At 39.3% G+C, this 144,179-nt stretch overlaps 3 protein-coding genes and 3 long non-coding RNA genes across 11 annotated transcripts in view; 2 read left to right on the top strand and 4 right to left on the bottom strand.

The window, feature by feature from the left end:
* LOC132842210 (uncharacterized) overlaps positions 1 to 656 on the bottom strand; it is a 12,193-nt gene extending 11,537 nt beyond the window's left edge. Inside the window, exon 1 of the long non-coding RNA XR_009648000.1 lies at positions 26 to 656. This is a non-coding gene — a long non-coding RNA (uncharacterized LOC132842210). The remainder of the gene's footprint in view (positions 1 to 25) is intronic.
* A 19,905-nt stretch (positions 657 to 20,561) lies between these two features.
* Positions 20,562 to 22,535, bottom strand: LOC132842211 (uncharacterized). The gene is made up of 5 exons (XR_009648001.1): positions 22,207 to 22,535; positions 21,600 to 21,645; positions 21,081 to 21,305; positions 20,900 to 20,998; positions 20,562 to 20,783 (listed from the first exon to the last, which is right to left on the bottom strand). It is a non-coding gene; the product is annotated as an uncharacterized LOC132842211 (long non-coding RNA).
* Positions 22,536 to 27,043: 4,508 nt separating this feature from the next.
* LOC132842861 (uncharacterized) lies at positions 27,044 to 54,537 on the top strand. Of its 5 annotated transcripts, none has more exons than XR_009648077.1 (10): positions 45,413 to 45,428; positions 46,217 to 46,376; positions 48,016 to 48,743; positions 49,158 to 49,269; positions 49,962 to 50,057; positions 50,150 to 50,281; positions 50,809 to 50,882; positions 51,017 to 51,449; positions 51,544 to 51,642; positions 53,705 to 54,537. It is a non-coding gene; the product is annotated as an uncharacterized LOC132842861 (long non-coding RNA). The 5 variants fall into 5 exon arrangements; XR_009648076.1 differs by having other exon boundaries at positions 51,552 to 51,642; XR_009648073.1 differs by having other exon boundaries at positions 51,017 to 51,642.
* On the bottom strand, positions 28,954 to 34,631 carry LOC132842860 (uncharacterized). The gene is made up of 8 exons (XM_060865787.1): positions 34,382 to 34,631; positions 34,036 to 34,265; positions 33,716 to 33,961; positions 32,263 to 32,520; positions 31,837 to 32,139; positions 31,420 to 31,689; positions 30,263 to 30,346; positions 28,954 to 29,497 (listed from the first exon to the last, which is right to left on the bottom strand). The coding sequence occupies exons 2-8, from the start codon at positions 34,089 to 34,091 to the stop codon at positions 29,431 to 29,433; spliced, it is 1,284 nt and encodes a 427-aa protein (XP_060721770.1). The 5' UTR covers positions 34,092 to 34,265; positions 34,382 to 34,631; the 3' UTR covers positions 28,954 to 29,430.
* A 5,065-nt stretch (positions 54,538 to 59,602) lies between the features above and the next one.
* Positions 59,603 to 82,915, bottom strand: LOC132842859 (uncharacterized). The gene is made up of 13 exons (XM_060865786.1): positions 82,669 to 82,915; positions 75,186 to 75,614; positions 73,867 to 74,295; positions 69,976 to 70,404; positions 66,254 to 66,694; positions 64,315 to 64,581; positions 63,941 to 64,198; positions 63,621 to 63,866; positions 62,780 to 63,037; positions 62,354 to 62,656; positions 61,917 to 62,186; positions 60,760 to 60,843; positions 59,603 to 59,998 (listed from the first exon to the last, which is right to left on the bottom strand). Exons 2-13 carry the CDS (start codon positions 75,575 to 75,577, stop codon positions 59,932 to 59,934), a joined length of 3,444 nt encoding a protein of 1,147 aa, XP_060721769.1. The 5' UTR covers positions 75,578 to 75,614; positions 82,669 to 82,915; the 3' UTR covers positions 59,603 to 59,931.
* Positions 82,916 to 120,864: 37,949 nt separating this feature from the next.
* Positions 120,865 to 144,179, top strand: part of grb10a (growth factor receptor-bound protein 10a) — a 43,972-nt gene continuing 20,657 nt past the window's right edge. Inside the window, exons 1-5 of one of the 2 annotated variants that reach the window (XM_060865789.1) lie at positions 120,865 to 121,032; positions 126,586 to 126,669; positions 129,113 to 129,200; positions 131,731 to 131,974; positions 138,328 to 138,463. In XM_060865789.1, coding sequence (XP_060721772.1) covers positions 126,619 to 126,669; positions 129,113 to 129,200; positions 131,731 to 131,974; positions 138,328 to 138,463 — 519 coding nt within the window. In that variant the 5' untranslated portion in view covers positions 120,865 to 121,032; positions 126,586 to 126,618. The remainder of the gene's footprint in view (positions 121,033 to 126,585; positions 126,670 to 129,112; positions 129,201 to 131,730; positions 131,975 to 138,327; positions 138,464 to 144,179) is intronic. The other variant, XM_060865788.1, reaches the window with a different exon arrangement.

A 144,179-nucleotide genomic window follows, 5' to 3' on the forward strand; every position in this document is an offset into this window, starting at 1 on the left:
GCATGTGTTTCCGGTTATACTGTACCTGTTCCGGTGTTATCTCTCTGAAGCGTGTGAGTAAAAGAGTAGTCACGTTAAGTCCGTGTGTGTCATCCAGAGGTCGTTGCATTGGGCTGTAGAAGGGAATGTTCTCCTCAGTCTTTTTAATGTTGATGACGAAAGTCTTCTCAAGCTCCTTTTTCAAGCGTGCTGTTGTTAAACGTCTGAGATCCTTTAAGTTTTCCTCTGTGTGATTTTCCATCTCTGTTTCCTCTTATATGCCTGGATTTTCAAAAAGTAGCTTTCTCAAGCATTCAGTCTCAGCACAGTTCCCATAGGGATGACTCCCTGGATGTGTGTCTGTGGACTTTAGATTAAACAGCTGGTGACACTTGGAGCATGGACCTCTTTCTTTGTAAGCATTCAAGTCTCTGATGTATGCCTGACATTTCACTGATGAAGGAAATTTAATACCATCACCAGGACCTTTTGGATAAGATGACATGGCGGCATGGGATACAAGCTCGTGCCATGTTTTAAGGCAAGACGTGTCGATCAGAATTTTCTTTGAATTTCCTGTTCTGCAGGAAAGAGATGCCCCGTAGTACCTTTTTGGATCAGGATCTGAATAACACACACAGATTACTGTGGACTCCAGAGAGTAAATTCTCTCACGTTTGTTGCTTTGTTTGTGCAGAGGGCGTGGGAAGTTAAGGGTCTCCAGCAGTTTTTGAAGCTCTTTTAATATGTCCACTTCATTCCCATGAATGATCTCCATCTAAATACAAATGTAATTCTAGTGATCCAATGAAAATATGCAAACACACAGAATATTATATAGGTGAGTAAAAGTGAATAATCATGGCGTGATACCATTTAACATTACAGTGCTACCATCTCATTGTAAAGAGCCTGTTTGGGAATGTATTGAATATTCCATTGTACACAATAACCATATGACAGAGTCCAGAGCTTCATTATAGTAAAAGCCTTTGAACATTTTGAACTGAAATTTTTCACTATCTACTCTGACTTCATGCAACGTAAAAGCTGGAGCGTGATGATGTTTCATGTAAAGTGTATATAAAAAAGTTTACACACCCCTGATAATATTTCCAGGATTTTCTGGTATATAAATGAAACCAAGATAATTCATGATTCAAGAGCTCTAACCTAAGCAACTAATATAATTCAATTGAAAAACAAATTTAGGATAAAAAATGTACAATATCCTGGTTGCATTAGTGTGTACACAGAGTAACTAATACTTTAAAGCAGCTTTACTTTGGTAATGGACAAATAAATGGTTTAGTAGATTTATTTCAGTGCTGTCTAAAATAAGCAGATACAGTAGAACCAGACTGACAGGCTTGGGGATTTTTTGGATCTTTTGGCCATTAGTAATGGTAATTTTGATTCTTTCAAGAGATTCGTTCAGTGACCATGTCTTAATATTATATAAACATAATAATTAGAATATATAAAAGAGTCTTTTGTGTTATGTCTTAACTCAGCTAACGTATTTACAACAAAACTGATATGGCTTTATTAAAATGTGTGCCTAATCTACTCATAGAATAAATAAAATAAGTCTAAATAAGTGGTTCAGATGACCAAAGCACAATATTTTCTTGCATAATTAATAATAATTGTTTGTTCAGATATTTACACATTCATAAATCTGGGATTGTTAAACGTGTAGTTATGTTCTGTTTGTTAAAAAGGATGTACACAGTCCCTATAACGTTGCTCTGTATCCTCTTTCTGCTGATTGCAGAACGAGATTGATTCACATGCTGTTTCTCAAGTCTGATCCGCAGTACACTCATTCATTTCATCCACAAAGGACATGTACGTTTGTTTAATTTGTTCACAACATGACTAATGGCCAAGCACAAGGTCAAACCCCTATTTCTCAGATTCCTTGGGGATGGGGTGCCACCCTGCCTTAACTTGGATATTGTTCTGCTCTCTGCTGAGGACACTGCTTAGACATTTCCCCACTTGACCACTAGATGTCAGCCTCTCACACCTTTTTGAACTCCTTCTTCTGTTCTTAACTGTTTCGTGTTATTTCATTAATCACCTATTTAAGCTCCTTTTTAAAGCATTTACTTGTCTAAATGTTGTTGTTTTGCCTGCCATAGTGGTATTTGTGGTTTTCTTTATACACTCATAGCCTTGTTCTTAGCATTTATGGAGTTTTTTTCTCACTATAAATAAAACTCTGCACTTGCATCCACCTTCACCTCCATTTTCCTAATACCAAACACTGTAATTATAACAGTTTTCTTTAAGGTCATTTTGTAAAGGTGAAATTATCTTACTGATTATTTTAGTAATCCACACAGTATTATTTTGTGATTTGTTTTAACATCATCAGATTGTGATTTCTTTTTATTTGAATTAAGCCGTTGGTCAGTTTACTCACAACTGAAGTGAACATCATGTTACAACATGGCAACCTCAAAGATATTCCTGAGTTTTTATTCATTATCCTAAGTTTTGTTTTGACACATGGCACTTGTTTGGATCTTTCTGGCAGAACTGCTTTAGCTCTGTCGTATTCTTTGGTTGTCTCGTGTATGGCCCTCTTCAAGTCAATCCATATCATCTCTATTGGGTTGAGGTCTGGGCTTTGACTTGGCCACTCCAAAAGGCGGATTTTGTTTTCTTGAAGCCATGGACTTGGTCCGGTGATTTGGGTCGTTGTCCTGTTGCATCACCCACCTTCTACACAGTTTCAGCTGACGTACAGACATTCTCACATTATCCTGAAGAATTGTCTGTTATACTTGGGAATTCTGAGGGGAATACTGAGGGGAATCTTCCCCTCAATGATTGCAAGCTGGCCAGGCCCTGATGCAGCAAAGCAGGCCCAAATCATGATGTTTCCTCCACCATACTTTACAGTTGGGATGATGTTTTCATGATGATATGCTGTGCTGTTTCCACGCCAGATGTAGCACTGTGTGTTTTTTCACAAATAGTTCAATCTTAGTTTCATCAGTCCACAAAACCTTTTGCCAATACAGCTGTGGAGTGTCAATGTGCTTTTTTGCAAACTTCAGGCATGCAGCAATGTCCTTTTTATTAAGCAGTGGCTTCCTTTGTGGTGTCCTGCCATGGATACCCTGCTTCTTCAGTGTTTTATGTATTGTAAACTCATGAACAGAGATATTAGGAAGTTCCAATGATGTCTTCAAATCTTTGGCTGTCATTCGGGTTTGTTTCTTTACTTCACTGATGAGTCTTAGTTGTGCTCTTGGTGTCATGACTGGGCACCCACTTCTTGGTAGAGTAGCAACAGTCCCAAAGCGTCTCCATTTGTAGATTGTTTGCCTAACTGTAGACTGGTGATTTTCTAAAGTCTTTAAAATAACTTTGTAGCTCTTTCCAGCTAAGTCAATTAAGTCACTTTTATTGTCACATCACCACAGCACATGTGCCTTGGTGAGTGAAATTCTTGGGAGCGAGCTCCAGAAATTGCAGCAACAATTCTTGATCGTACAGTAGGTCCACCGAAAGTTCTTTTTGGCAAGGCATGGCTCACATAAGTGTGTTCTTCTTGTGCAGAGCAAACTCCAAATGTTTGAGGGGTTTTTATCATATTATCTACTGTAAACGAGACCAGGTGTGCTAAAACCTGACTCCAATTAGCTTTTCTGAGGGCATTAACTCAAGGGTTCACATACATTTTCCACAATGCTCTCTGAGGTTTTTTGGTTGTTCTCAATAAAGACATAAAAGATCAGAATACCCTTGACTTAGATGAAGATCAGATCACATTTTATGACAAATTTGTTCATAAAACCATGAAATTCCAAAAGATTCACATATTTTTTCTTGCCACTGTATCTCCTCTTTTGCCGCCTTCTTGACCTCTTACCTGACAGCTCCATCTCCAACATCCGTTAAGTTCTTCATGTACATGTCCAAACCATTTCAACCTATCCTCTCTAACCTTGTCCCCAAAACAGCCAACCAGAGATGTCCCTCTGTGCTTGTGCTTGTTCCTAATCCTGTCCATAATTGTCACTCCTAAACAGAACCTCAACATCCTCATCTCTGCTCCTCATCACTGTCATAATAAATCAGTTACTATGGCCCAACTATTGCCTTGGAAAACTGTGTTTGATTACTGACTAGATGGTGTAATATAGCTAACCTCTCCACATATATTGTAACTAGCTAATTCATTGCAATCAATATAACAATTTAGTAATGTTTTATGTAAATTTTGTTTAATAATTCCCATTATTATCAGCATAGAGATTGTTCACAGTGTTCAGTCATTTCACTTGCAAAAGATTTTTTAGACGTTCCCTCCTGTCACTGTTTTATTGTGTCTGAATTCTTCTTGGGACAGCCTTTCTCCACACCCTGAAATTTGAACATAATCAGAATTTTAAAAAAAAAACTGCAATGGGATCCACAGATGAAAGAAATTAGGTCATTTTCTTTTTTCTATTTCTTGACTGAAACTCACATTCAATTGATTTTGCTTGATTTGCCGTAGAGATTCCATGATTTGGAGATCCAAAGATTCATTGAAACGGTTGTGTGCTTCCATCATTTATTTCGTTTCCTCAGATTCCATGAATTCTTTTAGAACCTAGGTGGCAGGCACCATATCAAGTATTGTTAGTCATTGATGCTGCAGTACTATGTGAAGGATAAAGAACTTAGACTCATGTCTCACACTGTACGGTAGTTCCACCACCTGCAGGGATAGACTAGGACACACAGACCAGTGAGGAGCCCAGGGAGGAACCGAAGGCAATAGGCCTCGGGGGTCAACCCGGTGGTGAAGACTTCCTCATAGAATTCCCCGTTTATTAGCTTATTCTTCATAGCCTTCACACTGCACACAACAAACGATGGCCGATAAACCGCAAGTCGTTCATTTCCTATGGAGAGTCCCAAAGGGGTTGCGTGAGGTGCCGACCATCTGCGGATCCGTAATTTTCGGATCCGTTTTGAGCGTTGGATCAGTTAAAAAATTTTAACTTGTGTGACTACACCACATCCGATATGCCGACCGGATGTGATGTATTCTAATGTTGTCCAGTCAGGTTCATGTGCGTGAGGTGATGATATTTTTGTTTTAAATACATTGTTATTGATAAAGTAATAAATTATTAATATTTATATTGTATTATTTTTAATGTTGTGTCCATGTTTCCTCAAAAATTATTCGCGGTCTTTCTGTATTTATTGTGTTATTGATTGTTTGTTTTTACTCCTTCATTAATTAATTCATTCATTCACCATGATAAATGGAGGGAGAATACAGGCTCTTGCTTTTGCTCTCCTTTACTGGAGACGCAAAAGAAAACATTGCAAATCAGTGTGGATAAAACACTACCTGACTCGGAGAAAAAGTCTTGGCGAGTATCACCGTTTAGTGCAAGAGTTGCCTAAGAGTTGCTGGAGACTCCTACCACTCCGATGCGATGACGGGCAAAGCACTGGGAGCGGTCACTTTAAATAGCCATGTCCTACCTCATGAATATTAATTGTTTTACAGTCACGCAACCAAATTAACGCAGCTTACCACAGAAATCAGTCACTCGCGCTGCTGTGCTGAGGTACAGTTTATGTTTAAACATGTCTAAAAAAAAAGTCTAAAGTTTGGATTCATTTCCAAAGCTACAACAATGAAGCACATCTACCCCCTCTGAGAGGGTTTTTTCCACAGCTGGAGATACAATAAGCCAGGAAAGGTCTCTGTGGTGGAAATTTCTAATCTTAAGATGTTCATAAGGCTTTGTCCTTCTATGCTTGTACCCTGTGTGTGTCATGACCAGAGACTGACATCTTCAGCAGTAGGTTTTGTTAAGATTATAACAAGGGACTGGGGATGAGTTGTCCATAAACAATGTCCAATGCGTCCTCTAGAAGACCTTGGCCTGGTCAGATTAGCTTGGTCAGGAGATGCATGAGGTAATTTTGAGCCAATGATTGATGATGTTTTGCTTTTACATATCTTCGGTTTTCTTGAGTTCTGTCTATAAAACCTTGATGTACAGTAATCAATGATCTTTGCCCTTCATCCCTCGTGCTACATGTGGAGTGTTCGGTCCTGCTGCGCAGCTGAGCACAATAAATTGTGTAACCTTTTTACTCTTGCTCGTGTCTACCAGTGTTGTACTTTATTCTTTAAATCTCTCTAACCTCGGAACTTCCACAACAGTCTCGTCTTCTCCCAGAGAAAGCAGACGTTAATTTTATTTCAGAAAAATTGCTAACTGTTTTGCTAAGTTGTAATTCTGGATGTTAGATTTGATGTTGGATTTATTTAAATTTAAATTGATATGAATTGAAATGCTCTGTTTAAAATATTTAGAGTGATTAATAAACACAAATGGAATTGTTTAAGTATTGTGCATTATTTTTCACATTTTTTTTATTATGGAATCGGAATCAGAACCGGGAATCGTAAGGCACAACTGGAATCGGAACCGGAAAATTTCTTTTGATACCCAACCCTAATCATCTGATACAGCAGGGGTGGGACAGCTGGACTTTTCTATTGCTTCAACAATTGTCTTTTCAAAACAAGGTATTGATGTTGCCTCTATTCTTCTGTGCCGTTGTCGTGGCTGGGTAAATTCTGTGCTCTGCCTCTTTCTGCTCTCTTCATCTCCAGTAAAGTCCTCTACCAGACTCTCCATCCCACTCTCTTCTGCACTTTTTCTACCCTGTGCCTTTCTGCCATGTCATTTCCTCCCTGCATTTCTTGAACATGTCTTTCCTCAGTGATTGCTTGTGCTCTTTCTTCTTCATCTCTTCTCCCTTCTCCCCTCTCCTCCTCCATGTTCCCAGACGTAGGCCGAGAAGAGATGAATGGAAGGAGGAAAGACATAATTTGGTAGTACTGCCAAGGGCGTTTCTGGGTTGCAGCTGCTCCACTTTTTTTTTCTTCTTCTTCTTTTCTTAGAGGGATGTACTGTTACTAGTAGCTCAACAGTGAAAGACCTGGGTGTTATATTAGACAGCAACTTCCTTTCATGTCGCCCATACCACAAAAACAGCCTTCTTTCACCTTAGAAATATTGCCAAGCTGAGAAACACCCTGTCTGTATCTGATGCTGAACTAGTTCACGCTTTCATGACCTCTAGACTGGACTATTGTAATGCATTACTAGGTGGTTGTCCTGCATCTTTAATAAATAGGCTACAGTTAGTCCAAAATGCAGCTGCCAGAGTTCTCACTAGGACAAGAAAGTATGACCATATAACCCCAATTTTATCATCTCTACACTGGCTACCTGTTAAGTTTAGAATTGATTACAAACTGCTGCTACTAACATACAAGGCTCTTAAGGGTTTAGCGCCCACGTATCTACTGTAACTAGTCTTCTAACACGTTACAATCCTTCACGCTCTCTGAGATCACAAAACTCAGGACTTCTGGTAGTTCCCAGAATATCTAAGTCTACTAAAGGCGGTAGAGCGTTTTCTTATTTAGCTCCCAAACTCTGGAATAGTCTTCCTGATAGTGTTCAGGGCTCAGACACACTTTTCCAGTTTAAATGTAGATTAAAAACTCATCTCTTTAATCAGGCATACACATAACACATCCCATTATATTGTGCACTATTACAATAGACTTGCACATTTTTATGAACAGCAGATATGTTAATCCCTCTGCACTGCTCTTCTTTTTTTCTACCCATGCCGAGACACCCAGTACCAGCTCCGATCGTCTTCCGTGCGATGAAGTTTTTGGACCTCCACTGAGATGAGGCCGACTCTGTGAGAATCCTGAGACATCTACAGATCTACCAGCTCCAGTTGGACTCTGTGATACTAAGAGGAGATCTGAACTCCATGTGATCCCTACACCAATACAACACTTGTCTGACTGTATATTTGTAATCACACCATCTAGTGTCACCCATATGAGGATGGGTTCCCCTTTGAGTCTGGTTCCTCTCAAGGTTTCTTCCGTTACCAATCTAAAGCTAGTTTAGATTAGCTAGCGGGACTAGTTTTTTTGAGTTAGAAATTTTTTCAGCCGACGTCTGTCATTTCATGTATGGATTCGGACGGGCCTAACATCTCTGTGTTTATTACGGAGGTAGGAGTGTCTGTGTTTTACATGTGGGCGTTGCACAAGACCACATGTCCAGGATGCGTGGATTGCGTATGGTCATATGACCGATCAATAGTATATCAATAGTATCAAGTGTTTAACATCATATGGTTTTATATAGAACTTCTTATAAACCCACTGGAATAAATACATTTTTATATAATTTTCACGTTATGTAATTGACTCTAGAAATGAAAGTAGATATTACAGTAGCCAGTCTTAAAAATTTACGTGATTTGGCTCTTCTTGTTGATTTAATTTTTTTATTTCTTCGCAGGGTAGCAAACACATTTACATACATTATTGGTGTGCAGAAAGCAGAAACTTGAATACCGGTGCGCTAGGGTTAATACGGTAGTTCATGTTGACCAAAACAGACAAGAAAACGTGTTTTGGAAAAAACATTTTCGGCAATCACAGACATTCGCATTCAGACGGGATTAGATTTCTCAGAGGAGCGCCGATTTTGCTGAAAAACAGTAGGTAATTTGCTCTGGAATTTTTACACAGGTCGTGTGAGAAAAAGACAGACATGGCATATTCGGACGGGATTAAAATCACAAAGTACGTCTGTGAAACTGAAATTTCTCTAACGACCCCCTGTAAAACTAGTCCCGTCCGAATAGGGCTTAAGGGAGTTTTTCCTTGCCACTGCTGCCTGAGTCACCTCAGACTTGCTCATTGGGGATAAATACATATACATACGTACACACTGTGAACTATATATATTTTGAGTTTTTATTATATTAATTCTTTATATTACTCCTTTATTTTCTGTTCTATGTTTATGTTCTGTAAAGCTGCTTTGAGACAATGCCCATTGTAAAAAGCGCTATACAAACAAATGGTTTGGCTGATAGTAAACAATACACCAAAAAAACATGGTTACTACACTTTATCACAATAACACCATGGCTACTACACTTTTACCACAATAACACCATGGCTACTACACGTTTACCACAATAACACCATGGTTACTACACATTTACCACAATAACACCATGGCTACTATACTTTTACCACAATAACACCATGGCTACTACACCTTTACCACAATAACACCATGGTTACTACACATTTACACAATAACACCATGGTTACTACACATTTACCACAATAACACCATGGCTACTACACGTTTACCACAATAACACCATAGCTACTACACTTTTACACAATAACACCATGGCTACTACACTTTTACCACAATAACACCATGGTTACTACACTTTTACCACAATAACACTATGGTTAATTTTTGGAAGGGAACTGATGTCATTTCATACTGCTAAACGTACATGTGATCATTAAACTTCAAAATTAATGTAAACAAACATTTTTAAAACGTTAATTGTTTTTAAAATGTGCATTTTTATTTTACTTAAACCTCTTAATACTGTAATTCATTTACTGTAAAATGCGGGCAACTGCATGGAAATACTAGGCTAGATGCTAATTAAGTTTGCCAACATTTAGCACATTTTGCAAATACAAAACACCTGAAAGACCGACACTCTCGGCAACTCGGTTCCATGCTTCATTTTTACTGTAAGCATCTCTGTATGATTCTAGAGTTGAATCATAGTAATGGGTTTTCCGGGGCCACGAAAATTAGCTTCTCTCCCATGTTGACATCTACACGATCATATTGCACATTCCGTGTGACTGTCACTAGGGGGCGAAATCCGACAGTCGTTTCCGTGTGAAGGTGGCTTAACACTATAGCTTAGGGCAAGTAAACAAAAAACTATATGATCACAGAGCTTCTGAAACTAAAAATCTAGATCATGGTTTAAATTGTTGTCTATTAATATGTGGTGTAAAATTTCCTCCCCAGTAGGCACATATTTGCTATGTAGAACATCAATTTATAGCGAGTTACCTGCCCAGTTTAATGGACAATGATGTCTATGCTCTTCCAGCTGTTATCGAGAATTTAAGGGCTAAACAAACATGATATTGTACGTCGTCTATTTCTATTTTTTTCCCGTTAGGGGTCGCCACAGTGGATCATCAGTTTCCACCTAACACTATCCTTGAAATCTTCTACTCTGCTAGGGGTCCACAGATGCAAGAAATTGGGCCATTTTCTTTTTCCTTTTTCTTGACTGAAACTCACCTTTAATTGATTTTCTGTAGAGATTCCATGATTTGGAGATCCAAAGATTCACAGAAACGGGTGTGTGCTTCTATTATTTCTTTCATTTCCTTAGATTCCATAAATCCATTGTACTCTTCCTATATAACAGGCCACAGTAAATATCCAGAAGGAAAAGGTTAAAAACCAGTGTAGTTCAGTAACTGTAAAGAATGTAAAGAAAAACATTCTCCTATATTCTAATCCAGGAAAGGTCAAGCTAGTTTCAAACAGCTCCTTTATATTTCTGGCTACAAGGTGCAGAACTTCATCTTTGTAGGCTTAGAACTCTTAGAACCATACCAAGTATTGTTAGTCATTGATGCTGTAGTATGTTGTAAGAATGGGACCTTTAGTAGGTAGAATGGATGATGAATTAAATGAATGGTTAACTTCATGCTTAATGGAGCAACCTTACCAATGCTATCCAACTTCAAATTCCTGCTGTATTCAGGCTACAAATACCAGAAAACGTAGAGCTAGGAGACAAAGAGAAGAAAAAAAGAAAAGGATAGAGCAAGCAGCAGAAGAAATAAAACAACTGATGAATAAAATAAAGAATATGAAGTTTGAAGAAATCAATGGATGAAAAAGTATCACACTCTGTACCGAGACGGAAATGAAGAATGGATCAAGATCAAGAATATTAAAGTGATTAAGTTTTCTTTATTTTATTTTTTCTTTCTTTGCTTTCTTTGCTTTCAAAATATGTATGCAATACACTGATGAATATCGCTGATGAATAACCCGTAAAGGGAAACCACAATGCCGATGGGGGAAGGACTTAGTAAGATGATATTTGCAAGCTTGTGCTTTTAGAAAGGAAGGTATACCTTAAGGAATACAACTGGTCACTGTCCACATGGTCACCGACTTTGAGAGAGGAAGGGTGAAGGGAGTTGGTTTTGTGAGAGAGGAATGGAAAGGAATGCTGGTTATAAAGTCAATAAGAATAGTGTATTGGTGAAAGGCTTGAAAATGTATAAAAGCTTGTCTTGAATTACATTGTGTGTGCATTCTAGTGTAGACAGGCTCAGTCATGTTATACTCTATGTGCATCAGAGAACAAACGCAAGCTTACACTTGGCGAGTGTTTCTTGGTTTGTTATAATCTCTGCATTACTTTTACTTATTCTAATACTGTTTGATTGTTTGAAGGAGATTTTATTTGTAATTTTCTTTTATTTTACTTTACATATATTACACACAATTATCTGTATTACATTGCTTTTAATAAAAACAAGGCCTCCCATTGTGAGGACCCTGAAAAGTCAAAAAGGTCTAAGTCTGACTCCTTCATTTAAAGATTCAAACAGTAGATTAGGTAGAAGAACTTGAAGAGGATCCTTTGTTAGAAGGGACTTCGAAGGACACCTGCGTTCAAGGTAAGACTAACTCTGGTAGTTGATCTTGTGTTTTCAACACTAACCCGTGCAGTCTAGGACACATTCCTTAGTGGGATTGTGGAAGGGTTTCCTACACAATCCGAAAACAAGTGTCACTAAGGGACACGTACTAACCACTCCACATACAGGTGCTGGTCATATAACTAGAATATCATCAAAAAGTTGATTTAGTTCACTAATTCCATTCAAAAAGTGAAACTTGTATATTGGGATGTAGCTATCGAATATTTTAGTAATCGAGTATTGTACTGTTCTCCTTGCATCTACCAATGCAATTTAACAGCCAGCCAAACTCCATCCATAAAGTACAGACGAGTCAGGATTCATCTTAGTTTTTGACGTTTAATAAGATGCCAGGTACATTATGAATTAAGAGTAAAACTGCAACAAACAGCAAATAAACAACAATCAGAAAAACTAACTAATGACTAATTAGAGTATATCTGAAAATAGCCCAAATTAAATCAATGTCATCAATTTTCTTAAATGAGATTATCAGATAACCAAGAAATTGACAACAAATACAAATATTGACTTATACAGAAATGATCTCATCAAAATAGATTAAGATTAGCACATTAAATGCTGTCAAACAAAGGCTAGGCTGATAGCTAAAGGCCGTCATCACAAAAACTCCATTAAATCAAAACTCTGAATAAACTTATCATAAATATATGAAAATATGTATCATCAACTATTAAGTAAAGAAGGATTAACTTACAGATGATGCTTATACAAACACAAAACAAAGGATGGCCTCTGAAGATTAAGGAGCTGACTACATGGGAAACGTGACCACTTATTTTATCTAGAGAACTGCAACTAGGGGGCACCAAAACTACATAACTATACATACAATACAATGACAAATAAACTTGGAGCAGAACACTCCCCGCCAGACATCCTAAGGATGTCTCATTTAAGTCTTAATTTTCGTTAGACAACAGAAGAATAACGTCTGTAATTGGTCTAAGATACTTTACATCCTTTCCAGATCCACTTTTGGTAACTTTCAACTGAACTTTGCGTACTCTCCCATCAGCGCTTGGAAAAACTTTGGACACAAGAGCCATAGGCCACTCATTACGAGGGCTCTGATAGTCTTTAAGAAGTACGAGATCACCTTCTTTAATGTCAGGTTGAGTACTAGTCCACTTTCGACGATTTTGTAGTGTTGGGAGATACTCGCGTCTCCAGCGAAACCAAAAGTTGTCGGCGAGGCTCTGCACCTGCTTCCACTGTTGCCTGAACATGTCACTACCTGAAAAGTTTCCAGGAGATGGAGGAACACCGACCTTCTGGGTCAGAAGCATTGCCGGAGTTAGAATGAGAGGTGAGTCAGGGTCCGAGGAGATTGGAACTAAGGGCCTTGCATTAATTATTGCAGAAATTTCAGCCATGAAAGTGCATAGGACTTCATGTGAAAGGGAATGAGATCTGTACTGCAGCAACATTGAGTCCAGAATCCTCTTTACTACACCTATCAAACGCTCCCAAGCCCCCCCCATGTGTGAAGCATGGGGCGGATTGAATTCCCATGAGCAAGAACAGTTTGTGAGGTATTCTTGCATCTTTGGGTCCTTCATCATTTTGGAGTATCCCAGTTCTTTGCTTGCAGCTACAAAGTTAGTACCACAATCTGACCGAAATTGTTTCACAGGCCCCCTAATGGCAAAAAATCTCCGTAATGCGTTTATACAGCTGGAGGTATCAAGGGATTCAATTATCTCTATGTGAACAGCACGTGTGGACATACATGCGAAGAGAATGGCCCAGCGTTTGCTCTCTGCGTGACCTCCTCTTGTTCGACGAGCTGAGACTGAAAAAGGACCAAACACATCCAAGCCAACATAAGTGAAAGGTGGGGATGTACTGAGACGCTCCTCTGGAAGGTCAGCCATTTTTTGAATTTCCGTACTCCTACGTAACTTCCTGCATACAACACACTTATGTATGACACTACTAATAGACCTCTTTCCATTAATTAGCCAGTATCCTCCAGTGCGCAACGCTCCTTCGGTGAAAAGGCGTCCCTGATGCTTCACTTGATCATGGAAGTGACGAATTAGTAAGGTGGAGATATGATGACGTCCAGGTAAGACAATGGGGTTTCTCTCATCACTGACCACAGGTGCGCGTAATAGACGACCACCAACTCTGATTAGTCCATCTTCACCCAGAACAGGATTCAACTTGATCAGAGGACTGTTCTGAGAGATTTCAACATGTCTCTTAAGAGCACTGTACTCTTCAGAAAAAACAGACTTTTGGACAGAAAAAAGAATGACCTTTTTGGCTTGGGCTAACTCACTCAGGCAGTAAGGCTGGCGACACTTATGCCAGCCTATATATGTGCATGTCTGTCCTTTAGATTCAGAGTGAAAGGAACTGGCAACATGGATCAAGCACGTCACTCCTCTCAACAGTGACTTCCACATTGAAAAGCGCTCAAAGCGTTCTGGATTAAGTGATTTCTCAGTTATACTAGTGGCAGCAGTGCTCGCTTGAGGTGAAGGACGAACCTCTGAATCTGTCTCTGGATTCACCAGCTCAAAGGTCTCTTGCAAGGTTAGCTCACTTTCCGATGGTCTATAAAGAAAGTCTGGTCCTGTCAACCACATGGAGTCTGTAAGAAGAGAAGCTGGAACAGACCTAGACGCACAGTCGGCTGGATTGTGCTCGGTAGCCACATAATGCCATTGCTCAGCCTTTGATGATTGCCTGATTCTTTGAACACGATTGTGCACATACACATAGAACCTCCTACTTTCATTGTATATGTAACCCAAGACGACTTTGCTGTCACAGAAAAACTTTACAGAGTCTGGTTCGAAATCAATCTCGTCCAAGATCAGATCTGATATCTCAACGGCTAATACAGCTGCGCAAAGTTCCAATCTAGGAATTGTAGGTTCGTCTGGAGGTGTCAATTTAGCTTTGCCCAAGACGAAACCAATGTTGATCTGTCCATCTTCATGGATTGTCTTAAGATATGCTACTGCTCCAATAGCCTTGAAGGAGGCATCTGAAAATATGCACAGCTCTGTACATTTTGCCTTTGAGAGTGACTTTAAACTATATGTCCTTTGAACATGAATTCTTTCCAGATCTTGCAATGAATTTCTCCACATTTCCCACTCCCTGCATTTCTCTTCAGGGAGGGGCTCATCCCAGTTATCTATTCCTTTTGACAGCTCTCTTAACAAGAATCTTCCTTGAATTGTGACAGGTGCTGCAAAGCCCAAAGGGTCATACAAGCTGTTAACAGTGGAGAGAATGCCACGACGAGTCAGAGGTTTGCTGTTATCAGGTGAGTGGAATGTAAAGGTGTCTGTTGATATTTCCCAGTTCAGGCCGAGACTACGTTGAGCTGGTATGGTTTCATCACCAAAATCAAGATCTTTGACACCTTTAGTGCAGTCTTCAGGTGGAAAGGCTGCCAACACTAATGGGCTGTTTGACATTATCTTGTGGAGCCTTAGATTCGATTCCGCCAGGGATGCTTGTGTCCTACGAAGTAAGTCAACAGCTTCAGCAGCAGTCGGAAAGGACCTCAAACCGTCGTCCACATAAAAATCTCTCTTCACAAAGTTGTAGGTGTCGGTTCCATGCATAAGCTCTCCTTCTTTGGCAGCCCGATGAAGTCCGTAAATCGCCACTGCTGGAGAGGGGCTATTTCCGAACACATGGACCTTCATCCTACATTCAATCACATCCTTTTCGAGATCATGGTCACGGAACCAGAGGAACCTCAAATAATCTCTGTGATCTTCTCTCACTGTAAAACAGTGGAACATTTGCTGTATATCAGCAGTCACAGCAACAGGCTCCTTTCTGAACCGAATCAGCACACCCAACAAACTGTTGTTTAAGTCTGGTCCTGTCAAAAGGACGCTGTTCAGTGAGAGACCCTGATATTGAGCACTGGAATCAAACACCACTCTAATTTGGTTAGGCTTTTTTGGGTGATAAACCCCAAAGTATGGTAAGTACCAGCGTTCCTGGTCAATGCTTAGGGGAGCAGCATACTCTGCATGATCGTTTTCAAACAACCTTTGCATGAAGTCTGTGAACTGCTGATTCATCTCTGGTCTTTTCAGCAAAGTCCGACGAAGAGAATATAGACGAGTAAGAGCATGCTCTCTGTTATTGGGAAGAAGAGGTCTAGGGTGTCTGAATGGGAGAGGACCCACCCAGCTATTGTCACGATCTCTAAAAAACTCGTTGTCCATGATCTCCAGGAAGATATGATCCTCAACAGACAGAGCAGGTTTGTCGTCATCCCTTGTGCGCTTGAACACCGAACAGCCAAGGAGATTTTCTCTGCTTGCACATGCACCCTTGTAGATATGAGGGATACCTTGTACTTCAGCTGTGAGACATAAGCTATCCTTCAAGTTGATGTGACTTTGACATGGGGAAAAGTATGAGGTTCTACCATTATCCAGCACATGTGTCTTGCAACTCAACACACTTGGCTTGTGAGAATTACCCAGGCATACATCTCCAATTATAAGCCAGCCTAAATCTGTTTTAATTGCAAAAGGAGCATTATGAGGCCCATTTATCTGGCGTCTCACCTTATGGACTCTCAGAGCGTCACGACCCAATAGCATGAGGATCTGGGCACTGTCGTCCATTTCTGGAATCTCAGAAGCTATTCTTCTAAGATGAGGATGATTTTGAGCGACCTCTGGAGTAGGTATTTCGGCCCTGTTATCTGGAATATTGTTGCACTCGATTAGAGTAGGTAGTGTCAGGCTCATATTACCACTAACAGGCTCTATCTGAAATCCATCAGCTCTCCGTCCAGAAGCTTCAATAGTTCCAGCACATGTTTTGAGGAGGTATGGAGAAGCCTGACTATTTATGCAGAAAAACTCGAAAAACTCTGATCTTACTAGTGACCTGTTGCTCTGGTCATCGAGCATTGCATACATTTTGACAGCGGCTTCTGGACTGCCCTTAGGATACACTCTAACTAAGCATATCTTAGAACAAGATTTAGCTGGCAAACCTTCCCCACAGACTTTAGTACAGGCACTGTTCACAGGAGGCGATAGACTTTCTTCCTCCCCGCCATGATCTGAAGAGATGACTGAGCTTTTGGAGACCCATGGTGCGGGTCCTGGGTGGAGAGCAGTGGTGTGGTCTTCACTGTCACATTCCATACACTTCACTACAACTTTACAATTGCGTGCGATGTGGGATTCTATTAATCTTTCCCAGGCATAGTATAGCGCTGCCTTGGGATCACTGACATAAACTGACCGTAACCTTTTCACGTGGTCAGATGATTCTTTGCCGAGCCATCTAATAAGCAGGTCCAGCTCTTCACCAGCTGTCAGGCGCAAACCCTCTGTGGCTCCGACAAAGGCTGATTTCCATGCTCTAAAACTTTCAGGTCTGTCATCAAACTTGACAAGACTTGTATTTACAAGCTCACGACGAGCTAAATATTTTGCTAAGTCTAACATACCTGAGGATTCTGTTTGGTGAAATGGAACTGAATGTGGCCATGCTGGGATAGGTGACCTCGGAGAGAAACGTGATGCATGAGGATTATGTGTTTCCTGTTTAACTTCCTCTCTGAATGACTGATCAAGTGGCTGAGATGGCAGTTCAGTGAAAGCATCCTGTTCACGATTCATTTTAATGAAACTACGAGCAGAACAGTTGGGGTCTGAGGTCTCAGGGTACAGTTTGTTGCTGTAATTTGAATTCTGAATGTCTGTTTCTTTTGGCCTATTTAGTTCCACCCCACTTTGCATTTCGACATAGTCTTTGGTGCGCTCCACTTTGCTATGTGAAGACACAGAGAAGCTAGCATTTGAAATACTATCCTCAATTGATGCTACAGCTGCTTCTAACACTTCTGCCTGGGCCAGAGCAGCAGCTTGTTCCTTTTCATGTTGGAGCACCTCTAAATCTGCCTCCATTATGGCTTTATCCAGCTTGTGGGACATTTCTAATTTAATCTTGTCCAGTTTGATTGCATTTTCTTTCTTTACGAACAATACACGAGTTCGTGCCGCTTCTGCTTGAGCCCGTGCAGTGGCTGCTGCCATGCTAGCTGACATTCTTGATGACCGCGATGATCGTGATGAATGAGAGCGTTTTGAGCCCACCTCGGAAACTCGGTCTACTGTGCTCATGGTTTCCTCTGCGTTTTCCTCTGCAGAGGCTGTAAGCTTCTTGTCGTGGTTCATGGTACAAATGTGACTGCAATCTTCTGCCATGTAACTTGATTTGCTTGAAGGATCATCATCTTTTTACTGTACTGTTCTCCTTGCATCTACCAATGCAATTTAACAGCCAGCCAAACTCCATCCATAAAGTACAGACGAGTCAGGATTCATCTTAGTTTTTGACGTTTAATAAGATGCCAGGTACATTATGAATTAAGAGTAAAACTGCAACAAACAGCAAATAAACAACAATCAGAAAAACTAACTAATGACTAATTAGAGTATATCTGAAAATAGCCCAAATTAAATCAATGTCATCAATTTTCTTAAATGAGATTATCAGATAACCAAGAAATTGACAACAAATACAAATATTGACTTATACAGAAATGATCTCATCAAAATAGATTAAGATTAGCACATTAAATGCTGTCAAACAAAGGCTAGGCTGATAGCTAAAGGCCGTCATCACAAAAACTCCATTAAATCAAAACTCTGAATAAACTTATCATAAATATATGAAAATATGTATCATCAACTATTAAGTAAAGAAGGATTAACTTACAGATGATGCTTATACAAACACAAAACAAAGGATGGCCTCTGAAGATTAAGGAGCTGACTACATGGGAAACGTGACCACTTATTTTATCTAGAGAACTGCAACTAGGGGGCACCAAAACTACATAACTATACATACAATACAATGACAAATAAACTTGGAGCAGAACAAGTATTCTACCGAAAATTTCATCAATTTAATCGAGTAATCGGATAAAATGTATTTTTGCTTAATTAAAGAGCAATATTAAATATACAAGAGAAAATACGATGGGTCTCTTAAAATGAACAACTAATTGGTTTCCTTTTTTATAAAAATGCACTTTTATTTTTTAAATGCATAGTATACAATGCATACAACAATATTTTCTATCAAAAATAAACATTTAGATATTACCAATTGTTTCTCTGCCTGTAATTGTACTGTGTATAAGCCTTTACTGACTTCTTGGAATGCTTTGTGGTATTTAAGAGGCAAAAAACATGGACAGGAACTTGGAATTAGTCCATGCATGGTTTTACACCGAGTGCTTTAAGCATATATATATATATATATAATATATATATATATATATATATATATATATATATATAGTAATCAGAATATAAAAGTCTCTCTCTCAACGTGTGTGTGCTTTAAAACTCTTTAAAGGAGCATGTGATTGCAATGAAGAAAGGTAAGCATATCAACATGCTCAGAACTGAGGCTTGCTCTGCGCTTTGAAGCAATGATTCCTGCTGCTGAAAACAGACGCTCTGATGGTGTGGATGTGGCCGGAATACACATGCCAGCTCGATCTTGCAATGGACACACGCCACGGCGTTTTCTTTACTTTTCAATTTGAAATGATCCCAAACCTTGGACATTTTCTGTCGTTTTCTTCTGTTTGTTTCTTCTCTTTGTTCCCTTTCTTTGTCTCCTTCCGCTTTGACGTAAGCACGTTGTCACACACACACACACACACACAAAATAATTGCACAAGAACGTAACGTGAGCTTTAAAATTAATTAAAAGAGGCTTCGAGGCAGAGAAATTTGCCCTGATGAATTTTTGTAATCGAGTTACTCGAGTCTGCGATGGGTTGGCACTCCGTCCAGGGTGTATCCTGCCTTGATGCCCGATGACGCCTGAGATGGGCACAGGCTCCCCGTGACCCAAGGTAGTTCGGATAAGCGGTAGAAAATGAGTGAGAGTGAATGAGTGAGAGTTACTCGAGTTACTCAAGCAATCGTTTCAGCCCTACGTGTATATTATATTCATTCATTACACACAGACTGATATATTTCACATGTTTATTTCTTTTAAATTTGATGAATATAACTGACAACTAAGGAAAATCCCAAATTCAGTATCTCAGAAAATTAGAATATTACTTAAGACCAATACAATGAAAGGATTTTTAGAAATCTGGGCCATCTGAAAAGTATGAACATGAAAAGTATGAGCATGTACAGCACTCAATACTTAGTTGGGGCTCCTTTTGCCTGAATTACTGCAAAAATGTGGCGTGGCATGGAGTTGATCAGTCTGTGGTACTGCTCAGGTGTTATGAGAGCCCAGGTTGCTCTGATAGTGGCCTTCAGCTCTTCTGCATTGTTGGGTCTGGCATATCGCATCTTCCTTTTGACATTTGAAATATATCAGTCTGTGTGTAATGAATGAATATACAGTAATATACAAGTTTCACTTTTTGAATAGAATTAGTGAAATAAATCAACTTTTTGATATTCTAATTATATGACCAGCACCTGTATATTGTAACTAGCTAATTCATTGCAATCAATATAACAATTTAGTGATTTAGCCAAAACATCCATTTAATGTAAATTTTGTTTTAATTCCTATTATTATCAGCATAGATAACTGACTTTGATAAATAAATAAATATGATTTAATAAATAATAAATAAATATTATTTGATATATGACAAATAAATGTTTTTAGATGCTTCCTTGCCTGCACTACAGTGTTAAGTTATAATCTGTCAATTAATAATGTGAATATGTTTTAATAAGTTACATTTTAGATTCATTAATTCACCTAATTGGTTCACCTAATTGGTTTTAATGGAATGGATGGATTTATAGATGTAAAGCTAAATAAGCAGATGGAAATGCAGACATAAAGCTGATTTGTATTTTGAAGTTTATTGAGGCGATTTTTTTTGATAGATTATTTACAGCCTAAATACATTACTGACTATACAGTAATTGATTTTTTATTTTGACCATTAAAAGCTCATATTAGCTTATCAGTCGATGTACTTTCTATAGTGAAAGAGTATTGAATGCTCTCTTTATTGAATACTCTGTAAATTCTTGTTTAGTAAATTAGTCTCTAGTCCCTGTTTTATTGTGTCTGAATCCTTCTTTTCTTCTTCCTCCACCTTCTTTTCTTCTTCCTCCGCCTGAAATTTAAATAATCAGAATTTGAAAAAAAAAAAGAAAAAAAAAACTGCAATGGGGTCCACAGATGAAAGAAATTTGGGCATTTTCTTTTTCCTTTTTCTTGACTGAAACTCACCTTGATTTTCCGTAGCGTTTCCATGAGTCGGGGACCCAAAGATTCTATCATTTCTTTCTTTTCCTTAGATTCCATGATTTCATTGTACTCTTCCTATGTCTGAAAAACATAACAGGCCACAGTAAATATCCAGAAGGAAAAGTTTAAAAACCAGTGCAGGTCAGTAACTGTAAAGACTTACGCAGTCTTCGAAACATTGTCCTATTTTGTAGCGTTCTAATCCAGGAAAGGTCAAGCCAGTTTCAAACAGCTCCTTTATATTTCTGGCTACAAGGTGCAGAACATCTTCGTAGGCATAGATAATCCTGTAGGCATAGATTCTTCCCAGGCTTCCAGCTGATCATCCTCGCCACCGTAGATTGTGTCATCCTGTCCACACACCCTTGAAGCGTAACCCTCTGGGTTTCTGAGGGGAATCAGTGTACCAGAGTAATGTTTTACAACACTGGCAAATTCACCAAGTTCCAAACAACCACATAAAAAGATCAATGAAATATGAATGAAAGTCTGACTGATGCAAAAATGAGTTAGCATCTACAAAAAATTAACCCACAAAACACAAACCACCAAAGAGCATTATTACAATGAATTAAACATCATGTTTTAAAGACTATGAATACAAGAATATATGAATATTGAAATTCACAAATGAAAAAATAACATTAGATGTCAGCATTCTACAAAATATTGATGATTATACCTTCTGTATAGAGTCCAGATAATTCGCTTAAAAAACTTGGTCACATCTACAAAACAGCATCATAAACATCAACATAATAATAATAATAATAATAATAATAATAATAATAATAATAATAATAACCTACTGTAATAATAAACTGTACAATGTTCTTATGATAACCTGACTCAGTAGAAGTTAAGAAAAATGTATATGCCTCAAAGGACATTTAATTAATAAATAAAAATAAGAATCAGTATTGTGTAACTCTTGTGCAAGAAAATTACATTACTATTTTTAATGTCTGATGGAACATTTGTGACCAATTCATGCAGCTGTGCAGCCATAATTCTAAAAGTATGAGAAACTTTGAATAGTACGTAGACACACACACACACACACACACACACACACACACACACACACACACATATATATATATATATATATATATATATATATATATATATATATATATATATATATATATATATAAATGAGCAAGAGAGAGAAAGAAAGAGAGAGAATGAGAGAGAGAGGCAAAAGCTTCACGTTTCAATAATAATAATAATAACAAATAACACAATACACTGATGAGAGCTGTGTGGCAAAAGAAGGAGGTACCAACATCTTGGCGGAGAGCCGGAGGGATCCTTATCCCCAAGGAAAAGGACTCGTCAGAGATCGGGCAGTTCCGACAGATCAGCCTTCTAAACGTAGAGGGAAAAATCTTCAGCGTGGTCGCTCACAGGCTGGCAGGATACCTGCAAAGAAACAACTTGAATGACACGTCAATCCAGAAAGCAGGCATCTCAGGCTTCTCTGGTTGTATAGAAAACACTGGTGTCATCTGGCATCAGATCCAGGTCTCCAAAAAAGGAGGGAACAGATCTTCACGTGGTGTTCCTGGATCTCGCAAATGCCTTTGGCTGAGTCCCTCACAACCTCCTGTGGACAGCCTTTGACTACTTTAGAGTCCCAGCAACTCTCACAACCCTTGTCAAGCCTACTGTAATTCCAACGTCCAACTCTGTGTGACAACAGCAGAGTACACAACACCTTGGCAACACCTGGAAGTGGGAATCATGGTGGGCGGCACCATCTCCCCACTGGCTTTCACCCTGGCCATGGAGGTCATCATTCGGGCCTCTAGATGGACAGTTGGCGGACAGTGAATAAGACCTGGGCTGAGGTTGCCGTTGGTCAGAACCTACATGGATGACCTCACAACTCTCACCATGACCAAGGTTTGCACTGCACAGCTATTAAGAAAGCTCCAGGAAAACATTGAGCGGGCTTGCATGAAGATCAAGCCAAGAAAGTCCAGAAGCATCTCCATCATCAAGGGAAAGCTGTCAGACCACCGCTTCCACATCGGTGAGGAATCCATCCCAACTGTCTCTGAGAAGCCAGTGAAGAGCCTAGGTCATTGGTATGATGCCTCCCTTAAAGACTAGGAGCAAGTAGAGCATCTTAGGAAGGAGGTAGCCAGTGGCCTGGAGAACATCGACAGAACCCTGCTTCCTGGCAAGCTGAAGCTCTGGTGCATGCAGTATGGACTACTTCCACGTCTCCTGTGGCCACTAACCCTCTATGAAGTCCCACTCTCGAAGGTGGAAAAGCTGGAAAGGATATGAAAGGAAGTGGCTTGGCCTTCCCAGGTGCCTCAGCAGTATTGGATTTTACGGCAAAGGGATGCTACACCTGCCAATTTCCAGTCTGGTAGAGGATTACAAGTGTGCCAAAGTCAGACTGGAATTGATGCTACTGGACTTGAGCGATCCATTTGTAGCCCATCTTGGCCACCGGGTGGAAGTGGACCCCGTTGGCTGCAACTGAGCAGGCAAAGGCAGCACTCAGACACAAGGACATCGTGGGCCAAGTGCAGGAGGGGAGCAGTGGTCTCGGACTTGGGGCCAGTACACCAGTGTGGAGCAAGGCGCTTCCATCTCAGAGATGAAAGATGGTGGTCCAGGAGGTACGTCGGGAGGAGGAAGCAAGAAGGTGCGCCCAAGCTGTGGCGCAGGCAAAGCAAGGGCAGTGGATGGCATGGGAAGGAGTGAAGAAGCTGAAGATCTCCTGGAAAGAGCTGTGGGAGATGGAGACATTCAGGGCAAGCTTTACCATCAGGGCTGCCTACGATGTCCTACCTTCTCCCACAAACTTAAGCCAATGGTATGCCGAAGACCCCACGTGCCCTCTATGCCCAAGTCTAGCAACACTAAAGCACATCTTAGTGGGATGCAAGACCAGCCTCACCCAAGGCCATAACACCTTGCGGCACAACCAAAAGTGTCTTGCTGCAGTGTTGGAAAGTCGACGGACAGGCGTGAATGCCCTTCCTCCCCGTCATCCCAGTGGCAGCCAACATCATTTGTTCATCATAAGATCAGACTCTCGTCAGCTGGGCAGAGCACGGGACTGGAAGCTGCTGGCAGACTTGAACAAGAAACTTTGCTTCCCAGTTGAAATTGCAGCCACCAACCTGCGACCAGACCTTCTTCTGTGGTCAGCCTCGCTCAAGCTTGTCTACATCATTGAGCTCACCGTGCCCTGGGAGGGTGCAGTGGAGGAAGCCTATGAACGGAAAAGGCTGAGGTATGCTGAACTTGCAACCGATGTGCAACAACAAGGCTGGAATGTGAAGGTACCCCCAGTGGAAGTAGGTTACAGAGGGTTCATAGCCACCTCAACATCCAGGCTACTCAGGGAGATGGGAATGCGAGGAAAGTTCCACCGGCAGGCAGTCAAAGACCTCTCTGTGGCTGTGGAAAAGGGAAGCCAGTGGCTGTGGGTGAAGAAAAAAGACTCTGCCTGAGTCTTCAAGTGAGTTGATGACACCTAGGGAGTGAACCTGGGATGCTGGATTCACTGATGAACACTCTGGAGGTGTTGTGGGCCTATCATACCAAGGAAGGAGGGCACCCACTTGACAACCCAAAGGGTGCCATTGACCATCCCACAGAGTCTCATCGGAGCCTCAAGTATGCATTAAGGGACGCATGCCATCACTCAATGGACCATCCCACGGAGTCTCATCGGTGCCTCAAGTATGCATTAAGGGATATCAACATCAAGTCCTATACAACAGACATAGTATTCAAATCTTACAACAGTAATATTACATAAAAGGAAAGAAAAAATACAAAGAAGGGATATCAAACAATACAATCAATTTTAAAAAGAGGAATTAACAGTATTGTAAAAGTCTATAGCTTTAATAAATTTTCGGCTTGTATGTCCTTTAAAAGTTTCAAAATAAATTTTCATTTCCAGCTTAAAATTAATAATGTTTGGTTTCCTTTCAGACCACTTAAATAAAAATATTTAAAATAAATTGCCATTTTACTTTCCTCATAAAAAATATAGCATCTTTTTTCAAAAACATGTTTGACATCAATCCAAAAAGGCCCTTGTGTACATACAATCAAAAACACAGTACACAGCAATATGTTAAAGAATAGATTTAGATCATTCACCCGCTTCTGGTCACCCTCGGCCTGAGAGCTGGGTTCCTTATGACCAGTGATGGTTTTAAGCTGTCATTTTTTTTCTGTCATTTCCATTATTTTGCAGATTAATGAGCGAGCGCATGATAATAGGCTTTTCTTATTATTTTCTATTAAATTATACGTAATTTGCCATACGTTTCCTGAAAAAATATAACAAGTCAAATATACAGTTAAAACCTAATGTTAGGTGCATTTTTTTTTAAATTTAGACCGATAACATGCTATATTAAACAATCCTAAAACCTTTTCAAAGATGAACTCTTTTGTCAATCCTTTAAATATACACTACAAGTGACACACTGGAGGTTTCTTTTAAAGACTTGGCAACTTGACAGCACAGTGATTCATTTCACATTTGGTTAGCAGTAACGTATTTATACAATAAATAATTTACAAAAGAAACAACAACAAAAGCTTACCTCGTTGTTCTGTTTTGTAAATTCTTAAATAAAAAACAATTTCAAATTAGTAGCTTTATGTTAGATAAGAGCAGTAATTTTATTAGCTTTAACTCATTCAATGAATATTTTAGAGAAAGGGAGAAATAAAATATGTTTACTGATGTTCTGGGTTTTCCAAGTTCCATGGTTCACAAAACAATAATACAATTTATACAATAATTCAATAATAGGTATATCCTATTTTTAATAATTATTAATTAATAATTAATTCATAGTTTTAAATAATTAATTAACACTATTAAAACTATTGCAACAAGAAAAGCTACAAGGTACAATCACGTCCACTGTTTGGGAAATCGGACCACGCCGCCATCTTCCTCATGTCATGCAGACTGGGACATGTTCAGGCGCAGCTTTGATGACGTCAACATGTTTACAGAAGTGGTTGGATTCATCGGGAAACTAATCGGGAGCTGGAACACGTTCACCATGACGCAGAGCTGTCAAGTGTCAAGTGTCACGCATTGAGACTCATTCCGGGCTTTTATCATGTTCTTCCGCTAGACATTGTATTTCTCACGCAGAAAAACTTACTATTTATCATATATTTAATATGCCGCAGCACCCAAAATGTCAACCCAGCCTCACAACAGTTCGTGACATAGTCACGAAAATTTAATCTATTGATTCGTTTTCATGGACACGATTTTCCCTTTTTTTCATGTCACTCAGCACGACTTTCGATCTAATGTATTTCAATATTGAAAGAAACATCTTTCGTGTCTGCACCACATTTTTTTTCTGCCACTCGGAAGCATTATTTTTAAACTTTAAGCACTACATTACTCAACATTTAACCAGGAGATTTTATCCTTGTTTTTGTTGCTTTATATTCTGTAGGGTACTAACCATTGTGCTATGGTTTCTTTTCTCTCATCTATTTGGTGTGTCAAATCGGACAGTAAACTAAATACTTCAGTACCCATTAGCCTTATGTTAATGGGAAACTAATGGTATCTTAAGTATGTAACCTAGTGAACCAGAATTAATGTATCTGTGAGAATAATTGCATAAAACAATCTTTTCTGGTAATGTTGCAGACTTTCTGTACAGAGAACATTGTTCTTTGTCTCCCTCTCTCTCTCTCACACACACACACACACACACACACACATTCTCCCCCACACACACACAGACACACTCTTGTTCCTACCATAATTAATCTTACAACAGATGGCCCTGCCATAATCATTCTTTATGTTACCAGCCATGGGAACTAAGGGAAGTATAGGTTCACTTCCCTGATAAGATCTGACTTTTTTTGGGGGGTAACTGAGAGGTCACTTAAACACTGATGCACACACACATACCAACACACACACCCACTACACCCTCCCTCTTCTTATACGACTATATATTCCTGCTTTTCCTAATAAACTTCTTAGGAACTTCTCTTTGAAAGACTGACGCATGTGTGTTTCATTGAGATTTCCCCAAGCGCTTGTGGAGAACGGAAATCGAGCAGAGGTTCGAGAGGCTGAATTTTAGGTTATCCTGCCCAGGTGGCAGATGAAAAGAGGGTTACCCTGTCCAGGCGACAGATGAGAATTCCTTACAGTATCCAATAATCAAGATTAAAGCACTTCTGTACATCGCTCTGGATAAGGGGGTCTGCCAAATGCTGTAAATGTAAATGTAAATGGTAAGTTACTGCTTTTTGAAGGTTGATTCACATTTTCTATGTCCATGAGCAGGTTTCTGGGTGGCCGAGTGTTGGCACTGGGGGCACTTTTGACAGAAAGTCCAGCTCTCTGCATCCAACCCTAGGAATAGGAATTGATTTTTCAGCTTTTCAGCCATATTCCAGGGCACCAGGTGGCTTGCCATGGGGTGTGTGTGAGCCAGGTGCAGGAGATTGCAGGTTAGGGTGTGGCTTAACCAAAAAGTCACAGGGTTGATTCCAGTGCTATCTATGATCTTTTTTAACCAGGAAGCATAAGACCAAGAGCTGCTGGAGTGTTTGGAGCAGAGGAGGTGCTAGCGGGCGCGTGTGCTTCACCTTTATCAGAACTCTTCAGGTCCCATTGGCGGCCAGTCATGCAGAACTTTAGCACACACAGGGCTTTCCTGGCTCTCCAGTGGCAGGTAGGGGGATCTGGAACCCTGGTAGCAGCTGCGGCAAACCCTGGCAAGTATCAGGCCAGCAGCAGGGGCCTGGTGAATGTCACCATGGGCACATGACACCTGAAGGGTCCCCAGGAGGTCGTGAGTTCAAATCCCAGGGCCACAAACTGTCTCTCCTGGGCCCCTGAGCAAGTCCCTTAACCTTCAGTTGCTCAGCTGTATAAATGAGATAAATGTAAGTCGCTCTGGATAAGACCGTTTGCCAAATGCCAAAAAATGTAAATGTGTGAACTGCATTAAAATGTACAAAATCAAATCACTCAATTGCTGTTTTGCACACATTTCAAAACCTCATCAAACAGCTGCTACCACATTCAGTAAGTGTATATGTTTACTAGAACCCTTTTTGTCAGAATCCTGTTTTTGCACATTGTGCTGTATAGTATACAGAATGTACACTGGTCGGTGCTATATTGTATTACTGTATGTGTATTTGTCCTGTGGTGTTTTTATTGTCTGTACTGTCTTTTGTCTCGCATTGTTTGCACAGAATACACTTTATGTGGCTAGGACAATTCACTTTAAGTCCTTAGCTCTGTCATTTTATATAACACCATGGTCCTGGGAAAATGTTGTTTCATTTCACTATATACTGTGTAAGCTATATATTGTTGAAATGACAATAAAATCTTCTTGACTAGACTATTTGGTGGCCATCTTGGTGCACGGTGGTGGTGGTGGGTGCATCTGGAAGCAGGTGGCATGGAACATATAGCCTGCCAGCCAGGGTTTTGTGTGCAAGAGGGGCCAGCAATGTGGTCTGGTTCGGTGGGTTCATGGTGGCGACAGGACTAATGGTGGGGCATCCCTTTTGTTGCTGCCGCTTCCCATATTGTCTTTAGTGTTGGAAGGGTCTGTGGTTTGCTCCCTCCAAATGGCTCTCCTAACGCTCTATTTTTAGTGTGACCAGGGCTTGTTCAAGGACGTACAAACTGTGTAAACATTGTAGAGTATTAAATAAGAAAAATAATTACAGTAAATGTAAAGTGACAGTGATATGGATGTAAAGTTGATGGGGATAATACAACAATTCAGGTCAACGATCATCCAATAAACTTATCCGCAGACTAGCTCAGTGCTAATGATAAGTCACATTTAATTGAACTGATGTTATATGGTCCACTAAAAGTCACTCTTGCATTTAAATCCTTCCTAATTGACAGTACTGTATATTTGCAAAGAAAAAACAGAAGATTAAGAAACACAAAAAATGAGGTACGCAGATATGCACAGATGTACACAGATGTGTATTTGAAGTCTAGTATTGGCCCAGCTCCATGTTCATTGTAACAGAAAGAATGTCCTTAGCAATCAGAAAGCATAAAACATGTACCCTTTTCATGTCATTCCAAATGCTAACATGAAAAAAACATTTAATAAACCATGTTAACAAGCCATGAAATAAAAGAGAATTGTTCAGACATAAATTACAAAAGTACCAATGCATAAATAATAGGAAAAATAGTGAAATGTTCTATTAAAATTCTATTTGCCACATACACAAATCAAACACAGTATAACGTTTAGCACAATTCTTTAAACAGCACAATTCTTTTTTAAAAAAAACCCAAACACTACACCATCAGTGAGAAATGAAAACTTAGTCCATGATCTAGTGGACCAGAATTGATGTGTTCATGCATCACGACTTCAAACATACAGTAAGTCGCATCAGTGCATCTGCCAAACCTCATAAACGTGCATTCTTGTTCCTTATAATGTTTAGGATGAAAACAGGACATGGGTCCACAGTCATCACCAGATCTCGAAGCGCTTGTCTTTTTGGAAAGGTTCCTTATCAGTAATTCTGTTGTTGAAGAGTCTAAAGAGACAAAAAATAATTACAAATGAACCTTTAATGAGGTTCAGTTCCACAGCCTTCTCTGTATACACATTCTTTATACTTTATAGCCAAACCTTTGTGTACCCCTGAGCATCACACCCATGTGTCCTTGTTGAATGTCTCATTCCAGATTTATTTCCCTTAACTGTTATAGTTAGCTCCACTTTTCTTTTTTCCACTAAATATTGGATTGTGGCTGTGGGGATTTGTGTTCATTCAGCTACAAGAGCATTAGTGAGATCAGACTCTAACGTTGGGATGTAGAGGAGACTCCAGTTCGTCACAAATGTGTTCAGTGAGGTTGAGTCAGAGTCAGGGTTCTGTGCAGGACACTCAATGGAAACTGTAAAGCTACACAACACAGAGATGTTCTATACAATTGTGTGATTTTATGGTAAGAGGTCTGGGGAAAAGTACATATGGGTGTAATGGTCAGGTGTCCATAGACTTTTGGATTATAGTGTATATACTGTATTTATACAACAGATTCCAGTTCAGAATTTTGATTTGGTTGAATGGGATCTTCAAGAGTGATTATATTTATGGCATTTTGACGTTCGCCACAAAATTCCACTTCCTAGTTCCAAATGGTTACTACAGTTACTTCAATCCTGCTGTACTGAACATTGGCACTACTGGGATTTGGCTACATGCTTGAATATAACTGCACTGTCACTTGTGCAATGTTGCTTAGAAAAATGTAGGAAAACACTTCACAAATAAATAAAAATGTTGAAAACCTACCGAACTGTCTGTATGTTGCTGCTAGTGGAAACAGCTGTGTAGATTCTTCCTGCTAAACAATCATCTATGTCATTGTGACTCAAGCTAAGGAAAAGGAAAAAAACCCCCAAAGTTACAGCACATGGTGCATGATGCACAGTCCTGGGAAAAAGAATGGAACCCACTCCTTCAATGATATGTTTTAGTTATCAGGGCTTAAAGAATAATTGTGTTCCTTATCAACTTTTATAAACAGGCAAAAACAACAAAAACACAACAGGTTTCGTTATGGAGACATTTTATCCCAAAAAAGCAAACCAACATTCAAAAAAAAATGGAAAGATAAGTAAAGCCTATAATTCAGTAACATGTAGAACTACCATGGTGGAAATAACTTGAAGGAACCATTTTCTGTAGGAGTTTATTAATTGTACTGGAGAAATTTGATTGTTGTACACTGATCTGTACAACAGTGATTCACTTCACAGATGTTGAAGGGCATTTGTTTATAGCTCTCTTTACAATCCCTTCACAGCATCTCTGTGGGGTTTAGGACTGGACTTTGAAAGTGGAGTACATCATTGTCTCAATGACTGATATCCCAGATCCTGTGGCTTAAATCCTCACTCCTTTAACAAACCTGTTTGGCAGTTGTGGTGTGAGGGGTTTGTTGTCATCTGCTGTGTTTGGTTTTCATCAAATGTCACTGTGCATAATGACCAATCATGTCCAACCTGATGTCAGCAGTGCAGAGGATATTGTAGCAGATTGTTTGTAGTTTGTTCAGATAAACATGCACCAAGCCAAGACACTTCATAATGACCTCATCACATCATCAGTAAATGTGTAAACTACCACATCTGTTTCTGCTGATGTCTTTTGTTTTGTAGAGAACACTGAATACTACCATTATTCTGTATACATACTTCCTGATCATCTCTTGGCATTCTCTTCCCTGAATTCAGCTCTGAGGTAGCAGCAGCAGTGTGACTTCTCTGAGTAAACCTGAAAAGTCTATCAGAAGGGAATGTCTCGTATTTTATCCACCTTGTTTAATGTCTACATACTGAAATCTGTTGTTTTTTGTCATTTGAGAGTATTTGCTTGTTTATGAAAGTTGGTTGCTATTTAGGTGCTGATCGATAAAACTGTAGAATCGAAGGACAACCTATACTCACTCCAGGACCTCCACTTTATGCAGATGTGGTAACAGAAGCTCCAGGCCCTGATCAGTGAGCTTGCAGTGACTGAGGTCCAGTTCTGACAGACCTTCAGAAAACTCCAGAAACAATGCTAATGATCTACATGCATGGAGATCCAGAGGGGCCTCGCTGAGGTCCATATCTCCATTCAGAGCCTTTGAGAGGGACATAGCATTCATCACACAGTCTGACTGATTGACCACACGAAGAAGAGCCAGGAACCGGAGCAACAAAGATTTACTACAGCTGAGTGAGAGTGAGAGAGAGAGAGAGAGAGAGAGAGAGTTACACCATGGCTAGTCAGTGTTAAAACTTTTAATGCAGTCACACAGTGTACATTTCAGTTTGTCCCACCAAGTCCTGAAAGTCCTTTTTCCTGTATGTGTGTCTCACCGTAGTGTCACAGTATGTAGAATGAGTAAGAACACGTCAACTCCAGTGTCCTCCAGCTCACAGTCCTCTAGAATGAGCTCTGTAAGTTGCTGGGATTTCTGGATGGCAGTGCTGATGTCTCTGCAGTCCTCAGTGCTCAGATGCAGAGTTTTATCCTGTGTTTCTGTGCTCAGATCCAAACCACTGCTGTAGGAGAAATCCAGTCTGTTCTGCAGAGCAGAGAAAACAGCTGCTGCTGCCCCCTGTTGGAGCTCAGAGATACTGCAACAGTGGAGTAACTTGAGCAACAGAAACCTGTCAACACTGAGAGCAAAGAAACTAAGCATTTTGACTGTTGCAAATATGTATGTATTAGTAAACATTACTGCAGTTTCTATTACTGAAACATTTATTTTCCAGGTATTGTCCATGTGAACACTGAGTTACCTGAGCTGAGAAAGTCTGTTGAACAGAGGTAGAATCTTCACCAGCCCCCCGTCTGGTATGGAGGTCCACATCAGGCTCAGAGAGACAGATGTACAGTGTTGGAGGGTGAAGCACAGGGCAGTACAGTGGTATGAGTCCAGATGTGTATTGTTCAGGTTAATACAGTTGTGTGTTGACTTTAAAAGACTGGACACATAGTGAGCAGAGTCAGTCTCATAGATCTCTCTGATGATTGACAGCAGATCACCGGGGTTCAATCTGTGAAGGTTACAAACACCCTTTTATTAATACTCTGACACATTGTATTTGTTCTGACCATTTGATTAGTTATTAATTTGGGGTTTATTTCATTGTCTATTTCACTAAAAAACTATATCAGCTGTGAAGCGGCAGCAGATGTCTTTCTGATAAAAGCTATATTCTGTTATTTCAGGCCAAAGAGGCCACTGTCTAACTTTATTTTTTTGTTTAATATTATCTATGTTACAAATGATTATTTTCATTGCATTTAAAAAAGAACATACACTGTATGTTTGAGAAAGATCAAATCTACTATATCTTTCATATATTAATGCTGGAATGTATTTCTTTCTTAAAAATTAGATTTACCTATTTTTTTACTTTATATACGTTGTATTTGTATTTTAGTTTCTCTAGAATGACTGGCTTCAAGATTTCAAAGTAAATCACCAAAAAAAAGACAAGAACTCTTAGTTTTGACTTTTCCTTTGACAATCAACATGTTTAACTATCTGTTGAGGTGCAACCTATTTGCAGAAGGGACAGAATAGTATTAATGATTAGAAGTTGCCAATATAAGCCTAAATACAATACACCATAAAATTAATATTTAAAAATATATATTAATGGAAGTTAATTCCAGTCTCCGCAACTGGATTATCACGATGTATTTGCTATAGTACATTAGTATTAATGATCAAAATCATCTTTATGGACAAAGTATGAAAAGAGATTTCAAAGATATATCCATCATGCATGCAAATTAAACAGAGTAAATAAACTTTACTTGACAAAACCTTCATATTCATATAAAATAATCTCAATTGGAAAACAGCTCTTAGTAACTTAGTATCTTAGTAACTTCTGAAGATGAAATGAATGGTTTTATTATAATAAAAGATTCATCTGGATGTTATAATTACACTTACAATTACAGGGGAAGTGGAAAGCCCTAATGGTTAGAGAGTCTGACGCCTAACCTTAAGGTTGTGGGTTCGAGTCTCGGGCTGGCCATGACTGAGGTGCCCTTGAGCAAGTCACCGAACCCCCCAACTTCTCCCCGGGCACCGCAGCATAAATGGCTGCCCACTGCGCCGGGTGTGTGTTCACGGTGTTTGTTCACTGCTGTGTGTGTGCACTTTGGATGGGTTAGACGCAGAGAACAAATTCTGAGAATGGGTCACCATGTCACTTTACATTTCTTCCTTCTTACCGTTTAAACTGAATTTCAGACAGTAGAGGAAGAATCTCTTTGGTGTGTTTATTAGTGATTTTGTTCTTTCTGATGTTCACACTAATGCAGCAAACTCGCGGCTGGAGAAAATAGATAAGCTTCTCCCAGCTGAGAGAACAGGAAGTCAGTTCTCCTCCCACCTTCTCCAGGAAACAGCGAGTCAGTTCCCAATCTTGAGCCTCATACAGCAGATCAGTAAACTGCCGGAGAGTCGATTTCGATAATCTACACACAGACGCAAGTTTATAAATAATAATATAGACATTTTTGTATAATAAAGATGTAAACTGGAAACTGACCTGATCTTTAAAAGGCCAGGATGACACATGAGGCTGAGGAGAGAGTGAGCCTCCATCCTGCACTCAGTGAGGTTCACATAGTGAACAGTCCAGAGGTTCAGGAGGGACGACAAACTGCTCAGAAATCTGAAGATCTTTGGGTTTATGATGTTAAAGTCCAGACAGAGCTCCTGAATGACCCACCGGCTCTCACTGCTCCAGCCATCCTCACTACCACACGCTCACTCAGGCTGAAAAACGTTCACACAAATTCAGTCATCAAAGTGAATTTCACTAAAGCATGTTAAACCTTAATGATGTCACACAGACTGGTGTAAACATGAAGAAAGTGATTATTAACACGTACCAGAGTTTCTTTAGGTGTGTGATGTGTCTGAGGAGAAGTCTGGCCCCTCTGAGAGAGATGGCTTGTGGTTTCAGAGTGAGTTTGAGTCTGAAGTCTGAGAGATTGAGTAATTTCCTCACAGCCCTGCACTCACGAGTAGTTACAACCCACTCTATAATGAGGACGAAGTCCATAGCAGCAAATAAAGCTCTCACCAGCTCTGTATCTTCTGCATGGTCAACAACTGCTTTACTTAAACGTGGAATTAACCAAGAGTTTTCTTCACATCTAAAACAGACAGGTTTTAATGTACTGTTATTGTTTTTAATGTAATGTTTGTAAAATCCCATAAATAAGATGTTGGAACTGATACTGTATAATGAGTCCGTCTGTGTTTTGCCCTGTTACTGTCTGCTGTCTTGCCCTGCTGTTAATTGTTTGCTCCGCCCATTCGTTTGTTACCATGGTCACTCATTGAACTCATTCATTCCCTCTCGTTTGTTGTCCTAGTTACTTATTGTCTCTGCTTTGTGATTGGTTCCTGTCGGTTATATATACACTGTTTCTTCACTTCCCTGTTGCTAGTTGTTGTCTATGTATTTCTGTTAGCCTGGTGTTCTGCCTAGTCTTGCCTGTCTGTTTTCCTGTTTCTTGTTTTGGTTATTAAATGTTTGACTGCAATTGAATCCTCACTCGCCTTTGCCTCATCATGACATACTGTCACAAAATAAATATGTACTTAAATGAGTTTGACTGCAAGCAACAGAAGAAATTAAGATTTAGTTTCCTAATAATCAGAAATAAGATTATCCTGAACTTTCCTGAAGACTTTAAAGTTTCTTAATCTTAAATCAGCTCTTACAATTTTAAGTTAATTATATTAAATATGTTGTACAACTTTACACACAAGTACTTGTCTTTAAGGTAGAAATCGGAGTTACTGAAGATCCATGATAAACATAAGAAATCATTTAAAATAAAAGACTAATATGATGGTAAATGGATGAGACGATATCAGGCACTGAAATAAACGTGTAAGATGAAGATCAGGACACAGAATTTACTCATCAGGATCTCAGCATGTCTGCAGTATCTCTGCTCCAGTGATGCTGTATCATAGTGACCCTGTGCTCTTACCCCAAACTCCAAAGTCAGTATATGTGAAGAAAGAATTTCACTGTGCTGTAATGTATATGTGACCAAAATAATAGGCTTCTATAATATTGTAAAATTTTGAAGGCACTTTGTGTTTGGTGCTGTGACAGGGCTTGGACTGGTGCTCTTCGAAAATCTAAATTATTTATTTACTTATTTATAAAATTTTGTTACTTCCACACACACAGCTAGACTAAGGGTTATAACAGGCTTCACATGTGAGAACAGATCCAGCAGGAATTCACTGTTATAAAATGTAGATCTTTCTCCATATGGAAAAGATGTGTGATTACACACTGATGCTAACAGCTCCAGTGATTTTCCCCCTCTCTGTCTGACTTTCTGCACTGTGATGGAGGAGATTCATCAGGAACTCTGTGTGTTTCTGCTTCTGGGAATAATGACTAAAAATAAATAAATAACATTAGAAATATGATCCCAAACACTTTATATTGTTAATAATTTTGGAGAAATAAAGGTTCATCTTCCATCATCATGATTTCTTTTATCCAACATCATGATAATTGTCAGTTATGACAGATCCACAAACTCCACTTCCCAACATGCACCACAGCCTACAGTCATGTCTGCACCAGACTCCACTTCCTACACTGTACATTCACTTCCCCATTCAGTCACCAGACTTCTGATCACACTCACCTGTTCTCAATCACACCTGCACTCGGTTTACACGTCTTATATTCACATCTTATTATACATCTCTCTCTCGCTCTAACACACACACCTTTCCTAAAGGATTCACTCAGTTTCTGCTTTGTTCCTGACTGTACCGAGTCTTTTGGTCACTGTTTCTGCTCTCTTGGTTTCAGCTAGTTTCTGGACCTTGTTCCCTTTCTTATTGCCATATTGAGAATACTCTACTGCTGCTTCCTCTACTGCTTGGCACTGCATTTTGGTCAAATTAGACACATTAAGCAAGTTGGATTGTATAGTATGTCTGTTAGGACTAATTATCTGTTGTAAGAAGTTAAAAAAAACAATAGAAATATAGCAAATAACCAAGGGTAAAATAGCAATGTCAACACCCCGATGGAAGCATCAATCATTGCATTTACATGCACTCACTTACTCTTTTGTGGCTTTTTCCTCTCAGGCATACAGTATGTCTTAGTCCACCTGTGTGATAGAAGACTACAGTCCAGTCATATATCCACTCAGAAAAAAATTAAAAATAATAATCGACAAAAATGCACTTTGTAATGTCTTTTCAACATAAATGTATCCCTGGTGTATCTAGATACCCCCAAAATATGAGAACAGGGCATCCTCTCTCTTTCAGTAAATGTGTACACACTATTATATTTGGCTCCACATTTTACATCATGTGCAGGCTTATTAGAATAGTAACCAGTAGGCTTCTAGATTACGGTGGCCGGGAAGTGCAAAACAAATTAACAAATCCGAAAACAAATTAACAAATCAGAAAAGACATTAACAAATCAGAAAACACATTAACAAATCAGAAAACACAACGACATTTCAGACAACCCGGAAGCGGTTGGTATAGTTTGTGAATGGACAAGACACCTGTCACTCAAGGTATACATGAAGTTCAACAGTCTGCCGCAGGGAAAAGTTGGAATGGATTTGTTAATTTGTTTTCGGATTTGTTAATTTGTTTTCGGATTTGTTAATGTGTTTTGCACTTCTCGGCCACCCGTAGCTCATGGACATAAACACTGACATCCTTTCAATTGGTGCCATGAGTTTGCTTTGCTTTTAGAAATAACTATACATATAGTATGCACAGAAAATGACCAAAATCAAATGTATGCTTAATTTGTGAGGCCTGATGTTAGAGTTGGTATTTTTACAGTTGGATACTTTCATAATCTAGCATCTCTGGCTGGTTTCTCTAACGTTGCCTACCCTAGCTTTAACGGCATAACAATGCCCCTCACGTACGTGATTCTCAGATTAAATGCAAAGTTTAACCATCATATAAAGTTTATCATTTCAGTGTGTTTAGGTCATGTAAGTTTAAACATTAAAGCAATTTTAAACCATTTAAGCACACTAAGATGGGAAAGAGATTCTGTGCGCACACATGCAGAGCCATGCAGACGCACCTGAACAGTTATTTTACATTTGACTATTCAATTTCTGTTCCTGTTAGATTTACCTGAAAATATATAAAAGCACTATTTATTTCATTTGTATCTTTGTTCTTTTGTACTAAACCCCAGAGTTTGTTATTAGATCACACAAGTTCGATTCTCTTATAAATAAGTGTAGGCAGGAAACGTGGGCATCATATAAAAATATGTTTATTGAAAACTTGGATTTAAGATAGAAAAATCACTTAAATAGGCTCAGTACTATGGTGCCATTCATAGCAGCTTTCTCTCCAGTGACAATAAATTTGCTTGTTTTATATATATATATACATTACAATACATTACATTTACAGCATTTGGCAGACGCCCTTATCCAGAGTGACGTACATAAGTGCTTAAATCTCTAACATTGGATACATTAATGCTGGCTCACTAAGTTACATACTTAAGATACCATGAGTTTAAAACATTTGTTCAAAGTTACAATGAAAAAGTGTCAAAGGATTTTTTTTTTTTTTTTTTTTTTTTTTTTTTTTAAATGCAAAAGATAAGGAAAGAAGTGCTAGTGTTGAAGTGTTGAAGTTTTTCCTGAAGAAGTAGGTCTTCAACCACCGCTTGAAAATAGCCAGTGACTCAGCTGTCCGGACCTCTAGGGGAAGTTCATTCCACCACCTTGGTGCCAGTACAGAGAAGAGTCTTGTAGTATACTTGCCTCTTACCCTGAGAGATGGTGGAACCAGTCGAGCAGTGCTGGTAGATCGGAGGGTGCGGGGTGCAGTGCGCGGAGTGATGAGGGCTTTGAGGTAAGAGGGAGCTGGTCCATTTTTGGCTTTGTAGGCCAGCATCAGTGTTTTGAATCTGACGCGTGCAGCTACCGGAAGCCAGTGGAGGGAACTCAGCAGCGGGGTGGTATGCGAGAACTTTGGCAGGTTGAAAACAAGCCGGGCAGCTGCATTTTGGATCATTTGCAGAGGACGGATTGCATTCATAGGTAGACCTGCCAGCAGTGCATTGCAGTAATCCAGTCTAGAGATGACAAGAGACTGAACAAGTACCTGAGCAGCCTGTGTGGACAGAAATGGCCGAATCCTTCTAATGTTGTAGAGAAGAAACCGACATGAGTGAGTCACATTAACAACATGAGAGGAAAAGGACAGCTGATTGTCCATGGTTACCCCAAGGTTGCGAGCTGTGGCTGAAGGGGAGATCAGATCGTTGTGCAAGGATATAGCAAGGTCATGACCTGGGGATGAGTCACCTGGGATGAACAGCAGTTCAGTTTTGCTAGGATTGAGTTTTAACTGATGAGCAGTCATCCATGATGAAATTTCTGCCAGACATGCTGAGATCCGGTCAGAAGCTGTGGCATCTGAGGGTGGGAAAGAGAAGATAAGTTGTGTATCATCAGCATAGCAGTGGTAAGAGAACCCATGTGAGGAAATAACTTCCCCAAGAGAGTGAGTATACAGGGAGAAAAGAAGAGGACCAAGTACTGAGCCCTGTGGGACGCCAGTGGAGAGTCTGCATGGAGCAGATGTCACTCCCTTCCATGTTACCTGATATGAGCGTCCTTCCAGGTAGGAAGCAAACCATTCCCAAGCTGAGCCGCAAATCCCAAGACTCCTGAGGGTGGATAAGAGAGTCTCGTGGTTGACCGTATCAAATGCTGCTGAAAGGTCAAGGAGGATAAGGACAGATGACAGTTTGGCTGATCTAGCAGCATGTAGTTTCTCAGAGACATCCAAAAGGGCTGTCTCTGTGGAATGAGCTGCTTTAAAGCCAGACTGGTTGAGGTCTTGGAGGTTGTTCTGTGAGAGATAGACAGACAGTTGATTATAGACAATGCACTCAAGAATTTTTGAAAGAAATGAGAGAAGCGATACCGGTCTGTAGTTACTGATGTCTGATTGATCCAGAGCGGGTTTCTTTAGGATGGGAATAACCCTTGCTCTCTTGAAAGTAGTTGGTACCTGACCAGATGCTATGGATCTATTGACGATAGTGGAAACGAAGGGCAGAAGGTCTTGCGAGATGGTCTGGAGCATAGTGGAAGGGAGTGGATTCAATGGGCAGGTGGTAGGATTGCAAGACTGGATGAGTTGTAAAATCTCTTCTGCTGCTACAGTTGAGAAATGCAACAACAAAGGTGTAGGGGAATCCATACTCTGAGATATAAGTGCAGTCGGGGCTGAAGTGAAGGTCCGGCAGATTTCCTCAATCTTCTCCTGGTAGAAGGAAGCAAAGTCTTCTGCAGTCAGGGAGGATGAAGGAGGAGGAGCCGGGGGGTTGAGCAGAGAAGAGATGATGTTGTGGAATTTCCGAGGGTCATGTGAGGAAGCTTCAAGTTTTTCCTTGTAGAAGGAAGTCTTGGCAGAGGTCACATCTGAGGAGAACCTGGCAAGAAGTGTTCGGTAAGAATCAAGATCTGCATCAAGTTGTGATTTCTTCCACTTTCTCTCTGATGATCTTAGCTCTCTTCGATTGTTGCGCAGCACATCTGAAAGCCAAGGAGCAGAACAAGAAGTTTTCTTGGGTTAATGAACATAGGGCAGAGGAAGTCCATAGTTGAGGAAAGAGAAGAGAGGAAAGTATCTGTGGCTGAGTGAGGGTAGTGAGGAAAATGACTCAGGATCAGGAAGGGAAGAAAGAGTGCCAGAAGCTACAGAAGAAGGGAAGACAGAGTGAAGGTTGCGGCGGGTAAGAGCAAGGGGGTGAGAGGTAGTTTTAGGTAGGGTAGGGAGAGTGATGGTGAATGATACCAGTTGATGATCAGAGACGTGTAGTGGGGTAGCAGTCACGTCTGTAGATGGAGAAGGACGGGTGAAAACCAGGTCCAGGACATTGCCTCCTTTGTGTGTGGGGATGTAGCTGTTGAGTGTAAGGGTGAATGAGTCGAGAAGAGACAGGAGGGAAGAAGAATGTAGCTTGTCAGAGTGGAGGTTGAAGTCACCAAGCAGCATCAGAGGGGAGCTATCGGAAGGGAAAACACTAAGCAGTGTGTCCATTTCTTCCAGGAAGTCACTCAAAAGTCACTCACACATTCAAAAGAGGAGATGGTTAAATGTGACAAGAGGAGAGGTGTAAAGCACCATTTCTTTGGCAGCAATACACCTGTACCACCACCCCTGCCCGTTTCTCTTGGTGGGTGAGAGAAAGCATAGGCAGAGGATAAAGCAGCTGGTGTAGCAGTGTTCTGTGGGGATATCCAGGTCTCTGTTAGCGCAAGAAAATCATTCCAAAAATTGGAAGTTAAAGCAGAGATAAAATCAGCTTTTTTCACAGCAGACTGGCAATTCCAGAGCCCACCTACCACCACTGTTTGAGACTTACACAACAAAGGAGGGTAGATGAGGTTACTGGGATTGTTACCTCTGCTCTGTGGACGAGAGCGTCTGCGAGAGTAGGAATTGAGTACAGAGATGGGTTTAAGGCACATATTTGCAGTCAAAGTGAGAGTTAAGGTATGGTAGAATATATCAAAACAGTACTAGACACTAATGTTACAATGTGAGGGAGAGAGAAAGAGAGAGATACTTACAAACGGAGCAGAGAACCTTCAATTTAAATAGGTAAGCCCTGCCCACAATTCACACCTTAAGGTAGACTGAAACTACTCCTGATTAATCAGCTGAGAGAACAACAAAGACCAATACTATAAAATCAACAATGGTATAGAATGTAACACAATTCAAATCACACTACTCTAGAACAAAGTGAGTTAAGCAGATAGTATACAAAAGTCAGGAACCTACTTTACCAGAAGACAATATATTCAAATGTAGAGAGTTAAAGCACACTATATATACATACGTTTGTTTATTTATTTATTTATACAAGCCAATTTATTTCACAAAAAATGAGACACACACACACACACACAGTTGTGATTCAATGACCATGGGAAAATGTGGGTCCCCTGGCCAGACCACTGTCCTAGATGATCTGGACAGTTTAACATCATGTAAGAAATTGCACCTACCATGATAATGGCTTTATCCTTGATGGATGCACTGTTGTGGTTCTTCTTATGACCAAACACCCATTCCTCTCACTTGTCATCAAACCTCTGAAGCTTCTTCTTGGGGCATGCTTCAGAGACTGCTCCTTTTTCCAATGGCAACAGATCTTCTATGCGCAAAATAAAATACCCTGACAAACTAGACAAATCTTTTTTATAGACCTCCCTGGCATTATAACAAACTGAAAGGACAGACAGACAGACAGACAGACAGACAGACAGAGAGAGACAGATAAGACAGACAAATAGACAAAGACAGAAAGCGAGGAAAGATAACAGATAAGAGATTGAAGAGATGGATAGAAATATAGATGGACAGTGAGGTTGTGAGAGAAAGAGATAGAAAATGATGAAGAGATAAATAGAGATTGACTCTTAAAAGTGCCTTTGGTTTTTGGAAATCAAGTGTATCTATAGGGTGAAGGTGAAGTTTGACAGGATCTGCAGGGAGAACAGAAAATGTTCATTATGTAGTGAAGGCTAGATATGTTGAAAAAAGGTTTAAAATGTGTACCCTGATAGAGAGAGATACCAATTTTCTTTCTAAATACTTAATAAATCAATAAAATTCACGTTTTTCCCATTTTCTGTATAACTGCACAAAATGCGTGTCTTTTTTTCTTCTTTTTTTACTGTTAATAAGGAAACCGTTGGTCGGCCTTTAATCCTTTGCTCTAACATGTAAACCATGTAGTCTAATGGCAAAGAAAAGCATCAATTATAACATTTAAACAAATTTGATCATTACATTGAAGTCTGATGGCTTACCTGGGAAGTGGTTTGAGCGCAATGAAGGAGATTTCGCAGCCTGCAGAAATCACCCAATCTCAAAGCGGGCTGGCTCCGTCTCCATAGCAACCGTCTCCGCTAAGGTTCACGGGTAATGCGGGCGACCACTAATTAATTTAGTTTCTTTTTTATTTTATTTTAATTTAATTAATAACCACAAATAATTGCCCGTTCTCACAATAGAAGGAGAATCAAATAAAATTGGATGGTCATGACATCGTTGGTGGGTTATCAGGTAGTTTTAGCTGACGTCTTCAACACAGTAAAAATAGATAAGGCTCATGGTAAAATACTGTAGTATTTAGTTTACTGTCCCATTTGACACATGGCTTTTCTCAGAAAAGAAACCATAGCACAATGGTTAGTCAAATCACAAATCACTTTGTCAAATTAGTTTTAAAGCATATTTAGGGCCCGAGCACCAAAAGGTGCGAAGCCCTATTGTTTTTCCCACACATTGGCCAATTGGGGTCCTTAACATGCTCGAAAACTCTTGAAATTTGGCACACACGTCAGAGTCGTGCGACACTTTGCTCGGGCAAAGGCTGGAATATTCAGCCAAGGAATGTTCAGCCAAGGATTCCGATCGCATCGATGTGCTTATTGTGAGTCCCGGGTATAGCGCCACCAACAGGCCCCAGGAAGTGTGTCAGTCACAAAGGTGGATTTTTTGACAGCTGCATGCGGTAAACTTTTAAATACTCCTAGGGGATTCATGCAATTGAGACCAGACTTGGCCACCATGATGCAGAGATATTGGAGATGCAAAATAGTGAACGGATTTTTGATATCTCAAACACTGTTGCCATGGCATCGTGTCAAATTTTACTTTTATTTCAGGCATATTTAAGGCTTTTGGCGTGCTTAGATTAACTTGAAATTTGACACATACATCACATTTGTCAGCTGTTAAGTGTGGACAAAAAGGTCAGACAAAGGTGTGTCTCTTAAGTGGCTCACTAGCGCCCCATTTGTCTAAAATGTGGGGTTTCTTTTACCTACAGTCCCCAAATGGGTCAGTAACAACATAAAATAGTCCACTGATATTTACCCACTTGATGCACTTGCCCACCGTGCATTGTTTTCTGGGAGGCACTGTATAGCGATAAAAAAACGTGCGAGGGCCAGCCATCGCTGCTTGCAGCTATATTAAATTGTGTAGTTGATTTCTTGGCATATTTCTGCAATCTCACTTGCTTTCTCATGCTCTTATAACTGCATATCAATGGGCAACAAACCAACAACACATTAGAAACAGTATCTTTTCCATATTATCATTTTTTTAATTACTTCTAATGACACATCTATGAACTGTGAATACACGGATGAACAGTGTTAATAAAGTTTAGATTAAACTGGTATAACTGCTTACTATGGAAATACACTACATAAAAAGGCATATTTATAAGCTTGTAAAAAACACATATCCAAACACACCAATAATCCTGATTAATGACAACAATTTATTTATTTATTTCTTTATTTAAATGTTTATTTCAAACAGCATTTTTTTCACTGCAAACTAAATAAATCTTTGTAATACAATAAAAGAAAACTCTAATGCTTGATCCACTGCCATGATCATTTAATGCTGCCTAAATTACAGTCGTTTTAAGTACTTAATTTATTGTTTTTTAATTAACACGTGTAATAATCTCCATAGCATGACAGCGCTCATATTAAAGTTTTTTTGTTTTTGTTTTTTTTAAAGAAAGTGAACGTGTTATATGGGGCATTTTAGAGAATGTAATTATTCATTATATTGTAATTTTATACTATTCTTGAAAAAAATGTTTATACATATAGCTAATTTAATTAAGATCCAACCCTCATGAATTAAATGAAGTGAAATATTTTAAAATATATAATTTGAAATGAGGGGGACACGGTGGCTTAGTGGTTAGCACGTTCGCCTCAAACCTCCAGGGTTGGGGTTCGATTCCCGCCTCCACCTTGTGTGTGTGGAGTTTGCATGTTCTCCCCGTGCCTCGGGGGTTTCCTCCGGGTACTCCGGTTTCCTCCCCCGATCCAAAGACATACATGGTAGGTTGATTGGCATCTCTGGAAAAATTGTCCATAGTGTGTGATTGCGTTAGTGAATGAGAGTGTGTGTGCCCTGCGATGGGTTGGCACTCCGTCTAGGGTGTATCCTGCCTTGATGCCCGATGACGCCTGAGATAGGCACAGGCTCCCCGTGACCCGAGAAGTTCAGATAAGCGGTAGAAAATGAATGAGTGAATGAATTTGAAATGTTTGTTTATTTATTTTTTAGGTTAAATATTTCATCATTATATGTTTGGAGAGGTGTATAATAGTTTGCTTGCATGTCATTTTGCCTCAGTTTTTCAAAAAAACTTTTGGAGTTCAATGCTAATGTTGAAACAACAGAAATAAGTACAATGAAATTATACTCTTAAGTGTCACATACTTAATCTGCTAATAGTTTAAGTTAAATAATTGTGTATATATTATAGCTACTAATTTGAATTTTTTTTTTATTAAGAATTCACAAAACAACAAAGAGAGGTAAGTTTTTGTTGTTGTCTCTTTTGTAAATTATTTATTGTATAAATATGTTACTGCTAACCAAATGTGAAATGAATCACTGTGCTGTCATGTTGCCAAGTCTTTAAAATAAACCTTCAGTGTGTCATTTGCAGAGTATAATTGAAGGATTGCCAAAAGAGTTCGTATTTGAAAAGGTTTTAGGAATATTTAATTTAGCGTGTTATCGGTCTAAATGTAAAAATAAAAATGCGCCTAATGTAATGTTCTGAGTTTTGTGTTCCAGCAAACTTTAGTGTCTTTTATTTTGAAAGAGATTTCATTTGAAGGTATTTAATTATTTTTGTAATTTCATGTTTTTTATCAATCCATCTCATTTTCATTCTTAATTATTTTTTTATATGGCACAAGAAAAAAATGTACTTTGTAAAAAAAAGATGAGCAGTCTACATTTGAGTGACGTCACTTGGTGGCGCCGTCGCGTCTGACTCTCTCAGTTCTACATGTGACTGAAGAGAGTCAGGTTGGTTTCTTTGCATCTCCGGATAACGATTAATAAAAAATGTAAAAAGAGTTAAAAATATTAGTCAATATCGTCGGTTTGTCATTTGTGGTGCTGGGTGAAATCCGCCACACTAACATTAGGCTTTTAACTGTATCTTTGATTTGTTCTATTTTTTTCCAGGGAAAAAGCCCTATTCGGACGGGATTAGTTTTACGTGGGGACGTGGGGGTAAAGTAATTATTACCAGAGCTTCTCTGTGATTTTAGTCCCGTCCGAATGTGCCATCTCGGTAATCATTACGGACAATGTCAGTAAAGATTACGGCGACTTTTACCTTCTGTAAAAGGTAAAAATTACCTCAGGTAATACTAATCCCGTCCGAATAGACCCGCTGTAAATATGTACGGTAAAATTCCGTCATTTCCTGTTTAAAAGTAGTTTTTGGCGCGTTTTGCAAGCATGGAGGCGCCATGTTGTCTGTTTGCGCACGTGATAATAGGAAGCAACGTCATACACACATGACGACAAGGAGGTTACTGTGGTGAGTAAAGCGAGTTACCCTCCCACTTCTGCTAGTTTTACTGAGATTTCTTGTCCCGTGCGAATTGGCCAATTAATATTACAGACGTCCTGAGGTAAAATTGCATTACTCCACGTCCCCACGTAAAACTAATCCCGTCCGAATAGGGCTTTATACAGCAAATCATAAGAAAAGCCTATTATCACGCGCTCGCTCATTAATCTGTGAAGCATTAATCTGTTTCAGAATATTGTTAATATAATTGCAATATATTTCTTTGTCTTAGATGCTTCACAGCATTTTCTTCCTTGGTCACATTCATAAGCTCAGATTGACTCCTGAAATATTCTTCAATACTCCTGAAAAACTTACAGAGGCAAAGGAAATGTTTCCTCAGCCATTTGACATGTACAAAAGTCACTCCCTTTTCTATTCTGCTAGACATGGTGAGTTAAAATTGCAAAAATGATCCAAACAAGTGCCATGTGTCAAAATAAAACTTAGGATAATGAAAAAAGCTCAGGAATATCTTTGAGGTTGCCATGTTGTAACATGAATCTAAACTGCAGGTGTTCTTTTCAGTTGTGAGTAAAATGATGTGGTGATGTTAAAATCAAATCACAAATTAATACCCTGTGGATTACCAAAATAATCAAGATAATTTCACCATTACAAAATGACCTTATAGAAAACTGTTATAATTAGTGTTTAGTATTGGAAAAATGGGAAAACAGCATTTTTGGGAAGAGAAAAAAAAACAACCACCATCATTTGTGTCACAGAGTTTTATTTATAGTGGGGGAAAAAATAAAACAAACCATAAATGCTAAGAACAAGGCTATGAGTGTTTAAAGAAAACCACAAACACTACAAGGACCACTATAGCAGGCAAAACAACAAAACATTTAGACAAGTGAATGCTTTAATTAAGAGCTTAGGTGATTAATGAAACAACACGAAACAGGTGAGAACAGAAGAATGAGTTCAAAAAGGTGTGAGAGGCTGACATCTAGTGGTCAAGTGGGGAAATGTCTAAGCAGTGTTCTCAGCAGAGAGCAGAACAATATCCAAGTTAAGGCAGGGTGGCAACCCATCCCAAGGGATCTGAGAAAGAAGAGCTTGACCTTGTGCTTGGCCATTAGTCATGTTTCGTTCGTGAATCAGACTTGAGAAACAGCATGTGAAGCAATCAGCAGAAAGAGGATACAGAGCACCATTATAGGGACTGTGTACATAAGTGTTTACATATTCATATTTAACAAACAACATAACTACACGTTTAACATAATCCCAAATTTATGAATGTGTAAATATCTGAACAAACAATTAAACTGTTGATTATGCAAGAAAATCTTGTGCTTGGGTCATCTGAACAACTTATTTAGACTTATTTTGACTTATTTTATTTATTCAAAGAGTAGATTAGGCACACATTTTAATAAAGCCATATCAGTTTTTTTTTTGTAAATACATTAGTTGAGTTAAGACATAACACAAAAGACTTTTATATATTATATTTATTATATTTATATAATATGAAGACATGGTCACTGAATGAATCTCTTGAAAGAATCAAAATTTCCATTACTAATGGCCAAAAGATCCAAAAAATCCTCAAGCCTGTCAGTCTGGTTCTACTATAGCTGCTTATTTTAGTCAGCACTGAAAAAAATCTGCTACACCATTTGTTTGTCCATTACCAAAGTAAAGCTGCTTTAAAGTATTAGTTACTAATTAGTAACAGAAAATCCTGGAAATATTATCAGGGGTGTGTAAACTTTTTTTATATACACTTTATGTGAAACATCACGCTCCGGCTTTCACCTTGAAAGAAGTCATATAAGAGTACATAGTGACAAATTTCAGTTCAAAATGTTCAAAGGCTTTTACTGTAATGAAGCACTGGGTTATTGTGTACAATGGAATATTCAATACATTCCCAAACAGGCCCTTTACAATGAGACGGTAACACTGATGTTAAATGGTATCACGCCATGATTATTCACTTTTATTCACCTATAGAATATTCTATGTGTTTGCATATTTTCATTGGATTACTTTGTTGTTGCTTCCATTTGTATTTAGATGGAGATCATTCATGGCAATGAAGTGGACATATTAAAAGAGCTTCACAAACTGCTGGAGACCCTTAACTTCCCACGCCCTCTGCACAAAGCAACAAACGTGAGAGAATTTACTCTCTGGAGTCCACAGAAATCTGTGTGTGTTATTCAGATCCTGATCCAAAAAGGTACTACGGGGCATCTCTTTCCTGCAGAACAGGAAATTCAAAGAAAATTCTGATTGACATGTCTTGCCTTAAAACATGGCACGAGCTTGTATCCCATGCCGTCATGTCATCTTATCCAAAAGGTCCTGGTGATTGTATTAAATTTCCTTCATCAGTGAAATGTCAGGCATACATCAGAGACTTGAATGCTTACAAAGAAAGAGGTCCATGCTTCAAGTGTCACCAGCTGTTTAATCTAAAGTCCACAGACACACATCCAGGGAGTCATCCCTATGGGAACTGTGCTGAGACTGAATGCTTGAGAAAGCTACTTTTTGAAAATCCAGGCATACAAGAGGAAACAGAGATGGAAAATCACACAGAGGAAAACTTAAAGGATCTCAGACGTTTAACAACAGCACGCTTGAAAAAGGAGCTTGAGAAGACTTTCGTCATCAGCATTAAAAAGACTGAGGAGAACATTCCCTTCTACAGCCCAATGCAACGACCTCTGGATGACACACACGGACTTAACGTGACTACTCTTTTACTCACACGCTTCAGAGAGATAACACCGGAACAGGTACAGTATAACCGGAAACACATGCAACAAGGTGCACCATGAGAAATGTAGTTAAATAAACAGCGTTAACAACATACACAACATTTCCTCCCCTCTTACTATTGGAGGTATAACACAAAGATAACAATTTAACTGTACCACTCAAATGATAAAATTTAGTTCCTCAAAGTGAACATTAAGGCTTTTATGTTGAATCCTGTTGTACAATAACAATACTATATCCTGGGAATGAGGGTAGACTAACTCAGACCCTAGCTTACCCTTAGTGGATTATTTTACTTTGTTTTCACATTATTATTAGTCACTCTGCATACTGTTTTGTTCCTATGTAATATTTACCACTTTTTGCACTTTGATATAATATAAATGATCCTATAAATTATCCTTATTACTTTTTTCAATTGCTAATTGCAGAAAGTGCTGATGGACAGAACATTTTTCGCTTAGGAGGCATGAAGTGGTCGAAGTTTTGCCTATCATTGGTGAATTTAAGAACAGATGTCCAGCCCTCTTTAATGAGCGAGAGGTAAGTCTCTGTAACGTCAGCTACAATTATTTAGATGGTTGTTGTCATTTTGAATTTTGAAGGATTATTCACGTTTATTTGTGGTAATGTTGTATGTGATCTGTAAGTGTTGGTGAAGACACACAGTTATTAGTTTAACACTGTAAGGGCTTTCGCAAATGTAACACTAATTATAGCGATTTGTTGTTTTAAAACTGTATTAGGTGTCTGTGGAATTCAGTAGGATTACAGTGATCCCTATTATGTCCAAATTCATGAGTCAGCTTGGTCATTTCTCAACTCAGCTCATCAGTGTTTTCAGAAAGAAAGGAGGAGCAGCAGGACAGAAGATCAACAATATCCTGTCAGTTATAGAACATTCCTGGTCCATAACTGACAGGATGTTGTTGATCTTCTGTCCTCTGATCTTTTTTCCTCGGTGAAATGCATCTAAAGCCTGGCATATATCTGAGTTCAAATGTGAAACCCTCTATAAGCCACTTTAGTCAAAAGAAGATTAATTTAAAGAGTATTGCATCTGAACTCTTAAAAAAAAAAAATTGTAAACTGTTTTAATATCAAGGCTTGTGTATAGCTTTAGCATATTTTTCAGCAGCATCAGAGTTGGGATTTATGAATGAGACAAAATAAAAACAAATTGCAATTGTGAATAAGCAAACTGCTAATAATGGCTTTTTTGTCACACATTTAAGGATGTCCCCATTAAAAAAAGACATGAATGCATCCTAAAAGCCCTCGTTGTTTATGTGAATGTGAAAGACCCCTCAAACCTTGTGAAGGAGTACATGGTAATTTAAGCCTGTTATACAGATCTCTAATACCAATTACCCTTTCACCTGGATTTTATGTAATTACATATTTTTGAATTTGAATTTTTTAGGATGTTGAACATCATGAAGCCCAAACCTTGATGCACAACACCACCCTAGGCATCTACATCATCAAACCTGAAGGGGCACATGCCACAGACCCTTACCAAGATGTTGGCATCATCGTTGAAGGCATCAAAATAGTGCGTGTTCTGTGATGCTTGGTCTAATTTATGTATTAAACTTGGCCTACCCGCAAAACTTTTGAAACATTTCAAAAGCTTTTTATGGAGCTAGATGCCAGCAAGCTGTCAAACAAGGTCCATGTCCTGAAAAATAAACTTCTTTTGTAAGTATTAACTTGAGGAAAGGTTCAAGAGGTGGTACTCAATGATGTTACACTGTTGGCTTGTTAAAGTACATTTGTTCCAGGACTGACCATGTTACACTTTTTTTAAGTGTACTTTTTTATACTTTAAGTCCTTACTTTTTACAAAAGGTGAACACACTGGCAATAGCATCTTAAGAGTAAAATAATTGCTCGAAATACATTTTGATATTGCAAACATTTTATTTGTTTTCCTGAGAGTCTGCTTCTAGCTGGTTAGCATCACCAGCATCACTAGCCTGTTAGCCTGGTAACAGTTAGTTCTCTACACCTTCTCACACCAATTATCTCTGTACTTGCCCTATAACACCATGTTGCTTGTGTGTCTGCCTTTGAGTGCAGGTGAGGACACGTTTGAGCTGCACTCCGAGGAACTGGAGCTGGAGGCCGTGGAGAAGCAGATCCGAGACCTATAGGTAAAGCAGGTCTAGCTGCGGGAGCGGAAAGCCACGCTGGAAGCTTCCCGGTCGTTTGCTCACCTGTCTCAGGTAAATTCCCGGCGTGAAATTAGTACTACATCCACCTCTGCTCCGTGTGTTTCTCTGTCCAGGCCCAGCACACCCAGAAAGCAGCCTGCCCAGGTGTTGTTTACTCCTGAGCTGGGAGTCTCCCCCTCCGCCACCGGTTTTCAAGGTCCCCACCCTGAACCGCTTCGCCCCCCTTCGCGAGACGGAATGCGATGCTGTGATCATCGGAGACTTCATCGTCCTCCACGTCCGTGCTACTGTGGCTAAAGGTAAGGCTCGCACTTACTGTTTACCTGGTGCTCGTGTTCTTGGTGTCGCTGCACAGGTACCTAGGGTCGTGAGCAGGAACACCGGAGCTGTGGTTCTTCATGCCGGCACGAACGACACCAGCCTGAGGCACTCGGAGATCCTGAAGAGGGACTTCAACACCCTGGTGGAGACGGTTCGCAGCACATCGCCCATGGCGAGGATCATCGTGTCTGGACCGCTTCCCACATACCAGTGCGGAATCGAAAGGTTCAGTAGACTTTTTGCTCTAAATGAATGGTTACAGTCATGGTGTCACGGTCAGAATTTACTCTTTATTGATAACTGGAATGTTTTTTGGGAGCGTCATAGGCTGTTCCGTGTTGATGGCCTGCACCCCAGCAGAGTTGGAGTGGAAATCCTCTCGGACCACATCTCCAGGGCGCTGCACACCTTCTGACTGGTAAACTACGATTTAAATCTAACATTCAATAGCCATCCTTCACATCATCATGTTGATACAAATAGATACATACTGTAGCTCATCCTATAGAAACTGTGTCTGTTCCCCGAGTAGTGAGATCAAAAAGTAAATGCATGAGAAATTTTCTAAATAATCTTACCATAATTAGACCAGTGAAATGCCAAAGAAACAAACAAAAACAGTTCCTAAAGTTTGGGCTTCTGAACATTAGATCACTTGCACCCAAAGCACTTATACAGTAGTAAATGAAATCATCTCAGAAAATAGCCTTACTGAAACTTGGATTAAACCAAATGATTACATTAGTCTAAATGAGTCTACCCCATCAGGATATAAGCATGAGCCTCGTCAGACTGGTCGTGGAGGTGGTGTTGCCACTATCTTTAGTGATTTCCTTACTGTTACTCAGAGAACACGGTATAGATTTCATTCTTTTGAAGTACTTGTTCTTAATGTTGCACTCTCACACATGCACACAAAAAATCCCTGATGTTTATAAAGTGACCGTGTATAGACCCCAAGGGCCCTACACTGATTTTCTTAGAGAATTTGCAGGTTTTCTTTTTAACATTCACGTCGACAATACAAACGATGCTTTAGGACTCGCATCTATGGACTTACTAAACTCATTTGGGCTTAAACAAAACATCACTAGAGCAACTCATCGTCTTAATCATACACTAGATTTAATAATATCTCACGGAATAGATGTCACTGATATAGATATCATGCCTCAAAGTGATGACATCACAGACCATTACCTCATAATGTACACACTACCTGTAGAACAGACTAACTGTGTCTCACCACGTTATCGACTTGGTAGAACTAGGCTCTTAATGGTTTATCTCCCATGTATCTAACTAGTCTTCTAACACATTACAATCCTTCGTGCTCTCTGAGCTCAAAGAATTAAGGACTCCTGGTAGTTCCCAGAATATCCAAGTCTACTAAAGGCGGTAGAGCATTTTCTTATTTACAGTGCCTTTCAAAAGTATTCATACCCACTGAACTTTTTCGCATTTTGACATGTTACATCCACAAAGAAAAATGTATTTTATTGTGATTTTATGAAATAGACCGAAAGAAAGTGGTACATAATTGTGAAGTGAAATGAAAATTATAAATGGTGTCCAATTTTTTTTTTTTTACATATAAATATCTGAAAAGTGTGGTGTGCATTTGTATTCAGCCCCCTTTACTCTGATACCCCAAACTAAAATCCAGTGAAACCAACTGCCTTCAGAAGTCACCTAATCTGTTCTGTGAAGCCTTCAGAAGCGTGTTAGAGAACATTAGTGAACAAACAACATCACGATAAAGTTGTGAAGTTTAAAGCAGCGTTAGGTTATAAATTAATATCCCAAGACTTGAACATCTCACAGAGCACTGTACAATCCATCATCCTGAAATAAAAAGAGTATGGCCCAACTGCACGCCTACTAAGACATGCTTGTCCACCTAAACTGACAGGCCATGCAAGGAGAGCATTAATCAGAGAAGCAGTTAAGAGTCCCATGGTATCTCTGGAGGAGCTGCAGAGATCCACAGCTCAGATGGGAGAATCTGTCCACAGGACAACTATTAGTCGTACACTCCACAAATCTGGTCTGTATGGAAGAGTGGCAAGAAGAAAGCCATTGTTGAAGGAAAGCCATAAGAAATCCCGTTTGCAGTTTGCGACAAGCCATGTGGAGGACACAACAAGTATGTGGAAGAAGGTGCTCTGGACAGATGAGACCAAAATTGAACTTTTTGGCCAAAATTCAAAACGTTGTGTGGCGGAAACCTAACACAACACATCACCCTGAACACACCATGCCATGAATACTTTTGCAAGGCACTGTAGCTCCCAAACTTCGGTTTGGTGCTCAGACACACTTTCCCAGTTTAAATGTAGATTAAAAACTCATCTCTTCAGTCAGGTGTACACATAATACATCCCATAATATTGTGCACTATTACATCAGACTTGCAAATATTATGAACAGCAGCTATGCTAATCCCTCTCCATTGCTTCTCTCTTTCTGCCAATCCCAAGGCATCCAGAAATTGCACCAGCGCCGATCGTCTTCCGTGCGATGAAGATTTTGGACCTCCACTGAGTTGAGCCCGACTCTGCGAATCCTGAGGCATCTAGAGATTTACCAGCTGCAGTTGGACTCTGCAATACTATAGAGGAGATGTGAACTCCATGTGATCTTTTGCATCAATACAACATTTGTCAGACTGTATATTTATAATCACACCATCTAGTGTCACCCATATGAGGATGGGTTCCTCTTTGAGTCTGGTTCTTCTCAAGGTTTCTTCCTTTACCATCTAAGGGAGTTTTTCCTTGCCACTGCTGCCTGAGTCACCTCAGACTTGCTCATTGGGGATAAATACACACAACTAAATATATCTAATATTAATCTTGAATTTTGTATTGTGTTAATCTTTATATTGTTCTTTATATTAAACTTTTATATACATAACAGACTATAAATAACAGACTTTTCAGCCACTTAATTTCATTTATAGGCAATGCTTTTATTTTAAAGTGTGCTTTTAATAATAAGAAAATGGAAAGCAGTTTTAAAGATAGATTTTGAACAAATAATTTTTGTTGGACATTTGTAAAAGGTATGTTCTTGAATGCGTTAAATGCATTCACAGTGTATTTGTTTTACTTTAAATAGTAAGAGAAAACAGTGAGACAATGTTTACTTAGTTTTGCACAAGATTTTGCACATATTCTTGTTAAAAATGTGTAGAATTAAACCCTACACTATGTTTGTTTAAGTTGCAACAGAAGAAAACAGTGAGACTGTTCAGTGTACAGATGTTGTACAAACCTGTTAAAAATGTGTAAAATTTAGAAATACACTGACTAAATAAAGTAATGCAAAGCAAAAAACTCATTTTTATTTTGGTTGAATGTAAATATATATAATCAGTTAACTTAATTGAGTTAATAGTTTAAAATGTTTTATTTATTTAAGTTTGTTAATCTGATTTACCAAAACAAGATTGCGTTAAGTTTATATAAAAAACTTGTTTACTGAAAAAGATAATGTTACTTAAAATCAACAGCACACAGCTACGTGGAACCTGTTGACATAAAAAAAAGTTAATTAAATCCAACATATCATTTTTTTGAGTGTGGGGAACTACACATAGATTTCTATATAAAAAATGTAATATCCAAATTTCTCCCAAAAAAATATAGCATTGAATTTGATGCAATTCCTACAGGTTTTCTAAGATTATTCAGAATCAGAATCAGGTTTATTGGCCAAGTGGGTTGACACACACAAGGAATTTGGTTACAGCTGTTTGTGATTCTCAAAAGTACAGACTTGGACCCTGGAGGGTAGGTCACAGTGAACTGGAATAAGGTCCAGCGTGCTTGTCTTGGGTTGAGACTTTTGGCCCCTTTAATACATTTAAGATTTTTGTGATCTGTAAGGCCTTGATGCCCGATGACGCCTGAGATAGGCACAGGCTCCCCGTGACCCGAGGTAGTTCAGATAAGTGGTAGAAAATGAGTGAGTGAGAGAGAGTGATCTGTAAGAACTTGGAATGGATGAACCACTCCTTCTAACCAGTGCCTCCACTCCTCCAAGGCTTCTATGATGGCTAATAACTCTCTGTTCCCTATGTCATAGATGGCTTCTGCAGAAGATAACTTTCTTGAGTAAAAGGGGCAGGGGTAACTGAAAACAAGGTGTCCAATTTGTGTAGAATGCCAAAGTAACCGAGCTTTGTCTTAGTAAACCTATGGCACACCCAAGCAAAATATATGGTACAATATAAACCATTCGCCTCCCAGCCAGAAAACATTTAGTGATCAAAGCAAACAAACAAACAAATAAATAAATACATAATAAAAAGTTGCCACAGTGGTGCACCATCATTGTAGCCTCACAGCTTTATGGTCCTGGTTGTGATTTAGTCTTTGTAGCATTTAACATTTTCTCCCTGTGCTTTCTTTGGTTTTCTCCTACAGTCTAAAACATACAATGAGGTGGTTTGGCTACACTAAATATCAACTATATATTATACAAAAAAGTACATATTACTTTCATTTCTATCTACAGCATTTGGTAGACATCCTTATCCAGGTGACTTACAGAAGTCATTGCATTGGGCTGTAGAAGAGATTGTTCTCATCATTCATTTGAATGTGAACCTTCGGAAGCTGCTCTGTCAAGCGTGCTGTTGTTAAACATCTTAGATCCTTTAAGTTTTCCTCAGTATGATTTTCCATCAGTGTTTTCTCTTGTATGTATGGATTATTGAGTAGTAGTTTGCTCAAGCACTCTGCCTCAGCACAGTTCCCATAGGGATGATCCCCTACCTGGGTCTGGGTCTTTTATACTGAACAGCTGGTGACACTTGAAGCATGGACCTCTTTTGTTGTAACCATTCGAGTCTCTGAAGTATGCCTGACATTTCACCGATGTAGGAAATGTTATACCATCACCAGGACCTTCTGGATAAAATGACATTACTGCATGGGATACAAGCTCGTGCCATGTTTTAAGACACATCGGTCAGAATTCTCTTTGCATTTCTTTTTCTGCAGGAAAGAGATGCCCTGTAGTACCTTTGTGGATCAGAATCTAAATAACACACACAGATTACTGTTGACTCCAGAGAGTAAAATTGCTCATACTGTATGTGTTGCCTGGTTTGTGGAATTCAAGTTTCTCCAGCAGTATTTGAAGCTCTTTTAATATGTCCACTACATTCCCATGAATGATCTCCATCTAAATACAAATGGAAGCAACAACAAAGTAATCCAATGAAAATATGCAAACACATAGAATATTCTATAGGTGAGTAAAAGTGAATAATCATGGCGTGATACCATTTAACATTAGTGTTACCGTCTCATTGTAAAGGGCCTGTTTGGGAATGTATTGAATATTCCATTGTACACAATAACCATATGACAGAGTCCAGAGCTTCATTACAGTAAAAGCCTTTGAACATTTTAAACTAAAATTTGTCACTATGTACTCATATATGACTATCACACCCCTGATAATATTTCCAGGATTTTCTGTTATATAAATAAAACCAAGATAATTCATGATTCAAGAGCTTTAAAGTTCCTTAATGTGATACAGCAACTAATATAATTCAATTGAAAAACAAATTTAGGATAAAAAATTTACAATATCCTGGTTGCATTAGTGTGTACACAGAGTAACTAATACTTTAAAGCAGCTTTACTTTGGTAATGGACAAACAAATGGTGTAGCAGATTTTTTTCAGTGCTGACTAAAATAAGCAGCTATAGTAGAACCAGACTGACAGGCATGAGGATTTTTTGAATCTTTTGGCCATTAGTAATGGAAATTTTGATTGTTTCAAGAGATTCGTTCAGTGACCATGTCTTCATATTATATAAATATAATAAATAGAATATTTGTACTGGAGAATATTTATACTAAATAGAATACTGGAGCGCTCCCTCCATCTTCACTGTTTTTCTTTAACTTTAACTCTGGACTGTCACTTTAACACTGGACTTGCACAGCATAGTGCCACTTTATACACTCTATACACACGCCATACTGCACATGGACACTTTAAGGACAATCATAAAAACACATTTATGTATATACACTATTTTTCACATATATTTTCATATTTTATATAGTTTTTATATAGTTTATACTTTATTTATCGACCTCCTTTTGTTTTTGTTTTTTTTAATCCCAAATTGCATTCCTTTTTTGCTTGAATACCGGACAGTATAAAAGCTTTTCACTGCATGTCCTTCTTTGTATGTATCCACGGCCGACATGAGGAGAACTCTATGCAGGCTACATCCGAGTCAAGTGGACCACACAATGAGAGATTAGAGACTGCTGCGTCTTTATTTTCTCTGACTTGGCCCGGCGACAAAGTTCTGGACGCTGCCATTTAGCTAGACCTGCTCACCTTTTTTCATGGTGACAGAAATGCAGGTCTGTGTGGTAAGGCTCATGGTGGTGGCATGTGTGTTTACATCAACAGAGAATGGTGCAAGAACTCTGCTTGTTTCTAATTGCTGCACATCATTAGTGGAGTTTGTGACTGTTTGGTGCAGGCCATTTTATTTACCACAGAAATTTACCACTGTTTTTATTGTCAGAGTGTACATTCCCCCTAGTGCCAATGATAAAGAGGAAAAAAGCTCACCTGTTTATTATTGCGGGATTTCAATTTCACAGCTCCTTCCCCATCTTGGTTACTCAGACCACATCTCTTTTATGCTAATTCCAGTATACAGGCCACTCGTCAGATGCTCTTATCTAGTTCTGAAGCAGGTGGAACCTCTTCAGAATTATTTTGAATGCCCTGAAAGGAACATGTTAAGGGAGGCTGCGACTAATGGCTTGGAAGAGTACACGGCATCAGTGACCAGCTACTTTGGTAAGTGCATTGATGACGTGACCGTTTCCAAGACCATTCCCACACGCACCTACCAGATGCCATGGATGTCTGAAAAGGTGTGTGTGCTGCTGAAGTCTAGGGATTCCGCCTTTAGAGCAAGGGACAAGATGGCCTTAAGGACAGCAAGAAAGAAAGGCTTTCTTGCACACACACACACACACACACACACACACACTTACACTTGGACTATTGATCGGGAGGTCATGAGTTCAAATCCCTGGGCCACCAAGCTGTCAATCCTGGGCCCCTGAGCAAGGCCCTTAACCTTCAGTTGCTCAGCTGTATAAATGAGATAAATGTAAGTCGTTCTGGACAAGAGCATCTGCCAAATGTGATAAATGTAAATGTGTGAACTGCATTAAAATGTACAAAATCAAGTCACTCACTCAATTGCTGTTTTGCACACATTTCAAAACCTCATCAAACAGCTGCTACCACATAAGTGTATATATGTTTACTAGAACCCTTTTTGTCAGAATCCTATGTTTTTGCACATTGTGCTGTATAGTATACAGAATGTACACTGGTCGGTGCTATATTGTATTACTGTATGTGTATTTGTCCTGTGGTGTTTTTATTGTCTGTACTGTCTTTTGTCTCGCATTGGTTGCACAGAATGCACTTTATGTGGCTAGGACAATTCACTTTAAGTCCTTAGCTCTGTCATTTTATGTAACACCATGGTCCTGGGAAAATGTTGTTTCATTTCACTATATACTGTGTAAGCTATATATTGTTGAAATGACAATAAAATCTTCTTGACTAGACTATTTGGCGGCCATCATAGTGCACGGTGGTGGTGGTGGGTGCATCTGGAAGCAGGTGGCATGGAACATATAGCCTGCCAGCCAGGGTTTTGTGTGCAAGAGGCGCCAGCAGTGTGGTCTGGTTCGGTGGGTTCATGGTGGCGACAGGACTAATGGTGGGGCATCCCTTTTGTTGCTGCCACTTCCCAAATTGTTTTTAGAGCCAGGGCTGTGGCCAGGGCTTGTTCAAGGACGTACAAACTGTGTAAACATTGTAGAGTATTAAATAAGAAAAATAATTACAGTAAATGTAAAGTGACAGTGATATGGACGTAAAGTTGATGGAGATAATACAACAATTCAGGTCAACGATCATCCAATAAACTTATCCGCAGACTAGCTCAGTGCTAATGATAAGTCACATTTAATTGAACTGATGTTATATGGTCCACTAAAAGTCACTCTTGCATTTAAATCCTTCCTAATTAACGGTACTGTATATTTGCAAAGAAAAACCAGAAGATTAAGAAACACAAAAAATGAGGTACGTAGATATATGCACAGATGTACACAGATGTGTATTTGAAGTCTAGTATTGGCCCAGCTCAATGTTTATTGTAACAGAAAGAATGTCCTTAGCAATCAGAAAGCATAAAACATGTACCCTTTTCATGTCATTCCAAATGCTAACATGAAAATAACATTTAATAAACCATGTTAACAAGCCATGAAATAAAAGAGAATTGTTCAGACATAAATTACAAAAGTACCAATGCATAAATAATAGGAAAAATAGTGAAATGTTCTATTAAAATTTTATTTGCCACATACACAAATCGAACACAGTATAACGTTTAGCACAATTCTTTAAACAGCACAATTCTTTAAAAAAAAAACCCAAACACTACACCATCAGTGAGAAATGAAAACTTAGTCCATGATCTAGTGAACCAGAATTGATGTGTTCATGCATCACGACTTCAAACATACAGTAAGTCGCTCTGGATCAGTGCATCTGCCAAACCTCATAAACGTGCATTCTTGTTCCTTATAATGTTTAGGATGAAAACAGGACATGGGTCCACAGTCATCACCAGATCTCGAAGCGCTTGTCTTTTTGGAAAGGTTCCTTATCAGTAATTCTGTTGTTGAAGAGTCTAAAGAGACAAAAAATAATTACAAATGAACCTTTAATGAGGTTCAGTTCCACAGCCTTCTCTGTATACACATTCTTTATACTTTATAGCCAAACCTTTGTGTACCCCTGAGCATCACACCCATGTGTCCTTGTTGAATGTCTCATTCCAGATTTATTTCCCTTAACTGTTATAGTTAGCTCCACTTTTCTTTTTTCCACTAAATATTGGATTGTGGCTGTGGGGATTTGTGTTCATTCAGCTACAAGAGCATTAGTGAGATCAGACTCTAACGTTGGGATGTAGAGGAGACTCCAGTTCGTCACAAATGTGTTCAGTGAGGTTGAGTCAGAGTCAGGGTTCTGTGCAGGACACTCAATGGAAACTGTAAAGCTACACAACACAGAGATGTTCTATACAATTGTGTGATTTTATGGTAAGAGGTCTGGGGAAAAGTACATATGGGTGTAATGGTCAGGTGTCCATAGACTTTTGGATTATAGTGTATATACTGTATTTATACAACAGATTCCAGTTCAGAATTTTGATTTGGTTGAATGGGATCTTCAAGAGTGATTATATTTATGGCATTTTGACGTTCGCCACAAAATTCCACTTCCTAGTTCCAAATGGTTACTACAGTTACTTCAATCCTGCTGTACTGAACATTGGCACTACTGGGATTTGGCTACATGCTTGAATATAACTACACTGTCACTTGTGCAATGTTGCTTAGAAAAATGTAGGAAAACACTTCACAAATAAAAATGTTGAAAACCTACCGAACTGTCTGTATGTTGCTGCTAGTGGAAACAGCTGTGTAGATTCTTCCTGCTAAACAATCATCTATGTCATTGTGACTCAGGCTAAGGAAGAGGAAAAAACCCACAAAGTTACAGCACATGGTGCATGATGCACAGTCCTGGGAAAAAGAATGGAACCCACTCCTTCAATGATATGTTTTAGTTATCAGGGCTTAAAGAATAATTGTGTTCCTTATCAACTTTTATAAACAGGCAAAAACAACAAAAACACAACAGGTTTCGTTATGGAGACATTTTATCCCAAAAAAGCAAACCAACATTCAAAAAAAAATGGAAAGATAAGTAAAGCCTATAATTCAGTAACATGTAGAACTACCATGGTGGAAATAACTTGAAGGAACCATTTTCTGTAGGAGGTTATTAATTGTACTGGAGAAATTTGATTGTTGTACACTGATCTGTACAACAGTGATTCACTTCACAGATGTTGAAGGGCATTTGTTTATAGCTCTCTTTACAATCCCTTCACAGCATCTCTGTGGGGTTTAGGACTGGACTTTGAAAGTGGAGTACATCATTGTCTCAATGACTGATATCCCAGATCCTGTGGCTTAAATCCTCACTCCTTTAACAAACCTGTTTGGCAGTTGTGGTGTGAGGGGTTTGTTGTCATCTGCTGTGTTTGGTTTTCATCAAATGTCACTGTGCATAATGACCAATCATGTCCAACCTGATGTCAGCAGTGCAGAGGATATTGTAGCAGATTGTTTGTAGTTTGTTCAGATAAACATGCACCAAGCCAAGACACTTCATAATGACCTCATCACATCATCAGTAAATGTGTAAACTACCACATCTGTTTCTGCTGATGTCTTTTGTTTTGTAGAGAACACTGAATACTACCATTATTCTGTATACATACTTCCTGATCATCTCTTGGCATTCTCTTCCCTGAATTCAGCTCTGAGGTAGCAGCAGCAGTGTGACTTCTCTGAGTAAACCTGAAAAGTCTATCAGAAGGGAATGTCTCGTATTTTATCCACCTTGTTTAATGTCTACATACTGAAATCTGTTGTTTTTTGTCATTTGAGAGTATTTGCTTGTTTATGAAAGTTGGTTGTTATTTAGGTGCTGATCGATAAAACTGTAGAATTCGAAGGACAACCTATACTCACTCCAGGACCTCCACTTTATGCAGATGTGGTAACAGCAGCTCCAGGCCCTGATCAGTGAGCTTGCAGTGACTGAGGTCCAGTTCTGACAGACCTTCAGAAAACTCCAGAAACAATGCTAATGATCTACATGCATGGAGATCCAGAGGGGCCTCGCTGAGGTCCATATCTCCATTCAGAGCCTTTGAGAGGGACATAGCATTCATCACACAGTCTGACTGATTGACCACACGAAGAAGAGCCAGGAACCGGAGCAACAAAGATTTACTACAGCTGAGTGAGAGTGAGTGAGAGAGAGAGAGAGAGAGAGAGAGAGAGAGAGAGAGAGAGAGTTACACCATGGCTAGTCAGTGTTAAAACTTTTAATGCAGTCACACAGTGTACATTTCAGTTTGTCCCACCAAGTCCTGAAAGTCCTTTTTCCTGTATGTGTGTCTCACCGTAGTGTCACAGTATGTAGAATGAGTAAGAACACGTCAACTCCAGTGTCCTCCAGCTCACAGTCCTCTAGAATGAGCTCTGTAAGTTGCTGGGATTTCTGGATGGCAGTGCTGATGTCTCTGCAGTCCTCAGTGCTCAGATGCAGAGTTTTATCATGTGTTTCTGTGCTCAGATCCAAACCACTGCTGTAGGAGAAATCCAGTCTGTTCTGCAGAGCAGAGAAAACAGCTGCTGCTGCCCCCTGTTGGAGCTCAGAGATACTGCAACAGTGGAGTAACTTGAGCAACAGAAACCTGTCAACACTGAGAGCAAAGAAACTAAGCATTTTGACTGTTGCAAATATGTATGTATTAGTAAACATTACTGCAGTTTCTATTACTGAAACATTTATTTTCCAGGTATTGTCCATGTGAACACTGAGTTACCTGAGCTGAGAAAGTCTGTTGAACAGAGGTAGAATCTTCACCAGCCCCCCGTCTGGTATGGAGGTCCACATCAGGCTCAGAGAGACAGATGTACAGTGTTGGAGGGTGAAGCACAGGGCAGTACAGTGGTATGAGTCCAGATGTGTATTGTTCAGGTTAATACAGTTGTGTGTTGACTTTAAAAGACTGGACACATAGTGAGCAGAGTCAGTCTCATAGATCTCTCTGATGATTGACAGCAGATCACCGGGGTTCAATCTGTGAAGGTTACAAACACCCTACACACTATTAATACTCTGACACATTGTATTTGTTCTGATCATTTGATTAGTTATTAATTTGGGGTTTATTTCATTGTCTATTTCACTAAAAAACTATATCAGCTGTGAAGCGGCAGCAGATGTCTTTCTGATAAAAGCTATATTCTGTTATTTCAGGCCAAAGAGGCCACTGTCTAACTTTATTTATTTGTTTAATATTATCCATGTTAAAAATTAATATTTAAAAATATATATTAATGGAACTTAATTCCAGTCTCTGCAACTGGATTATCACGATGTATTTACTATAGTACATTAGTATTAATGATCAAAATCATCTTTATGGACAAAGTATGAAAGGAGATTTCAAAGATATATCCATCATGCATGCAAATTAAACAGAGTAAATAAACTTTACTTGACAAAGCCTTTATATTCATATAAAATAATCTCAATTGGAAAACAGATCTTCTTAGTAACTTAGTATCTTAGTAACTTCTGAAGATGAAATAAATGTTTTTTATTATAATAAAAGATTCATCTGGATGTTATAATTACACTTTACATTTCTTCCTTCTTACCGTTTAAATTGAATTTCAGACAGTAGAGGAAGAATCTCTTTGGTGTGTTTATTAGTGATTTTGTTCTTTCTGATGTTCACACTAATGCAGCAAACTCGCTGCTGGAGAAAATAGATAAGCTTCTCCCAGCTGAGAGAACAGGAAGTCAGGTCTCCTCCCACCTTCTCCAGGAAAAAGCGATTCAGTTCCCGATCCTGAGCCTCATACAGCAGATCAGTAAACTGCTGGAGAGTCGGTTTCGATAATCTACACACAGACACAAGTTTATAAATAATAATATAGACATTTTTGTATAATAAAGATGTAAACTGGAAACTGACCTGATCTTTAAAAGGCCAGGATGACACATGAGGCTGAGGAGAGAGTGAGCCTCCATCCTGCACTCAGTGAGGTTCACATAGTGGACAGTCCAGAGGTTCAGGAGGGATGACAAACTGCTCAGAAATCTGAAGATCTTTGGGTTTATGATGTTAAAGTCCAGACAGAGCTCCTGAATGACCCACCGGCTCTCACTGCTCCTGAATGACCCACCGGCTCTCACTGCTCCGGCCAACCTCACTACCACACGCTCACTCAGGCTGAAAAACATTCACACAAACTCAGTCATCAAAGTGAATTTCACTAAAGCATGTTAAACCTTAATGATGTCACACAGACTGGTGTAAACATGAAGAAAGTGATTATTAACACGTACCAGAGTTTCTGTAGGTGTGTGATGTGTCTGAGGAGAAGTCTGGCCCCTCTGAGAGAGATGGCTTGTGGTTTCAGAGTGAGTTTGAGTCTGAAGTCTGAGAGATTGAGTAATTTCCTCACAGCCCTGCACTCACGAGTAGTTACAACCCAATCTATAATGAGGACGAAGTCCATAGCAGCAAAGAAAGCTCTCACCAGCTCTGTATCTTCTGCATGGTCAACAACTGCTTTACTTAAACATGGAATTAACCAAGAGTTTTCTTCACATCTAAAACAGACAGGTTTAATGTACTGTTATTGTTTTTAATGTAATATAATTGTTTGTAAAATTCCATAAATCAAGTTGTTTGAGCTGATACTGTATTAGTCACAAAATAAATATGTACCTACAGTAAATGAGTTCAACTGCAAGCAACAGAAGAAATTAAGTTTCCTAATAATCAGAACTAAGATTATCCTGAACTTTCCTGAAGACTTTAAAGTTTCTTAATCTCAAATCAGCTCTTACAATTTTAAGTGTAATTACATTTTGATTCATTTTCAACTTGAAATATAATTGGTTACAAATAATATACAACAATGCTGATGACTAATCAATCAGAATTAGACTTTTCATGATGAATGAGACAGAAAATATGAACAGACCATTATTACTGGAGAATTCTTTAGTCTTTGTGTATTAACATAAAAAAACAACAAAAAAACAGAATAAACATGAGTGTAGGAGTTGGTGTGCGAAGATGCAGCACTCAGATCAAACCTGAGCTCTGAGATGTAGGGCAGACACTGAAGTAAACTCCTCACTTAAGAAAATTAAATGTTTCACAGCTTTTGATTAATTTAGGTCCCAGCATTTCCCCCTCTGCCCTGGACTACAGTCATGTGGGATGTGGAGGTATAATGATTAAAGGTAGGGTCTCCGATTTTTGAAAGCCAATGTTGAGATTTGAAATCACCAAAACAAACACGCGTTAACCCAAATGGGTCCCACCCCTGTATTGATAGCTCCGCCCACACATACATATGTAACCCAGGCAAATAATGGAAAGAAATGTGTCTTTATCATAGCTGAAGGAAAGAACAATACGATTGCAGATAAACAAACAAGCAAAAATGACACACAAGCATAAAAATGCAAAGGACGGCATATATTAGTTCTGTGAAACAAAGCAAAACCAATGTTACTCACCTATCGAGAAGGAAAAAAGCAACCTCGGCGTCTTAAGTAAAGTTGGCCGCATATTCACAGACTCGAATTTCCCCGAGTCAATAACTCCTGAGCTAAACGCTGTTACTAGAAAAACGCAGTTGTAGCTGCCTCTCTACATTACTACGATAGAAAAGAGGTGTTATTTGTGTAGTAACAGCGTTTAGCTCAGGAGTTATTGACTCAGGAAACTCCAATCTGTGAATATGTGGGCAACTTCCCGCTCCTTCAGTTCTCTCCAGTGCTGGAAAGCTGATCCTATATTAACACGGGTTCTACTTCTTGCCTTATCGTGAGCCTTTCTTCGCTTTCTTTCTTTGTTTTTATCCCCCATGTCAATGCTAAAACAGCTTTCGGCTAATGTCACACATGCGCACTGAACACTCTCTCCGCCGCATATTGACAAGACCCGTCCCTTTCTGCTCATTGGCTACACGTTTGTTTTGATTTATTTTTGTTTATTATTTGGCCCGTCTCAGTTTTCTGAAACATTTCTCAAAAATCGGAGACCCTGCCTTTAAGGTGTTGGATTACTGAGTCGTAGGTTGTGAGTTCAAATCCCAGGTCCAGCAGGCTGAGCAGTACTGATAAAAATCATATATTCATTTAAAATTGAGTTCAGGATGAGTCGCATTTATTTGCAGAAATATTTCCTTAAAAATAAAAGGAGTTATTTTATCATCTGTGGAGCACAAACACTAAAGAAAGTCTGAGAAAATCTGTAATAACTTACACATGAAACCTGAGCTGTGAGATGTAGGGCAGACACTGAAGGAAACTCCTCACTTCACTCTCTTCATCTGAACAGTCTTTCAGCTCCACTGGTTTCTTCTGTGTTTGGAGTTTCAGCACTTCTAGGAGGACGGAGACTTTTCTCTCCGAGAGATTTATGGACCAAAGAGGAAGTGACTGGTAAACTGGCAGCAATGCTGGAAGGACACTACTGTGTGTTTTACTCTCATACTGCTTCAGATGTGAGATCAGATCCAGCAGGAATTCACTCTGTTCTTCATAATAATAACAATTTTTATCTTTATCATATTCTTCAAGCTCTGTCATCACATTCTCCACTGTCTGCTGGATGTTTTGTGGTTGGTGTATAACTGTTTGCAGACACAAATCCAGTAGAAATTTTCTCCACTTCATTACATTCTCTTTGTCTACAAAGTAAGACCTGGAGAAAAGTGAAAGATTCACATTATTACAGAAACACAGAGAGAACTCTCACACAAAGAAAAATACAGAAGAAGTAAAGTTTTGCACTTTACATACTTTTGTTTTTGTTATTATTTTATAATTATTGGAATAATCCTAGAACTACAAGAGCTACAGAATCCCTACAGAAAAACACACCCCCTCTGACATAAGATGAACAAACTCGCTCATATACTAGATACTGAAACATACTTGTTTTGTTTTTTTAATCCCACAATGGTGAGATTTTTAATCTCACCATTTCTCTTCATTATTAACCCAGATTTTACTGCAGTCTGTTGCAGTATGATTACATATATAGTTATGATTACAAAACGGTTATTAATAAATAAATAAATACAGTGAATATACTCAATGGATTTCTATGCAGTTTTCTACTCGAGGGTAAAAATTAAAATAATATTTTAAATAATCAGTCACTTAAAGAGGCAGATCACCTTTTTTTCACATTTGACACTTTGTAAACTCTTGTAGGGTGATTTCTAGACACCTCAGGAAGTTTTTATAACATTTGATTAAATCATTTGTTAAAACTAATTAAAAATTAACAGAGTGGTTTGTCTTCCTCCAGAACCTGAACCTACGACCCCTAAAGAGTAGAACAGACTGAATCACTACAGGATCACGCTGACCATCACAAACAAGTGGAGGTTGTAGAGGTTTATTTTTGTCTTATAAAATGAAGGTTTGAGTAAACTGATAGAGGAAACACAATTACTGCACTGAATTAATCTATCTGATTATAATTTATTGTACAAGATTGTCTTTTATGGATAAATTATATTTTTTGAAACACTGTGTAACGACCTAAAGTTCACCTTTTTACACATTTGAGCAGTTCTAAACATTCATCTGGTGATTTCTAGTCATCTCAGACAGTCTTTAGTGTAAAAGTTCTCACACACACAAAGTTCCACGTACTGAGACTCTGGTTACACAAGGACTTTTCTGAATAGAACCATTCAGATTATTAACATCTCCTACATGAAGTTCACACCTCAGAGGTTGGCAGATTTTTACTGAATAAACAGCTGAGACGAGTTAACAGCAGCTTACAGACCACTGATTTTACACACAAGCACTTGTCTTTAAGGTAGAAATCAGAGTTACTGAAGATCCATGATAAACACAAGAGATCATTTAAAATAAAACACTATTATGACGGTAAATGGATAAGACGATGTCAGACACTGAAATAAACATGCAAGATGAAGATCAGGACACAGAATTTACTCATCAGGATCTCAGCATGTCTGCAGTATCTCTGCTCCAGTGATGCTGTATCATAGCTGACCATGTGCTCTTACCCCAAACTCCAAAGTCAGTATACTGTATGTGAAGAAAGAATTTCACTGTGCTGTAATGTATATGTGACCAAAACAAAGGCTTCTATAATATTGTAAAATTTTGAAGGCACTTTGTGTTTGGTGCTGTGACAGGGCTTGGACTGGTGCTCTTCGAAAATCTAAATTATTTATTTACTTCTTTATAAAATTTTGTTACTTCCACACACACAGCTAGACTAAGGGTTATAACAGGCTTCACATGTGAGAACAGATCCAGCAGGAATTCACTGTTATAAAATGTAGATCTTTCTCCATATGGAAAAGATGTGTGATTACACACTGATGCTAACAGCTCCAGTGATTTTCGCCCTGTGTGTCTGTCACTTTCTGTAGTGTGAAGGAGGAGATTCATCAGGAACTCTGTGTGTTTATGCTTTTGGGAAAAACGACTAAAAATAAATAAATAACAAGAAATATGATCCCAAACACTTTATATAATTAATAATTTTGGAGAAACAAAGGTTCATCTTCCATAATCATGATTTCTTTTATTCATCATCATGATAATTGTCAGTTATAACAGATCCACAAACTCCACTTCCCAACATGCACCACAGTCTACAGTCATGTCTGCACCAGACTCCACTTCCTACACTGTACATTCACTTCCTCATTCAGTCACCTGACTTCTGATCACACTCACCTGTTCTCAATCACACCTGCACTCGGTTTACACATCTTATGTACACATCTCATTATACATCTCTCTCTCTCTCTCGCTTTAACACACACACACACACACACACACACACACACACACACACACACACACACACACACACACACACACACACAAACTGACCATCAATTTGTTATTAATTTAGATTCATTAAAGCTGCTTTACCTGCATTTGTGTTTGTCTCAGGGTCTCAATCATCATGATAATTATCTAGATAATATTAACAGGAGTTATATCTAATAAAAACTTATGTATTTGTTTGTAACAATAAAGAATAAAAAGGCCACATGACTGAACCTGTGTGTGTTTGTAACTCCCCCATTTTTAAAACTTAAACCAATAAACACAAGTCAAATATGATCAATGTAACACTGAGCAAATCAATGCACCTATTTAAAGAAAGTATTGAATTTGGATGAGCTACAATATTTATTCAAATATATTCCTCTCACTGGGACAGAAAATTAAATATGATTCACAGCTTTTGATTAATTTAGGTCCCAACATTTCCCCCTTGGCCCTGGACTACAGTCATGCTACCCTGTGCACATGTCTGGCCATGTCACTAGTGCAGGGATGAATAAAGAGGAAGGAGTCGAGAGTCTGGAGATGAAGTCACACCCTGAACATGTCTTTATCTCTCCACTTGCACGAGTCTCACTCAGCCAATCACATGATCTGTCAGTCACAGTTAACCACTTTATCTTCATCAAGTAGGTTTTACAGAACTGAATTAACCAAACAGGAAAAAAGGTAAATGAAGAGGAAGGACAGATTCCTCAGACTTCTATAAAAAAAAATCAGCCATTTTCACTAGAACTTTACTATAAACTTTATAACACAAAAAATGTCTGCTGTTCTTCAGTGTATTCAGTTCTGAGATTTAGTGCACTACAATAAAGTGTCCGGGATCAGATGACCTGATGTTCTGGATCAGGATTTTTAGATTTAAATCAGAAAAACAAATGTGCAAAACTTGTATTCCACTAAAATTAAAACATTTTAAAATGTCACTGGAAGTCTGTGATGTTTTTGTAAGAAAAACATGAAAAGATTTATATTTCACTAGTGAAAAAAACTATATATTAATTTAAAATCAAATTCATGGTGAGTCACATTTATTTGGGGAAAAATTTACTTAAAAATAAAAGAGTTATTTTATCATCTGTGGAGCACAAACACTAAAGAAAGTCTGAGAAATCTGTAATGACTTACTCCTCAAAGCTGAGCTGTGAGATGTAGGGCAGACACTGAAGGAAACTCCTCACTTCACTCTCTTCATCTGAACAGTCTTCCAGCTCCACTGGTATCTTCTGTGTTTGGAGTTTCAGCACTTCTAGGATGACGGAGACTTTTCTCTCTGAGAGATCTATGTACCAAACAGGAGGTGACTGGTAAACTGGCAGCAATGCTGGAAGGACACTCCTGTGTGTTTTACTCTCATAGTGCTTCACATGTGAGAACAGTTCCAGCAGAAAATCACTGTTCTCAAATGTAGATCTTTCTCCATAAGGAAAAGATGTGTGATTACACACTGATGCTAACAGCTCCAGTGATTTTCCCCCTGTGTGTCCGTCACTTTCTGTACTGTGATGGAGGAGATTCATCAGGAAGTCTGCATGTCTCTGGTGCTGGTAATTACAACTAAAAAAATAAATAAATAACATAAGAAATATCATCCCAAACACTTTACATTGTTAATAATTTTGGAGAAACAAAGATTCATCTTCCATCATCATGATTTCTTTTATCCAACATCATGATAATTGTCAGTTATAACAGATCCACAAACTCCACTTCCCAACATGCACCACAGTCTACAGCAGACATGGGCAAACTACGGCCCGCGGGCCATATACGGCCCGTTGGGCTTTTTAATCCGGCCCGCCGAACTCGTCCACGTTATATTACTAAATTAAATTTCATTATAAAGACACCACAATCATTTTACCTAGCTGTAATTCCCATCTTTCCCCAGCAGATGGCAAAGACATTGACCCTTGAGTGTGATGCATTACGGTTACTCTCTACTTTATTTTGTTGCTGTGCACTTTCAGCCCATCAATAAAAATGAGCGAAGAAAAGAAAAGAAGACAGTGAGTGCCGAGTGTTCAATAAAGAGTGGACAACAAAATATTTTTTCACTGAAGTCCGATCAACAGCTGTATGTCTGATATGCCAAGAAACTGTAGCAGTTTTTAAAGAATACAACATGAGCTGTCATTTTGCCACAAAACATGCTAACTACGCTAGTAAACAGTCTCCACAAGAACGGGCGGCTACAGCTCAGAGATTGATGGCTAATTTACAGAGTCAGCAAAACCTTTTTCACAGACAAACTGCGATTCAAGAGTCGAGTACTAAGGCAAGTTTTTTTGCTGGCATTCAAATTAGCAAAGGCCAGTAAGAATGCATGGTGGAGACAGCAGGTCTCTTGTGTCCGGAGAGCAAAGGTAAATTTGAACAAATCAGTTTATCACGCAGAACTGTGACTCGCCGTGTGGAATTGATTGATGAAGATATAGCCAGCAAATTAAACAAAAAGGCGGAGTCATTTAAGTTTTATTCACTAGCACTGGATGAAAGTAACGACATAAAAGACACTGCTCAGCTCCTAATTTTTATCCGAGGGATTAGCGACAGTTTTGAGATCACAGAGGAATTTTTGACAATGGAGTCCATGAAAGGAAAAAAGAGGGGAGAGGACTTGTATAACCAGGTGTCTGCTGTCATCGGGAGAATGAAGCTACCTTGGAGTAAACTTGCCAATGTCACCACGGATGGATCGCCAAATTTAACTGGGAAAAACGTTGGGCTGCTGAAAAGACTGCAGGAAAAAGTAAAAGAGGAAAATCCTGATCAGGATGTTATTTTCCTACACTGCATCATTCATCAGGAAGTTCTGTGTAAGTCTATATTGCAGCTAAATCATGTCATGAATCCAGTTGTAAAACTTGTTAACTTTATACGAGCAAGGGGACTTCAGCATCGTCAGTTTATTGTGTTCCTGGAAGAAACCGATGCAGATCACCAGGACTTACTTTACCACTCTCGTGTGCGCTGGCTAAGTTTGGGCAAAGTCTTTCAAAGAGTGTGGGAGCTGAAGGAGGAGATCACTGCATTTTTGGAGTTAATGGGGAGATCCGACGAATTTCCCGAGCTAAGCGACAATAACTGGCGTTGTGACTTTGCGTTTGCCGTGGACATACTTTCGCACATGAATGAGCTGAACACCAAGCTACAGGGGAAAGATCAATTTGTGCATGACATGTACACAAATGTTAGGGCCTTCAAATCCAAGCTGACTCTTTTCTCCAGACAAATTTCAAACAAGTCTTTCACTCTTTTCCCCACACTAGCCATGCAGAAAGAGGCGACCCAAAACGCGCAGAAATACAGCAAATCACTGGACGACCTGCACGGAGAATTCTGCCGTCGTTTCTGTGACTTTGAAAAAATTGAAAAGTCACTTCAGCTGGTGTCCTGTCCCCTGTCACAAGACCCTGAAACAGCACCACAGGAGCTGCAGTTGGAACTGATAGATCTTCAGTCTGACTCTGTATTGAAGGAGAAGTTCAACTCTCTTAAACTGAAGGACTTTTATGCTTCACTTAACGAAGCCACGTTTCCAAATCTCCGGAGGATGGCACAGAAGATGCTGACGTTGTTTGGCTCAACCTATGTGTGTGAACAGACATTCAGCGTCATGAACATCAACAAAGCCCGTCACAGATCCAAGTTAACTGACCAACACCTCAGATCTATCTTGAGAATTGCCACAACAAATATAACGCCAGACATTGATGCACTTGCAAAAAAAGGAGACCAACAACACTGTTCCCACTGAAACTGAATGAAACTGAACTGAGTTTATTACTACGTTATTAAAGTAATAAATTTGTAATTTTTTTTTACAATAAACAAAGCACAATGGTGTTTTTCTACCTGTTAAAGGCAAATCTTTTCGTATAATGTTTTTTACATTTAATTTATATTAGTTCACTCAAACACACCAATCTCCTATTCTGGCCTGGCCCCTCTGTCAAATTTTAGAAACCATTGTGGCCCGCGAGTCAAAAAGTTTGCCCACCCCTGGTCTACAGTCATGTCTGCACCAGACTCCACTTCCTACACTGTACATTCACTTCCTCATTCAGTCACCAGACTTCTGATCACACTCACCTGTTCTCAATCACACCTGCACTCGGTTTACACGTCTTATAGAGATACACACATAGGCGCCTGCACTCGGTCTACAAGTCTTATAGACACGCACGCACGCACGCACGCGTCTTTCCTGAAGGATTCACTCAGTTTCTGCTTTGTTCCTGACTGTATTGATTCTTTTGGTAACTGTTTCTGCTCTCCTGGTTTCAGCTAGTTTTTGGACCTTGTTCCCTTTCTTATTGCCTTGATCAGTCTGTTCTGTTTACTGATCATCTGACCTGTGTCTGTGTTTCTGACCATCAATTTGTTATTGTTTTAGTTTCATTAAAGCTGCTTTACCTGCATTTGTGTTTGTCTCAGGATCTCAATCATCATGATAATTATCTAGATAATATTAACAGGAGTTATATCTAATAAAAACGTTTTTGTTTGTAACTATAAAGAATAAAAAGGCCACATGACTGAACCTGTGTGTGTTTGTAACTCTCCCATTTTCAAAACTTAAACCAATAAACAAGTCAAATATGATCAATGTAACACTGAGCAAATCAAAGCACCTATTTAAAGAAAGTATTGAATTTGGATGAGCTACAATATTTATTCAAATATATTCCTCTCACTGGGACAGAAAATTAAATATGATTCACAGCTTTTGATTAATTTAGGTCCCAGCATTTCCCCCTCTGCCCTGGTCTACAGTCATGTGGGATGTGGAGGTATAATGATTAAAGTGTTGGATTACTGAGTTGTAGGTTGTGAGTTCAAATCCCAGGTCCACCAGGCTGAGCAGTACTGATAAAAACATATATTAATTTCAAAATTGAGTTCAGGATGAGTCACATTTATTTGCGGAAAAATTTACTTAAAAATAAAAGAGTTCTGTTATCATCTGTGGAGCACAAACACTAAGGAAAGTCTGAGAAATCTGTAATAACTTACTCTTTAAAGATGAGCTGTGAGATGTAGGGCAGACACTGAAGGAAACTCCTCACTTCACTCTCTTCATCAAAACAGTGTTTCAGCTCCACTGGTTTCTTCTGTGTTTGGAGTTTCAGCACTTCTAGGAGGACGGAGACTTTTCTCTCTGAGAGATCTATGTACCAAACAGGAAGTGACTGGTAAACTGGCAGCAATGCTGGAAGGACACTCCTGTGTGTTTTACTCTCATACTGCTTCACATGTGAGAACAGATCCAGCAGGAATTTACTGTTATCAATTATAGAGTTTTCTCCATATGGAAAAGATGTGTGATTACACACTGATGCTAACAGCTCCAGTGATTTTCCCCCTGTGTGTCTGTCACTTTCTGTAGCGTGATGGAGGAGATTCATCAGGAACTCTGCATGTTTCTGGTGCTGGTAATTATAACTAAAAAATAAATAACATTAGAAATATGATCCCCAACACTTTACATTAATAATTTTGTAGAAACAAAGATTCATCTTCCATCATCATGATTTCTTTTATCCAACATCATGATAATTGTCAGTTATAACAGATCCACAAACTAAACTTCCCAACATGCACCACAACCTACAGTCATGTCTGCATCAGACTACACTTCCTACACTGTACACTCTCTCACTCTCACTCTCTCATGCTACCCTGTGCACATGTCTGGCCATGTCACTAGTGCAGGGATGAATAAAGAGGAAGGAGTCGAGAGTCTGGAGATGAAGTCACACCCTGAACATGTCTTTATCTCTCCACTTGCACGAGTCTCACTCAGCCAATCACATGATCTGTCAGTCACAGTTAACCACTTTATCTTCATCAAGTAGGTTTTACAGAACTGAATTAACCAAACAGGAAAAAAGGTAAATGAAGAGGAAGGACAGATTCCTCAGACTTCTATAAAAAAAATCAGCCATTTTCACTAGAACTTTACTATAAACTTTATAACACAAAAAATGTCTGCTGTTCTTCAGTGTATTCGGTTCTGATATTTAGTGCACTACAGTAAAGTGTCCTGGATCAGATGACTGGAAGATTTTTAGATTTAAATCAGAAAAACAAATGCGCAAAAATTAAATTACACTAAAATTAAAACATTTTAAATTGTCACTGCAACTCTGGGATGTTTTTGTAAGAAAAATATGAAAGGACTGTTTAGATTTCACTACTGAAAAAATCATATATTAATTTAAAATTGAGTTCAGGATGAGTCGGATTTATTTGCAGAAATATTTCCTTAACAATAAAAGAGGTCTTTTATCATCTGTTGAGCACAAACACTAAAGAAATCTGTAATGACTTACTCCTCAAAGCTGAGCTGTGAGATGTAGGGCAGACACTGAAGGAAACTCCTCACTTCACTCTCTTCATCTGAACAGTCTTCCAGCTCCACTGGTTTTTTCTGTGTTTGGAGTTTCAGCACTTCTAGGAGGACGGAGACTTTTCTCTCTGAGAGATTTATGGACCAAACAGGAAGTGACTGGTAAACTGGCAGCAATGCTGGAAGGACACTCCTGTGTGTTTTACTCTCATAGTGCTTCATATGTGAGAACAGATCCAGCAGGAATTCACTGTTATAAAATGTAGATCTTTCTCCATATGGAAAAGATGTGTGATTACACACTGATGCTAACAGCTCCAGTGATTTTCCCCCAGTGTGTCTGTCACTTTCTATAGTGTGATGGAGGAGATTCATCAGGAACTCTGTGTTTTTCGGCTTCCGGGAATAACGACTAAAAATAAATAAATAACATTAGACATATGATCCCAAACACTTTATATTGTTAATAATTTTGTAGAAACAAAGATTCATTTCTCACCATCATGATTTCTTTTATTCAACATCATGATAATTGTCAGTTATAACAGATCCACAAACTACAACAGGTTACGTATGTAACCCGGTTCCCTGAGAATGGAACTCGACGCTGCATCAGTGCCGACGCTATGGGAATGCTTCTGTGAGGAAGTTGTGTCTAAAGCTCTGTGTGCACACACCCCAATTTAATGGCTCGGGAAGGACACGTGACGGAGTGATTACACGCCAGTAAGTCCATATAAGGGCATCTACGTCACACTTCTCCAGCTTCTATTTGTCTGAAGGAAGCGCAAGAGGACGACCGGGGCGTGGCCAGCAATGCAGCGTCTCGTTCCCTCCTCAGGGAACCGCTGCGTCAGTGCTGACACTATGGGAACGCCAATACCCACGCTGCAATGCAGAGGTCAATGAGAGAGCACGAGCAGACTGGGAACAGACCATCAATGGCCCAGCAGGACCTGGGACCCTGGAGTGGGGTCCAAGTCCAGGTTATGTTGTAGAACCTGATAACGGTGTGCGGAGAGGACCAACCTGCCGCAGCACAAACATCATCAAAGGGAACAACCCTTGGCCAAGGCACTGGACGAGGCGATACCCCTAACGGAATGAGCCCTGATGGCGAGAGGCAAGGCAAGACTGCGCACCTCATAGGCCTGAGCTAATGGCCTCCACTACCCAGTGCGCCAGGCGCTGCTTGGAAACCGGATTACCCTTATTCCGGGCCCCAAGACAGACAAAAAAGGGCGAAGGAGTTACTCTACGAGCTAGAGCCTCAAGGCCCTCAGTGGGCAAAGCAAATGCAGCCTCACCTGTTTTGCCAACTCATGGGGCGGGGGACACTAGGCCCGCAGTATGAATGGACATCCAGCCATCCTGGGCACCTTAGGGACATATCCTGCCCCGGGGTGCAGAATGCCTTGGACATGCCAGGGGAAAATTCTAGGCAGGCGAGGGCAATCGACAAAGCCTGCAAATCCTCCACTCTCTGGGGTGAGGCCAAGGCTAGGAGCAGAGCCAACTTCAAGGTCAGAAACTTCTCAGAGGCTGACTCCATGGGCTCAAAGGGGGCTTCCAGCAGCCCCTCCAGGACCACAGAGAGGTCCCAGGAAAAAAGCTGCAGTCTGCAGGAAGGCCTCAGCCGCCTGACACCACGCAGAAAGCGAGAGACCAGAGGGTGCCTACCCAAGGAGGCCCCGAGGACAGGTTCATGGTTTGCAGTGATGGTGGCCACGTACACCTTTAAAGCAGATGGGGAAAGGCCCCGAGAAAAGAGAGACTGCAGGAACTCCAGCACTGTATCGACAAGGCAGTGAACTGGATCCTGGCAGTGTTCATCGCACCAGAGGCGAAAAAGCCTCCACTTCAGAGCATATAGCTTCCTAGTAGTGTTCATTTTGTCACCTATTTTTAATTTAGTCTTAGTCTTGTGCCAAATGTCCTTGTTAGTTTTAGTCATTCACATATCTTTTTTGTTAGTCTTAGTTTTAGTCGACTAAAAGTCTCGTCATTTTAGTCTCGTTTTAGTCAAAAGAAAACTCAAGGTATCTTAATCAAGTTTTAGTCAACTAAAAGTCTTTTAATTTTAGTCTAGTTTTAGTCAAAAAAATTGTAGCTTGACCACATCTGTAATCTATTGTAAGAATAAATACAACGAGGCCTCATTAAATGCAGTAATATCAGGAACACAAGTGTTAGTGGAAATAAATAACTTAATGAAAATCCTAAGATCAAAACTGTAGGTTTGTGTGTGTATATATATATATATATATATAAAAATTACCGACTTAATGCAAGTTATACATGGTACATGGTATTGCACACACCATTATTGATGATATTTGGAGCAATATTACATGTAATTGTTAAACTTGATTCCCTCACATATACATTTGTTTTTAAGCCTAATTATTAATTTGGATTATGATGTGATTGTGACAGGGGCGTGGGAAGAGGTTTCAGGTTGGGGGTGTTGAGTTTTTTCTGTCACCACTTTTGAATAAGAAACAATATCAAGGCTATAAAACTTGTCAAAACTCCGCGAATCACAAAAGTATCAGTGAGAAGTTGAGAACACTTGTTTAAACAGTGCATACACTCGAACTTGACTGCACATCACATTTTTTACTTTATTGATACTGTTTTTAATCGTAATGCAAAGACCGGTCATCGGGACATACAGTTGTGTTCAAAATTATTCAACCCCCAATGCTGTAAATGGTTTTAGGGAATTTAGTGTACATTTGTAATTGTATTCAGAATGAAATCCTACAAGGACTTCTTAAAGAACCATATGCAACTAAAATGACATCAATTAGTTTTGTAATACAGTAGTAAATGTTTCTTTTGTGAATTCTTCATTGACATAATTATTCAACCCCTTAAAGACTACCACTCTGAAGAACAGAGGTTCAATGAAGTGTTTTCAATCAGGTATTGAAAACACCTGTGGATATCAGGGAGCAGCAATAAAGCCTAATAAGCACCAATTAGGCAGCTTTAAAATGACTGTGATACTCAGCTCCTTCTAGACATTTACTGGTGTGGTTACAAACATGGTGAGGTCAAGAGAATGGTCCAGGAAGACAAGAGAACAGGTGATTACTCTTCACAGGAAGGGCAATGGCTATAAGAAGATTGCAAAGATGTTAAACATACCAAGAGACACCATAGGAAGCATCATTCGCAAATTCAAGGCAAAGGGCACTGTTGAAACGCTACCTGGTCGTGGCAGAAAGAAGATGCTGACTTCGACTGCTGTGCGCTACCTGAAGCGTAGAGTGGAGAAAAGTCCCCGTGTGACTGCTGAGGAACTGAGAAAAGATTTGTCAGATGTGGGTACTGAAGTTTCTGCTCAGACAATACGGCGCACCCTGCGTAATGAAGGCCTCCATGCCAGAACTCCCAGGCGCACCCCCTTGCTGTCCCCAAAGAATAAGAAGAGTCGACTGCAGTATGCCAAAAGTCATGTGGACAAACCACAGAAGTTTTGGGATAGTGTTCTGTGGACTGATGAAACAAAATTAGAACTGTTTGGGCCCATGGATCAACGCTATGTTTGGAGGAGGAAGAACAAGAAAAGAACACCTTGCCTACTGTGAAGCATGGCGGGGGGTCAATCATGCTTTGGGGCTGTTTTGCTTCTGCAGGTACTGGGAAGCTTCAGCGTGTGCAAGGTACCATGAATTCTCTTTAGTACCAGAAGATATTGGATGACAATGTGATGCAGTCCGTCACAAACCTGAGGCTTGGAAGACGTTGGACCTTTCAACAGGACAATGATCCCAAGCATACCTCCAAGTCCACTAGAGCATGGTTGCAGATTAAAGGCTGGAACATTTTGAAGTGGCCATCGCAGTCACCAGACTTAAATCCGATTGAGAACCTCTGGTGGGACTTAAAGAAAGCAGTTGCAGTGCGCAAGCCTAAGAATGTGACTGAACTGGAGGCTTTTGCCCATGATGAATGGGCGAAAATACCCGTAGATCGCTGCAAGACACTTGTGTCAAGCTATGCTTCACGTTTAAAAGCTGTTATAACTGTAAAAGGATGTTGTACTAAGTACTAAGATTGAATGTCACTTGGGGGTTGAATAAAACTGATAATGATGTGAGCTCAGAAAAGACATTTGTGGTTATTTCATTATAAATGTTATGTTATATTTGTCTGACCTACATGTGCCTCTTTGATTTAATTGTAAGCAGGATGACTGAATGATCATAATCAATGTCAAACCGACCAAAACAATCAATTTCAGTGGGGGTTGAATCATTTTGAACACAACTGTAAGCTGTCATGTACAATAAAAGAGCCTGCGCAGCGACAGGAAATATAATTTAACACAAAAAGCTGCCTAGACCAGGGGTGGACTTGTGCTCAGGATTGTTTTTTTTGTTGTTTTTTTTGAGCAGCGTGTGGACGAATTCTTTCTACACACACACCATTTTATTTCTTGATAACAGACCGTTGCGAACTATAACAGACCGTTGCCATGAAAAACTGAGCGTTGCCATGGAGACACAGGATTCTAACCGTAGAGACGGAGCGCACTATTTTCTTTAGCGGAAACAATACAATTGTTTTTAAATGAATAAACTTCTTTCTAAATCATCATTGTGTGTCAAATTATCGATTTATTTGGTAGGTAGCAATATAATAAGCGGGATCCGCTTCGCGGACCTGTAACTTCAGCAACAGCAAAGCCACGAACTCGTTGTGAATATTTTAAAGGCGTAACAGCTGATGAAAAAGCAGAGACAATTGTAGACGAAAATGAAGAGAGATTGTATCTTAGTTTTTATTTTATACAAAACATTTTCGTCTCGTCTTTTTTCGTCAACAATAATGCATGTTAATTTAGTCTTAGTCAGCGTTTTTGGACAGTGGTGCAGTCTTGTCATCGTCTCGTCTTAGTCATGAAACAAAAGGTTGCTGACGAACATATTTCGTCTCGCCTGACGAAATTAACACTAGTACACGGATGCCCTGGAGACACAACGGTGCCAGGGCAGCATCCATACGCTTTGTAAACATGCGTGGTGAAAGGGCTAGGCCAAAAGGAAGAACACAATACTGGTACACTTCGACCCCAAAAGTGAACCTGAGGAACTTCCTGTGCTCTGGCAGAATGACTATGTAAAAATTAGCGACCTCAAGGCTGATCGTCACAAATCAGTCTTTGGACCTGATCTGGGACACAATAACCTTGAGCGTGAGCATCTTGAAGCTGTAAGTCTTCAGAGTACAGTTCAGAGCCCGCAAGTCCAAAATCGGACGCAGCCCCCCATCCTTCATTCGTCCCTGCGTGGGAAGAATGAATTATCGGCTGTAAAGCCGGAGTCCCGCTCTGGGAGGGGAACATGCTCTATGGCCCATTTCCTCAGGAGCAAGAGAAGTTCCTCTTGGAGGAACACCGCCTGGTGCCTGCCAACGATCGTGGACAAGACACCCTAAAAACACGGAGGACGGGAGGAGAACTGGATCCTGTAGCCTTTTCTACAGAACCCAGGACCCACCGAGACATACCTGGCAGAAGTTTCCACGCTGCCTGGTTGTCTGATAGTAGAAAAAATATGCGCTGAAAAAGACCTCGACACCTTGGCATGGAGGTCTGGGGAAAAAAAGGCAGCCGCCTGCGTGAAGGTGGCCCGCGGCCTGAAGTCAGAAAGCGGTCGTCTAGCTTAGAACGGACGACACTAACTTCCTCTTCAGGCCAATAGAACGCCGCTGATTGTGTCCGCTGTTCAGAGGGGGAAGCCCCTCCACGCCCACATCAAGCTCCTCAGAGTCCGACGCGGAAAGCAGCATGCTCGCTTCCGAGTCGGGAGAAACCGCAGCATGAGCTCCCGAAACCGAAACCGAGCGAACGGAGTTAGGGGAGAGGGAAAGAGAAACGGAAAACCCCGTCTCCGTTTCCACTAACTCAACCTGCAAACCCGCCATGATCGAAGCCACCGCGCCGCCTCAGCGGACACAGGACCCGAACCACGAAGCGCAGCCGAAGCTGAAAATATAGCCAGGCGGGATTGGAGAGTACGCAGAGGGAATCCCTCACAATTCGAGAGCCGACCGCGCATGCTCCCCTCCCAAACAAACAACGCAAAGAGAGTGCGTGTCGTCCCTCATGATAAGCGGGGTCATGGATGCACGCATCATTAAAATGCTTAGATTGCAACATATTATTGTTTTCTCGACTTGCTTTCCCTAAAATATATATTGTTCTCTCCCTGCACTAGACAGACAGGACAAACAATTGACACACATTCTCAGAGCGCTTCCTGAAGACAAAGAAGCTGGAGTAGTGTGACGTAGATGCCCTTATATGGACTTACTGGTGCGTAATCACTCCATCACGTGTCCTTCCCGAGCCGTTAAATTGCCGTGTGTGCACACAGAGCTTCAGACACAACTTCCTCACAGAAGCATTCCCATAGCGTCATCACTGAAGCAGCGTCGAGTTCCCTCGAAAGGGAACTCCATTTCACAACATGCACCACAGCCTACAGTCATGTCTGCATCAGACTCACACTTCCTACACTGTACATTTACATTTACAGCATTTGGCAGACGCCCTTATCCTGAGCGATTCACTTCCTCATTCAGTCACCTGACTTCTGATCACACTCACCTGTTCTCAATCACACCTGCACTCAGTTTACACATCTTATAGAGATACACACACATCTTATAGAGATACACACACACACCACACCACACACACCTACACACCTGAAGTATTCACTCAGTTTCTGCTTTGTTCCTGACTGTATTGATTCTTTTGGTAACTGTTTCTGCTCTCCTGGTTTCAGCTAGTTTCTGGACCTTGTTCCCTTTCTTATTGCCTTGATCAGTCTGTTCTGTTTACTGATCATCTGACCTGTGTCTGTGTTTCTGACCATCAATTTGTTATTGTTTTAGCTTCATTAAAGCTGCTTTACCTGCATTTGTGTTTGTCTCAGGATCTCAATCATCATGATAATTATCTAGATAATATTAAAAGGAGTTATATCTAATAAAAACGTTTTTGTTTGTAACTATAAAGAATAAAAAGGCCACATGACTGAACCTGTGTGTGTTTGTAACTCTCCCATTTTCAAAACATAAACCAATAAACACAAGTCAAATATGATCAATGTAACACTGAGCAAATCAAAGCACCTATTTAAAGAAAGTATTGAATTTGGATGAGCTACAATATTTATTCAAATATATTCCTCTCACTGGGACAGAAAATTAAATATGATTCACAGCTTTTGATTAATTTAGGTCCCAACATTTCCCCGTAGGTTGTGAGTTCAAATCCCAGGTCCACCAGGCTGACCAGTACTGATAAAAACATATATTAATTTAAAATTGAGTTCAGGATGAGTCACATTTATTTGCAGAAAAATTTACTTAAATATAAAAGAGTTATTTTATCATCTGTGGAGCACAAACACTAAAGAAAGTCTGAGAAATCTGTAATAACTTACACATGAAACCTGAGCTGTGAGATGTAGGGCAGACACTGAAGGAAACTCCTCACTTCACTCTCTTCATCTGAACAGTCTTCCAGCTTCACTGGTATCTTCTGTGTTTGGAGTTTCAGCACTTCTAGGAGGACGGAGACTTTTCTCTCTGAGAGATTTATGGACCAAAGAGGAAGTGACTGGTAAACTGGCCGCAATGCTGGAAGGACACTCCTGTGTGTTTTACTCTCATACTGCTTCACATGTGAGATCAGATCCAGCAGGAATTCCCTCTTCAAAAATGGACCCTTTTCTCTATAAGGAAACGATGTGTGATTACACACTGATGCTAACAGCTCCAGTGATTTTCCCCCTGTGTGTCTGTCACTTTCTGTAGTGTGATGGAGGAGATTCATCAGGAACTCTGCGTGTTTCTGGTGCTGGTAATTATAACTAAAAAATAAATAAATAACATAAGAAATATGATCCCAAACACTTTATATTGTTAATAATTTTGGAGAAACAAAGATTCATCTTCCATAATCATGATTTCTTTCATCACATCATGATAATTGTCAGTTATAACAGATCCACAAACTCCACTTCCCAACATGCACCACAGTCTACAGTCATGTCTGCACAAGACTCCACTTCCTACACTGTACATTCACTTCCTCATTCAGTCACCAGACTTCTGATCACACTCACCTGTTCTCAATCACACCTGCACTCGGTTTACACATCTTATATACACATCTTATAGAGATACACACACACATGCATGTACACGTGCATACACACACACACACACACCTACACTGTTTCCTACAGAAAATTAAATATGTTTCACAGCTATTGATTAATTTAGGTCCCAGCATTTCCCCCTCGGCCCTGGACTACAGTCATGTTACCCCGTGCACATGTCTGGCCATGTCACTAGTGCAGGGATGAATAAAAAGGAAGGAGTCGAGAGTCTGGGGCACGGTGGCTTAGTGGTTAGCACGTTCACCTCACACCTCCAGTGTCAGAGTTCAATTCCCACCTCCGCCTTGTGTGTGGAGTTTGCATGTTCTCCCCGTGCCTCGGGGGTTTCCTCCGGGTACTCCGGTTTCCTCCCCGGTCCAAAGACATGCATGGCAGGTTGATTGGCATCTCTGGAAAATTGTCCGTAGTGTGTGAGTGAATGAGAACGTGTGTGTGTGCCCTGCTATGGGTTGGCACACCGTCTAGGGTGCATCCTGCCTTGATGCCCGATGACGCCCCGTGACACGAGAAGTTCGGATAAGCGGTAGAAAATGAATGAATGAATGAGTCGAGAGTCTGGAGATGAAGTCACACCCTGAACATGTCTTTATCTCTTCTTGTTCATGTCTGCTGTTCTTCAGTGTATTTGGTTCTGATATTTAGTGCACTACAGTAAAGTGTCCTGGATCAGATGACTGGAAGATTTTTAGATTTAAATCAGAAAAACAAATGCGCAAAAATTAAATTACACTAAAATTAAAACATTTTAAATTGTCACTGGAACTCTGGGATGTTTTTGTAAGAAAAATATGAAAGGACTGTTTAGATTTCACTACTGAAAAAATCATATATTAATTTAAAATTGAGTTCAGGATGAGTCGGATTTATTTGCAGAAATATTTCCTTAACAATAAAAGAGGTCTTTTATCATCTGTGGAGCACAAACACTAAAGAAATCTGTAATGACTTACTCCTCAAAGCTGAGCTGTGAGATGTAGGGCAGACACTGAAGGAAACTCCTCACTTCACTCTCTTCATCTGAACAGTCTTCCAGCTCCACTGGTTTTTTCTGTGTTTGGAGTTTCAGCACTTCTAGGAAGACGGAGACTTTTCTCTCTGAGAGATTTATGGACCAAAGGGGAACTGACTGGTAAACTGGCAGCAATGCTGGAAAGACACTCCTGTGTGTTTTACTCTCATACTGCTTCATATGTGAGAACAGATCCAGCAGAAAATCACTTCCAAAAGGGAATGTGTTGTAGCCGCACACTGACACCAGAAGAAAAACAGCAGTCAAATAGTGAAAGAAATCATATATTAATTTAAAATTGTTTGGAGTTTCAGCACTTCTAGGAGGACGGAGACTTTTCTCTCTGAGAGATTTATGGACCAAAGGGGAACTGACTGGTAAACTGGCAGCAATGCTGGAAAGACACTCCTGTGTGTTTTACTCTCATACTGCTTCATATGTGAGAACAGATCCAGCAGAAAATCACTTCCAAAAGGGAATGTGTTGTAGCCGCACACTGACACCAGAAGCTCAGTAAAACTCTCTCCTTTATCTGATTGACAGTCGACTGCTGCGATGATCAGATTCATGATAAACTGGATGGTTGCAGATACCGAATTAAGCCTGTTAATAAGAAAATATATAAGTTATGAGGAAGAATCTTATAGACAGTGAAAAGGATTCACCTAAAGTTCAGAGCAAACACATACTGTAAATGAGGCTAATAATAAAGGATAATATTCAGCTAGGGGGGGGCACGGTGGCTTAGTGGTTAGCACGTTCGCCTCACACCTCCAGGGTCGGGGTTCGATTCCCGCCTCCACCTTGTGTGTGTGGAGTTTGCATGTTCTCCCCGTGCCTCGGGGGTTTCCTCCGGGTACTCCGGTTTCCTCCCCCGGTCCAAAGACATGCATGGTAGGTTGATTGGCATCTCTGGAAAATTGTCCGTAGTGTGTGATTGCGTGAGTGAATGAGAGTGTGTGTGTGCCCTGCGATGGGTTGGCACTCCGTCCAGGGTGTATCCTGCCTTGATGCCCGATGACGCCTGAGATAGGCACAGGCTCCCCGTGACCCGAGGTAGTTCGGATAAGCGGTAGAAGATGAATGAATGAATGAATATTCAGCTAGTGTAGGGAACATCAGTCTATCAGTCTGTTCATATCTAGGAAGATAAAAATGAACAGTTTCTTCTTGTAGCCATGGACAGGAGCAACACCTGACACTGTTTACTGGGGCATGTGCAAAATAGCAAATAATTTCACTTAAAATACATATTGATCTGATTCCTGAGTTACAAACAACCTGCTGTTTTATAGCCACTTTAACTGTCCCAGTCCTACTCATAATCACAATGGTAAAGTTACACACACACACACACACACACACACACACACACACACACACACAATGCTTCCCTCATGTCTGATATAGAAAGCAGGGCTGTCAAGTGTCACGCATTGAGAGTGACAGTCACGCATTTTGGTATTTTCTCACAATCTCCCGCCACACATCGTATTTCTCACGCAGAAAAACTGACTATTTATCATATATTTAATATGCCGCTGCTCCCAAAATGTATCTGTCCGCACCGCTGTCTCTATGGAACCGGGCAGGAATCAAGTGCGTCTCCGCTGGACACTTATCAGGCAATCAAAAAAAGAGGCTACACAATAGCCAATCAGAAAATAGCACTATTGTATATGGGTAAGATTTAACGCAACAACCAATAAAAAAAAAACATATTCATTAGCGAGGGCATTTTCAAGTTTCGGCTTAAACAAAACCTCAACACGAAACAGCTTGTCTCTGTACGGGACATTGTCCTCAATCATGACCCTAAACATATCTGGGCTTGAGCTGAACTGTTTTAAATGGGAGCAACATTACAAATGATAAAGGAGTCCAAAAAAGGCAACAAACACTTACAATAAACAACACCAGTCATAATCTCTAAAAAATAATAAATGGAAATTGAACAAATACATTTTATTTCCTTAAAATTTGGTCAGTGATCTTTGTGAAACACAGTTTCCCTTTTTTTGTGTGTGTGTAGGTGGGGGGGGGGGGGGGGGGGGGGGGGGGCGCTAGGGGGTTGGAGATGTCACGCTTGCCTGTCTTCAAAACTTGATAGCCCTGAAAAAGTGATGATGTAATGAACACAGTAATTTTGATAACTGATCAAATTATCTAGATATTTAGCTGTGAGTCATTCAGACCTAGACTTGTAGTGTCTATTTAGAAAAAGGATTAAGATCCATTAGTTAAAAGGCTAATATTCATTAGCTAGCTAAATCAGATGGCAATGTATTTAGTATGGAGAAGTTTTGTATAAAAGATACTTTTCAAAAGCAAATGTAAAATTTATCAAAACTGATTGATTTTTCAGTTTAACCAAAACACACACACACACACACACACACCTGTTCTCAATCACACCTGCACTCAGTCTACACGTCTTATAGACACACACCGACTCACACACCATGATACACCCACTGACACCCACTGACACCCACTGACACCCACTGACACACCCACTGACACACCCACTGACACACCCACTGACACATTTGTGTTTGTCTCGGGATCTCAATCATCGTGATAATTAGCTAGATAATATTAACAGGAGTTATATCTAATAAAATCTTATGTTTTTGTTTGTAACAATAAAGAATAAAAAGGCCACATGACTGAACCTGTGTGTGTTTGTAACTCTCCCATTTTCAAAACTTAAACCAATAAACAGCAGTCAAATAGTGAAAGAAATCATATATTAATTTAAAATTGAGTTCAGGATGAGTCGCATTTATTTGCAGAAATATTTCCTTAAAAATAAAAGAGGTCTTTTATCATCTGTGGAGCACAAACACTAAAGAAAGTCTGAGAAATCTGTAATAACTTACACATGAAACCTGAGCTGTGAGATGTAGGGCAGACACTGAAGGAAACTCCTCACTTCACTCTCTTCATCTGAACAGTGTTTCAGCTCCACTGGTTTCTTCTGTGTTTGGAGTTTCAGCACTCCTAATAGGACGGAGACTTTTCTCTCTGAGAGATTTATGGACCAAACAGGAACTGACTTGTAAACTGGCAGCAATGCTGGAAGGACACTACTGTGTGTTTTACTCTCATACTGCTTCACATGTGAGAAGAGATCCAGCAGGAATTCACTCGGTCTGTAATAATAATAATCGTACGTATTTCCTTCAATCCCTGTCATCACTTTCTGAACTGTCTCCTTGATGTTTTCTGGTTGGTGTACAGCTGTTTGCAGACACAAATCCAGTGGAAATTTTCTCCATGTCTTCTTTTCCTCTCTAATGTAAAACCTGGAGAAAAGTGAAAGATTTACATTATTACAGTAAACACAGAGAGAACTCTCACACATACAGAGAGAAAAATACAGAAGAAAAAAGTTTTTCCACCTTATTTACTTTTGTTTTTGTTATTATTTTATAATTATTGGAATAATCCTAGAACTACAAGAGCTACAGAATCCCTACAGAAAGCCACGTCCCCTCCTGGCCAAGCCCCCTCTGACATAAGATGAACAAACTCTCTCATATACTAGTTACTGAAACACTCACTCACTCACCCTCACTCATTTTCTACCGCTTATCCGAACTACCTCGGGTCACGGGGAGCCTGTGCCTATCTCAGGCGTCATCGGGCATCAAGGCAGGATACACCCTGGAAGGACTGAGTGCCAACCCATCCCAGGGCACACACACACTCTCATTCACTCACGCAATCACACACTACGGACAATTTTCCAGAGATGCCAATCAACCTACCATGCATGTCTTTGGACCGGGGGAGGAAACCGGAGTACCCGGAGGAAACCCCCGAGGCACGGGGAGAACATGCAAACTCCACACACACAAGGCAGAGGCGGGAATCAAACCCCCCAACCATGGAGGTGTGAGGCAAACGTGCTAACCACTAAGCCACCGTGCCCCCCTAAAACTAATTAAAACTAAATTAATTTAAAAAACAAAAACAAAAAAAAAAACAGTGGTTTGTTTTCCTCCAGAACCTGAACCCACGACCCCTAAAGAGGAGAACAGACTGAATCACTACAGGATCATGCTGACCATCACAAACAACTGGAGGTTTTAGGGGTTTATGTCCTATTAAATGAAGTTTTGAGGAAAATGATAGAGGAAACTGCTGCGATGATCAGATTCACCAAAACCTGGAAGTGTGCAGAGTCTGCATAAAACATAGATCTAAAATGTATGATGTTTATGAGCAAGAATATCACAATAAGAAAACACACAGGCACTGAAAAAGTGTAGGGATCACTTAAGACTCATAATAAACATGTTAATAAAGATGCGTTGAGTGTCATCACATAATTACTACTGTATGTCCCATTAAATAAAGGAGCAAATAATTTCACTTCAAATTCATATTGATTTGGTTTAGTAATAATAAATAATCTGCTGTTTTAGTCATGTCAGTCATCCTAATCTCTACCTTCTCATCATAATGATAAACTCACCAACAATTATTAGTTCAAATCAGATCAAATTTCACACAAAACACAAATCAGACAGTTCTGTTTAGTGATGATCAGTACAGTCACATGTGAGAGTTTCCCTCATGTCTGATATAGAAAGTGATGATGTAATGAACACAGTACTTAACTTAACTGATCAAATTATCTAGATATGTATCTGTGAGTCAATCAGACCTAGACTTGTAGTGTCTAGTTAGAAAAAGGATTAAGATCCATTAGTTAAAAGGTTTATATTCATTAGCTAGCTAAATCAGATGGCAGTGTATTTAGTATAGAGAAGTTTTGTGTAAAAGATACTGTTGATTTTTCAAAAGTAAATGTAAAGTTTATTTAAACTCCAAATTGCATTAATTTGCATTTAAATTGCATAACTTTGTGTAGAAGTGTTTTTTGTGTATAAAAATGTTAAAAATAATTCTAATTAATTGCTTTGAATTAAAAACTAGAACAAACAAAATCCCTTTAACTTGTCTAACATTAAGCAAACAACCAGTGTTAGCAGGTTCGAGGTAAAGTAGCTAGCGAACAATAATAACACAGACATCCCAAGTGTCCCAGATGTTCAGGGAGTCTCCCGCATATTGATAGCGGCTCCCTGGTTCCCGCAAATTAGTTACAATCTCCCAGAATCTAGAGCGAGCGAACAAGAGCGCACATGCGCGACAGAGACTGTGCTCCAAACCTTGTAGCGCGCGCACGGCAGAGAGGGAGGGGGAGCGAGAGACCTAGCGTGTGTGTGCTAGTGTGCGTGTGTGCGTCATTGAGCGCCTGTAAGACAGAGAGCATCCTGATTGGCTTGTTTCGATAAGTCAACCAATCAATTGTCAGTTTGGAATTGTCAGAATAATCAGTGTATCGAGAAACAGGAGCGCCATCATGGCCCATGGCAGAGGGAGAGTGCCCCAAAAACCACAGTATAAGACACATTTTACACCATCATGGCCCAAGGCAGAGGGAGAGTGCCCCAAAAACCACAGTATAAGACACATTTTACACCATCATGGCCCATGGCAGAGGGAGAGTGCCCCAAAAAACACAGTATAAGACACATTATACACCATCATGGCCCATGGCAGAGGAAGAGAGCCCCAAAAAAACCACAGTATAAGACACATTTCAACCATGCAAATCTCAAGTTAGTGCTCCCTAAATTCTGTCAACATGTGGACTTTGTTACGAGAGGTGAAAACACGCTGGATCTTTTTTACACAGTGTGCTTTAACTCTCTACATTTGAATATATTGTCTTCCGGTAAAGTAGGTTCCTGACTTTTGTATACTATCTGCTTAACTCACTTTGTTCTAGAGTAGTGTGATTTGAATTTTGTTATTCTATATCATTGTTGATTTTTATAGTGTTGGTCTTTGTTGTTCTCTCAGCTAATTAATCAGGAGTAGTTTCAGTCTCCCTTAAGGTGTGAATTGTGGGCAGGGCCTTTTAAATTGAAGACGCTAGCGTCTGTAGCGGTTTGTAAGTATCTCTCCCACACATTGTAACATAAGTGTCTAGTACTGTTTTGATATATTACACCATACCTTAATTCTCACTTTTGGTTGACTGCAAATGTGTGCCTCAAACCCATCTCTGTACAGTGATGCCTCGAGATACGAGTGCATTGACATACAAATTTTTTGAGATACAAGCTGTGATTCGACCGAATTTTTGCCTTAAGATACAAGCAAATTTTTGAGATACGAGCATCCGAGCTGCCGCCGCCGAAACAAAGATCCCCAACAAGACACAGGCATGCTCACGCACGCACACACACATACCCGTGCGCGTGCACACACACCCACACACACACATCTGGCACATGAGACTTCATCAATGTGTCAGTGAGAATGCTGAATGTGAGCCATGATCAGAGGATTCCTTAGATGAGCTTTTTGCTGCTTGAGTTCAGCTTCGTCTCTTCCTTTTCCTACTAAATAAACAGTCTCGTAATCAGAAATCAAGCAAAATCCACAATATTCAGAGTAAACTGCACACGCACACACACGCACACACACGCGCACACACACACACATATAAAGCCGCCTTTCCACTGCACACGACAAACAACGGCCGATAAACCGGAAGTTATTCATTTCCTATGGAGAGTCGCAAAGGCGCTGCGTGAGGTGTCGACCATTTTCGGATCCGTTTTAAGTGTTGGATCCGTTAAAAAATGTGAACTTGTGTGACTACACCGCATCTGATATGCTGACCGGACAGGTTTTTATTAAAACGACCGGCAGATGTTAGTGAGGAAAGAGTGACAAAAAAGGCAAAAACAAGTGAAGAGAAAAGCGATGAAGAAAATTAAGCAAAATCAATGTAAAGTAAACAGAAATTGTAGCAATTGAGTTCAGTTAAGAGAATTTCAGTTAAGTTCGTTAATTTTAGTGAAGTTTAGTTCCATTTAAGTGTAAAGTAGCATTAAGAGTGTACAGTAGCGAGTAAGTGAACGAAAGTGAAAGTGTAATTCCTCCTAACTCCTCCGCCTGTTTACTCCTCCCTCAACCTCCATGCGCATCTTCTGTAAAGTAAAACCAGTTTATTTTTTTAACATTCTCTTTTATTTCTGTATGTTTTATTTGTCATTTGTAAATACAGGTACTGTACATTTTTCATATTCAAAACACAAACAAAACAACTGGAGTGGAATTTTTGCGAGCTGGAACGGATTAATGGGATTTCAATTCATTTAAACGGGGAAAATTGTTTTGAGATACGAGCAATTTGAGATACGAGCAAGGTCACGGAACGAATTAAACTCGTATCTCGAGGCATCACTGTACTCACTTCCTACTGTCGCAGATGCTTTCGTCTACAGAGCAGTCACAATCCCAGTAACCTCATCTACCCTCCTCTGTTGTGTAAGTCTCAAACAGTGGTGGTAGGTGGGCTCTGGAATTGTCAGTCTGCTGTAAAGAAAGCTGATTTTATCTCTGCTTTAACTTCCCATTACTCCTTTGATTTTCTTGCACTAACAGAAACCTGGATATCCCCACAGAACACTGCTACACCAGCAGCTTTATCCTCTGCCTATGCTTTCTCTCACTCACCACAAGAAACAGGCAGGGGTGGTGGTACAGGTTTATTGTTGTCAATGAAATGGTGCTTTACACCTCTCTTCTTGTCTCATTTAACCATCTCCTCTTTTGAATTCCATGCCACTTCAGTTACCTCTCCAATCAAGCTTGTTATCATTGTTGTTTACCGCCCTCCTGGTCCCCTAGGAGACTTCCTGGAAGAAATGGATACACTGCTTAGTGTTTTCCCTTCCGATAGCTCCCCTCTGATGGTGCTTGGTGACTTCAACCTCCCCTATGACAAGCTTCAATCTTCTTCCCTCCTGACTCTTCTCGACTCATTCGCCCTGACACTCAACAACTACATCCCCACACACAAAGGAGGCAATGTCCTGGACCTGGTTTTCACCCGTCCTTCCCCAGCTACAGACGTGACTGTTACCCAACTACACGTCTCTGATCATCACCTGGTATCCTTCACCATTACTCTCTCTACCCTACCTAAAACTACCTCTCACCCCCTCGCTCTTACCCGCCGCAACCTTCACTCTGTTTCCCCTTCTTCTGTAGCTTCTGGCACTCTCTCTTCTCTTCCTGATCCTGAGACTTTTTCCTCATTACCATTGGACTCAGCCACAAATACATTCCTCTCGTCTCTTTCCTCAACTATGGACTTTCTCTGTCCTTTGTCCACTAAACCCAAGAAAACGTCTTGTTCTGCTCCTTGGCTTTCAGATGTGCTGCGCAACAATCGAAGAGAGCTAAGATCATCAGAGAGAAAGTGGAAGAAATGATGCAGATCTTGATTCTTAACGAACGCTCCTTGCCAAGTTCTCCTCAGATGTGACTTCTGCCAAGACTTCCTTCTACAAGGAAAAGCTTGAAGCTTCCTCACATGACCCTCGGAAATTCCACAACATCATCTCTTCTCTGCTCAACCCCGGCTCCTCCTCCTTCATCCTCCCTGACTGCAGAAGACTGCTTCTTTCTACAAGGAGAAGATTGAAGAAATCTTCACCTTCACCTTCACTTCAGCCCCGACTGCACTTACATCTCAGAGTATGGATTCCCCTACACCTTCGTTGTCGCATTTCTCAACTGTAGCAGCAGAAGAGATTTTACAACTCATTCAGTCCTGCAATCCTACCACCTGCCCATTGGATCCACTCCCTTCCACTATGCTCCAGACCATCTCGCAAGGCCTTCTGCCCTTCATTTCCACTATCATCAATAGATCCATAGCATCTGGTCAGGTACCAACTACTTTCAAAAGAGCAAGGCTTATTCCCATCCTAAAGAAACCTGCTCTGGATCCATCAGACAACAGTAACTACAGACCGTTATCACTTCTCTCATTTCTTTCAAAAATTCTTGAACGCATTGTCTGTCTATCTCTCACAGAACAACCTCCAAGATCCCAACCAGTCTGGCTTTAAAGCAGTTCATTCCAAAGAGACAGCCCTTTTGGATGTCTCTGAGAAACTACATGCTTCTAGATCAGCCAAACTGTCATCCGTCCTTATCCTCCTTGACCTTTCAGCAGTGTTTGATACTGTCAACCACAAGACTCTCTTACCCACCCTCAGGAGTCTTGGGATTTGCGGATCAGCTTGGGAATGGTTCGCTTCCTACCTGGAAGGACGCTCATATCAGGTAACATGGAGGGGAGTGACATCTGCTCCACGCAGACTCTCCACTGGTGTCCCACAGGGCTCAGCACTTGGTCCTCTTCTTTTCTCTCAGTATACTCACTCTCTTGGTAAAGTTATTTCCTCACATGGGTTCTTTTACGACTGCTATGCTGATGATACACAACTTATCTTCTCTTTTCCACCCTCAGATACCACAGCTTCTGATCAGATCCCTCCCAGACTCTTCTCTGTTCTGGCTCCAAGGTGGTGGAACGAACTTCCCCTAGAGGTCCGGACAGCTGAGTCACTGGATATTTTCAAGCGGCGGTTGAAGACCTACTTATTCAGGAAACACTTCAACTAGCACTTCTTTCCTTATCTTTTGCATTTAAAAAAACAAAAAAAAAACACAACCTTTGACATTTTTTCATTGTAACTTTGTCTTTGTAACACTTTGTAACATGGTATCTTAAATATGTAACCTAGTGAGCCAGCATTAATGATTCAATGGTAGAGATTTAAGCACTTATGTACGTCGCTCTGGATAAGGGTGTCTGCCAAATGATGTAAATGTAACACTCGTGATCACTCGTCAGACGCTCAAAACCGGTTCTGAAGCAGGTGAAAACCTGGCCAGCAGGAGCCACCTCTGCTCTTCAAGACTGCTTTGAGTGCACTGATTGAAACATCTTCAGGGAGGCTGCAACCAACAGCGACTCCGTCAACTTGAAGGAGTACACGTCAACAGTGACCAGTTACATCGGGAAGTGCATTGATGACATTACCGTGTCCAAGACCATCACCACATGCTTCAACCAGAAGCCGTGGATGACTGCCAATGTGCGTGCGATGCTGAGGACTAGAGACCTAGCCTTCAGAAAAGGGGACAGGGCGGCCCTAAGAACAGCAAGGGCAAAACTGTCCCGAGCCATCAAAGAGGCAAAGCGTGCACATGCCCAGACAATCCACAGCCACTTCCAAGACAGCGGGGACACACGGCGCATGTGGCAGGGCATACAGGCGATCACGAACTACAAGACAGCTTCACCTGCTTGTGATAGCAACGCCTCCCTCCCAGATGCGCTGAACAACTTCTACGTCCCGTTGCACTCACACGCATAGTTATGAAGTGCTTCGAGAAGCTCGTCATGAGGCACAAGACCCAGTTACCACCCTCACTGGACCCCCTACAGTTCGCGAATCGTCCAAACCGCTCCACGGATGATGCCATTGCCACAGCCCTCCATTTAGCCATCACCCACCTGGACAATAAAGACACTTATGTACGAATGCTGTTCATAGACTTTAGTTAAGCATTCAATACAATCATCCCTCAGCACCTAATTGGGAAGCTGAGCCTGCTGGGACTAAACACCTCCCTCTGCAACTGGATCCTGGACTTCCTGACTGGGAGACCTCACATTAAGACACATTTTACGCCAGACTACACAAAAGTGTCCCCCTGTCTTATAAGCGTTAAACATAATTACAATGTTGCACGCTGTACAGTTTGTAACAGTGACATCAGCATTGCCCATGGCGGGGTAAATGATTGTAAAAGACATGTTGACGTGACTTCAACATGTTTCATTTCATCTTCAGCTTATATAAATAGTAAAGGTGATCTACATATTTTAATATAATTAACAATTAATTGGGTAACACTTTACAATAAGGTTCATTAGTTAACATTAGTTTACTACATTAGTTAACATGAATTAATAATGAACTGCACTTATAAAGCATTTACTTATCTTTGTTAATGTTAATTTTAACATTTACCAATACATTATTCAAATCTTGTTAACATTAGTTAATGCACTCTGAACTAACATGAACAAACCATAAACAGCTGTATTTTTATTAACCAACTTGTCCTCCTTTCTTATATTTTTATTTAATTTTAAATGGGGGGGGGGTGTTTTCAGAATACCTTTTTGCAGGTTGGTATGTCTGTAACATTTCAGATCAGTAAAAGCGGTGAAATCTATACAGGAACTTTAAGCTTACTCATTAAACATGAGCTCTGAGATCTTCAGCTGTGGAGCACAAACACTAAAGAAAGTCTGAGAAATCTGTAATAACTTACGCATCAAAGGTGAGCTCTGAGATGTAGGGCAGAAACTGAAGGAAACTCCTCACTTCACTCTCTTCCTCTGACCAGTCTTTCAACTTCACTGGTTTCTTCTGTGTTTGGAGTTTCAGCACTTCTAGGAGGACGGAGACATTTCTCTCTGAGAGATTTATGGACCAAACAGGAACTTCCTTGTAAACTGGCAGCAATGCTGGAAGGACACTCCTCTGTGTTTTACTCTCATACTGCTTCACATGTGAGAACAGATCCAGCAGGAATTCACTCTCATCATACAGATAACAACCTGTTATCACTTTCTGAACTGTCTCCTTGATGTTTTGTGGTTGTTGTACAGCTATTTGCAGACACAAATCCAGTGGAAATTTTCTCCATGTCTTCTTGTCTTCTCCGTCTGTAATGCAAAGCCTGGAGAAAAGTGAAAGATTCACATTATTACAGTAGAGAGAACTCTCACACATACAGAGAGAAAAATACAGAAGAATTAATGTTTTTCTACTTTACCTACTTTTGTTTTTGTTATTATTTTATAATTATTGGAATAATCCTAGAACTACAAGAGCTACAGAATCCCTACAGAAAACCACACCCTCTCTGACATAAGATGAACAAACTCGCTCATATACTAGATACTGAAACGTATTTGTTTTATTTTTTAATCCCACACAGTGATGAAGAGAATGATGAAGAGACACAACAGACTGGATATAAATCCACCAAAAGAAGAAAAAAACAGAGTCTCATTTACTCTCCAGTTCTCTTCATTATTAACCCAGATTTTACTGCAGTCTGATAGTTATGATTACAAAACTGTTATAAATAAATAAATAAATAAATAAATAAATAAATAAATAAATAAATAAATACAATGGATTTCTATACAGTTTTCTACTCGAGGGTAAAAATTAAAATAATATTTTAAATAATCAGTCACTTAAAGAGGCAGATGACATTTTTTTCACATTTGACACTTTGTAAACTCTTGTAGGGTGATTTCTAGACACCTCGGGAAGTTTTTATAACAGCTGAATAAATCATGTGTTAAAACTAATTAAAAATTTTAACAGTGGATTGTCTTCCTCCAGAACCTGAACCTACGACCCCTAAAGAGGAGAACAGACTGAATCACAACAGGATCACGCTGACCATCACAAACAAGTGGAGGTTTTAGAAGTTTATTTTTGTCTTATAAAATGAAGGTTTGAGTAAACTGATAGAGGAAACACAATTACTGCACTGAGACTCAGAAATCTATCTGATTATAATTTATTGTTCAAGATTATCTTTTATGGATAAAATATATATATTGAAACACTGTGTAACGACCTAAAGTTCACCTTTTTACACATTTGAGCAGTTCTAAACATTCATCTGGTGATTTCTAGTCATCTCAGACAGTCTTTAGTGTAAAAGGTACAACATCTCACACACAAAGTTCCACGTACTGAGACTCTGGTTACATGAGGACTTTTGTGATTTTCTGAATGAACCATTCAGATTATTAACATCTCCTACATGAAGTTCACACCTCAGAGGTTGGCAGATTTTTACTGAATAAACAGCTGAGACGAGTTAACAGCAGCTTACAGACCACTGATTTTACACACAAGCACTTGTCTTTAAGGTAGAAATCAGAGTTACTGAAGATCCATGATAAACACAAGAGATCATTTAAAATAAAAGACTAATATGACGGTAAATGGATCTTAGCATGTCTGCAGTATCTCTGCTCCAGTGATGCTGTATCATAGTGACCCTGTGCTCTTACCCCAAACTCCAAACTCAGTATATGTGAAGAAAGAATTTCACTGTGCTGTAATGTATACTGTATGCGACCAAAATAAAGGCTTCTATAATATTGTAATATTTTGAAGGCACTTTGTGTTTGGTGCTGTGACAGGGCTTGGACTGGTGCTCTTCATTCATTCATTCATTTTCTACTGCTTATCCAAACTACCTCAGGTCACGGGGAGCCTGTCCCTATCTCAAGTGTCATCGGGCATCAAGGCAGGATACACCCTGGACTGAGTACTGGTGCGCTTCGAAAATCTAAATTATTTATTTACTTATAATTTTTTTTTACTTCCACACATGCAGCTAGACTAAGGTGGGATGTAACAGGCTTCACATGTGAGAACAGATCCAGCAGGAATTCACTGTTATATAGAGTTGGGAACCGAGAACCGGTTCTGTTTTTTAACAGGAACCGGAACCACACGGAATTTTTAAGTTTCGGTTCCAAACGCGGTTCCGATGCGATGCTGGGAGCGGTCACTTTAAATAGCCATGTCTTACCTCATGAATATTCATTGTTTACACTGTTTACAGTCACGCAACCAAATTAACGCAGCTTACCACAGAAATCAGTCACTCGCGCTGCTGTGCTGAGGTACGCTTTGTGTTAAACATGTCTAAAACAAGTCTAAAGTGTGGATTCATTTCCAAAGCTACAACAATGAAGCAAATCTACCCCCTCTGAGAGGGTTTTCTCCACAGCTGGAGATACATTAAGCCAGGAAAGGTCTTGTCTTCTCCCAGAGAAAGCAGACATGTTAATGTTTCTTCAGAAAAATGTTTTGCTAAGTTGTAATTCTGGATGTTAAATATGATGTTGGATTTATTTCAATTTAAATTGATATGAATTGAAATGGGACACGATGGCTTAGTGGTTAGCACGTTCGCCTCACACCTCCAAGGTTGGGGGTCCGATTCCCGCCTCCACCTTGTGTGTGTGGAGTTTGCATGTTCTCCCCGTGCCTTTATTATGGAATCGGAATCAGAACCGGGAATCGTAAGGCAGAACTGGGACCGGAATCGGAACCGGAAAATTTCTTTTGATACCCTACTGTTATAAAATGTAGAGTTTTCTCCATAAGGAAAGATGTGTGATTACACACTAATGCTAACAGCTCCAGTGTGTGCATACCCCTGTGTGTATAACATTAGAAATCCAACACACACACACACACACACACACACACACACACACACACACACACACACACACAATGATGTTTAGTGATGATCAGTACAGTCACGTGGGTTTCCCTTATAATTGATATAGAAAATGATGATGTAATGAACACATTAACTTTTATAACTGATCAAATTATCTAGATATTTAGCTGTGAGTCAATCAGACCCAGACTTGTAGTGTCTAGTTAGTAAAAGGATTAAGATCCATAAGTTAAAAGGCTAATATTCATTAGCTAGCTAAATCAGATGGCAATGTATTTAGTATAGAGAAGTTTTGTGTAAAAGTCTCATATACAGGGACTTGTACAACAAAGGCTCCTCATAACTTAAAACTAATCAATAAGTTGTTTAACAATATAATATTTTTTTTATAATTTTTATAATCAGTGATGTTTTTTGTTAAAATACATTTATTTGACACATGCATTTTGGACATAAAGTTTAGCAGAGATCTTTTTTCATGAGTTACTCACTCGAGAATGTCGATGTGTGGCAGCCATGAGAACACTGTGCTTAAGATAAGATCTGTGAACTGTTGTGGGTCTTTATCACATTGCAGATGGAGATTTGGTTGTTTTGCATATTGGGTTATAATTTTTCCAGCTCGCTCAAGCACATCTCTCAGACTGCTCATTGGGATGTAAACCTTATTCTGACATAACTGTAGGAGATTTATCAGATAATTAAGTTCCTCACACTTCAAGGCAATTCTCCAGATCTGACTAAGTGTTGTTGAGACATCCCTGGAAACAGGAAAAAAAACACAATCAGAATATTATATATATATATATATATATATATATATATATATATATATATATATATATATATACATATATATACACACACACACACACACACACACAGCAGGTATGTATAAGTATTGACCACATCACCATTTTTCTCCTTAATTTCATATATTTCTAAAGTTGTAAAACAACCCAGGTAATCCATAACTACAAAGAAAACAAAAAATGTTCAGAAATTAAATTATGTGTAATAAACTGAAATGACACAGAAAAAGTATTAAACATACAGTATGAAGAAAGGGATGTGCAAAAAGCCATGAAAAGCCACCAGCTGAGATCTGTCAGTACCTAGAAAATAATCCTGACCCTTGTCAGTGGAAAGTAATATCAGATGGTTCAGTCCCAACTTATTACAAAATGTCACAGAAGAAACAGCTCATGATGGTTAAAGGCAAAGAGCTCTTTCAAGACCTTTGCAAAAAAATACTGATGGCCTAAAATACAGAGAGATTTCTAAACTTCTGAATGCTCCAGTGAGAACTGTTGAAGCAAAATCCAGAAGTATGGGCATTTCAGCAAGACAATGATCCCAAACACACATCCAAGGAAACTCTCAAATAGTTTTGGAGAAAGATAATAAAGCGGCTAGAATAGCCCAGCCAATCACCGGACTTAAATCTAATAGAAAATCTATGGAAAGAACTAAAGACCAGAGTTCATAGAAGTCGTCCATGGAACCTTCAAGATTTAAAGGCTTTACCAGCAAAGGCTTTACGAAGGCTTTAGTACAAAGTACTAAATCAATTAGTTAGTTCAATAATCTTTAGATGTCATTCCATTTTATTACACAACATAATTTCTGAACTTATTATGTTGGCTTTGTAGAAGCCAACATTCTCTTTTCCTATTTGAGCTTAGACAAAAATTTATCAAGAGTAACTCCTCCTAGGGCTTCCGAGCCACATGCACCAAATTTGGATATGTCGTAGACCCTGGTCTGAAGTCTTATGCTATTACTTTTCTAATCGATCTGAGTACCGGTACTTCCAGTACTGGGTCACAAATGGGTGGGTCACGCCTTTTTTCCCATAGACTCCCGTTATAAATTTTGGAGGTTTATAACTCAGCAAGCTTTCGAACTATCTACACCATACTCTGAACAAAGTTTTATATTGGTGTACTGACTGGCCTTTCCATTGTCCCGCAGCCCCTCCCCCAAAATATGCAAAATCAAAAAACTTTTTGCAACATGGACATATCAAAACACTCAGATCAATGAGGGGAACTTCCTCACGGGTATTATGATGACGTCACGTGATGTCACGTGAAAAAAAAATTTGCACAACAGGGGCATGTGATATATTAAAACACTCAGCACAATGAGAGGAACTGCCTCGGGGTATTCTGATGACGTCACATGACGTCATGTGATGTCACGTGAAAATCAAAAATGAGCACAACATGGACATGTGACATATCAAAACACTCAGCCAAATAAGGGGAACTTCCTCAAGAGTATTTGGATGATGTCACATGCTTGTCTCCACATGTTTTGGCACCCTAGCTTACTGTCCACTTGCCTCCAAAAGCAACACTAACCCTTATGTCCACTTGCCTCCAAAAGCACCGTCCTTTGCAAATACTTGCACCGTCAAAGCCAACATCAAAGTTTGTCACGACAAACTTTACAAATCTAGTTTATTTGTTTTCTTTGTATGTATGGAGTACTTGGGTTGTTTAGAAATATATTTACTGAGAAAAATGGTAACGCATGTGATAGTTGTAGTAAAAAAATAAGTCAGTTATGGTACAAATCCCGACAAAAAAAATCTGAATGAAATTTGCAATTGTACTGAAACCTGGTAAGCCCATAGAGTTGCTAAGGTTTGGCCAGAGGGTGAATGTTTAACCATTTCTCTTATGCAATCTAACATTTGGCTTTTGTTTCAGTATACACTGCATAGAGATAGAATGGATGTCAGTTACTGTACTTTTATAATCCTGACTGCTTTAGTCAATTGACTATTTTGGAGGTAATAAAAATGTATGCACAACCATATAATATCACATTCAAAATGTCCGTATTGTTACACCCAAAATAAAAGCATACAATATGAATATATAATACCTTAGACGATGTGAATATTTGAGAATTATCTTCAGCCCTGAGAGGGACACAGCACTGTTCTCCAAATCAAGATGAACCCATGTGTATTTGGGTTGTCTGATTACATAGGACACAGCACAGCATGTGTAAGGGTCAAGATGTTCCTCACTTAAATCTAGATGATAGTTTATTCTCTCTAGAAATGAGCGGCAGGCTTCAGATGACTGAAATTCATACAGACACTGACATATGAAGGCAATGTCAGTGTTTTCTTCATCTGGTTGTTCACCAATAAAAGTGTTTAAGACCTTCTCAAAGAACCCATCAAAATTGTCCTTGATCTTGTTCAATGGAAAGAGACTCTTCAGATGATCAACGATGGTTTGTGATTGAAGCCCACAGAGAAAAGGTATTATATGTTTCATGTGTTCACTGTCTTCATTCTGACACAGATGGAGAACCTCATCAAGTATTTCTGGTTTTTCTAGAAGCCAGAGAGCACAAAAAAATTCCTGCATTGTGTTGTGAAGAAATGCACAGGAAATCCTGGCATGAGACACGGCTGAGACAGTCTTCAGGAAAGCACCAGAAATGCCTCTCTCATCATATTCAAACTCCACGTTGATAGTTTTTAACTTGGTTGCATTGAAAGCGCTCTCTGCTAAAGACAGGACCATGTCTCTACAGTGTTTAATGTGTCCATCTAAATCCAGCAATTTCTTATTTCCGTGTCTCTGTAGACAGTGACGAAATATTTGAACATACAGCTCAGTAGCTGTGAAGCATTTCTGTGCTTCTTCAGAAGTGTAGTATGAAATACAGGCTGCCCCCATAAAAGCATACATAGGGACGTGACAGAGACTGAAGAGTGCAGGATTGTTTATCACATTGTCTACCAACTCTGGTTCATTATCTGACATCTTCCTAAAAAAATCAGAAATTGAATCTTCACTGAAACCTTTAACATAAACTTTACATGCTGTCCAGTCAGAGAACTCACACTCTACTTCAGGCCTGCATGTTGCCACTATCTTTGCTTCAGGCAGAAGTTCATGGTCCATGATCTCCAGCAAAACCGTGTTCTTATGAAAATCTCTGATTCCATCAAAAACAATAGTGACACTGTCGGAATATTCTTGTACATACCGCATGATTTCTTCAGCATTTTCTTTAAGATCTGGATTTAACATTAAATATGTGTTCAGTAGAAGATTTTCTAAGCTCTCTGTAGTTGAGACATTTGACAGTGTGTTTTCATCAAAGTAAAACATGAAGTCAAGGTTTCTGTCACTTCTTTCTGCCCAGTGATGTAACATTTGTAGAACAACTGTCGTCTTCCCAATTCCAGGTTTTCCTACTATTAGGATACTTTTCTCACTGCTATTCAGTAAATCTTCAGGGGATCTTCTCTGTGTGCCCTTTTTCATCTTTTTTGAATGGGACTTTTTAGATTTCTTGCTCTTCAGTGTGATTTTGTTACGGGGTGTATTCTTTTCTGTCTCTGTGTCCAACACTAGAGGAATAAAGGCAAACTTATGTACTTCGTCTTCATTAAACCACAGGCTCTGACTCCACTGTTGACTAAGAACTAGCTTTCCTCTTGTCTTCAAAAGTTTTTGCAGCTGATGGCATGAGAGAGGTCCTACAATCACAGATAATATCATAATCACAGACAACGTGAAAACATTTTGGGGAATAATTCAGTTATTTAGCATTTAATTACTTTAAAATTGAGATAACAGGTCTAACATTTGTTTAACAATATTTAACATTCAGATTTACTGAAACATCAGAAAACTGTGGCATGTACCATTAAGCTTATCAGAGTTTGTGCTAAATGTTAATTGCTTTGGCTTCAATTACAAGTTTTACGCACAACTTTAGTATAGACAATAAAATCAGACTTTCGTATGCAAACCTATTTGTTGGTTTTATCAGGCAAAAGTTCTAAGAACAATTTACACAATATGAACCCCAGATATTTTTTAGGTACAATGATGATATTTTTGTCATCTGCACAGGTGAGGTGCTACAAATCTTCATTTCCTTCTCAACATTTTAAAGCCTTTATTTGTGACATATATTATGGCACAGTCGCATTTTTTATTTGCATATACAAGCTTTTAGGAAGTTGGGGTCACACTACAGATTCAGCCATACAGCCGATACAGATAGAGCCTTGTTCAATTTCCCAACAGTGGCAGTTTGACGATGTTACAGTTTAAACCCCTACCATAGGAAATACCAGAGTTTTCTAATTTGTTATTAATTTGCTTATATCAAGCAGCCTTACCTTTAATGTAGTTATCTTCAGCCTCATCTCTAAAGGAGAACAAGGAGATCCACGTATGTAAATCAGGAGTTTGACTAGTTGAATCTGGTTTTGGCAAGACCAATTTCCTCTCACGATCCAGTATTCTGAGAAAGTTATAGCAGGCCTTCTCGCCCTTGTTTAAGACCAAGTCCAATATCTTCCTGGTTTTGTTGTACTTTTCTGGTTCTGCCTCAATTTCACTAACTTCATTGCCAGTGAAAACATTCTGTTGGTGAAGTATTTCAACAATAACAGGCAGGTTTTGTAGACGTCCAACCAGTTTTTGAAGAGCTTCTTTTATATATTCACTGGCATCATGATTTGAAGAAGCCATATCGATGCTGTCATTTGAAGTCAGCTTCTTAAGCCTATCCATCTATGATCTGAAAAATTAAATTAATAAAATTAAGTTATTGATACATATACATTTTTATTGTAGGTTTAATGGGTAGGTTTATTGATTCTTGCTTTTAACTAAGCAAAACAAATATTCAACAATAGTTCAACAAGGGTTTCCCAATTAGCGGTTGCACCCCAACATCTGGTTGTTTGATGTACAATACACTATACACTGGATCATTGCTACACAATTCTTAAGGACGTATATCGCTCTGTACCCAGGGCAGCCTTGGGGAACTCTGATCACTGCTTGGTTCATCTTATTCCAACATACTGTACAGGCAGAAACTAAAATCTACTAAGCCTGTAGTAAAAACAGTGAAGAGATGGACCAGTGAGGCAAAGCAGGAACTACAAGACTGTTTTGACTGCACTGATTGGAGTATCTGGGGGCACGGTGGCTTAGTGGTTAGCACGTTCGCCTCACACCTCCAGGGTCGGGGTTTGATTCTCGCCTCCACCTTGCGTGTGTGGAGTTTTCATGTTCTCCCCGTGCCTCCGGGTACTCCGGTTTCCTCCCCCGGTCCAAAGACATGCATGGTAGGTTGATTGGCATCTCTGGAAAATTGTCCCTAGTGTGTGATTGCGTGAGTGAATGAGAGTGTGTGTGTGTGCCCTGTGATGGGTTGGCACTCCGTCCAGGGTGTATCCTGCCTTGATGCCCGATGACGCCTGAGATAGGCACAGGCTCCCCGTGACCCGAGGTAGTTCGGATAAGCGGTAGAAGATGAATGAATGAATGATTGGAGTATCTCTAAGGCTGGAACTGACAGCCTGGATGAACTGACTGACACTGTGACATTGTACATCAGTTTTTGTGAAGACAACCAAAACCTTCTGCAAATACAGTAACAACAAGCCATGGTTCACAGCCAAACTGAAAAAACTTCAGCATGACCAAGGAAGATGCCTACAGAGGGGAGGACAAAACTCTGTATAAGCAGGCCAGGAACCTACTGACAAAGGAGATCAGAATAGCCAAAAGAAGCTACTCTGAAAAGCTGAAAAGCAGGTTTTCAGATAACAACCCCTCATCAGTGTGGAAAGGCCTGCAAGACATCACAAACTAGAAGAGTCACCCCCCACCCCCCACTGAAGCAAACAAAGACCTGGCTGATGACCTCAACACCTTCTACTGCAACCCAGCCCACTGACTGCCCTCAGACGGGGTCTCCCCCTCCTGTCTCAAAGCATGTGCTGACCAACTGGATCCTATCTTCACCCATATCTTCAACAGATCACTGGAGCTATGTGAAGTCCCCCCTCCTGCTTTAAACTCTCCACAATCATCCCGGTCCCCAAGAAACCCTCCATCACTGGACCGATTGAATACATTTCATGAAGACATTTGAACAGCTGGTATTGGCCACCTAAAGACTGAAACAGAACAGATGCTGGATCCCCTACAGTTTGCCTACGTGCAGACAGATCAAATCAAATCAAATTTTATTTGTCACATACACATACAGTACAGTACAGAGTACGACATGCAGTGAAATGCTTTTTGCATCTGTCCAGTATATAAGCATAAAAAGGTATGCAATTTAGGATAAAAAATAAACCAAAACCAAAAGGAGATAGATAAAATAAAGTATAAACTATATAAAAACTATATAAAATATGAAAATATATGTGGAAAACTAATGTATATACACATACATAAATATACATAAATGTGTATGGTTTTTTAATGATTGTCCTTACAGTGCCCATGTGCAGTATGGGGTGTATAGAGTGTCTAAGGTGGCACTGTGCTGTAAAAGTCCAGAATTAAAGTGACAGTCTAGAGTTAAAGTGTCAGTGCACAAAAGGAGTGCATAAAAACAGTGAAGATGGAGGGAGAGGTTCAGTACTAGATCCTGGTTGTATCCTGGTTTAGACTCTGAATGGCCTGCAGGAAGAAGCTTCTCTTCATTCTGTCTGTGTTTGCTTTCAAGGAGCGGAAGCATTTCCCTGAACGCAACAAAGAAAAGAGTCCATTGTTGGGATGGCCGAGATCCTTTACAATCTTCCTGGCTTCCCAACCTTCGGGAACAGCACCTTGCAGGTCAGGTGTGGATTGTATGTTCAGCTGACCGCACCACCCTCTGGAGAGCTCGTCTGTCCTGCATGGTGCTGTTCCCGAACCATTAAGTGATGCTACCTGTCAGGACGCTATCAATGGTGCAGGTTTAGTGGCCACACAGCCCCCTGCTGTACTCACATGTACAGTGGGTACAGCAGGGGGCTCAAAACACAACCCTGAAGAGCACCAGTGCTGAGGGTGAGAGTGGATGAGGTGTGTTGGCCCACCCGTACGGCTTGTGGTCTGTCTGTAAGGAAGTTGGAGATCCATTGACACAGGAAGTCCCAGGACCTCCAACTTAGAGCATGGAGGGAATTATGGTGTTAAATGCCGAACTGTAGTCCACAAACAGCATTTTTGCATAATTCCCTTTCCTGCAGTCCAGGTAGCTCAATGTGGTGTGGAGAAGATAAGCAATGGCGTCCTCGGTACAGCGGTTCTGGTGGTATGCAAACTGTAGTGGATCCAGTGTGTCTGGTAGTGATGCAGTGATGAAGTCTCTCGAAGCACTTCATCACTACTGAGGTCAGAGCTACAGGGCAGTAGTCGTTGAGGCAGGCGGACTGGGGTTTCTTTTTGAGACAGGAACAATGGTGGACTGTTTGAAGCATGAGGGGACGATAGACTGTTCCAGTGAGAGGTTGAATATCTCAGTGAACACCGGTGCTAGCTGGTCAGCGCAGGCTTTCAGAACCCGACCTGTGATGCCGTCTGGTCCTGCTGCCTTCCTCGTGTTCACTCTCCTGAATGCCATCCTCACGCCATGCTCCGAGATGGGGAACATGTTTACCTCTCCGGCTCTCTCAGCGTGCATGCTGTTTGTGCCGCTAGTGCCGCTAGCGTGGTTAGCTGCAGACTCAAAGTGAGCGTAAAAGATGTTTAGCTTGTCTGCCAGAGAAGCATCCTCATTCCCCATTCTAGAAGATGGTGTTCGTTAGTCCGTGGACGACGGACGTGGATAAGTCGATGTCGCAGTCAACATTGGACTGCACTACATTCTGAAACACCTGGACTGCCCAGGGACATACGCCCTCAGTTTGTCGACTTCAGTTCAGCTTTTAATACAATAATTCTGGAAATTCTCCACTCCAAACTCCTAAGGCTCACAATACCCCCTTCCAGATGGAAGGATCACCAGCTTCCTGAAAGGCAGGAAACAACAGGTGAGACTGGGAGATGCCACCTCCAGCATTCAGACAATCAGCACATGCGCTCCTCAAGGATGTGTCCTCTCCCCACTTCTATTCTCCCTCTACACTAATGACTGCACTTCAAGTGACCAAACTGTTAATCTCCTGAAATTTGCAGATAATACTATGCTCATGAGTCTCATCCAAGATGGCAATGAGTCTGCATACCGGCAGGAGGTGAAACGGCTGGTGCTATGGTGCAGTCAGAACAGTCTAGAGCTAAACACCCTTAAAAGTGTGGAGATGATAGTGGACTTTAGGAAAGACCCCTCAACACTACTCCCCCTCACAATATCCAACAGCCTGTTGTCTTCTGTGAAGACCTTCAAGTTTCTGGGCACTACCATTTCCCAAGACCTGAAATGGGAGTGCAACATAAACTCCATCATCAAAAAGGCCCAGCAAAGGATGTACTTTCTACGCCAATTAAGGCAGTATGTATGTTCTACCACAGGAGCTGCTGATGCTGTTCTACACTGCAGTCATTGATCCTGTCCTGTGCACATCCATCACCATCTGGTTTGGTGCAGCAACAAAACAGGACAGAAACAGACTGCAACGCACAGTTAAAACAACAGAAAAAATAATTGGTGCCACCCCTGCTTACTCCCCAGGATTTGTACGACACAAGAACCTGAAACCGGACAGGAAAAATCACCACTGACCCTTTGCACCCTGGACACAACCTCTTTCAGCTCCTCCCTTCTGGCAGGTGCTACAGAACTTTGCTTACTAATACTGACAGACACAGCAACAGTTTCATTCCCCAGGCAATCACCCTGATTAAAAACTCACCATAATTATATTCCCTGGCTCATAGCATAAATACTGCATTATCAGAACTGTCAGTCATCACATCATGCACACACTAAAGCTGCATATTGTACAAAAAGCATAATATTGCACAACATTGTTATTTGTACTTTCCACACTTTATGTACATAACTGATCAGTCATATATTTTGTATTCATATTTAATACTCAATGTCTATTGTATCACATCTGTATTATCTTGTATAGTCTGTATTATCTTGTATAGTATAGTGTTATTTATGTCTGTACTTTTGAGAGTATCAAACATCTGGAACCAAATTCCTTGTGTGTGTCAACACACTTGGCCAATAAACCTGATTCAGATTCTGATTCTCTATCGACCAGCAGCGCGATCCTTTAACACCATGGCAACGATACTCCAATCCAAGTCTGAGCTAGTCACAACTGGTGCATGAATTCCTCCCAGTCACATCCTCAACTAAACTAAACGCAATGTTGGACTGTTGGAAAGCAGTCAGATAGGCCGCTCTTTTGTGCTCAGTCAAGAGAATTAGCGTAGCTTCGCGCTGCGCAACAGGCTCAGAAGAAACAACTTGTAAACTTTACTCTTGTACAGATTATATACACTAATCAAATAAATAAAAGTAGTAATAACACTTGGTCAGCCTAATACAGCTCGAACACACTTTGCTTTAACACACTTTGCCAGTGGATATTTACTCTATACTAGACTTAATTTGCAGGAGACAAAAAAACAAACCTCTCACACCGATCTGCAGTTCTAAACTCCACCCCTTTATCCAATCATAATTCTCAGTATCCCGCATAAGTGGGAATAAGTGGGAAAAGATAAAATCACAAAAAAATAAACAAACTTTCTAGGCAAAGACACATTTTGAGCCAGTGCATTACTAACAAATCTTATACATGCAGTAACTCTTAAAGGTTAAGTGCACAATTATTTTATCAATATACACAGACACAGTTATGATATTATTTGAACCACAATCATAAATGCCCCATTACATGAAAATAAAAGAAATAATATTTAATATAACCCTAGCTGGGCTACATATATATTTTGGGTTATGGGTTAGAGAAGAAATGCGAAAATGTGCTATTTTAATCTAAGAAGAAGAAGAAGAAGAAGAAGAAGAAGAAGAAAACTAACGATAACAATCGGTATCAACGCCCCTTCGGGGCTTGACCCCTAATAATAATTAATCAGCCATAATACGTCCCGGATAGAATAAAACAAACAAAACGTGCACAGCTTTCAGTGAAGGTTCAAAACCGAAAGTCACAGTTATATGTTAAAGGCAACTTTTATAGATATATATCCGGAAGTAAACCCGGAAATATAAAAGTGTTTAATGTTGGCTATACACCAGTAGTTATATCCATCCATCCATCCATCCATCCATCCATTTTCTACCGCTTATCCGGGGCCGGGTCGCGGGGGCAGCAGTCTAAGCAGGGACGCCCAGACTTCCCTCCCCCGGGATTGGGTCGCCGAGGCCCCCGCCTTCGACTGCCACCCAATCCACATTGCACCAGCCCCTTACGGTTCCTCCTGCAGGTGGTGGGCCCACAGGAGATCAGTAGTTATTAATAAAAACGATATTTTTTACCTTGAACGTGAAGCAGAGTGATTTCCTGGACTTCTGTAAAAAATGTCCTCAAACGAACACAAATGTTCTAGAACTTTCCTCATAGCGAGCTTTTTATTCTAATTCTTTTTATTGGTGGTTAAAATTGCCCACTTATAAGTACATATTCCGCCACCTACTGGACACGAGAGTGAAGCACTGAGAGTGAAGCCAAGGCGACATCTAGTGTATATATCTATGGTCGTAGATATAATACATAGATATCTACACCTAGATGTCGCCTTGGGTACGGCAGTTCATTGGAACGAATGCGTCAATAGAGCCGCCATCTTGGAACAGGGGACCCCCCTCCTCTTTAATGCATCAGCGTCAATGTACTGTAGGCAAAGAAATAAAATCATCATAAATCGTCATGAATGCGATTTTCTAGATTTTTTGGTTTGTTCCAACGGTCAGACATATATTTATCAGAGAAAATTTAAGGTTTTGATATGAAGATAATCTACTTTTTCAAAATATAATGCTGACGTCTCTGTTTATCACTTGGGAATCTACAAACAGATTCAGATTCAGATTATTTTATTTAATACCATGTCAGCAATCAAAGCTATTTTCATGGCAAAAATTCAATTACAAAAACACAAATATATAAATACATTAAAAACAAAACAAATATAAACAGCAAGTCATATTATACTATTTTTGTTTTAATTAATACAATAAAAAAAAATCTAAATCCTTTTCAGGCATAATCTCATTAAATATGTCCTTAAGTGAAGTAACCTCATAAAAGAGCATTCTGCTTGTGTTAACTCCAGGACAAACTAATAAAATATGTTTGACATAATCTTACAAAACATACATAAATTTGGGTCTTCACCTTTAAGCAAAAAAGCATGGGTCAATTTTTAATTTCCCTATTAAGAGCTTCAGAATCTACAAACAAAATAAATCCATAAGTCCATAGTATTTAGTGTACTTCAAGGGACATTGCCAAGTGAGAGCAGAGTAAAGGGCCTGGCTGAAAATGTTTGTTCCTGTTTTTTTGTTGTTGTTGTTGTAAACCATTTCTGTTTTTTCCCGTCACGTCGTAGCTCATCTGATACAACCGGGGTATATAGCCAGAACCACTATTTTTGGATAAACTTGTTCAGATGGATGTTTTAACTTAACTTGACTCATCTCTGTTAGCCAAGAATGCTGAAGTTAGCATAGCATGCTACAGTAGCTGGAAATATATAATTTTTAAAAATTATATATATAAATTATTATTTATTTATAAATATAGAATCTACAAACATTGTCAGTTTTCCTAACTGTCAAAAACTAATGGGTAACTAGCATGGATTAGGACATAGGACTGAAACAAACCAACGTAACCAGAAATATAATTTCATAACATTTAATATCATAAAACACGTTCTCTCTTGTGAAATGTGTTTGGTTTTTAGATTTCGTTCATTTGAACATCCAAACGCAGCACAGAAGTCCGGCATCGTCCATGAATTTGAAGTACAAGACCACTGTTCTGAGGGGGCACGGTGGCTTAGTTTTTAGCACGTTCGCCTCACACCTCCAGGGTTGGGGGTTCGATTCCCGCCTCCGCCTTGTGTATGTGTGGAGTTTGCATGTTCTCTCCGTGCCTCGGGGGTTTCCTCCGGGTACTCCGGTTTCCTCCCCTGGTCCAAAGACATGCATGGTAGGTTGATTGGCATCTCTGGAAAAATTGTCCGTAGTGTGTGATTGAGCGTGAATGAGAGTGTGTGTGTGCCCTGTGATGGGTTGGCACTCTGTCCACGGTGTATCCTGCCTTGATGCCCGATGACGCCTGAGATAGGCACAGGCTCCCCGTGACCTGAGGTAGTTCGGATAAGCGGTAGAAAATGAATGAATGAATGAATGAATGAGTGAGTGAGTGAGTGAGTGAGAGACCCCTGTTCCAAGAACCCCAAAGCGACATCTAGGTGTAGCCATCTATGGATATAATCCACCTGTGATCCCATGAAATGTGTGTGTATTGTTTGCTGCTGGTTCCTCTTGACCAGATCTGTCTCTCTCAAGTTATTACATTTTGGGAATGAAAATGAAAGCAAGGAAAAGGTTTTGAAAAGGTTTTGAAAATGTGAAAAAGCTGGATCCGTACAAGTAGGAGCTTTTGAAAAGAAGATGGCAAACATGGTAGGAACAGTCACACCATTTGATAGTCAATTGCAGTTTTATGAGACTTATGAAGCAAATGATATTACAGATGCAGCCAAGCAAAAAGCTATAATGTTGAGCACTGCAGGAAATCAAACATACAGTTTACTGAGGAATTTATTGAGTCAGTGAGTTACAGAAGCCATGGATTACTGCTACTGTGTGTGCGCTGCTGAGGACTAGAGACCTAGCCTTCAGAACAGGGGACTGGGTGGCCCTAAGAACAGCAAGGGCCAAATTGTCCCGAGCCATCAGAGAGGCAAAGCACGCACACGCCCAGACAATCCACAGCCACTTCCAGGACAGCGGAGACACCCGGCGCATGTGGCAGGGCATACAGGCGATCAAGAACTACAAGACAGCTTCACCTGCTTGTGATAGCTATGCCTCTCTCCCAGATGTGCTGATTGACTTCTAAACTTGGTTTGAGGTGCAGAGCAACATAACAGCAAGGAAGACATCTCTCCCCGATGAGCACTTTCTCTCATCTAAAAAAAGGATTTTTTGCAACAGTCCCAGTTGCCCACTGGTCCAAAATCCATTTTTTTTAGATGAGAGAAAGTTTTGTGTTTCATTTGGAAACCATGGTCCTATAGTCCGTAGGAAGGCTGGAAAACCTCATAGACCAAGTTGCTTGAACTTCACAAGGAATTTCACCCAAATTCTTGAATCGATTTTGCTTAACAAGCCTCCTAAGGCTGCTGTTCTCTCGGTTGGTTGTGCATCTTTTTCTTCCACACTTTTTCCTCTCCAATCAACTTTCTGTTAACATGCTTGGTTACAGCACTCTGTGAACAGCTTCTTTGGTATATAAACAGCTTCTTTGGTATACCCTCCTTGTGAAGGGTGTCATTAATTGTCTTCTGGACAACTGTCAGATCAGCAGTCTTCCCCAAGTCTGTGTGTACTGAATTTATTTAATACACAAGTTTCACTATTTGAGTTGAATTACTGAAATAAATGAACTTTTCCACATTATAATTTATTGAGCTGCACCTGTATGCTAAATGGTTGTTGTTTACAGTTCTGTATAAGGATTAACAGATGTAATAATAGCTTATTGTTTTAGGTCCTATGAGCTGTTTGAGTTTGAAATAGCAATCTGCCACTAAACAGTGACAAATGTTTCAGATTTTTCTTTTTTTTATTTCTTTCTTTCTTTCTTTCTTTCTTTCTTTCTTTCTTTCTTTCTTTAAACGTGTTCTTTAAAAAAATACCACTGGAAAAACAGCAACAAAAATACTAAAATATTGATAGGTTTTTTGTTACATAATTGTATTGTTTTTTCTTTTTGTTGTAGTCACAGATCTCTTGTTCTACTGCAACTCGCTGCTGGCATGTTTACCTCTGAGTGCAACAGGACCTCTACAAATGATCCAAAATGCAGCTGCAACTCTGAAGTTCTTCCACACCACCCATTGCTACAATTCCCCCACTCAGTTCATCAGATTTAATACACTGATGCTAATTCAAAAAGCGAAAACGGCCCAGCACCCTCATACCTTAACTCTTAATACTCCCCCTAGATGGCAGTACAGCTTAGTCACTGCTGAGAAATGTCTGACTCCAATTCATGTAATTAAATATCTGACTCCAAATAATAATAATAATAATAATAATAATAATAATAATAATAATAATAATAATGATGATGATGATGATGATGATGATAATAATAATAATAATAATAATAATAATAATAATAATAACTAGAATGTACATTTCCTGAAGAAAATGTGAATGGTGCTTGCACGTGGCACATCTCGGCACTCGGTTGCTAGGGTGAAATTTTAGCAATTTCCCATTCAAGTCTATGGGACTTTTTTGGCCGCTTTTTTGTGCGAACATCGTTGGTTGGATCACTTATAAAAGTCATAGCACACCTCTCCTCAATGAGCCGGTCAATTTGACACCTCATGCAAGATAACAAGAATGTTGCTTTGCAAGCACCATTAATAATAACCTTCTAGTCAATACTAGATGTGAAATATATCTGTGTTCCAATGATGTTTTCTTTAAAAGAGCTTAAAGTTATGCTTTCATCATAAATTATATTTAGGCATCAAAAATTGTTTGTTCAGAGGTTTGCAACAACATGCAAGGCAAATTATTTAAAATATAACTGTTAGTGGTTTTATTTAAGCTTGTCAGAGATAACTTTTAAAAAAATGCAAAACACACTAAAACCTTAGCCAGGAAACTATTCTTTATAAAATAAAAATATGATGCATGGCCTCTTAGGACTATTGTACTTACTTACTATCTATCTATCTATCTATCTATCTATCTATCTATCTATCTATCTATCTATCTATCTATCTATCTATCTATCTATCTATCTATCTATCTATCTATCTATCTATCTATCTGTCTGTCTGTCTGTCTGTCTGTCTGTCTGTCTGTCTGTCTGTCTGTCTGTCTATCTATCTAATGTTTATAAATTGACACAAATAAAGCTTTATATTCTGCAGTTATTAATGGCTCCATTGGTGTCAGAGTTCATTAGGTACCAGCCAAAAAACAGCCCACCTTTTTATTTACAGTCATTGCCATGGCCACAAACAAGTGATAATACATAGAGTCTGTTATCGGAATAATAAATAATTGTATTCATATATTATTTGTATAAAGACATTTCAATTATTTTAAACATTGCAGAAGAACAACATTCTGTCATGTCCAATAATAAGCATCATGTAGCTTACGTAAAAAAAAGTTTATTTAACTGATCTCAATATCATATTCAGTCCTATGTGCTGTTTTTTTTTTAAACTCAGCTGCTTTATTTGAGTATTTGTTACATTATCACATTTGTTTGAGCTTCTTTCATCTTTAGTGAACAAAATGACCAATAGGGTACAATTACATGGTTCAAATAACATGCTGCAGGATTTGTATGGGAAACAAAGTTGATTGCACATAATGGCATCCTTCGGTTTATTTTGGTCACTGTTTGTGAATGACGCAAACACCAACAGACCAGAGACAGATACATTTTCTGCTGTCACACATTTCCTGCTGGTTAAAGGAGGAACCTTGTAATTGTTTGTGCAGCCTATATTTGTGTGGGAGCACAGATACCATAACTAAGAGGGAAATAAGAAGGATATCCTGCTTGGCCTTTCACCTGCTACACTTCCCATAAAAACACTTTTGCCACAGTTCAGTTCAACCTCTCACAGAACACACGGCTTATTCAATGTTTTACAATGAGTCATAAAGGTCTCATGACATTTTCCAACAGCAACTCATGCTCTTGCCATAACAGACACCGGAGGAGACTGAGTTTAAATGTGCAGAGGGGTTTATCACAAAAAATATGTAACAGGTAATATTTACAACAGTAAAACATGAAGTAATTCAGGAGAAAAGCAACCTAGAAATGTGATTCACACAGAAAGCAGTATAGACATGGCAAATAAATAAAATAAAATAAACATAGGCGCAGAATTTATATAACTGCTCAGGTTGCACTTGTTTCAAAGGAACAATCAGTAAAGGATTTTTTTAAAATCTGGTCCAGGATAGCAGTTAGAAGTTTTAAACCTTCTGAAAGTTTGATGGGAGTCTCATCTACAGTGACATCCTAAAGCGTTCTACGGTTGGTAAGGATTTAAAAAGGGTGCTCATCACCCTTGAGTTAGTGCCTCCACTCTTCAAGGATTGCTTTGATGTCTATCAGCTCCCGATTTCATATGTCATAATTTAATCCACCTTTATCATGAGTAAGACTGAATTGATTATCCATGGTTACCCAAAGGTTGTGAGCACTGGGCGAAGTGAAGATCAGATACCTGTAGTTGTGTAGGGATATCGCATGATTCTGACCTGGGAATGAGTCACCCAGGATGATCAGCAGTTCAGTTTTGCTGGGATTGAGTTTCAATTGATGAGCCATCATCCATGATATGTCTGTTAGACATGCTGAGACCCCAGCAGAAATCATGGTATTTGATATGAGTGTCTAATATACTGTATACTGCTGTCTTAGACGTTTTGTCAATATTCAAAACTAAATTAAGCAATCATTAATAAAATGATTTATACATCTCCCTTTAAAAAAGGTTTCATAGCTAGGGTTCATGTCTTTCTTTTTTCCCCCCTAGTACTATATAATGCACAAAGCAGGTATAGTTAAAAATGATGGCATCATGAATTCCATTAAAGATATTTTATCCCAAAATACTCCACATAACTCTGTTAACTAGAGCTTTCAACATGGTCGTATGTTCTGACTGATTTGTGAATCAAAATCAGTGTTTTGCAATACAATTCTCTGTTTCTGGCTTTAAACCTGTTGAAAAACATGCAATCTAAAATATATTGAACAGTCCACAAGCAAAACTAATAATATAAAGGAGCTTTACATGCCAAAGAATCAAGAAAGGCCTTACTGTAGATCTGTTTACATATGTCTCCAATCATGTTACTGAATAAATGCTACTGGGCCTCACTAAACTGTTGTTCACTGTTGAGGTGCTAATAATTTTATATCAGAAAATTTTCCCAGATAAAAAAAGGTTAAAATATAATAAACAAACTTTGTAAGGTGACCTTCCTTTGTAAGGAGAGCTTTGGATCCCAGGTCAAACATTCAGTTAAGATATTGACATACAAGCAGTGGAGCTCTGGATTTAGACCAATGTATTTTAATGACTTGTTTTGCTCTCTGCATTTGTACAATGTGTTCAAGGTCAAACATTGTTGACTCTTTGCTCCAGTATTGACCTGAGAGTTGTGCATCTGGTAACGAGGCCATCGAGGGAACTGACGTAATGAGAACCCTCAAGGTGACAACAATCCCAGGTATCCTAGAATGACACTGCTTGATTTGCTCACTTGCATACTAATATGTTTGTATGGGCAGTAGGTGGGGGCTTTGGAGTGGAGACACAAGGGACAAACAGGTCATGCATTTCTCAGCCATGGGCTTAGGACAAAAAGACTGTGTCAAGAGACAGTTTCTGGAAAATGTCTGGATAGTGTATTATCATCTGAGTCTGCTAACCTTGCTTGACTAATTTGAGTAAGGTGACATGTTTCACTACTTGAACTACAAACTATAGGTGGAACTTCAAAACATAGATTTTCTAGTATTTTTACTGTAACAGCTTCAGTTTTAATATGAAGTGATTTATTCTTCCAAACTCACACAACATTGAGACACAGATATTCCAGTTTTTTTTTGATGCACATTCTAAAAAGGTTAACATTACCGTACATAATGCACCTACTATACAGTACAGTATATGACTGCATAAAACACAACATCTTTCCTTTACTTCCTTTCTTTTAACTGTATTTTATTTCAATTATGTGTTACTCATGAATATAATTTTTAGCTAGATACTCAGTACAAATTAATCGATTTGTATTATATAGTTCAGACACAAATCCAGCCATTAGGACAGAGCTTACGGATTAGATGCAGCACTTCTAATTCCTGTTTGTCTATCTCTCAATCCGTTATCATCCAGGATAGGCTCCAGATCCATACTAACTCTGAGCAGACTAAATGAATGCATGAGCAAAGACATTCATGTGGGATATATCTTGTCTTACACCAATTGTTCCTGGGATTTGCTCCAATCCACCGCGACCTTGGCCTAGGATACAGGACACATAGTTAGAGGAAGTGATGGAGTAAAACAGTGAAGTCTGGAGAAGTCATTAAATGACTAATGCTTGTTATTATTTAATAGCCACAGTAATATCCAGAAAATCAATAAAGTCTAAAGAACATACATTTGTGGAATCAAAATTGTGGATTCCTGACAAAGAAAATAATACTGGCACTCTCAGTAAAATTAGTCATGGAGTCTGAAAACTTGCGTGAAAATGAAATTCTTGGTCATTGTACAAATATTTTCTTTTTTTGGTGGTACAGTGAAATAAATCGCAGGTGCAAGAAAGAAAAGAGCATAGTGTTTTCTCAGTATTCCTCATATACTTAAAGTTCATGCCTAGCCAAATGGTAGGTAGGGTAGTGTGGCAACTCCACAGCATGGGCCAAATCAAATAGCATGAACTGTAGCTTTCCGCTTGTATGGGCCATGTGCTTTCCCCAATGGAAACAATGCTGGTTTGAAGGCTTCTAAGATTCCTTCTACCAGTTACCAGCAGGAATGACAAGAATTCTGAGTGATTAGAAAAAACAATATTGTGTTTTATGGGTAAGAAAGAAAAAAATAGATAGATCTTTTTAGTAGAAGTTGTTTATGGCTCACAATTCAAACACATAAACTTTAATGACATTGGTGAATAAAGAGACCAGGTTATAACATTCAAAAATGCAGTGCGTACAGTCTGGTCCATAATTATTTGGACAGTGAAAAAATCTTCATACCTTTTCCTCTGAAGAGCACACAATGGATTTCAAAGAAAGCAATCAATATGTAATTGAAGTGTAGACTTTTAGCTTTAATTCAAAAGGTGTAACAAAAAATATTTCTTTAACCATTTTGGCCATGAGAAGATTTTTTTGGTTGCTCTCTACATATTATCAGGCTTAAAAGTAGCTAGACAATTGACTGATAAGCAGATTTCATGGCATTCATTGTTATTTGGAGAGAGGCAAACCTATGAAAATTGTCACCGTCTAAATACTTAACTGCATCTCTGTCGTCAACCTTCTGAACATTACTGTGATATTTCTGTGCTGTGGTCAAATCTTAAGACTGACTAAATGGTCCTTTCTGTTTACAGGGGGAAAAAAAGACAAGCCAACTCCACAAAATATCTGGCCCTTTCAAACACTTCCTCTTGAGGAAGCTATGGGATTTTTACATAACAATGTAGGAAACGAGTGGGTGTACTAATGTGGTTAACCAATGTTTATTTGAGATTTCAAATGAAAGTGGGAAATTTTTGGTCTATGTTTTGTCTCTTAAACATAGCACAGGAATTTCAAGTACACTGAATCAATTTTCCTTCTAACATCCACCTTCTGTCAGAGCGTTAGAGTAGTCTCCGGCACACTCTGATGCTTTGGGTATGGTACAATACATTTAAATTTGGCAAGTACTGTGTCAATATCAGTTAATTTGTCTCAGATAGTAGTCTTCAGGTTTGGCTCATAGTAAATATCCGTGGCTCTTGAAACTATTAACCCAGAAACTGCCAAGGGTTTCATCCAGTGTGAGACATCCAATCCATGCAGCATGTAACACTTGAGAAGAGCAACTGATTTGCTGATGGAAAGCACTTTGCTGCACAATTCTGACTTATATATATATAAACAATCACAGCACTAAAAAACTTATTTAGCTCTTAGTTTCTCTTGATGTAAGAATGTGACTTGTTGCCAGAAAGCAGAAATTGTTGACCCTGTAATCAGAACTCCGTTCAAACCTCCGAGCCCATTAATAAAAAGAAAGTGTAAGGTTAAATGATTGATTTCAGTGCACTTTTCACACACAATAAACCTCTATGAACTTCCACCACAATTACACACAGTAGTTTAGAAAAACAGATATAAATATGTAGTTCTATATCGTATTCACTCACAGGATATGTCATGCCAATGTGACCTAATGGAAAAACTGACTACTTTGGAAGTTTGTGAACATAATCTACCAGTGGTTAAGAGCCAGTAGAATTTTATGTGTTCCACTTTTAACCTGAAAATCTGCTCTAGTGGATAAAGGAGTGGGTCAGGTTTGTCTAGGATCAGACGTCATTCAAGATTTGGCATACAGTATAACAAACAAAGACAACAACAACAATGACCAACTGAACATAAGCCGTCATTAAACCTGTAAAATAATAGATTAATCTCTGGATAATGGTGTCTGGCAAATAATGGCAAATATCCACACAACTCTAGTCATGTTGCTAATCTTTACTACATGTCTGCGTGCACATACAGTACAGTACACGTATGAATAAAAATATTTACCCTTGCTTTGGCTGTTATAGTTCATAAAAGAAATTTCAGTCTCCTGATGCCAGTTATTCAGCAGTGATGGTGAAGCACAAAAAAAAGATGTAACAGGATCACTGTAAAAATGACAGGAACACATAAAAATGGCAAAATCAAAATGTACTGTGAAGAGGGCGGATAAAACACACATTATTCCATATTATTTACATTATATTAAAAAACTCCAGGTCTTTCACTACAGCCTTAACACCTTTAGTCTTCTTGAAGCTTGCCTTGTACACAGGGGTGTTGTCAGGAACAGGATTACTCTGTTTATTCCAGTAAAAGGAAACTATAATAATGATAACAGGTTGGAAAAGGAACATATATATATATATATATACATATATATATATATATATATATATATATATATATATATATATATATATATATATATATATATATATATATATATATATATATGTATATATATATATATGTATATATATATATATATATACATATATATATATATATATATATATATATACATATATATATGTATATATGTATATATATACATATATACATATATATACATATATATATGTATATATATATATATATATATATATATACATATATATATATATATATATATATATATAAATTCATTAATTATTATGAATATAATAGTATTTAAATATATATTATGAATATAATGTAATTGATTTATTAAATATTATTTTAATAAATAAAGTGCTTTACATCAGCAAATCAGTTGCTTTTTTCAATATAATGGTACAATAATTTATAATATCTATAAATTATTATAAATGATTATATTCATAATTGTTAAATTATATAAGGGTTAAGTGAGGCTGGGAAGGGGGCGTGGTGATGTGGGCGTGGCGTGCCGATGTGGGCGGGGTGCCGATGATGTGGGCGGGGCGGCTCCGCGCCCGCGTGGCTAGGGAGGAATCAGCTGAGCGGCGCTCGCACACGCCGTGGGTTTTTTTCTTTCTTTTTTCTTTAAAACAGCTGCACGTTAACGGCGTTTCTGCACGCACACAGTGACAGTGGCATTGCTCATAACTCCGGGCTTCACCGCAACTGCGCTCTTTTTCAGGTGAGTGACAAAACTCTACAGAAGGAAAGCTTGAATGGTTAAAAAGACGAGTGCGCGTGTGCGGTTTAATTAGCGCGTGACCTGACAAGGTAAACAAATGTCAAATGTTTTGGACACTGTAATGACGTAACTAGGTCTCATCAGTCATTTCCACACCTCTTTGTTTTGTTTATGTTTACAAACAGCATGAAGACATGCCAGTGTGATTTAATCACTGGTCCTCACACTGGATCCCTTTTCCATCAACAACCACTGGCATGTCATGGAACTCTTCACATGATACTGAACTTCTGCACTTAATATTTACTGTTGCATGAGAAGTAAAGTGGTAGTTTTAGAGTTTTAAACTCTGTCTACACCTGGGACCATTTTGCATGTACAGAATTTAAAATATTCCACTAAAAGATGATCAAGTGCATTTACAGAATATGACAGACACCATTATCCAAACCTATTGACATTTGTCTCATTTGATATAAAGGCACAGTTTAATGTTCGGGGCCTTGCACAAGGACCCAGCAGTGGAAACTTGGCTTAGCTCTAGAAAGCATATTCATTTGTAGATGGTGAACGTGCAGGTACCAATCATCTTTAGTTAGCTCGCTGCTTAAAAAGAAACATGTTACAGACATATATTACATAATACAAAGATTCACACACACTGACAGCTGTCCTACAGTTTCTTCACAATCCAAGCAATAAAATGGGTTTAAACCATCAGCTTAATCAGGCCACTGAAGTAAATTAATGGTGTGATGAGACTGATTTGTAGAAGAACTTACCTTTTCTTGTTTGTACTGGTCCTAATTCATATCACAACCAGAAATCTTAATACATCAAAAATTCATATGGTGTCAGTAAATCTTGAATATGGATTGAATTACTATGAACATGCTGCTGGGAATAACGTGGTTCTTAAAACTTGCATCATGCCTTCTATAAATCCAAAGCTATTAGATTACATATATTTCATACATATTACATATTATTCATATATTTACTGCTGCTGCATATTGCCCAAAAGCATAATATTGCACAATACTGTTATTTGCACTACCATGCACTTCTCACACTTTATGTACATAACTGATCAGTCATATATTCTGTATTAATTTTTAATACTCATACTGTCTATATTGTATTACATCTGCATTGTCTTGTATAGTTTGTATTATCTTGTCTTGTATAGTGTTATTTATGTCTGTACTTTTGAGAGTCACAAATAGCTGGAACCAAATTCCTTGTGTGTGTCAACACACTTGGCCAATAAACCTGATTCAGATTCTGAGATGGTGGCAGAATTAATGTGAATAAAATAACTGATTCCAGTATATTATGCTTATTAATAACTAACTAATATCTTAGATTATATTGGTTACAAGACAGTTTTTTTTTCCTCTGATACTTGAGCAGAATTTTCTGCTCATATTGGACAATATGAGAGAGTTGTTTATCATCTTTAGCAATAATACTGTATGTTCAAACAGTCAGGTCTGCATTCCAATTAGTCCCTGGGTTAACCATTATTTACTATGCAATTTAACTGACTCTGCAATAGGAAAGCCCCAATCTTTGAATCTTTATATATATATATATTTACACTCACCGGCCACTTTATTAGGTACACCTTACTAGTACCGGTGTGGTCTTCTGCTGCTGTAGCCCATCTGCCTCAAGGTTCGACGTGTTGTGTGTTCAGAGCTGCTCTTCTGCATACCTCGGTTGTAACGAGTGGTTATTTGAGTTACTGTTGCCTTTCTATCAGCTCGAACCAGTCTGGCCATTCTCCTCTGACCTCTGGCATCAACAAGGCATTTGCACCCACAGAACTGCCGCTCACTGGATATTTTCTGAGATGGTTGTGCGTGAAAATCCCAGTAGATCAGCAGTTTCTGAAATACTCAGACCAGCCCGTCTGGCACTAACAACCATGCCACGTTCAAAGTCACTTAAATCACCTTTCTTCCCCATTCTGACACTGGTTTGAACTGCAGCAGATCGTCTTGACCATGTCTACATGCCTGATTAGAAATTTTCAGTTAATGAGCAGTTGGACAGATGTACCTAATAAAGTGGCCGGTGAGTGAGTGTGTGTGTGTGTGTGTGTGTGTATATATATATATATATATATATATATATATATATATATATATATATATATATATATATATATATATATATATATATATATATATATATATATGTGTGTGTGTGTGTGTGTATATGTATGTGTGTGTGTGTATATATATATTTTTTTTTACGTCAGTCTGTCAAACCTGTTCATGTAGTGAAGTTCTGACATTTTCTACCATATGGCTGTGTTTGGTACTCAAAAGTTGAAAGAGTTTAAAGCTTGTGAAGAATCTTTCAAACTATAAATTAAAACCATCTGCCTATTTTCATGTAGGTCTCCCTTATGCAGCCAAAACACCTCTAAATGACCTCCGTGAAGTTGGCACCCCATAAAAAGAAATAATCACCAAAACTATGCCATTCGTTTGTGCTGATTTGTGCTGCAAAAACGAACGTTTGTGCTGGTTTGGTGTTTGAGATATTAAACATTATATTTTTGACCGTGTGACGTCACTTTCCACCCCACATCGCCCAAAACGCTCAAAACCGGCTTAGTTCGTTTGTGCACGATTTGTGCCGGTTTGTGCCGTTAAAACAAACACTGCATCTGTTTGACTTCCTGAGATATAACCAAAATATTTTCGGGAACTGTGACGTCACTCTCCACCCCAGTTCGTCTAAATCACACAAAACTGGTGTCATTCGTTTGTGCTCGATTTGTGCCGGTTTGTGCCGTTGAAATGAACGTCAAGTATATATCCCCTTCTTAGAAATAACAAAAACAATTTGGAGCTGTGGGGGGCACAGTGGCTTAGTGGTTAGCACGGTCGCCTCTCACCTCCAGGGTTGGGGGTTTGATTCCCGCCTCCGCCTTGTGTGTGTGGAATTTGCATGTTCTCCCCGTGCCTCCAGGTACTCCGGTTTCCTCCCCCGGTCCAAAGACATGCATGGTAGGTTGATTGGCATCTCTGGAAAATTGTCCGTAGTGTGTGAGTGCGTGAGTGAATGAGAGTGTGTGTGTGTGTGTGCCCTGCGATGGGTTGGCACTCTGTCCAGGGACTATCCTGCCTTGATGCCCAATGACGCCTGAGATAGTTCGGATAAGTGGTAGAAAATGAATGAATGAATGAATTTGGAGCTGTGACGTCACTCTCCACCCCGTGCCGTCCAAATGGGTGAACTTCCTGTAGCTCTTGATAATGTCCATCGCCCAGTAGCCCAGTCACTGTTTTTCCAAGACAGGTGAACTGTTAATCTGAGGATTGAATAACCCCCACAGTACTATGAGGCAAGTACTAGAAATCAAAAGAAAGGCTCTACAGATTCACTTTCATGGAGGGCTTTAAAGTCAATTGGCAAATTTGGCATTATGCATAGGCTCATAATGCGACTCCAATAAAGAGAAGATCTCATGATGGGCATATGAGTTTGTAGTAACTGCTATTACATACTGCTTCCATTTTGCTGTTCTGGAACACTGTAATGGCTGCCAGCTACAATTTTAGAGTAGATTTGGACTTGCAGTACATAATGAAGCCAGATGGGGGCCAGTAATTCTTGTCCCAGTGGCTTGTCTGGCTCCATCAGGGAGAACCACAGTTAACAGAAAATTGATTTGGCATTGGTGAAAGGGTCCACATTTGCCTTACCAAACCTTTCCCAGATCTGGGACACCAGACCTTTCATGATAAAAGCCTGACATCACCAGTTAGCAGGAGTTTGTGCCACTCTCATTGAGCCAAGAACACTGTCTGTTGTGTTTTTTGTCTAGCCTCAGGATGATAAGCAACATATAAAAGTCTCTTTGTTCCAGCAATCCCAATGGAGCTACTGCACTTCATGCAGCAACCTGCCTAAATTTGACTAGTGAGCAAAAGGGTGGCTAGCATTCTTAATAAATATAGCTTCATGTGATGAACTATGTGGGCTGAGTTAAAAGTTAGACAGAACACTGCAATGTGTGCATGCTGAGCCAACTTGCAATAGCAGGTTGTGACTTGGTTAGATTTTTTGGACTCTGAATCTCTGGGCATTGGTGTTTGTCAACAACTATCAAATTGTTAAGGTTGCAGCACTTGCTTACATCAACAACCAGTCATACAATTACAATATGGCGGCCATCTAATCAAAAGCCTGTTTATTTTACCTTTGGTGAACACATAATTGATGCTGGGATTCTAGGGAATTCAGACAATGGCTGTAGTCAATATGGGAAAAACATAAAACATGCTAGCAGAATGTAACCATTGACAGTCAGTCTATATTATGACAGGGGACATGGAAGATTATAGGAAAAAAATTGTGAGGGAAAATGGCCTGACAGGGAGTACAAAAGAGATGACTAATTCTAACTTACTTCAGCCCCAATGGAGTGTGTAATTGCCATTGACAATAAGAAGAAAATGGAGGGACATCATCTCCAGTGTTGATGTTGTTGGCAGGCAGTTAAGCTAGGGGGCAAGCTATGAACGTGAATTGAGCTATGCTAGCCACAGGCCAACCAGTTGGCTAGACAGCAGGGCATGTGGAAAACCAAGTGCAGACTTTGAGGAAGAATAAAGGTGACCCTTCTTAACCACATGTCTGGTAACTGGGAAACTGCAGATGCTGTGAGCCTGAACCAAAGCAGTGAGCAACATGCCGCTTTGTAGTGTTAAGTGAAGTGAAGGCAAGAACAAATTGTGCATACAGACTAGAGTTTTGATGATAGAGGATTTCTAACACAACGCAAATGTTTTATATATGTGCCACAGTTGATGTTAATGTTAATCATAATAATCTGATTAGTTTTAATTATCCTGGCAGATATAAACCAGTAATCTTGCTACATAGACACTGATGTAATTTCCTAATTAACACAACATAGCATAATTAAATAAGACCCGCTTATATTCAGGGTATTAAATGAATTTTCCACTTTAATTGAAATCTCAGTCCTTTAACACTGGTTATACAAAAGGTATATAAAGTTTATTTATTCCGATCAAAGAAATCACTTTGATTATTGATGGGCTATTAAGCTGCATGTAAATATAGTTGCTGCTATATGTAATGTCTATGTTTTCTTCGATCAGGCCCCCCTGTTTGTCTATCTGTGGGGCTGTACACAATTTTTTTAATATCTTAAGAACGATTGAGAATTTATCGTACCTAATATATCTTAGCTGTTGGTGGATGTTTTTGGGATGTGGGAGGAACCAGGTGAACCCAGAAAACATTAAAACTGTTCCTGTTTCGAAACTTTTCTAACCTAAGCACAGATAAAACCCTAGGACCTTTGACCACTATGCCACCCTGTAAAAAAACAATTAGGCTTAAAATGTGTTTAGCTCTAGATGTAGAGTTCAAGGATACACATTGGCATTATAAAAAAAAAAACTCTTTCTTTCTTTCTTTCTTTCTTTCTTTCTTTCTTTCTTTCTTTCTTTCTTTCTTTCTTTCTTTCTTTCTTTCTTTCTTTTTTTTCTTTCTTCTGCTCAGGTGAATGTGTGGCACCAAGAGCCTTGGAAGAGCATGGCAGTTGCTGAATGCCCAGACTATTTTGTGCTTCACCCGAATTACCAGGTACAGTTTTCTTAGCTGTTTTACTACAGATAAATAAGCATAATATTAAGAAACTCAAGAATCTGTACTGCAAATGATTTGTAGTTCAAACTAGGTTGACTTATGCACGGTTGCCCAAATTACTAGATCTGCGTATTTTCTCAGCATAGGCTAGCTAACTGAAGCACTGTATTTACTGCATGTCTTTGGCTTGTGGTTGCAATGGTATACATGTACAGACACACACACACACACACTTTTCTGGTGTGCATGCCTGTCACCACCATGGTGTTGCCATGGCACTGCACAGCTGACATGTAAAGTAAAGCCTGCCACTATTTATACTAGGGTTGTGCTCTCTTTCTGCATCTTTGACTCCCTTGCCACTTCTTCCCTGCTTATTTTTACTATGTTTTTCTTGACAGCTTTTCTCATAAATCCTTCATGTTGAATGTACTGTATAGGTGGTAACATTCATGTAGTTAGCATATCCATGACCCCATATGGACACGCATCACTGAGTTCCCATCCTCCATGGGTTTTTTTTTTTTTGATTATTCTATGAGTTTTCATGTTCTATGAGTATTCCTCTTACTTTCTCTTTCACTGCTCTCTTACTACAGCAGTGGACTGTATAACATGCTTTTGAACATGTCAGGGCCTTGTGTGTGCTCAGCAGGGGTTTGGGCTGCCCTCTTTCTGTGCTCTTATATAACTGTGGCCTGGGGGTGGCAGCTACTGAGAGCCAGAATCACCCTGAGCTGGGAATGCAGCCCAAACCTTTCCTGCATGTGTTAAAACACACTGGTGGGTTTCTATCTGCCCCATCCTATCGCTATGTCTATATGTGAGCCTTTTTCCTATCACTTTTCACTCTGTAGAACTTTTATAATTTGAATGCCATGTACACTTGTATGCCTTGTTTAGTTTGCAGTTATTTTCTAGTGTTTATGATGATATTTTTGATAAACTGTTGCATTCACCATTGCATTGGGTTTCCTCAGTGACATGTCATGATTGCAGATTGGTTAAATAAATGCATAAAATTAAGATGAAGCACCAAAGGGTTAAGTAAATAATTACTGTTTCAGATTTACAGCAGATGAATTGTTGAGGTTGTGTGTGTTTTCAGATGGCTGTGTTACCATGTCATGTGTTTTAAATAAGCTCTCTGAACAATTGGAAGATACAGCAAAGGGTAAAAGCTGACTTATTAGTTTTTATTTTTAGGTTTTTTTTGTCTTGTGGATGTTTGACCTTTTTAACTTACTCTTCGTTGTGTTTTAATCGGTGTGTGTGTGTGTGTGTGTGTACATGTGCTCGTCTTGCTTTCTCAGCAATCTCCCCAGTTTCTAGTGGAGAAGGTCAGAGGTTAAGCCCTTAAGGATTTGACTTTCTATTTGCTTTTTGTAAGAAACAGCAGCTCAGCCTGGGTCTCTTTCTAGGAAAAACGCCATCCTCACCGCCCCACAGAATCAGCTGGGGGCTTAAAGTTTACATAATGGCCCTGAGGGCTGGAGCCCGGCCAAATTCAACACACAGAACCGTACACATTCATGTCCCATCCCTTTGCTCACTCCTCCCCAAACCCGTTACAGATAATCTGCTCCAGTTTTTCTTCAGCTGATTTTCATGAAGTACATGAGAAACCTGTCAAAGATTCAACACAGGCACAAGCACAAAAAAAACAAAACAAAAAAAAGCCATAATACTTGATTATAATTCTTGTGTGTCTCAAATTCTGTAATGCTGTCGGAATGTTCACACAGACTGTGGAAAATAGAGGCAGCAAAGTACAACCATCAAAAAAAAAAAGCCATAATACTCGATTGTTGCTTTTTTTTTAATGGTTATTCTGAGCTGCCTTAATTTTCCACAGGCTGTGTGAACATTCCGACAGCATTACAGAATTTGAGACACACTTTGTCAGAGCTGTAAATATCCTGTTTTATAGATCATCCTTTTTTTTCTTGGAGCCAGAGGGGATGAGAGAAACAGCAAGCCCTCTGACAAGGACCAGTTCCTGGAAACAATTTCCATGTTCCAGAGTTTCTTAGAAAACTGGAAATTGAAAATGGGGTGTGATATATTTCTGTTTCTTCTGGTTCCTTCTCCCGAATGTTCTTCATTTTTTTTTTTCGATTCAAAAGACTGCTTTAAATTATAAAGTGTAGTGCATGAAAATAACTCTTGGTCAAGCTGTAGATGGAGCAAGGTTTCTGATCTTTCTGGTTTGGAAGATATCAGTGAAAACAGACGATCCTGGAACGGAGGAGCCTAGCCTGGCATGTTGGGTTTGTTCATATGCTGTGCTGTCATAAATGTTAAGTGGATTAACAGAAGGGCACGTTCAGTTCTAGGACATCTGTGTGCTGTGTGCCGTGTATGTGTGCTGTGTGCCATGTGTGTCTGTTTGCATATGCATTCTGCACAATCCGCCCAATTAAACTCGCTTCATTTTCAGGACAATGTTGACCACACATCATCTCGTGGATCAGCCAGTCTTATTCACTTTCAGCAGCCATCTAATCCAAGCTCTCCTAATCACCCAGGTGGGTACTGTCATCTTAATTTCGTGTCAAATTTAAATATATTACAGTATCTTTCATCACTTATTTTTGACAACATTTTTAGGTCAGTGAGTTTTGTATGATGAAATCATTTAACAATGGAAAACAGGCTTGTGATGTATTAACATGGGTTTCTCTTGATTTATTTCATGTTTGTGCTGAACAAGTTCAGATGTGTGTGTGTGTGCGTGCTTGTGTGTATTTGTGTGCATGCTCTTATGCATGTGTGAGGATGCTTTTTTTTTATTTTATTATTTTTTTTATTTCTGCATTGCTGTGGGAGTCCCAAGTGCAGTTAAACCACCAAACCTCACAAGTCTCACTATAGGCAATGTTCTGTTTATACGTATACAGTATCTGATAGTGTGCAAGTGTCTATGGTTAAATTGGGGTTGAACGGTCTTACATACTTCCAAAATTCTTGCAAATGTTCTTGTGTTGTCAGCTGTGCCACTGTTATGCCTAGAGTCTTTGATATTGCCTTATACTAATAGTTTATAGTAAACTAAAATGCACTTTATAATACACTTGTATCTGCCTTCACCTCTATATTGTGAGACAAAAAATTCTGAATATTTTAGTATTTGGTATTTCCTGATTTTGCTATAATGACAGAACATTTGAGATGGCATGGACTCTTCCAATACAGTCCTTTCTGAATACATGCTTTAGTAGAATGGATAAACCTCAAATCTACAGACCTAGAACTATAGAATAGAAGTGTTTATTTTGTCACATATATGTTACAGCACAGTGAAATCCTTTCTTCACATATCCCAACTTTGGAGGTTGGGGTCAGAGCACAGGGCCAGCCATGATACAGCACCACTGGAGCAGTGAGGGTTAAGGGTCTTGCTCAAGGGCCCAACAGTGGCAGCTTGGTAGTGTTGGGGCTTGAACCCCGAACCTCCGTTCAACAACCCAGAGAATTAACCACTTGAGTCAAAACTGCCCCTTTGGGACTTGGAAAGAATCGTGCAGATTCTTGAGTATTTACTGCGTTGTAATACTTTCTCACAGCACACTGGCAGTCCATGAAAGTGGAATTGATCTTGGCTTATAGGACTGTTTAGGAGAAGCAAATGAGTTATTTTACTGCCACAAGCTTGTTATAAGATTAGTCAGTACTTCGGTTTCTGTTAAAAGATGTATATCTTGACTCCGTGTTTAGCCTCTGGTGATCAAGGTATGGGAAATTAGAAGGGTGTGAGTTGCCTGCTGGGCAAACAGTTCATACCTAATGTTGGCAGAGATAACAGCAAAACTAAAGTTTATTTTAGTTATTTTTTTGATAGTAAAACAGTGTACACAATGAAATGATAACATTTAAACCTACAGAGTATGATAAACTACAAAATTATAAAATCTGCCATCAATCCGACCTGCCTTGTGTCAACAGTTCAGGCTCAGGCTGGTGGCACACATTGCACCCCTTAACACTAGTCAAGCATTGTATAAATGTCACCCTTTCTGAGTATTGTTGCATATGCCTCAATTTACTCCTCTTCTAATGGCTACGTCCAGCATGATAATGTTAATGTGTCTACCAGATTTGAATCCAAAAGAGCAGTTTGGGATTTGGTGGAACTGGAGATTGACAGCATGAATGTGCAGCTGACAAATCTGCTGCGAATTATGTGACGCAATCATGTCAACATGGACCAGAATCTCTAAGGAATGTTTGTAGAATTCATGCCTGAAAGAATTTCTAAGAGTAAACGTGAGTCCCTGGGTGTATTTATTCAGTCATGATTTTCTGCATTGTTTTAGCTTCCTTTATCTTGACTAAACTTCAGATGTTAAATAGATTTGCTGGTCATATGATTTATCCAGATTATGAACATTATTCTTAAATAAATCGACATTAAACATATATTTTCTTTTGATTGTTATTTTAGTAAGCTTAATCTATCCCATTGATTGCAGAGCAGAGGAGAGGTGGAACCACTTTTCTAATGACGAAATTGGAAATCATACATAAGGTCTTACATAATCTTGGTGAAATTGTAAATATAAGCATCCTGCTGTCAGAAATCATGGTTTTAATGCAGGACTAAAAACTGAATAAAAACACAGCTGCAAAGGAACCAGTAACACTTAATTGTTTTATTAGTGCATGCAAAATTACTAATTCATCAGGGAAGTCTGTTGGTCTTGGTCTTAGCTTTTATTTTTATTTATTTATTTATTTATTTATTTTTAATTCTGCTGACATTCATTTTTAATTGTTTGATGACTTCATATATATATATATATATATATATATATATATATATATATATATATATATATATATATATATATATATATAATGAAGTTCTTACAATTAGCTTCCAATTCTAGGCATCTCTTTTGCATGGCTAATCTGTAGAGTTGCTGTTGTGTGGGCATTTTAAATTGTAACTCCTTCTGAAAGAGTTTTGATGTTGGGTTTTCGACTACAGTGTATCCCAATCGGAATGTGATTAATGTATTATTTGCTGTCTCACTTGCTTTTCTTTCCTCTGTCCAGACGACGATGTCGATCTAGAGGCTTTGGTGAATGACATGACCTCCCTGTCACCCTATGAGGGCTTATACTCTTTTAAGACGCAGCACTCGGACACCGTCCCTCTCCTGCACAATGGCCAAGACCCAGATGTCCAGTTTAACAGGATCACTCTGCCACCCTACCCGTCAAATAGCCGAGCGAAGGCTGGCCATTCATCTGCACAGAAAGCCTGCCGCTCGCAACCTGTCCACATCCTGGCTGTTAGGTAACACACAGTGATTCACACTTCTCTTTTTATACCGTGCATACCCCTGACAGCATGCATCAGTAACATGTAATGCAGATATTTCCAGTGATACTTACAGTAGAAATATAAGCCTTTAAATAGTAGACAAAAAATTTAGTTTTGCTGTGATTTTGGTGTTCTTGCATATAGTCAAGTCAATAACACACATAAAGTGCATAGTGCAAACAGTGCAAGACAAAAAGACAGTGCAAAACAAATGATACAAAACACTACAGACAATACACACAAGCAGCGCCGCCCAGAATACATACTGTATATTCTATAGTACATGTGCATCAATACTGGAATACTGGACATGGATGTATATTGGAAGAGTATTTATTTAGTGCAGATCAATGCAATTCATTCAGTTGAGTGTGTGCGTGTGCGTGTGCATTGTGTGTGTGTGTGTGCGTGTGCATGTGAGTGTATTGTGCTCGGTACAGTTCATATACACATTGTCAGAATAGAAACTCTGGGGACGATGGAGGTTAGCTTGTAGTTTATAATCCAAATGCAAATTAAAATGGCAAACAGACAGGTCAGGTGATTTAGCAAACAGTATCACCAAAACAGTGAACGAGCCCTATAACAGTAACCAGGATAACGTAGTAAAGACCGAATACACGGAACCTGAGCATATACTTCCCATAGTGCTTGTAAATAAAAGTGGTTTATAAAGGTGCTCTAAGAGTATGATACATCAGAAAACAGGTGTGATGCAATCAATGTCTGGTGTCTTCTCACACACACACACACACACACACAGACACAGACAATTGAATGAAAAATCTGAACTGGAAAAAACAATTAAATTAAGCCATTAATATCATACATTTACATGGAAATGTAAGGCATTTAGCAGACACCCTTATCCAGGGTGACTTGCAACTGGGGGTTAAGGGCCTTGCTCAGGGGTCCAACAGTGGCAGCTTGGTGGACCTGGGGTTCGAAATGCATACATTCCGGTTATGGTGCGCAGTTGGTAAGACTCAGTAGAAGGGCTCGCTGCTTAATTTCTGTGTAAAACTCCTTTAAAAGGATCCAAACCTGGATATATTTGTAGGATAGCTAATATAAGAAAAACTAGACAAAATGCCACCAAAAGCTGTCAAATCGGGACACTAATCGAAGCCATCAACACAAAATGACGATGATAACCTAACACGTGCTAGCAAATAGGTGGACGAGGTACAGAGTACGGCTAATACTACTACAAACGGCGACATCTTACGTGCGATCCACTCTCTGAGGGCTGACTTCTCAAAACAAACTTCCGACATGATGGATGCTATAAAAAGCATAAAAACTGATTTAATTGATTATTCGAAAAGAATAGGAAAAGCCGAGGAGAGAATTTCACAAACTGAAGAAGACGTTACAGCTCTCCAGCACAAAGTTAAAGAACTTGAAGGAGTAACATCGTCTCTGCGCAATAAAGTAATACAAGTACAAGATCTGGAGGACCGTGGAAGACGTTCAAACCTGAGACTGATCGGTTTGCGCTTTTTTTGAAAATTGGCTCCCAAATCTTCTGAGCAACACATACAAATCTGCGCTTGTTATTGAGCGAGCACAGCGGGTCCGCTCCACGACCAATTGTGATGAAGTTCTTGAGCTACAAGGATAAAGAGAAAACTTTGAGAGCAGCTAGAAGTCTAAAACAACTTTGATACAGTATGAAGGACAACGAATCAGTTTGTTCCCGGACCGATCATCTGAGACCCGCCAGCAACAGCTACAATTTGATAGAGTGAAAGCACAGATCAGGGAAATGAGGGTCCGCTACAGCATGATGTACCCTGCGAACCTGATAGTTACACATGCCGAACGACGCCACATCTTTAAATCCATTCCCGAGGAAAGGGCCTTTATTCCGTCACTACAAACTACGGAATGAACATTGTGATGCAGAAATGTGACAACGAATTTAAGTCCTGACTATAATGCTCAGTTAAGCGCAGGTAAAGCCTAACAAAATAGACTATTACTCACAACCATGTAAAATTTGTGAAGATGTCTTCAATTTTAAACCCTCTTACTTTTGAAAATATCGTTCCAAATGTTTCTAATTTTTTTCAATAGATGTAAAATGGGTTTAATATGTTTATACATGATACTTTACGGACTGAATATACATGGTCCATTGTAGTCCAGTAATGGTAAATGAGTGGAAGTGAAAATACAATAATTAATAGTAATATTTTTCGTCCAGTTAATAATTGGCAACGAGCCCAGTCGGAAAACAATGAATGAAGGCTTGCAAAGTTTGCTCCATGTTATGGATCAAAGGTTGTTCATAACTGGAGTTAGTTCTTGAGGGGGTATATCAATGCTTTTCGAACGGGGAATATGCAATGAGTGGTTCTGTACCTTTCCATTTTTGTTTTTGTTGTTGGTACTTTATCGTTAGGGAGGAATGTAATTCTCAATGGTAGAATTTTAACAACTCAATTTAATCTAATAAATATATATGTGCCCAATGAAGATGACCACGCTTTCTAACAAAATTTATTTCTCACAATATCATCATACAATGGTCATTACATAATTGGAGGAGACTTTAACTGTGTACTGAGTCCAGCATATGATCACTCATCAGGAACAGACAATCAACAGTCTAAGAAGGTCATTGAAAAGTCAAAGATTGACCTGAATTTAACTGAAATCTGGAGATACCTTAATCACAATAAAAAAGAATTTTCATGCTTCCGAAGTACCTACAAAACATTTTCAAGAATAGATTATTTTTTAGTCTCTAATAGCCTGATTTCAAAAGTTGGTAAATGCTACTATAATAGTATCATGCCATCTGATCATGCCCCAATTACAGTTACAGTTCCAGTTCTGATAAGCAACCTTTTATCCTCTCCTTTTAGATTTCGATTTCAAGTAAGATGGCTTCAAGATACAGAAATGTTCGGATACTAAAATAGACCAGTATTTTCTTATAAATACAGACCAGACGAACGCTTCAGTGAAATGGGAGGCCTTTAAAGCCTATATAAGAGGGGAGATATTAAGCTATACGAGAAATAAATCCAAAATACATTATACACAAATGGAAAACCTAGAAAAGCAAATTAAAGATTTAGATAAACAGCTCTTTAATAGCACTGACCTTTTAATGCAAAAGGAATTTTAGTACATAAAGTCCAATATAACGAATTAACTAGCAGTAAAATAGTTAAACATTTATTATGGTTAAAGCAATCTTACTATGATCAGAGTGAAAAACCTGGAAAACTACTCGCATGGAGAATTAAAAAGATACAAACAGAAAGAGCCATTAATTCAATCATTGTGGAGAATGGAGAGAATATTGTGGACCCAGGGGAAATAAATAAGGTCTTTACGATGTCTTATGAGAACCTATACAAATCTGAATACACGAACAACTTGGATGGACAAGATAACTTTTTAGACTAACTTAATTTTCCTAAACTATCAGAAGAGAATAGATGTACTTTGGACAGAAATTTAAGCATCATGAGAACTGCATTACAGTCCATGAACACTGGAAAAGCCCCCGGGCCCGATGGCCTGCCGGTAGAAATCTATAAAAAGTTTGCAAAAAAACTTATGCCACATTTGCTTAATATGTTTAATGAGTCATTTGAGCAAGGAATCCTACCCTCTTCATTAAGATCAGCACTAATAACTCTTGTATTATAGCCAGGCAAAAGGTCTAATGATTGTAAAGGTCATCCTATAGGCCAATATCCTTAATGTCTTGCGACACAAAAATACTTTGCAAGGCCTTAGCTATGAGAATTGGAACGTGTGTAACAATCCTCATTATGATTGATCAAAATGAGTTTGTTCTTGGAAGACAGGCCTTCCATAATACACGTAGGGTTCTTAATATACTATATAAAAAGCAGAATGTTAAAGACCATGCAATCCTTTCATTGGACGCTGAAAAGGCCTTTAACAGGATTGAATGGGGATTCCTGTTCGAAACGCTTAAAAGATTCGGACTGGGAGGTGGATATCTTAAATGGATCAGGCTACTTTATAAGGATCCCCTGGTAGAAGTAATATCAAATAGCCAAATCTCAAAGCCAATGAGTTTAAGTAGAGGTATACGCCAAGGGTGCCCCTTATCCCCCTTATTATTTTTATTTGTAGTTGAACCTCTTGCTATGGCAATAGTCCAGATATAAAAGTAAATAGTCCAGATATAAAAGTTATAACAGTAGGTGAATAGTCCAGATATAAAAGGTATAACAGTAGGTGAAAAGGAACATCGTCTATCGTTGTTTGCAGATGACATAGTAGTATTTCTTACAAAGCTAGAGACTTCTATCCAGGCACTTCACAATACCTTAATAGAGTTTGAAGCATTTTCAGGTTATAAAATTAATAACAATAAAAACACACTATTATTTTAAAATGGAGATGAAAGGAGAAACCCTGTGTACCATATGCAATTTGCAAATGCTCAAGAAGGATTTACATATTTAGGAATTAAGGTGACTCCCAGTTTGGATGAAATAGTTTCAACTAATTATGACCCATTAGTAAAGAATGTCACAGACTCACTCGAGAGATTTCTATCATAGGATGCATTAATGTCATTTCAACAACTGGTGATATGTGGTGAAAATATGGTCTCCTTCAGAAACACTTCTTTAAATATCTGCAGGGCAGGAGCTTTGTATACTCTCAAATGAAAACCTACTCAGAACCCCCATTGTCAATCATAGAAAACCACACTTTAAAACATTTAAATGCTAGGGGCAGTTTATTGTTGTTTTATAATATACTCTTAGAGGGATCAAAAGATAATTCTTTATCTTACTTGGCAGCATGGAACAATGATCTGCAGGAAGATATTTCAAATGATGAATGGGAAGAATCATGTCTATTTGCTCAAACCCACAGCATTAACACAAGGTGCAAACCACTGCACCTCAAACTACAAATGGCTTTTAAGGACATACATTACCTCTGTAAAATTAAATAGGTTCAATCCCAATATTCCTGAAAACTGTACATAGTGCAAAGACGAAATTGGTACACTTTTCCACTGTGTATGGGAATGTAAAGTGCTTCAAAACTTTTGGAAGGAAATTCTTACTATGACTGGGCAGTTAATTGGAGATAATGTTCCCCTTGATCCAAAACTGTGTGTATTCCATATACTGTATACTCAATAATTTTGGTCATAAATGCAAGAAAACTTAAACTAATAGGCTTTAGTTTGCTACAGGCCAAACGTGTCATTGCATTAAAGTGGAAAGACACTCAAAGACCCTCTTCTAACCAATGGATCAAGGAAATGTCCTCAAACCTTTCTTTGGAAAAACTGACATTTGCTATCAAAGGGAAGTTAACTGACTTTTATAACATCTGGACTCCCTTTCTACACTTCTGCGATCAAGACATGACAGCAGAATAACTTGGGACCTGAGCAAAACAAGGTTAAAGAAGTTTAAATTTGATATTTAATTTCATGTAGGGTGTTTTTTTTGTCTTGATGTGGAAAAAACCTAATAAAAATAGTAGTGAAAAGAAAAAAATTAGAATAAAATAGAATTACTAATGATTTGTGTGTGTATTGAGTTATTTTTTCCAGCTCTTTGGTGTAGTTTATAAGTTGTTCATTTTTGTGTATTGTTGTGTAAGCTCTCTGTCTTCCGTCCTCCTTCTCTCTCTGTCCTTGTTCTGCAAATCACATTTCTCTTCTCTTTTTCTCCCTGGTGTCTTTTTCACTGACTCTGGCAGCGGGGTGTTACACCCACACACATCATGACGAGTTCACTCAGAGGTTTCTGACTCCACATACACACACACACACACACACACACACACACACACACACACACACACACACACATATGCGCGTGCACACTTGCTCACAGCCTCCTTGACTTCTCAATGAACTCCAAGCTTCATTTCTTTGTTGGGCTCTGCCTTGATTTTTTTGTAGGGCTTTAACAGTGCCAGAGAAGAGCCTGTCTTTATTCCCAGTCTTTCTGATCTAGATCAACTAGTGCAGATTTACATTTACAGAACTCCATGTGACACCATTCGAGTGCATGAACCTGTTCCTGTGCTTTTTGCTTCTCTGCTAAAGGAGAGCTGTTTAACATTGTTTGTTTAGCTTCAGTCATATGCTCTGTTTGTACAAGAGAGAATCTGAAAATGTCATGTCTTATTTGACTGAAGGAAATAAGTGCAACAGTAAGAATGACTCTAAGATCCTGTCCCACATGGGAATTTGAATAGATCATAAATGGAATAGAAAATGAAATTAATTTGAAACTATATTTGTGTGTATGTGTGCGTGTGTGTGTGTGTGTGTGTGTGTGCGTGTGTGGACGCAGGAGGCTACAGCAGGAGGAGCAGCTGGTTCGCCCTTCATCTCTGCCAGCCATTCCCAACCCGTTTCCTGAGTTATGCAGCCCTACAGGTTCCCCAATACTCAGCACTGTTTCGATGCCACAGCCATCAGATGTGCAAGTAAGAGTCTCACACACCCACATGCATGTATGCATGGATGCTTACACACACACACACACTTGTGACATAAAGTCTGAAAATCACATAAGTGTCGGCTTTGCACTGCAATTCTGTCTGTTTTCTTTCTCTAATCATTGTCACACATACGTATATGTCTGGTCTTATAAGAAGGAGTGTATAAATTTTGCTTTTATATCTCTGTATGTGTTTAAAAAAACAACAACAGTGATTGTCTGGCACACATTGTTTCACATAACTCCTTGCCAAGAGAAATGGCAAAATAAATAGTTTCTGGAGCTGGGAACAAGCTGTGAGAAAGGGTTCTTCCTGATAGTGTGTGTGTTGTGGGAGCGGGGGGAATTAAAAAAATATTTTATTACCAAAAAAGAGACAAAATAAAACTTCCTGTTTGTTAACACATGTAGCATTAATGATCTGCATTAATAATGTCAATGTCAGGTCCTTAGAAAGATTGTAAGACAAATAAGTGTGTGTCTGTTTGCATGCAAGAACTTGGCTCCTAAACACATTATATCTTTCAGACGTATTTAGTGGACCGGATCCCTGCATGTAGAGTATTTACAAAGCATGCTGCTTTTGGCTCACAGGTTTGGCTCAGTGACCATGACAGAGATTCAATGTATGGCTTCTTTTAAACAATTTGTCCATCCATCATTTGGGAGCATACTTCTCCATCCACTCATGCTGATACAAAAATGCTATCTCTCTAAAACAAGATAAAGAGCGTACAAAGCCACTTGAGATTATGTGTACTTGTGTTACGTAACTAAGTGCACAAGAACATTGCAGCGTGTGGAAGTTACGGGCCAAGATCCTGTGCAAATACATGTCAGTCTCCTTTTGGCTTTCAGCCTCCTACATATCTTTCCTTAGTATCCTTTGAGCGGAGGCATTTCCTTAAGAGATGTGAGTCGTTTTCCTTTCACACGCCTGTGCGTCGTGCTTGTTTTTGTGCGTGCCTCCACATCCCTGCCAACCGTCTTAACCCTTCCTTCCTCCTTGATGCTCTATCTGTTCTTTTCCCACAATCCCAGTACACTACACACATCCTCTTCATAATAATAAAAAGACTTTATACCCTATATGCTTGCTGGCATGTGCATATGAGGCACTTACTGTAGCTGACAGATTGATGGATCAGATTTTAGCATTCACAACATTATAAAAGAGTTTCTCTGATGGTCTGAGTAAAGACTGTTGACCAAATACTGAAAGGACGCCCTTCGATTCTCTGTAATCACTTTTACTTGTTCATAAGAGAGACCGATTTTTATTACAGAATTAGGCTTTATTTTGAAAATGCACTGCTGCAAACAAACTGACAACAAATTGACTATTCTGCAAACAGCAGAAACAGATTAAAATAAAATAATTAAAGGTGTGGAACATGTTGCAAAGATGACGCACATCTAATAAGAATATATCTATCCATCTATCCATCTATCTATCTATCTATCTATCTATCTAAACACAACATGGATGTTGGTTTGGATACAAGTTAAAGGTCAGTGTTTATGATGCTACACATGATTCAAATCAGTGACTGTATATATGTATCCTGTTGTGCAGTTTTGAAGCCTTTGTGGATGAAAAACATCCATACTAGAGCCAGAGTCTGATCTCATTGACAGAGCACCTGTAGTAGATATGGCAGGTCAGACAGTGGATCCTCCTCTCACCCGACTGTATTGGTGCTGGACACTGTACTTCTTCATATCAGGAGCATACATACTGTGAGATAACATATATAAGTTAATAAAAGTAGTAAATATAAGAGAGTAACTAAAAAATATACTGCTCAACAGCAGACAGGACATGTAAACCATCTATATATAAAAAAACATTAATTATTATTAATGACATCTGTGGTAAGTTACACCTGAATAGAGGTAGGTATTACCCCTGGTTGGAGTCTCTGCGCCCGGTGTGGACTCTGCAGGGGATACATCTGCATGGACAGACCATGACTCATTGGATTGCTGTGGATTGGCCTGTTGTGGAGACGGTCATGCCATCTACTGTTGTATCTGTCAACTCTGAAAGGACTCTGACCTGTTAGTTCCTCATAGCTCTTAGTTACACAATTCCACTCGACTATAAACTGTTGTAGAAAGGACATTTTTCCATTGACATTATTTCCTGTCCAATGTCACCCAAAAGAGGATGATATTTCCTTCTGTGTCTGGTTCCTCTCAGTTTCTTCCTCAGATCATCTCGGGAAGATTTTCCTCGCCCGCTTCAACTCAGGCTTCATCATTTGGAAAAATTTTTATATAGATAATAGAATTTAAAATTTTTATTCTGTTTCTATACTTATGTAAAGCTGCTTTGAGACAATGTGAGTTGGAGAAATGCTCTTTTTATGCTGGGTTTATGGTTAGTAGAGTTTGTGTATAAATGAGAACATGGCTAAAGGCAACAAGCTGCTTGGAGTGTTAGCTAGGGGTCATACAGTCAGGAAATAGTTATGAAACGTAGCTAGAGTTAGCTGCCTTGGTTTATGTATTACTTTGATGTCTATGCTAGCTAACCACCAAACCAACAGGAGTGAACAATGTCATCATCAGGGACTGTTATGACGGTGTACAGCAGAACAAAACATGGCTTTGTTATACAAGTTAATCACCTCATTAACCATACCCTGTTAATTATTTTCCCATAACTCATTTCTCATAAAGACATATGCTGGGGGATTTGTCCTATAGTATGTTCACTAACATGGGAATGGGTGGACTTAAAATGGTACTGCAACTAGTCACTAGAGGGCGTGAGGGATCTGTTTGGCTTCAATTTTAAACCCTTGTTAGGACATTAACACCCATCCTTTATATACGGTCACTTATTCAAACTGCAGCTCCGTTTAAACTCGGGGCTTCCTTTAAACAACTTCTGGTTATTTAGCTGTTTTTGAACCAAAAGAATCAATTAAAATATGCAAAGTTATTTTCTCTGGGTCAGCTGATCTGGATTTTTAAGACTTTTGTTAAAAAGATTTTGAAATAATAATTTTTTTTGTATCTTTTTCTTTCTCTAGATAAGTAGCTAAATAGTGTCTCCATTTTTTTTGGTGGAAATCGATGTGCGTAATATTTATCATTGTTCCCCCTTTCTCTATAAGGCTGCCTGTAACTTCTTAGTTAGTTACATCTGTCTGTCTTTGAGCACAATTTCTGCACTCATTATAAAGTCTGCTAAAGAATATACCCCGCAGAGGGCAGATGGTGAAATGGTTATCTTGAGGCCAGCATGCATGACAAGGCTTTTTCTTTCGACCGTAATGCCACAGTTGGAGAAATCTGCTACGAGTCTCTCACGCTCTCTCTCTCACATGCTGTCATTCTCACCATTACAAATACAGATTTCTTAACTATTCTCAGAAGGGTTGTGTGACCCCGAATGATTAATGTGAGTCAGAGGGCGATGCCCAGGTTAAAGAGGGTACATGCACAGCAACTTATTGCACAGTTTATTGTCTGGTGTAGTCTCCTACAGTGCGTGCGAAGGTCTTGCCAGAAAGACAGGAGAGCATGATGTCCTTCTGTCCCTGTTTGAATGTGTCCTACTTTGCATATTTCATGTAATCTGTGGGTGTGGACGTGTGCATATGTGCGTGTTTACACTGGCACCGCTCTTGGGCAGACGGGCCATGATTACACCGCTTGCCTCCAGCGGCAGTTCTGGATTCTGTCTGGCTTTTCATCCTTATTTTTATTCTTCACCATTCTTTCTTCTCTGTCTGCCAATCAAAGGGCGTGACAATTATTTTATGGTGAACGGCAGTCCTTGAATGACCATAATAATAATAACAATAATAACAATAAAGAAGCATTTGAGTGTCAGCTGTAAACAGACAGGTAATTGTATTTACATTAATCTCCCTAAATACACACAGAAGTTTGACAGCCTGAGAGTGTAATAGTATAGTTTTGAAAGAGATTGTGCCAGTATGCATGGAAACACACACACACACACACACACACACACACTCACTCACTCACTCACATACTAGAGCTTACATTAGTTTAAAATCTTAATTATGAAATATGTAATATGAAAGAAAGGGAGTATGTGTCAGTGGACTCTCTCTTACAATCCCTCTCTCTCTCTTGCTTTCTCCTTTGCTCTCCTCTCGTTCTCTCTTTTGCTCTCTCTGTTGCTCTCTCTCTCTCTCTCTTTCCTTTGCTCTCTTTCTTGTTCTCTCTTTTGCTCTCCCTCTCTTGCTCTCTCTTGCGCTCTCTCGTTTTCTCTTGCTCTCTCTCTCTCCCTCTCTCTCTCTTTCTCGTTATTAAAATACATTTGCGTTATGGTAAAAAATATGTTATGGTATGATTCATGACCTCTTATTAACCTCTCTGCACTCAGTGATAAGTGTTGGTGTGACTTGAGGATGGTCAAGATGATGTTGGTGTTGGATGTGTGCCACTGATCAGGCGTTCTCAAGTCAGTGCACACACAAAGACATAACACACACACCCTTGTAAACCTCTGACAGAAAAGGGACAACAGTCCAGTAACACAGTTTGCATGCAATTAACGATAACAAAGGCCGTTGCTGTGTGCACAGTACAATCCTGTTTTTTTGCTGTGCTAACATTTTAAGATTGTTTGCTATATTGTACTGTATATTGTTAAGGGTGTCAACCTCAAGCCTATAGAGCCTGATGATGTGAGGCTCATGCAGTTTTGAATTAGCAAGCCTCCTGTCAGGTAAAAATAAGGCATCAGCAGTACAAGTGCACATATAATTATATGAAATTAGACTTTATAATCAGGACTATCCTTATTTAAATTCTATATATAGCTCTGGTTTTGCATGATCCTGAATTACATGTCAACAGGGCTAATTTGATATTATGGTACATTGTCATGGCAGAATATAGCTGCACACCTGTAATTTTCACCCAACTTTGTAACTAACAATTCACTAATGATGGTAATTTACTCCAGTGCATAAAAAAACATAAAAAAAATCAAAGTTAAACTGGGTAAAAAATATTCAATCTTATTTCTAGAACAAATCCAAACATTAGCAAGTGCAAGGATAAAAAAATCCTACTAATGTTTAAGATCCCTAGAGTATAATTCTACTATATAATATACACTACAGTATATTAACTAAATTAACTAAACTTTCCTGAAGATTTTGTCTACTCTTTGGTCTCTCTCTTCGAGCCATCTCAAGACACGAAGCAACATAAACACAACAGGGAAAGGTTTCAGATTTTACTTCACCTGAAGAGCAATAATGAATAATGGTGACTCTGAAATGCTAAGAAAATGGTCAGGAATGACCGAGAGGAGAATACTAAAAAAAAACCCAAATGTTGATAATGATTTTTTTTTCTGTGTTAAAACGCAGACGAATAGTTTCTGTAGAATCTAATTTAAAAGAGTATTTAAAAGCTAGTTACTATTTTTACTTAAGGGTGCCAATATTTATAAAAGGCATTGTACATCTTAAACTTTTGGACTAAGCAGCTTAAGTAAATAAATAAGCAGCAGTGCACCTGTGGAGAGTTTGCTCCGTTTTAACACCTTTTGTTTCGAATTGCCATGTGTGTCTGTTTTGTGTGTGTGTGTGTGTGTGTGAAATATATGCACCCATACACACACAGAACCCTTAGAACCCAGAGCACCCTCAAATGTGCACTATGTGCTGCAGTGTTTACATCCTGCCTCTGTTTGTGTTTTATTT

The sequence above is a fragment of the Tachysurus vachellii genome, chromosome 3 (genome assembly GCF_030014155.1).
Source record: "Tachysurus vachellii isolate PV-2020 chromosome 3, HZAU_Pvac_v1, whole genome shotgun sequence".
NCBI lineage: Eukaryota > Metazoa > Chordata > Actinopteri > Siluriformes > Bagridae > Tachysurus > Tachysurus vachellii.

Bases quoted from the DNA above. Each gene is read 5' to 3' on its own strand.
- LOC132842859 (XM_060865786.1), bottom strand. From the start codon at position 75,577: ATGAATCTCCTCCATCACACTATAGAAAGTGACAGACACACTGGGGGA. The intron at 63,867-63,940 runs GTCAGTTTCCAG...GTCTGTGTGTAG, and splicing joins CCTGGCCTTTTAAAGATCAG to ATTATCGAAACCGACTCTCC. The intron at 60,844-61,916 runs GTGAGTATAGGT...CCTCTTCCTTAG, and splicing joins CATAAAGTGGAGGTCCTGGA to CCTGAGTCACAATGACATAG.
- LOC132842860 (XM_060865787.1), bottom strand. From the start codon at position 34,091: ATGGAGGCTCACTCTCTCCTCAGCCTCATGTGTCATCCTGGCCTTTTA. The intron at 33,962-34,035 runs GTCAGTTTCCAG...GTCTGTGTGTAG, and splicing joins CCTGGCCTTTTAAAGATCAG to ATTATCGAAATCGACTCTCC. The intron at 30,347-31,419 runs GTGAGTATAGGT...CCTTTTCCTTAG, and splicing joins CATAAAGTGGAGGTCCTGGA to CTTGAGTCACAATGACATAG.